The following is a 144,179-nucleotide window of genomic DNA, read 5'->3' as shown; positions in this document are numbered from 1 at the left end:
TTGACAACTCTAAACATTACTCTTCTTAAACTAAATATTTATAGCACAGCTATTTTCCAAATAGCCTCTGAATATTTCAAAACAAATACATACCAACAAAAAAAATGTCCTCCCACCTGATGTGGCTGCCTTAGCTGGCCTCTGTACAAGAGAGAGATGGCACGTGCCAACCCTTCCACAGCCTACACTCAACCCACCTGTTCAGGAACATGAGCAGAAACAACTGGGTAACCCAATGGGTTCCTGAGGTCAAACTGACCATACAGGCTGACACCAGAGCGCACAACTCTGCCTCACAGGCATCGCTGAGTAGGAGCAGGAACACTGTTCCCTCCCTGTGTGCTGCCTCATAGCAAAAATGTGCTACAGTGTCTTGCTTTAAATGAAACCCAAGCAAGGAGAAACTGGCTTTGTTTTACTGGTACATTCAACTGAATATACATGAATAGCAGTTACCAAGATCTCTGATTTTCCTTTGTTTTCTTGGGGTTTTTGTTTTCGTTTGTTTGTTGTTTTGTCTTTTGTTTGTGTCTTAGTTTCTTTTCCCGTTGTTGGGATGCACTGCCCTCACACTGGCAACTTTTAAAAGAAAGGGGTTGTTTTGGGCCCTCAGTTGGAAGTTACAGTCCCTCCAGGAGGGGAAGGCAGGAGAGTTGGGCCCCTGGAACCCACACGGTGAGGAGAAAAAAAACTCCTGCAAATGGTCCTTTCATCTTCGTATGTGTACTGTAACATAGCATGTGTGCACTTACAAGCATACACGCACTCGCATAAATAAGTAAATACATAAATAACTTTTATAAAAATACAAAAAAAAAATTCTTGGGCTTCCTGTCTCCATTCGCTTTCCTTCCATGCCTGCCTCCACGCCCAGGGCTCATTCTTTGGTCTCCAGTAAAGCTTGAGGCTTGGCAACAGAGCAACACCCACAAGGCACCTACCCACAGATTTCCAGAATGGCACGGACTGGGTTGTTAAGCCTGACTAGCTCGGGGGGTTCGGAATAGGAAGGAACATCTGGGCCACCTCTCCCAACTGCCCTCAGAGTGGTAAGCCGTAGATACGCCTACGGTCTCAACCTCAAACTCACTGAGAATTCAAAGGGCTGATGTTTCAGAGATGCCATTCCTGCGGTTAGCCAGAGATCCTCTACAAGAATGAAATGCTGTCTGCGCAGGATAGTCAACGGTGCGCTGCCCAGGTTAGAGGTGAAAAGGGGGAAGGAGCTTAACTGGTTCCTATTTCTAATTCTAGAAATGACCAGCAGGTTGGACCAAAATCGACTCAGAACATCACACTATCACATGAGCAGCTTGTAGAGGAAAAGCCAAACACAAGCCCCAAAAACAAAACAAAACAACAACAAAACTTACGTACAGAAAAAGGGAAGTGCAGCGACAACCTGATTGCTTACATCTCATTTTTTGTTTTTCTTCAGCATGGTTAGAACAGTTGGCCACTTGTGACTGGCTGTTACAGAACTGGTTGTCCACTATCACATATCAAGTTAGTGGTCACTGGGTACAAAAAAAAAATCTTTGGATAAACTTAAATTTTGTACCCAGGCAGCTTCTGATCAAACAATTCCATTTAGCATATCTCCTTGCCAGTTTTTGGTCAACTTGACACAAGCTAGCGTCATTTGAGAAGAAGAAATTTCAGTTGAGAAAATGCCTCCATCAGACTGGCCTGTTGGGCAAGACAGTGGAGTATTCTCTTGTTTAATGATGATGTGGGAAGGCCCAGCCCACTGTGGGTGGCACCACCCACGGCAGGAGGTCATAAATCTCATAAGAAGGCAGCCTGAGCAAGCCATAAGAAGCAACCCAGTCCGCAGCTTCCACAGCCTCGGCTTCGGTTCCTGCTTCCAGGCGCCTGCCTTGAGTTCCTGTCCTGACTTCCCTTGGCTGAGGATGAAGGACTGTGATGTGAAACTGTAAGCTAACTAAGTCCTTTCCTCCCCAACTTGCTTTTGGTCCCACTGTTTTATCACAGCAAAGGAAACCCTAACTAAGACAGCAGCTGGAATGGCAAACAGTCATCCAGAGAGGAATTGCATAATCCCAGGATACTTCCATATTACAAGAAAAAAAATGCCTATAAAGTGATATGGAATTTTTCTAGGATTGATTTGTTAAACTGAACTTCCCTAAGAAGTTAACTGAAAGGAGTTAAGGTTCAAAATAATTATTCAGTCCTGAACACATACATATAAATAGCATTATATGGACTCAACAGGTTATATTTTGGAATATATATGTTTATTAAATACACATATGCATGAAATAACATTTAGTGAAAAAAGAGGCCATGAATTTGAAGGAGAGTGGAGAGGCTACATAGGAAGGATTAGAGGGAGGAGAAGAAAGGGGAAATGTTGTAATTAAATTATAATCTCAAAAATAAACAAAAAATATCTAACATGCTTTTCTAGCATAAGCATATAGATACATATAAACATATGTTCACTTTGTTTTATAAACAAGCACAAAATTATTCAGAATCTAATGAGTTATCTCTAGGGCAGGTAAAAAGAGAGGTCAAAGAAAAAGATTTGTGCAAACCCTCTTTGATCATAATTCTTGTGAAGTTTGGGCTTTTTTTTACTAGGCAGCTGTTATTCATTTCCAAAATTAATATTAAACTAACTTAAAAGAAAGTAAAATTTAATTAAAAATAAGACAACTCATGTAGGGGTGTATCTTAGTGACCATACAAAAGTAATTCACAGCTGGGCATGGTGGCACATGTCTTTAATCCCAGCACTCGGAAGCAGAGGCAGGCAGATTGATGTGAGTTCAAGGCCAGCCTAGTCTACAAAGTGAGTCCACAACAACCAAGGCTACACAGAGAAACCTTGTCTCAAAAAAACAAAACAAAACAACAAAAAAAAGAAATAAACAAATAAAAAGTAATTCAGAATTATGAAGATTTTATTCAAATTCTTCTACCATCAAACAATATGATAAATTCCAAGAACAGAAGGAACCAAGTACCCCCAAGCCTGAATGGTTTATTTTTGGCAATTATATTAATGTTATAATCCTAAAGCCATTTTATATCGCCTTAAAGATAAACCCATGTTTGCTGCATCTGATGTGAACTGCAAGAATCCAGAAGGAACAGAGAGATACCGGTATACACCAACAAACAGAAAGAGCCCCACTGTGTTCTGGCTCAATACGAGGGACCAGCCTAAGTTCGTGGCTTTAAAACATCTATTTTACTAGCTCACCCTGTAGAAGGGACCAGAGTCAAAGACATCCCAGGTCACAGTGGACACATCTAACATCCAGTGTCCAGATCCTGTTCTCCAACAGAAGACTCTGGAGAAATGACCGCTTTCATCCCTGAGGCAGGAAAAGTATAAGAAGAGACTAACCCACATTAGGGAGCCAAAAAGCAAGGAAGAGTTTGAGGAATAAGAGAACAAATTAGAACAGAGTCATCTTAGAGGGGCCCTACTACCCAAATTGTAAACAAGTTGAGCATGAAAATAATTAAACACTAATTAAAATAAGCCCATTAATTCAGAATGATAAAGTAAATGGAGTTTCTCTTTCTTTAACAGTCAGTTAATGAACGTAGATGGAAGAATAGAAATAAAACATTATGGTTCACTACTATTGGCCCAATAACTAATTTTTGGCAAGAATCATGCATGCTGAAAATCATCAGATAAAAAACATATTATGGACATGATTCATACTCAGTGCCTCACCCTAAAGATGAGGGAAACGGTATTTTGTTTTGTTTTCTTATTTTTTAATTTAATTAATTTATTCAGATTACAAATCAATTGTTTCCCCCTCACTTGTATCCTCCCATTCCTCCCTCCCTCCCTCTTTCACCCTATTCCCCTCCCCTAGGTCTGTGATCAAAGAGGACCTCCTTCCCCACCATATGGTAAAAACCTATCAAGTCTCATCTTGGTAGCCTGCTTATCCTTTCTCTGAGTGCCACCAGGCCTCCCCACCAAAGGGAAGTGGTCAAATATGGGGCACCAGAGTTCATGTCAGAGTCAGTCCCCACTCTCCACACAACTGTGGAGAATGTCCTGTCCATTGGCTAGATCTGAGTAGGGGTTCAATGTTTACTGCTTGTATTGGCCTTGGTTGGTGCAGTAGTTTGAGAAAACCCCCCTGGACCCAGATCCACTCATCATGATGTTCTTCTTGTAGGTTTCTAGGACCCTCTACATACTTCTATTTCTCCCTTCTCCCATACCTCTCTCACCTAGAGTCCCAATAGGAAGTCCTCACATCTATCCCAATCTCCTGATAAGTGAAGACTTTCATTGGACATCCCTTTTGGGCAAGTGTCCAGTTATAAGTGAATATATACCATGTGAGTCTTTCTGCTTCTGGGTTAACTCACTCAGGATGATAATTTCTAGTTCCATCCATTTGTCAACAAATTTTGGGATTTCCTTGTTTTTAATAGCTGGGTAGTATTCCACAGTGTAAGTGTACCACAGTTTCTTTATCCATTCTTCGACTGAGGGACATTTAGGTTGTTTCCAGGTTCTGGCTATTACAAATAAGATTGCTATAAACATGGTTGAGCATATATCCTTGTTGTGTGGTGGAGCATTTTCTGGGTATATTCCAAGTAGTGGAATAGCTGGGTCTTGAGGTAGCCCTACTCCCAGCTTTCTGAGAAAGCACTAGATTGATTTCCAAAGTGGTTATACAAGTTTGCATTCCCACCAGCAATGAAGGAGTGTTCCTCTCTCCCCACATCCTCGCCAACATGTGCTATCAGCTGAGTTTTTATCTTAGCCATTCTGATGGGTGTAAGATGGAATCTCAGAGTCATTTTGATTTGCATTTCTCTGATGACTAAGGATGTTGAGCATTTCTTTAAGTGTTTCTCAGCCATTTGATATTCTTCTGTTGAGAATTCTGTTTAATTCTGAGCCCTATTTCTTATTTGGGTTATTTGGCTTGGTGGTGTTTAATTTCTTAAGCTCTTTATATATTTTGGATATTAGACCTTTGTCAGATATAGGATTGGTGAAGATTTTTCTCAGTCTGTAGGCTGTCACTTTATTCTGTTGACAGTGTCTTCTGACTTACAGAAGCTTCTCAGCCTCATGAGGTCCCATTTATTAATTGTTGATGTTAAAGCTTGGCCTTTGGTGTTCTGTTCAGGAAGTTGTCTTCTGTGTCAATGTGTTCCAGGCTCTTCCCTAATTTTCTTCTAACTGATTTAGTGTCTCTGGTTTTATGTTGAGGTCTTTAATCCTCTTGGACTTGAGTTTTGTTCATTGTGATAAATATTCATCTAATTGCATTTTTCTACATGTAGACATCCAGTTAGACCAGCCCCATTTCTTGAAGATGCTATTATTTTTCCATTGAATAGATTTGGCTTCTTTGTCAAAAATCAAGTGTCCATATGGGTGTGAATTTATTTCTGGGTCTTCAATTTGATTCCATTGATTAACCATCCTATTGCTGTGCCAGTACCATGCTGTTTTAATTACTGTTGCTCTATAGTACAGCTTGAGATCAGGTATGGAGATTCCTCTGGAGGATCTTTTATTTACAGGATTGTTTTAGCCATTCAGAGTTTTTTTTTCCATATGAAGTTGAGAATTAATCTTTCAATGTCTTTAAGAAATTGTGTAGGTATTTTGATAGGGATTGCATTGAATCTGTAAATTGCTTTTGGTAAGACGGCCATTTTTACTATGTTAATTCTCCCAATCCATGAACAAGGGAGATTTTTCCATCTTCTGATGTCATCTTCAATCTCCTTCTTCAGAGATTTAATGTTTTTTTCAAACAAGTCTTTCACTTGCTTGATTAGAGTTACTCCTAGATACTTTATATTGCTTGAGGCTATCATGAAGGGTGGAGTTTTCTTAATTTCTTCCTCTGCATGATTGTCATTTGTATATAGGAAGGCTACTGACTTTTTTGAGTTAATTTTTTATCTAGCCATTTTGCTGAAGGTGTTTATCAGCTGTAGGAGTTCTCTGGTGCAAATTTGGGAGTCACTTATGTACACTATCATCTACTAATAGGGTTAATTTGACTTCTTCCTTTCCCATTTGGATTCCCTTGATCTCCTTTTGTTGTCTTATTGCTCTGTCCATAACTTCAGAAACTATATTGAAGAGATGTGGAAAAAGTGGGCAATGTTGCCTGGTCCCTGATTTTAGAGGAATTTCCTTGAGTCTCTCCATTTAATTTGATATTGGCTATTGGCTTGCTGTATATAGCCTTTTTTATGTTTAGGTATGTGCTGTGTATCCACGATCTCTCCAAAACTTTAAACATGAATGGGTATTGGATTTTATCAAATGCTTTTTCTACATCTAAGGTGATGATCATGTGGGGTTTTTTTTCTTTCAGTTTGTTTATAAGGTGGATTACATTGATGGATTTCTGTATATTAACCAATTCCTGCATGCCTGGAATGAAGTCTACCTTGTCATGGTGTATGATATCTTTGATATGTTCTTGTATTCATTTTGCAAGTATTTTATTGAGTATTTTTGCGTCAATGTTCATGAGAAATTGGTCTGAAATTCTCTTTCTTTGTTGTGTCTTTGTGAGATTTAGGTATCAATGTGACTGTGGCCTCATAGAAAGAATTTGGTAATGTTACATCCATTTCTATCTTTTGGAGTAGCTTGAAGAGTATTGGTATTAGCTTCTCTTGAAGGTCTAGTAGATTCTGTGCTGAAACCATCTGGCCCTGGGTTTTTTTGTTTTTGTTTTTGTTTTTTTGTTTGTTTGTTTGTTTTGTTTTGGTTGGAAGACTATTAGTGACTGCTTCTATTTCTGTAGGAGAAGTAGGACTATTTGTTTATCTGATCTTGATTCAATTTTGGCAAATGGAATCAATCAAGAAAACTGTCTATTTCCCTTAGATTTTCAAATTTTGTGACATATATGCCTTTGAAGTAGGACCTTATGATTCTTTGTATTTCTTAGGTGTCTGTTGTTATGTCTCCCTTTTCATTTCTGATTTTGTTAATTTGGATAGTGTCTCTCTGCCTTTTAGTTAGTTAGTTTGGCTAATGCTTTGTCTATCTTGTTGATTTTCTCAAAGAACCAGCTCCTGGTTTTGTTGGTTCTTTGAATTGTTCTCTTTGTTTCTAATTTTTTGACTTCAGCCTTGAGTTTGATTATTTCCAGACATCTACTCCTCTTGGGTATTTCTGTGTCTTTTTTTCCTAGGGCTTCCATATGTTGCTTATATGGGATGTTTCCAATTTCTTTATAAAGGTACTTAGTGCTATGAATTTTCCTCTTAGCACCACTTTCAATGTGTCCCACAAATTTGGGTATGTTGTTCCTTCGTTTTCATTGAATTTCAGGAAGTCCTTAATTTCTTTATTTCTTCCCTGACCCAGTTGTCATTAAGTAGAGAGTTGTTTAGTTTCCATGTGTGTAGGCTTTTTGTTGTTTCTGTTGTTGTTGAAGTCCAGCTTTAGACCATGGTGATCTGACAGGATACAAAGTATTATTTCAATATTCGTGTATCTGTTGATGCTTGCTTGGTGACTTACTATATGATCTATTTTGGAGAAGGTTCCCTGAGGTGCTGAGAAGAAGGCATAATACTTTGTGTTTGGGTGAAAAGTCCTATAGATATGTTAGATCCATTTGATTCATGACATTGATTAGTGTCATTATTTCTTGGTTTAGTTTCTGTTTCAATGACCTATCCTTTGGTGAAAGTGAGGTGTTGAAGTTTCCCACTATTAATGTGTGGGAATCGATATGTGGTTTAAGCTTTGTTACTAGCTTTTTTACAAATGTCAGTGCCCTTGTATTGGAGCATAGATTTTAGAATTGTGATATCATCTTGGTTGACCTTACCTTTAATATGTATGAAGTGACTTTCTTCAAATCATTTGATTAATTTTGGTTGGAAGTCTATTTCATTAAATATTAAAAAGGCTACACTAGCTTGCTTCTTGTGTCCGTTTGCTTGGAATACCTTTTTCCAGCCTTTTACCCTGAGGTAATGTATATCCTTATGGCTGAGATGTGTTTTTTGAATATAGAAGAATGTTGGGTCTTGTTTATGAATCCATTCAGTTAGTCTGTGTCTTTTTATTGGAGAATTGACACCATTGATGATGAGAGATATTAATGACCAGTGACTATTAAGTCCCTTGATTTTGATATTGGTTGCAGTAGAGTTTTGTATGGTTATATTTTTGTGACAGTGTAATTAACTATTTCCCATGTAATTTTGGTTGTAGCTTGTCACTTTGGGTTGGGGGTTTCCTTCTAGTAACTTCGGTAAGGCTAGATTTGTGGATAGGTACTGTTTGAATTTATTTTTGTCATGGAATATCTTGTTTTCTCCATCAATGGTTATTGATAGTTTCTCTGGGTATAGTAGTCTGGCCTGGCATCTGTGATCTCTCAGGGTTTGCAGGACCTCTGTCCAGGCCCTTCTGGCTTTTATGGTCTCTGCTGAGAAGTCGGGTGTAATTCTGATAGGTTTGCCATTATATGTTACTTGGTCCTTTTCCCTTGCCGTTTTTAATAATTTTTTTTTGTTCTGTACATTTTGTGTTTTGATTATTATGTTGCAGGAAGATTTTCTATTCAGGTCTATTCTATTTGGTGTTCTGTAGGCCTCTTATATGTTTATATGGATCTCTTTCTTTAAATTGGAGAAATTTTCTTCTATGATTTTGTTGAAGATATTTTCTGGGCTTTGGAGTCAGGTGTCTTCTCTTTCCTCATTTCCCTGAGATTTCCCCAGGCCAGGAGCTCTGGTGCTTCACTGCCCAGAGTTCAGTCCCATATACCGAGTTTATGTTGTAGAGCCCAGCTGCAGTTTGCAGGCAGGTCCCAGTCCAGAGTCTGAGGACTGGGCTTCCATCCTCCATGGGTGGTTGGTTGACCCAGGACCAGGCTCACCTGTGGTCTGCACTGTGCGGGACCCCACCCACCTAATGTTCTCCAGGTCTTGCGGTCTGTGGTTCCCAGGCAGGTCCCTGGTCTCTGTGTGGTAAATCAGATACAGTGCATGATAGGTGCTGCCATCTTGGAATCTACTGGGAAATGGTTTTTATGTTTATAATTTTGTACAGAATTAAGTGATGAAAATTTTCACGACTAACAGTAAGACAAACTGGCAAGCGCCTCTTGATGTGACACAGAGGACATCTCTTTTATGTTGAGTTCTTGAGAAAGAGGTTTGATTTGATCACAACACAAGGAAACAGGAAGGTGAATTATCTTGAGGTGTTCTACAAGATACTCAATCCATTCCAAGTGTCAATACCATGAGAACCAGGACAGCTGTTATAGTTAAGGAAACTATAGTCACATGATAAACAAATGCCACATGTGAAGAAAAGGGTCTCTGAATGACACTGAGAGAAGCAGGAAAATGAATGGTCTATACCATGTTTTCATCCATCTTACATACCATGGATAAGATAATCATGTACATATTAATACCACAAGGACACTTGCTCAACTATGTTCATAGCAGCTTTATTTATAATATCCAGAAACTGGAAACAACCTAGATGTCCCTCAACCAAAGAATGGATAATGTAAATGTTTTATACACTTACCCAATGAAATACTACTCAGCTATTTAAAAACAAGAAAATCATGACATTTGCAGGCAAATAGATGGAACTAGAAAATATCATCCTAAGTGAGGTAACCTAGACCCAGAAAGACACATATAGGATGTACTCATTTATAAGTGGATATTTGCCATTAGCCATTAGGCCAAAGTATGGGATAACCATGCTATAATCCACAGACCCAAAGAAGCTTACTTACAAGGAAGACCCAATGAAGGATGCTTGAATCTCACTCAGAAGGGGAAATAAAATAGGCATATGAAGTGGATGAAGGGGGGGAAACTGGGTAGGAGAGGGGATGGGGAGGGGAGTATGGGATCAGGGGTAGGGATTAGGAGTAGGAAGGGGGCAGATGAGAGAACAGAAATTGGAGGTGGATCATCTCTGGGATTTGTCAGAGATCTGGGATAGGGGAGGCCAGGAACTCTATGAGGGTCACCTTAACTGAGACTCCTAGGAGTGAGGGTTATAAATCCTGAATTGGCCACCTCCTATAGCCAAGCAGGACTTCCAGTAGAGAGATAAGGACACCAACCCACCCACAAAACTTTCAACTCAAAATGTGTCCTGCAGGGCCAGAGATGGAGCAAAGATTGAAGGAATGGCCAACCAAAGACTGGTCCTACTTGAGATCCATCCCATGGGAAAGAACCAACCCCTGACACTATTAATGTTACTCTGCTATGCCAGTAGACAGGAGCCTAACACAACTCCTCTGAGAGGCTTTACTCAGCAGCTGGTGGAAACAGATGCAGAGACCCACAGGCAAGCATTAGACAGAGCTCGGGAGGTCATATGGAAGAGTTGGAGGAATGATTGAGGGAGCTGGAGGGGTCAAGGACTCTACAAGAAGACCTACAGAGTCAACGAACCTGGGCCCATGGGGGCTCACAGAGACTGAACAACCAACTAAAGAACATACATGGACTGGTCCTAGGCCCCCTGGACGTATGTAGCAGATGTGAAGCTTGGTCTTCATGTGGATCCCCCAACAACTGGAGCAGGGTCCCTCTCTGACTCTGATGTCTCCCTTTAGATTCTGTTCCCCTAACTGGGCTGCTTGCCTGGCTTTAGTAGGAGAGAATGTGCCTACTTCTGTAGGGACTTAATATGCCAGGGTGGGTTGGTACCAATGGGAGGACCTCCTCCTTCTCTGAAGAGAAGGGGAGGAGGGATGGGGGAGGGGTATGTGAGGGAGGGAATTAGGAGGAGAGGAGGGGGCTGAAATGAAGAGGTAAAGTGAATAAACAAATAAATTTCAGAAAAAGAATTTTTTAGTAAGTGAGAAATGGACTAGAATGCTAGCTTTGGTCTCCCTAAAATTCCAGCAGGCCGGCACTTACTAAAAGATGCTCATTTATTTTGTACTAACTGTTCACTTCTAGCCTGTTGCACTTTCCTTGTACCATCCCCAATCAGCATCATGTCTCAGCACTCTGGCTACTTAATTCTTGCCTCATCTATCTTGCTACTGTGTTGCAAGGACTCTGCTTCCTTCCTAACACATTCAACTTCCTATCAAATGATAACTAATTAGTTAAGTGTGTATCTTTTCTTGAATGTGCCACCTAACTAACCATGGCATCCCTACAAATCAAGACACCATAGCTTTCTTGAGGCCCCAATGTTAAGGCTTAATTCATCCATTCAGAAATTTTCACAGGCCCAGAGAGATGGTGGCTCAGTTGGGTAAAGGCAACTGCTATAAAGCTGATAATCTGAGTTTGATCCCTGGGCCTCACCTGGTAGAAGAGAGAGAACTGAGTCCTGAAAGTTGCCCTCAGACTTCTACATGTACACCTTGGCCTACAGTCCACCACCACCCCTGCTCACCCACACACCTACACAAATAAATAAAATGTAATTAAAATATTTACAAAGCACCAGCTATGAGCCAAGTGCTGTTAGGGTCCTGTTGGGAGCAGAGAAGGCAAATGAGATAAAGCCCCATTTTCAAAGAACTGAACATATGTGGAGACTCAAACAGGTCATTACAATATAAAGTGATATGTGCACAGTAAAAATAACCATAGCTGCCAAAATTCATGTGACCCATAGCTGGATATGGCTGGCCCAGCTCTTACAGAAATTCTACTATCATCGGCCAAGTACTATAAGAGCCCTAATATTGCCCCCAAATAGAACCATAATGTAATGAAATGCCCCTCTGTCTCAGCCACATCTGGATAGAGCTAAGACTTCAAAGAAAAGGCGACTGGAAGCCTTGCTCATCCCTGGAGGCGTGCAGTTCCTCCCCACTCCTTGTTTGCAAGAAAATGTCAGTCAAAGACCCTCCATGCAGATGTGGAAACTGGTCCAGTTCCCTTAAGGCCCCATGTAGAGCAGCTGTGATGACAGCATCCTCAGAGTACAGAATGGATGTTGTTTATCATTTTCTCCCTCCTATCAAAATAATTGCACAGTGCACAAGCTCCTTATTAAAAACTGGGCGCCACCACCATGGAAAGTGAGTTGTTGTTCAACACCTGCATTGGCAGAGCAGAGATGAGCTAGCTAACCCAATTATTTCCTCTATCTCTAATTCGAGATGGAGTATTAAGAGAAACTGAAAATAATACATTGGCAAGAAATAGAGATCGTTCTGTGACAGAGGAATAACTGCCCACAGAGATCAGCTGGGTAAAACTCTGAAGCTTCATGTCATTATATTTCACATGCCCCTCCCTCGCTTATTAACAATGCTGGGGTGAAATATGTCATCTGGAACCATTCCCCCACCAATAGTCTCCCCCCCCCACGCATCAATTGAAAATGTTAAAAATTCCAATCTAGGGCTCTTTGAAAGATAACGGTAGGAGTGGGATGCTGCCAGGCAGGCAGGATAGGACGTGATGCTTCGTGGCAGGAACAGATGGCTCAAACAGAAGCCACCAATTCAGTGTGACAGCCCCAGATTTAACTGCTCCCTTGAAGTCTTCAGCAGCAGCAGCATGGCCAAAGTCTACGCTGGCTTCTCCACAAGCATAGATAGTGATTCTCAAGTCATGTAAGGACTTCAATAAAATTCCAACCGAAAGGGACCACGGAGCTATCACTTTGGCTACTCCCAGGCCCGGTGACACAATAGAACCACTGATGAAACATCACTATAGTTTGTTTTGTTTTGTTTTGTTTTCAAACCTATGAAAACAGACTAGGTGAAAACTTCCAAGTGCCCAGCCTATGTGAATCAATGAATGTGGTCATTTTCCATGTTTGTTACCTATGTTTGCTTGTTTGTTGTTGGTTTGTTTGTTTGAGACATCTCAGTATATGACCCAGTTGTGCTGGTTTGAATGAGAATGTCCCCAGTTGGTGATGATTTTCCAAGTAGCTTTGGAGTTGTAGCTTTCCTGGAGGAAGTATGTCACTGGAGGTAGGCTTTGAGAGCTTACGCCCCCAGCCTGCACCTACTTTGCTCTCCCTGCTTTGTGCTCGCTGTTCAAGATGTGAACTGCCAGCTTGCTGCTCCAGCTGTCATGCCTGCCACTGCCCCACTTGGATGGGTTCTTATCCCTCTGGAACCATACGCCCAAAACACCTTCTTCGTATAAAGTGTCTTGGTCACAGTGTTTTGTCACAGCGTTAGCAACATAACCAACTGCTCTAACTCACCATGAAGCCCAGGCAACCTTGAATGCTTGACCCCTCTGCTTTGATTCCCTGCTTGGTGTCTCTTCCTAGTCTTCTTTCGACTTTCCCCCAAGGCAATCGTTATCTTGAATATTGTTTTTCCTATTTACATGGTTGATCATTTGATTCGTTGTTTTTTGAGACTAGGTCTTGGGTATCCCAGATTGGCCTCAAACTCACTTAACAGCCAAGGATGGCCATTAACTCCTGATTCTACTAGCTCTCCCTCGCAAATGCTGTTATTACAAGCGTGTCCACCACACTTCCTGGCTTATGCAACAGCAGGATTGGAACCCAAGGCTTCATGAATGTCAAGGACTTCACCTACTAAATTATGTCCCTAGCTGACCCCCTCTCTCCCCCCCCCCTCTCTCCTCCCCACCACCTGTGTGTGGGGGGGGGGAATTTAAGCACATGCCTATTACACTGCTTGGTAGATTTTTTTAATGTAGAAAATGGTACCATATTCTAAATATCCCATTGAGCAACAGGGATTCCTTTTTTAAAAATATTTTTAATGTTTTGATTTTATTCCCATTGGCATTTAGCCCACATGTGTGTCTATGTGAGGTGCCAGATTCCCTGGAACTAGAGTTCTAAACAGTTGTGAGCTGTCATGTGAGTACTGGGAATTCCAGTCCTCTGGAAGAGCAAACAGTGCTCTTACCTGCTGAGCCATCTCTCCAGCCCACAACAGGGATTGTTTACTCAAAATTTTATTCTATATTGTGTATGTTAATATGTTAAAATGCATTCCACTCATTTTAATTGCAATAGTTATTATAAATTTGACTCATTTCTTTTCATCCAAATTACATATACACTGTAAAAAATCTAAATCTAAGCCTAAATCTAAATCAAATTGAGAGTCTTAACCTACTTGCAGTTGTTATGAACACTAATATAATTCATTTATTTCTAGAATCTTACTTTATGTTTCCTATTTACCACAATTTTCTCTTTTATGTCTCCTGTTGTTTATATATATATATGCATATATGTGAACATATATATCTAAATCTAACGTTATTTGGAATACCACTCAGAAATAATTTGGCAGACTCCATCAATTCCTAGCTCCCAGCTCTTATGTGCTAGAAGAAAAACTAAATGTTTGTAGAGTAGCTGTTACACGGCCAGGCTTCCTTGGCTTTGGGAGTTGATGGTAAAGGCCTAGGTACTCTTCTCACCAGATTCTCACCTAGATTCTCACCTAGATACTCTTCTCCAGGGGGAGAGAAAGAGTTACCGCACGAATATGTAAGTGCATGCGGTCATCTTTCTGCTGTTGTGATAAGACACCACGGCCAGAGCAACTTATAGAAGGAATTGTCTATTTGGGCTCGCAGCTCTAGAGGAAGCTAAAAGCCAGCATCCTCAACCACAACCACAGAGCAGCCATAAACACAAGGCAGACTGGAAGTGGGACAAGGCTATGACCTCTTAAAGCCCACCGTGTTTTCTCAAAAATTCACCCCTGTTGAAATGCTTCCTTCAGCAAGGCTTTACCGCCTCCTCAAACAGCGCCACCAACTAGAAATCAAGTCCTCAAATGCACTAGCCTGTGGGGGCATTTCTCATCCAAACCACCACAATGGCAAAAACCCTACAAACAAAAAGAATAGCTACACAACAAAGGGATCCCGTTTATTCTAGAGGCTTCTGGAAGGCTTCCCTCAGGAAACAATATTCAGAACAGAAAGAACTCACAGAAGTTAGGAAAAAGAATAAAGAAGAGAATTTACTGGAAGAAACTATACAACAAGAAAGAGTATTTAATGAGAAGAGCACAAGCCACTGTTCTCAGAGGCCCCAGTCAAGGAGCAACGTCACTGTAGATGAGCCTAAAGTAGGACAAAGGTGGAAATAGGCTTGAAGCCCAGAGCAAGTCACAGAGGACGGGGAAGACATGCTTACTGCAGCCCAGTCCTCGGCATAGTCTATGAAAAATAATGTCTCAACAAATGTTTGCAAAAGGATTAATAATCTATGAACAAATATAAAACCCATCCAAGTTCAAGGTCATGCAAGGCTGAATTACAACCTCAGCTTGAGGGTAAAAAGCAATCCAGTAAAACAAATACGGAAGCATTCATATATTCACTCAATGAATATCTGTTTTCAGGAAAACAGTGCAGAAATAGTTTTTTGAAATCCAACAGCTCTTTTCATTTTATTTCACCCTTTTTAGGTAAACCTGAGTGAATAATGTTTAATAGTTTTAACAAATATACAATGGCCCCATTTTAATCCCACTTTCCCTAAACGACTCACACATAAGGGACGTTCTAAAGTGCTGTCCATTGGTTATTATAAAAACCTCATTTCTGGGTGCCCAGATTTGTCGGCACTGCCTGTCACCTCCAAGTTTTCTATATTGTCTGATTTTATATGCACAATTACGTCACATCAGTTTTACAAAAAAAAAAAAACAAAAACAAAAAAAAACAGTAAAGCTACGGTCCTTCCGTGGAGCTGAAGAAAGGAGAACTCATCCGGATCGTACGCAATGCGGCTGTACAAATGTATATCTCTCACAGACTTTCAGGGAGAAGTTCAAGTGCAGGCAGGTGAGACGACGACATAACAGCAATAAAAAGAACCACTAGGAGAGACCTTGTAAGGGATCTTGCCTGTTCCCCAAAATCGCAGGTTGTAAGGGCACACAATGAAGAACAGAGCTTTCCACACATGGGTCCCGTGCCGCCCATCACAGAGGCAGAAATCAGGCTCAGGAACCCAGCACTTGAGTGTCAGCCATGACAATCCCTGGGCTCTTTTAGTTCCAGGAATAAGATCTGACACACACGCAACCCAAACAGGTCACAGTCAATCACATGCTGTTATTGTCACACAAGAACACGCCTACCCAAGTGTGTGAGATGAATATGTGATTTAAGAGTGTGCCGTGAATAAAAGTGCAAAGCATGTCATATGACATGCCTCGCATTATCTGTCACACCACAGATGAAATACAATCCCCATACCTGTGGCATTTCTATCTCCTCCCCATCCCACCCTCTTTGTGTTTTGGGGGGATGGGTTTTTTGTTTGGGGTTTGTTTGTTTGTTTGTTTTTGTTTGTTTTGAGACATGGTTTCTTTATGTAGCGCTGGCTGTCCTGGAACTCACTCTGTAAACTAGGCTGGCCTCAAACTCATAGAGATCTGCCTGCCTCTGTCTCCCAAGTGCTAGGATTAAAGGTGTGTGCCACCACCTCCTGGCTTCTATCCCATTTTTATTGCTGTCTTTGAAAATAGGTATTTTTTTTCTATGACATCGGCAAGGTGATAAGATATTTTTTCATTTCTCCAACACCTATTCTGTACCTAAAGGTTTCCAGAAAATAAACAAAATCAAAGGTAGAGTATTACACTTCTGCTTTCTAAAACATTGCAATCAAAGGCCACTATGCTTTCTGTCATGTATTGCTATACTATTGGTCAAAGATCAGAAAATTCTCGAAGGAAAATTTACATGCTAGTGGAACTGTCATTTTTTAAAATTCACTCTACAGACTGACTGCAGTGCCCCTCCCTCCTCTCCTCCCAGTCTCACACTCCCAACCCCTCCTCCATGCCCTTATCCTCAGAGAAGGGAGGGGAGGGCCCACCCCTGGATACCAACCCACCCTGGTACATCAAGTTGCAGCAGGACTAGGCACATTCTCATTTTAAAGGTATTTTACATAAAAATGAGAGCCTAGAAGTATGACTTAAAAAAGTATAGCGTGATGAAGTTTGTCAAAAGAACTACAAGAATTCAGAATGAATGCAAATCTAAGAGGTTCACTCAGAGCCCATCTCTCCAGACAACACAAGTCACTGGGCGGGGCTAAGGTTTGGTCCAGGGTGAGTCACTGTTCATGCCAGAGGAAACCGTTCTTATTTCTGCCTCTCCAATGTTTCTGGTGAATCCAAGGGGCCAATCTGTCTACAACATAAAGCAGAACAAAGTCAGCCCTATCTGTGGGAGCTAAGACACTACCTCGCTGGGGCTCAGGAGAAGTTTGCTAGCTCTCCACCTAGGAACAACTCCCAACTCCCTAAAGTAGATGAGAGAAAGCTTGACACAAAACAGGACACAGAAAGTCTTTCAGACCAACAGGTCCACTTAGATAGGTCTTACTCATGGGCCATTGAAATGTTTAGAGGTTGTCTGGGTGCCCCAAATCTAGGGTGTGTGTGTGTATGTGTGTGTGTGTGTGTGTGTGTGTGTGTGTGTGTGTGTGTGTGTGTGTGTGTGTGTGTTCCCATGCAGGTATATAATGTACTTTGAATATATTTCCTCCCACATATTATACAATTTTCCTTTTTCAGGCCCTCCCACTGGCCACTTCTGTTACCTTAGAAAAATTCACTTCTATTTTCAGATAATATTCCCATATATGATTTTATGTACCTATATAAAATCTAGGACCCACAGATGAAAGGAAACATGATATTTGTCTTTTTGACTTAATTCTCTTAACATGATTATCTCCAATTGTATCCATTTTCCTACAAATGATATAATTTCATTCTTCTTTATGGCTGAAAGAATTCCATGGTGTGTGCGAACCACATTTTCTGCGTCCACTTCTCTGTGGACAAAGTTCTCCCAGTCAAAATGGCAGCCATTAAAAAAAAATAAAACAACAAAACAGGTAATAAATGCCAACAAGGAAGCAGACGAAAGGGAATTCCTACCATGTATTAACCCAACCACTATGAAAATAGGCATGCATGTTCCTCGGAAGACTAAAAATAGACCCAGCATACAACCTGCAGCATTTACCCATAGGACTCTAAGCCAGAGATGCCTCCACATCAGTGTTCACTATAGCCCTGCTCACCATAGCTGTCATGGAAGTGAGGCAGAGTCTCTTCAAACAGAACAGAAATCGCAAGTTTTAAAAACCTCTCGCCCCATAAAATTATTCCTGAAAAATCTCCACAGAAAACAGATTTATTTATTTAAAACTCATCTCAAGCTGTTCCTTTTCAGCACCTTTTTTTATGAGAAGAATTAGAACTTATTAAGGCTGTTAGAATAATTGGCTTTCCACATGCACACACCCTGAGGATTTGAAAAGATAGCCATTCTAACATCCCTGTTCATGTTTATTCATAGTTTGTGGTAATTTGTAAAGTGAATATTAAACATAGCACACATATATTCTTTACCATACACATACCAGAATCCCTAATGGTTTCGCGCACAAAGAGGGAACCCACTTGAGTGGATGGAACTGAGACACATGCCATTCTTCTTTCAGGCACCATAAATAACAGCAACTGTTCTGTGCCCATCTTCCAACTCACCTTCCTTCAAAAAAGAAATAACCAAATCGTCAGGATAAATCTTGCAATTAAAAGAAAAAAAATCACTCCATTGACCAGGGACATTTGGCTTTGAATATGTGGCTAATTCAAAGATTTTTCAAGCTAGCTCTCTTCCTGACCGAAAAGCCTTGAGTTAAAAACATCTTCATTTTCCTTCTGTGTTCCCTGCCAGGGATATGACTTTCTCACGTACCCTGGTGCCTCACATTTGACCATGTCCCCTGGAGGGGGAGACCTGGTGGCACTCAGAGGAAGGACAGCAAGTAGCCAAGAAGAGACTTGATACCCTATGAGCATATACAGGGGGAGGTAATCCCCCTCAGGAACAGTCATAGGGGAGGGGAATAATGGGAAAATGGGGGGGGGGAGGGAAGAATGGGAGGATACAAGGGATGGGATAAACATTGAGATTTAACAAGAATAAATAAAAAAAATTAAAAAATTAAAAATTAAAAAAAAAAAAAACATCTGCAGGGCTGAAGAACTACACACATGGCTGGATCCCCTGGGGATAGAGAGCAGAAAATACCATGAGAACGTGTTTGCTAAGTGTGTGTTTAGGGATTAATGAGAAGGCTCAGCAGTTGAGTGAATATTGCTCTTGTGGAAGATTTAAGTTCATTTCCCAGCATGCACCTTGTGCTATTGACAACTGCCTACTTGAAGCTCCAGGAAGATCTGGCTCCCTCTCTGGCCTCCACAGACACCTACATTCGTGTGCACAGATCTGCACACAAACACACATGCATGCACATAATTTATATAAAGCATGTGGTTCTTGTGGTTGAAAAACTAGTTGTTTCTCCTCCCAAAGCCTGGGTCTTCTTTTAGTCCCTCTCTCTGGGACTCTGGAATTCTGAGGATAGAAAGATATTTAAACTTTCTTAAATGTTTCTTGTTGTTGTTGTTGTTGGTTGGTTGAAACTTTTGTGTTGTTGTTCATTTTGAACAGGACCTTACTCTATAGCTGTAACTGGCTGCAGTCAAATTCAGAATCCTTCCGCATCAGCCTTTGGGGTTAGAGGCATGAGCCATCACTTCTTCCTGTGTTTCTCTTTTTCTTCCTATCTGCAAAGACCCAGAAAAAGAGAGGCTCTGACATATATATACATAAATCCCACCTGCGTGTGTGTGTGTGTGTGTGTGTGTGTGTGTGTGTGTGTGTACATTTATGCACATGTAGAAATAGAAATGTGGTTACCTGTGGAAGCCAGATGTTGACATCAAATGATGTCAGCTGTTTTCCTGATTCACTCTCCGCCTTATTTTTTGAAACAGTCTCTGACGAACCTGCAGCTCATTGGCTGGCGTGAATGGCTCACCAGAGGACTCTGGGATGAGAGTCTCTGGCCATCCATCTTTTTACCTGAGGCTGCGGATCCAAACCCAGGTCCTCATAGTCACACAGTCGATGTGCCACTGACTGAGCCATTGGCCCACCCTGTGGCTCGTTTCTTAAAAGCCTCTTTAAGGATTTGACCTTGGAAATATCCAAGTGGACGAAACTGCATCTGAGATTATCCAAAGAAGCCAGGAGAACTGCTCTTCCCTCTAGTCTAATGGAAGGGAAAGGGGAGCCACACAGCCCGGGATGGTGGTGCTCACCTGTCACCACAGCACTTGGGAGGCCGAGGCAGAAGGATCTTGAGTTCATGGGCAACTTGGGCTACATATGAAGTTCCAGACAAGACAGGTGATACATAACAAGACCCTCTCTCAAACCAAGAGCTGGGGCTTTATCTCCATGGTAGAGTGTCTTTGTAGAATGCACGGGACACTGGGTTCAGCTGCAATATTCCTCCAATACATGGGGGACTGAGTCAGTGACTTATAGGAAAAGGATGGGGCTAATGACCTGGAGGGGAGGAAATCAGGAATTCTGAACCGGTAACCAGCTCCTCCAAGCAGTCACTCATCTGTTATCTGTGAAACCCTTAAGAAAATCACCAAATTGATTCATTCCCCCTTCTTACCTGCAGGCCGCCACTACTTCCAGGAGATTAAAAAGTGTAAACCAATTCCCAGATTCCACTGTAAATAAGTACATCAGAACTGCTTAGAGAGTGATGCGGGCATCACTATCTTGTAAGGTGGCCCATGTGATTCCGTCAGATTTGAGGCCTGGGCTTCCCTGTAGAGGAGATTGTTAAAGGGTGTTCGTGAGGATGACAGGGAGTAATAAATCCAGAGTGCCAGGAAAAGTGTTAGTAAAGGTGGTGGTGGGCTGTGTGGGTGGAACAAAGGATGGAGGTGAGCCTGGACAGCAGCCAGGAAGCAGAGCAGCGCCCCAGTGAGTGCAGCATGTGACTGCAATGGCTGTTGTTGGCATCAACTTGAGCACATCTGGAATTAACTAAAAGCTGAGCGGCCAAGTACACCTGTGAGAGCTCTTCCTTGACTGGATGAATCATTTGAAGCCAGAAGACCCACTTTAAATCCAGGTCTTTTGAAGTAGGAAAGCACACCTTAAATCTGGGCCGCACCTGGTGGCAGCTTATGTAAAGGACCTGGAACAGGGAAGCACTGGCTCTTTGCCTGATTGACCCCCTCTCTCTCTCCCAGGCAGGTCCGTTTCTTTTCTGGCATTAGAATCTGCTTCTTTGGGACTCCACCATCTACTGAAGAGCAGCTGAGGCATCTAGGCTCATGGATTGAACAGCTATGGATTCTGCTGTTGTTGTTGTTGTTGCTGTTTTATTAATTTATTCAGATTACAACTCAATTGTTATCCCATCACTTGTATCCTCCCATTCCTCCCTCCCTCCTGCTTTCACCCTATTCCCCTCCCCTACGTCTAAGACCGAGGGGGACCTCCTCCCCCAATCTATGGTCATAAGCTATCAAGTTTCATCTTGGAAGCCTGCTTATTCTTTCTTTGAGTGCCACCAGGCCTCCCCACCAAGGGGAAGTGGTCAAATATGGGGCACCAGAGTTCATGTCAGAGTCAGTCCCCTCTCTCCACATACCTGTGGAGAATGTCCTGTCCATTGGCTAGATCAGAGTAGGGATTTGATATTTACTACTTGTATTGTCCTTGGTTAGTGCCATAGTTTGAGCAGACACCCCTGGGTACCGATCCACCCATCACGATGTTCTTCTTGTAGGTTTCTAGGACCCTCTACATACTTCTATTTCTCCCTTCTCCCATACCTCTCTTACCTAGAGTCCCAGTGGGATGTCCTCACATCTATCCCAATCTCCTGTTAAGTGAAGACTTTCATAGGGCATGCCTTTTGGGCTAGTGCCCAATTATAAGTGAGTATATACCATGTGAGTCTTTCTGCTTCTGGGTTAACTCACTCAGTATGATCATTTCTAGTTCCATCCATTTGTCCACAAATTGCGGGATGTCTTTGTTTTTAATAGCTGAGCAATATTCCACAGTGTAAATGTACCACAGTTTCTTTATCCATTCTTCAACTGAGGGACATTTGGGCTGTTTCCAGGTTCTGGTTATTATGAATAAGGATACTATGAACATGGTTGAGCATATGTCCTTGATGAGTGGTAGAGTATTTTCTGGTTATATTCCAAGAAGTGCTAAAACAATCCTATACAATAAAAGATCCTCTGGAGGAATCTCCATACCTGATCTCAAGCTGTACTATCGAGCAACAGTAATTAAAACAGCATGATACTGGCACAGCAATAGGCTGGTTGATAAATGGAATCAAATTGGAGACCCAAAAATGAATCCACACACATGGTCACTTGATTTTTGACAAAGAAGCGAAATCTATTCAATGGAAAAAGGATAGCATCTTCAGCAAATGGTGCTGGTCTAACTGGATGTCTACATGTAGAAAAATATAATTAGAGCCATACTTGTCACTATGCACAAAACTCAAGTCCAAGCAGATTAAAGACTTCAACATAAAACCAGAGACACTAAATACGTTAGAAGAAAAAAGTGAGGAAGAGCCTGGAACACATTGGCACAGGAGACAACTTCCTGAAGAGAACACCAACAGCTACGAGATTCTTGACTTTCTGTTGGCAGACATCCCGTTGTTGAGCTTGCTGGATCAAGTGTATAAGCCACTCCAATAAATCTCCATATGCATATGAAAGAAGAGTTAGAGACCAAGAAGCAGCATGACTCCACAGACAGAAAGCCACCAGGTGGGTGGCTTCCTATGGTTCCTACAAGACTTTAGAGTCTAATGACTTTATGCTATAAGTTACTTATGACATATATGTGTTCTGATATCTACATCTCTCATCTACATCATCCACTCTTACCTCTTGTGCAGCTTCAGACTTTAACATTAATATCATTTGAACCCTCTTATATCTTATTTCCAGAGTGAGTGAATGATTAATGCACTCAGCGAACTTCCATTATCTTTCAAGAATCTCATTTGTTCAAGGGGATCTTTAAAAAAAATACTCTTGATTACCACCATCTGTTGAGGGAGTTTGATTTAAATTATTTCCTCTGAGACAGAGCTCCTTTAACTGGAAATTCAGAATTAATCTGAATTTTTCTATTAGTAACACCTTAATGGCATTATTGGAATGGAGAACATAGTAAGACCCACAGCTTGGGAACAAAGACCAAAATCTCCCTTGGTGTGTCAGCCATGGTGATGCATGCCTTCGATCACAACACTCAGGAGACAGAGGCCAGCAAATCTCTAAGAGTTCAAGGTATGCCTTCCAGGCCAGGCAAGGTTACACAGTGAGGCCCTTCTTCCAAACAAAGAAACAAACAAAAACTTTAAACAAAAAACAAAAACAAAGACAAAAACCTTCTTTGGTTCTGGGGAGATGGCTCAGTGGGTAAAATGTTTGTGACACAAGCATGGGCCTTGAGTTCGGATTCCACCTAAAGAGGTGTACATGGTGGCTCACCTCCATAACCCAAGTGAGTATCTGGACCTCACTGGCTAGTTTGTGAGCTCCAGGTTCAGTGCGACCCTGTCTCAAAATGTATGGTAGACAATACTATTACACACACAAAACTGGCCTCTGACATCCCAGATCCACATCCATATATATATGAGCGCACACACACACACACACACACACACACACACACACACACACACACACCTGCGCACATATAACATACGTACACATTTAAATCTTCCCTTGGTGTCTGAAGGTGGATAAATGTGGCTTACAGGGATTGAGAAGTAATTTTGTCTCATACATTTGGCCTCTGTGGCTTTCTTTTACTTTAACATTGACAAAGACCCTCTGACACGAGGACAGGTCTGTTTCTAGTCCAAGACTGACCAGCTTGACAGCCCCAGAGTTTCTTCTGTCTCGTGGCCTCCCTTTTCCATGCATGACACTATCTAGGGACAAACTCTTTCCTCCATAACTGTTTGCTTAGTTTATCCAAGTTTCTTCTTTTTAAAAAAAATTGCCAAACATTTCTGTTTTATTGGCTTGGGGCCCCAAGTATTCTAAGTGTTTACATTGCTGTTGATGATCACAATTATCAGTAGGAACAATGACCCAGTTTTGACTCCCACTGCATGGCATGTACTTCCTTTTCCTTCTAGAGATGATGGCTGAACTCTGACCCTCCTAGAAAGGCCAGGATAAGAGTGCATCTCTAGCACTTCAGATCAATTAGTGCCAGAAAATAAAATAACCCAATCTTTTCCAGTCATTAAACTCAGACCCCTATGCACTAGATACCATATTGTGACTTATAAGCAATGTACATATTTTGACATTTGTCCCCAGTTTCTAGCAAGAAACTCCTAAAACTCCTTGTGATTGACCAAGCACTAGGAGTCCTGGGAGAGCTTTGTGTTCTAATATTTAGTCATTGGTCCTAGATTCTGACAAAGAACTCCTACACTCTTGGGATTTCTTGGGTTATATGCACAAATTTTGTTCTTCTAATGATGTCACTGTTGGACTCTTCCAATAGGGATGCTCACCAGCAGAAGCTTGGGACTTTCAGCCCCCCACTTCCCATCCTCCATGCGGGGAAAAAGGTTGGAAACTGGTTACTAGTAGATCGTTCTGATAGACCATTCTGATAGAGCCACCATAAAACACCAACTATAGGGTTCTGAGGTCCTCTAGATTTCTGGATTCACAGGTGCTTGGAGGACACTCTCAACTACGAGAGGGTATGTTCTCCACAGCCTGTCCTTTGCACCTTTTCTGAGCTGGCTGCTCCTGAATCTTACCCCTTTATATGAAAACAGTTACTATAAGAACGCCCTGGGTTATTCTTTCGAATGTGAAGACAGCTCAGAGCAGATCAGGAAGCCCTGACCTCTAGCACATCAGCCAGAAGTACAAGTCAGACTTGGGCCTGGTATATGGAGAGGATGGGAACTGAGGGGTCCGCAAGACCTGAGGCTGTCTCTGGGAAGGGGGTGTCAGAATTTAGTTGAATTGCAGGACATCCAGCTGATACTGGGGAATATGGTGGGTATGGAGAATATAGTGAAATAGAGAGAATATGTGGACAGACACATCCATCTGGGGACAACACTCAGCAGGGCACAGCGACCTAAAGTGCTGAGTGTCCCTTTGTATCCTTGCCGGATTGCTCCCATATCCTTTGAGGACACCCAAATCTACAGATCATCAATATCTTTATAGCAAATGGCACACAGGTTTATTTTTTAATATACAACCATCCTCCCACATATGTTAAATCATCTCTAGGCCCAATGCATACATATGTTATATAAATGTATACTGTACTGTTTATGAAATAATGATATACATACCCAAAGTTGATGGCATGTTCAGTATATACAGATGTTTTTTAATTAGTTGGTTGAGCTGAGCCTGGTTGTACTTGCAAGTCCACTGAAAGTTCGAGGCGAGCCTGGGGCCTAGTGAGACCTGTCTCAAACATACAAATAGATGTGTTGATTCTGAGAATGTGAGATCTTTGGTACAAGGCTAAATAAGAGGAAAAGAGAGAGGTTTGTGATTTATTAGGCTAAGGAAGAGAACTAATATATTTATCCCTGGGAGAAGAAATGGCTATCATTCCTTATAATTAGAAATAGTACTATTCACGATGTGTTCCTAAAAGCACTGTAATATGGACACCATCAAGAAGACAGTGAGGCCACACGTGAGACAATCCTCAACACGGTGCCATGCAGCCCAGGTGGACAGAGCACCTCCAAGATAATTCTACTCGGTGCCACGGGACCGAGCAGGCAGACTACACCCAAGACAACCCCCAGCCTAGTGCCATGTGGCCCAGACAGGCAAAGTACACCTAACATTACCCCCACCTGGGGCCACAGGCCTAGGAGGGCAGATTAAGCCTGACATGATCCCCAGCCTGGTGCCATGTGGCACAGATGGATCATAGCACTCCTGAGATGACTCCAGACACCCAGAGGCTACAGGCACCACTAAGATAAGCAAGCAAGTGCTGGACATATAGAAGAGGAAGAGAAGCAGAAAGATGTGTGCATTATAAAATGTTGAACCTGAAGAGTCAGGGTAGTGAACAGGCTGGTATGAGCAGTCACCAGTGCCACTAAAGGTCATGGTGAGGTCTTGGCTTATGCTGCCATTGAGAGCCATGTCTGGATCCATGGCCCTACAGCAATGCAGGTCTGTCACCACCAAAGACCAGGTAGTCTTCCTTTGTCTGGGCTGCCATCTGGGGCTATGTTAATGTCTGAGGGATGTACAGAGCTGGCCCCACCCCTTGCCTGGATGTCATGGAGAGCTGTCCCCGTCTCTCACCCTAGGAAGCACTGGCCTGGGTTCCCAGGATTGCAGGTGAGCACAGGAGAGCTGGCCCTGCCACTCATCTATCAAGCCATGGCATGGGTGAGGAAGAGATGCCCTCTCCATCCCTTTGCCCCTAGCCCACTGCAGCAAGTAGAAGAGCTGTAAAGCTGCCCCTGCCCCTTACTGGCTACAGTACTCAAGAGAGCAAGCCCTGCACCTTGCCTGGCCAGCACAGTAGAACTGACCTTGGTGGTGGCAGGGGTGCAGGTGAGCTGGGCCTGAGGGTATGAGAATGGGAAAGTTGGCTATGCCCCCTTTGCTGGTTGCAACACTGGGTGATCTAGCCAGGGAAGTGCTGGAGAGCTGGCCCTGGTAGTTTGGGTGCAGGAGAGCTGGCTGGATGACCAGCTCAGCTACCTCCCAGGCTCAGATCCAGGGTTTTGAGTTGGTTCGCCTCAACACCTACCCCATCTATAAACTGCTGGATCATGGGGCTGGTCCTACAGATCCAAAGCTGCAGGATCTCCATGACACAGGGCAATGACAAGATATCTGAGAGGAGTCCCGGTGAGGATCCAGTATTGATGATGCAGCAGAAGCCAGAGGCCTCGAACCAGACCAATGACTCATTGCAATGAACATTTGCAAGTAACAGACTGTGGACAAAGGGGTATACTGTGGAACATACTATGACACGCTACAGCTTCCACAACAAGATTTTTTTTTTCTTTTGCAGGGGAGGTTGCAAGGGTGGGGGTGGGTATGAAGAGACGGAGAGTTGAGCTGGATTGGGGTACATGATGTGAAATTCGCAAAGAACCAGTAAAACATTAAATTTTAAAAGTATAGTAAATATGAAATTTGATAATTTTGCAAGCAAAAGTAACTAAATACTGTCTGTTGTGGTAGCTTGATTTAATGTATCATAGTAGCAGACCACCACCCAGAAAGTTCAGTGACTTGAACTGATTTCTCTTTTGCCCTTCTTTGATTGTGTCAGGTTCTGTCAGGGAGAACAAAATGGATCCTGGCAACAGCATCTGAAACTCCAACTACAAGAGTAGGAGCCCAGCTCTGTAACAAGAGTCTAAGTGAGGCTGGGTCAGCCTCCACTTAGTAACCAATTAGAGCTGCTATGTCTCGTTATTTCCAATGGCCACCTCTGTCTTTCTAGGTTCACTACAAACCTGAAAGCCTTTACCTCTTGATCCAGGCTCCTGGCTCTCCTTGCCTGGCCCTTGCTCCTCAGTACCTTAGGAGGTCCCAGGAAGACAACTGTTTGTAACTTTGCCTCTACAAGCTAAGTGGATATGTATTTCAAAATAGATGGAGAAATTCTGAGCTAAAGAAATGGCTTAGCACAGGCTACCAAAATGAGACTTGATAGCCTATGACCGTATATAGTGGGGAAGGAGGTCCCCCTCCCCCTCAGTCACAGACCTAGGGTGAAAGTAGGAGGGAGGGAGGAATGGGAGGATACAAGGGATGGGATAGCAACTGAGATGTAATCTGAGTAAATTAATTAAATAAAAAATAAAATTAAATAAAAAAAGGAATGGTTTAGCAACTAAGAGAACCGGAGGGCTCCAGCTGAGTCCCCAGCACCCATGTCCTGACCAAGCTTTTCACATACCGCTGTCAGGAACACTCTTGTCCCTCTGTCCTCAGTGGCATGGCATTTAGACATTAAGAGAAAGTTCATCACGGGCTGAGTATGCCCAGGCTTTCACACCCTCGTTTCAATCAGCAGCTGCAAGGAGTTCTGATACTATGGATTGTATTCTGAAAATACATGCTTTTCATTACAGCCAGCTTCTTCCTGAGAAGAAGGCTATTTTCCAAATCCATGGCGTTGGAGATATATATATATATTTCATTTTTTTAAAGATTTATTTATTTATGTACATATACAGTGTTCTGCCTACATGCACACCTGCACGCTAGAAGAGGGCACCAGATCTCATTATAGATGGCTGAGAGCCACCATGTGGTTGCTGGGACTTGAACTCAGGACCTTTGGAAGAGCAGCCAGTGCTCTTAACTGCTGAACCATCTCTCCAGCCCCTGTGAACTTCATTTTATAAACTCAGCCCGGATAAATTCCTGGAATTCAGGAGCCTTTACTGTCATCTGGGCACTTGTGCCTACAAACCTATGCTTCCACTCTTATTATTTATTTACTTATTTATTTGTTTGTTTGTTTGTTTGTTTATGCTTCCACTCTTAACTAGCTCATGCCACCTCCACCAGCTCCGAGTTCAGTGTGTGATTGACCATATGAGACTCTTCTTGGTGAAGACTAAGTTATGACCAAAATGCAGGAAGAAGACCACATCCCAACAGAACGTTTTCAACAAACACCTGAAACAGGAGCAATTAAATGCAAGCCTTGCGAACATATTGAAAATGAGGTATCCTAATGGATTTTGTAATTGTAATAATTTCTCCGTCGCTGTTCGCTAACAGGCTCCTTCTTATGTCCTCGGGAACAAATAAAGTGCTCCTCGTGCGTGCAATTTGGAGAATTTGTTTCAGAGCCATTAGCTCTTTGGCCAGGGACTATATTTATTTCCAGATAGATGCAGCCATTGCCATTTCATGATGCCATTAGCTCACTGAGTCTCGCATGGGTCATTTCTCCCCATATTACCCGTTGGCTGTTTCTCTGGTGCACGTGTGAATCAGCATCTGCCAAGCATTTGGCTTTCCTAGGTGAGGTTCTTATAGCTAAATAAAGCGTTTGTGTTATAAAACTGTACCTGAGAGCCAGAAAACACCTTAGAAACCCAGTTCATCACTTCTGTTTACAACGAAATAATAAGGCGCCAAGAATGTGTCTCGTCTAACCCGTAAAGTCCAGTCAGAGGAAAGCTATGGCAGTATGAAAACTTGGACTTCCTACTTCAGGGCGCTTCATCTCACACTGTGAGAGCCCTTGGATTCCAGCCTGTTGACAAGTTATTCTCTAATATTTAGATAGCAGACACCTTTTTCCAGGCTATTCAGGTACCAAATGGTGATTTATGAGACTATATTAAACAGTTTCCGACAGCTCCCTGAGGGAACACTTTCTCTCCCGCCCACCCCCGCCCCGGGCCCCCGAGAAGATCCGCTCTGTTCCTGCTGCCGTCTGGAGGGGGAAATCCTCTGAAATTTTGCCGATGAGAAGCGAGAAGCCCCTGAGAGAAACGCAAACCTGAAGCCTAAAGTTGCGCAGTGCCACTGGCAGAGCCCCAGACTGCAAACACATGAAAGCCGGAAACTCCTCGTTCCTCCTGCCAATCTCTACTCAGGTCTCTTAAGAGGTGGCTTCTCAGAAAATTGCTGTGTAGCTTTCCCCGGGGCAATGGGAATGAATGCCTAATTGTGCCAGATAGGGCACTGTTGGCAAGCCACCTGCTCCCAAAAGACAATTCTACATCGAGGATTTTATTGAGGTTACAGACAGGACCCTGGGTGAAGGGTTACTTATAGGACCAGTCTACTTAAAGGCAACTGTATCACCAAAAAGTAGGGATATTGTTTCAGCTTTCTGAGACTCAGGAGCCTCCCTAGGGTGGCCGGGATGAGGGGTACTTTTATCCTTAGAAAATCAAACATAATTTAATCTATTCAACCCTTGATTAAAAAAAAAAAAACTCTAGTGTTATTTGCAACCAATAAGGATTGTCAGTTAATGACTATCAGAAATCAAGCTAAAATTAAACAGAGGCACTTTCAGTGTGGTCTGGGGCTGGGCTGCTCAAAAAAAAAAAAATGTTTCCATATCTGTGGTGACTATGTTGGCTGTGACCCCTTCTCTGTCTGTAAAGCCCCGCCTCAAACACCAAGGCCTGGATCAATTTCATTTCCAGTCCGTTTCTTGTGTCCATGGCTTTTTTGTGACCAACTGTCTTCAGGGAGCAAATCCTCTGTATCCTGAGAAGACTTTGGCCAGTCTCACCAGTGTCAACGAAAAGCTGAGCCACACAGACATCCACCTGATCAAGTCAAGATTCAAGGCCACTGGCTCCCACAGGATTTCCTGGCTCTTTCTCCCTCCCTCCCTCCCTACTTCCTCCATACTCTCACATTTACCAGCTTCCACACACAGACCAGACCGTCATGCTCAGCAAAGCTCTGTTTGTCTGCCTACCTTTAGCCTCCAGTTTTCTTGTGGTACCCACTGGAAGGCCCATGTCTAGCACCACTGTGTCACGTCTCTGATCACTTTTTCACATCTTTGGGGAAACTTCACTTTGCCGAACCACCTATGTTGCTTCTTCCATGGTCAGGTGCAACCTTGGTCCAATCAACTCTGACTATGGGACAGAGTCCTAGGGCAAATCTGTACACCGAGATCTACCTTTCAGAAAGGTATAGGGGTCCTGTGCTTAATCCCACACCTTAACTGTCAGGAGCCATAGGACCTTGCCTGACCTGCCCCAGTGGCTGAGAGGCCCTGCTGGCTGAAAGCCACAGCTGTCTGCATACTTGAGATAATTATTCTGCCTGGCTACCACAAAGATCCAGCCTGACCTTGAGAAAAAGAACATTCGGTGTATCGAGACTTCTGTATAATCGCCCCACTCCACACCTGCTGTCCTTGGGCCTGGCCCAGAAGATTTTGTAACTTTCCATTGCACTCCTTCCCACCCCCCGCCCTTTCAGAAGCTTACTATAAATTTGGATACCCCCTTACAATAAACGGCCCTCAATAAGCAAAGTTTTTCCTGAGCTCGTGTCTCTCTCTCCTGCCCAATTCTTTATTCACAGGTCGCGACCCTCCTTGCCACTCCACGAATAACTGAACCCGCGGGTCGGGGACACTTAACCCCTCCTAACATCCCAAAACCCTATGCCTGTCAGAACTGAAGCTTGCTCCTGAGGGCTTTCTCTGACTGCCTCCAAGGCAAAGCAGATACGTAGCGAATTTGAACCACCCTTCACCAATGGCTGGAGCCGGTGAGTCTGGTGGGCCAGCTAGTCTTAGCTCCCAGTGAGCAAAGCAATGTGGGGTGTCCTTTGCTCCGTCTCGGAACTGATGATCAGAATGAAGCCCAGTCTGCCCATGGTGTCTGCCTGCTAAAGCCAGGCCTCCATTGCATGCCATGCTCTTCGTATTCTCTCCCTAAGCTCCCGTGACCGCCTTCTGAGTAAACCCCACGCTCTTGCATCCTACCTCAGTATCTGCACTGGGGTGGGGGCTGTTTATAACAGCAGGGCATCTTCTCTCAGCAGGGGCACTAGAAGGCAGGGCATCCGACCTCCCCAAGACTCCGCCATTGCAACACAGGCTCACTTGTTTGTGCCCCTGCTCCCAAAAGGGGGAAAATTGTTTCTTCTGTATCTTCTAGACTCCAACACTACCAACATTTGACTTTATATACAGAAGCCCCCAGCTGTTTGTTAGATAACAAATTGGGTGAAATCTGCTAAATGAGACATTCCTCCAAACACATCCCACGAAGAGAAGCCATACCCAGACCATGCCTTAACTGAACCATCCTATCCTAAGAAGTCCTTACGCACCAGTGGGCATCTGAAAACCCTGCTAACTCATCTTCATTTGCAAGTAACATTTACACACTGTAACACAGTAAGAGCTGCAGCCAAATGAGTATAGCCTGCCAAACCTCGTGAACGTTTAATGGAAAATCATCCTGGAAGCATGATTGCACTTCAGTGGCATCAGGAAAGTGTGAATCTTGCCCGACTCTGGAAATCTCAGCAAACTGGCTACTAAACAGGGAGTGTGGGAATATGTGTACTCACCCACATAAACTGTAGTAGATGGTTAATTACCGCTCCGCTTCCCAGCTCACAGTACTGTAAGGCGAGTTTGCCAAGAGGTCTGGAGGTCAGATGGAGGTGCCCTTCCACTCGTACAGCTGAGCTCATCATCCTGCAGTGTAAGTGCAGAAGCTTGGACAGAGGTTGTAAAGCCAAACAAGCCGGGGCAGGAAGGTGTTGGCCTTGTACTCTGGTTACTTATTTATTTTAAATAATTGTGGATGAAAATAGCCTTATTTTGAGTTTTGTTTCATCTTTACATGAACAAGTCAGGGGGGCCACATACAGAGAAAAACCTGTACATGCATGTACACACATGCATGTGCCACACACACACACACCAAAAAAAAAAAATCAAGAAATTAGACTCATTAATATTTCTAACTAAAATAAAAGGCATAGAAGGCAGTGCATGAAACAAGACAGTTGGGTTTTAATTTGGCTCAGGCTTCTCATCTGGAAATGAAGATTCATAGATAATTCCTAAGATGTCAATATGAAGAAGATGATAGAATGACACCTCTGAAACAGCCGTGTGTATAGCAAGCATTAGCAGAAAGGATGGATGTCTCTATATAGGCAAGTAGGAAGGTAAGGGATTCAGTTCTTCTGCCTAATTACTTTTAAAAAAAAAAGTATAATTTATTCACCTTACATCCCAATTGTAGTCCGCTCACTCTTATCCTCCTGTTCCCATCCTTTTCCCCTTTTCTCCCCTATTCCCCTCCCCTAGACCTCTGACAGGTGGGGCCCTCCTCCCCCACCATCTGACCACAGCCTATCAGATGTCATCTGGATAGCCTGCATCCCCTTCCTCTGTGTTCCCACAGGGCCTGTCTGCCAAGGGGCAGTGACCAAATCTCAGGTACTAGAGTTCCCACTCCGCCCTGCCCCCCACCACTTCTCCATGTGGAGGATGAGCTGTCCATCAGCTACATGTGAACAGGGGGTCTAAGTTCTCTGCTTGCAATGTCCTCTGTTGGTGCATCAGTTTGTGCAGGCCCCTCTGGGTTCAGATCTTCCAGTCTTGATAGTCTCCTTGTGGAGCTCCTGACAACACACCCTCCCCCATCCGCCCTTCTATCCCTCAACTCTTCCATAAAATTCACAGCTCTTATCCCAGAATCCAGATGTGAGTCCCAGTATCTCTCCAGATCCCCCACTGAGTGGTGTCTCTCAGAAGACATCTATGTTGGGCTAATATCCACTGACGAGTATATACCATGTGTGTCCTTCTGGGCCCTTAGATGCTGAAACAGCATTTGGCAAAATCCAACACCCATTCGTGTTTAAAGTCTTGGAGAGATCAGGGATACAAGGCACAAACCTAACATCAAACTAAACAGAGAGAAACTAACATCAATTCCACTGATGTCCACTCTCTCCATAACTCTTCAATATAGCACTTGAAGCCCTAGCTAGAGCAGTAAGGCAATGAAAGGAGATCAAGGAGATACAAATAGGAAAGGAAGAAGTCAAAATACCACTATTCATGGATGATATGATAGCATGCATAAGTGACCCCAAAAATTCCACCAAGGAACTCCTACAACTGATAAATACCTTCAGCAAAGTGGCTGGATACAAAACCAACTCAAAAACATTGGTAGCCCTCCTGTATACAAATGACAAATGGACTGAGACAGAAATTAGGGAAACTACATCCTTCACAATAGCCAAAAAAAATGATATAAAGTATCTTGGTGTAACTCTAACCAAGCAAGTGAAAGACCTGTAAAAAAAAAAAAAAAAAAAACCTTCAAGTCTCTGAAGAAAGAAATAGAAGAAGCTATCAGAAGATGGAAAGATCTCCCATGCTCATGGATCAGGAGAATCAACGTAGTAAAAATGGCCATCTCACCAAAAGCAATCTACAGCTTCAATGCAATTCCCATCAAAATGCCAACACAATTCTTTATAGACCTTGAAAGATCAATTTTCATCTTCATATGAAAAAAAACTAATAAAAAACAGAATAACTAAAATAATCCTGAACAATAAAAGATCTTCTGGAGGAAAATGGATGGAATTGAAAGTGTCTGCCTCATTCTTAAGCCATAGTTATCAGATGTATAGATAGGCAATATCATGGTGACAGCACCCTTGAGAAATGATTCTTTACTAAAAAGTTCACCAAGTAAGTTGGACTCCTTTGACTTGTGGCCTGTGCCTTCTGTGAAGACTGAGATCACAGAACCTTGCAGCTGTCCTACTGAACTCAGGACACACATACTCCTGCAATCTCTTTCCCAGACACCAGCTTTGATCTGGCAGTTGAGAGCAAGCTGAAAACAACCTTGAATTAAAACTTTGCTTTTGTGTAGTATCTTCCTGCTTCCTGGCATAGAGGCTGGACAGGCTGGGCCAACTGAGGTAGAACTTGTCCCTATCCAAACTTCTGAAAGCCTGTAAGAGTCTGAAACTCCCTTCATTCTCGGAATCTCAAGGGACCCAAGGCACCCCCCCCCCACTTGAGTCCCTCATAGTTGCCTGTGGCCATGCTGCTCTTTCTCTCCTGATATTTTGGGAATCAAAGGTTGTCTTCCTTCAATACCTCATCAATGTTGCCTATGGAATAACACTATAACTCTCCTAATATTCTGGAAAATGGAGGTATATGTCCCTTCAGGGCCCATCATGGCTGCCTATGGCTATGAGCCTATCAACTTCTATCAAAGTTCTTCTGGATGGTAATTCATCCATTTCCTTTTCTACGAAGCTCTCTCTCTCTCTCTCTCTCTCTCTCTCTCTCTCTCTCTCTCTCTCTCTCTCTCTCTCTCTCCTTCCTTCCCTCCCCCATGGCTAAGATACCATCTGGCATGATGCTGAAGACTGTCTACCCATGCTGATGGTGGTCTTCACTACTTACATCTCTATGACTGAACCCCATACAATGGCACAGTCGTCAGGACATTGGACTTCAGTCTAAACCAAGGCTCTTAGCAATAGTCTTGTCATTAAGATCTAACGCTCACTTAGGAAGAGGAACTGCCTTTATCAGGCTGACCTGTGGGTGTGTCTGTGGGACATTTCCTTTAGTAATGATTGGAGTGGAAGTGCCCAGCCCACTGTAGGCAGTTCAGCCCTGGAGTCGGTGGTCCTGGTTTATGTATGAAAGTGGGTGACGAGCAAATCACGGGGAGCAAGCCAGTAAGCAGCATGCTCCACAGCCTCTGCTTCAGTTCCTGCCTCCAGGTACCTGATTGAGTTCTTACCCTGACTTCTCTCAGTGATGGACTTTGGGATCAGGACATATAAGCCAAGAATACTTACCAAAGGAATAGGAGACAAACTAGGACAATATAGATGTATGTATGTATGTATGTATGTATGTATGTATGTATGTATGCATATACAGCTCCCCTTGGCACCTGAGAGTGGTTGGTTCCCAGACCTCCACATATACCCAAATCTTCAGGTGTTTAAGTTACATGGAGTGCCTTATTTATATATAAACATCTTCCCATATTCTTGCTAACTCTAGCCACTCATAATACCCAATGCAATTAAAGTCTGTGGAAATAAGTGGTACTATGTTGTTCAGGGGACAATGACAACATTCATATTTAGGACAAGTATAATTATTTCTGAATATGTTCTCTCCATGGATGGTAGAATTCTTGAATATGGCACCCATAGATACAGAGGGAGGGGAAACTGTTATTTTCGTGGCTTTGGATTAACAACTTTTTGTTCTACATATTATGCTTGCATGAATCTGTTTAAATTATTTCTGATCACAGGAAAACCATCTTTTAGACGCTTTGTGGTGACGCCGTGGAAAAGGTTATTTTTGACAACAGGCAGTTTTAAATCCAGAAGCTTCCTAAGGCAGCTTTGTAAGATAATCATTTCTTCTATCGTTACACTTATGTAAATGGTGACAAAAAACACTTTTAAAAACTGCTTTTCTTTTCCAGAGAACAAGTATAAATTTCATGGCATTTCTAAGTTCTTAGTGTTCAATCTCCACTGCCTGAAATAGAGGTGAGAGGCCAACCTCCTCTCAACTAAAATTCCCTTTAAAGTGTAAGAACCAGAGTCTAGAAGTTACCCTAAGGTCTTCTCCAATCTCTCATTCTCTGGAAGCTACATCATGAAGTCACTTTGGTGGTGACGGAAAGGCCATGGAGTAGAGCCTGGCCACCCCTCAGCACAGCTACCACCATGAGCCTCCAGCCCCACGTACAGCTACCACCATGAGCCTCCAGCCCCATGTATAGCCATCACCCATAATCCTCCAGCCCCATAGACAGCCATCACCCATGAGCCTCCAGCTCCACACACAGCCAATCACCCATGAGCCTCCAGCCCCACACACAGCCATCACCCATGAGCCTCCAGCCCCACACACAGCCAATCACCCATGAGCCTCCAGCCCCACACACAGCCATCACCCATGAGCCTCCAGCCCCACACACAGCCATCACCCATGAGCCTCCAGCCCCACACACAGCCATCACCCATGAGCCTCCAGCCCCACACACAGCCATCACCCATGAGCCTCCAGCCCCACACACAGCCATCACCCATGAGCCTCCAGCCCCATACACAGCCATCACCCATGAGCCTCCAGCCCCCCACACAGCCATCACCCATGAGCCTCCAGCCCCACACACAGCCATCACCCATGAGCCTCCAGCCCCACACACAGCCATCACCCATGAGCCTCCAGCCCCATACACAGCCATCACCCATGAGCCTCCAGCCCCCCACACAGCCATCACCCATGAGCCTCCAGCCCCACACACAGCCATCACCCATGAGCCTCAGCATTTCAGGTACAGACCCAATCCTGCTGGCTTCAGGCTCTCTTCTCTATCTCATGGGCCACATCCCCACAGTCCTTTTCTAAAACATCTCCTTATCATCCTGTGTGTGCTCCCAAGTTCTAGCCATTCCTCTGTGAGTATAGGACTCAGAAATGAGCAGACAGTTCTAGATTAATAGAGCAGAACTCTAGCCTCCCTTCCCAGGCTTGCTCTCCACAGTGGACCAAATGGCTATCAATCTATGCTCCTGACTAATCCCCAGAACCTGGGAATCTTAGCTTGTTTGAGGGAAATAAAAACCAGTCCATGCAGACACAATTAAACTAGGATACAAGGAATTTGAAGTGAAGCGATTACCTAGATATCTGTGTGGGCCTCATTTTATAAGAGAGATGATGGCAGCAGAGATAGAATGATGTGGCCACGAAGTAACTGGAACACAGGGCACTAGACTCTTCCCTAGAGTCTTAGGGGAGAAGATAAACTTTGATTTAAGCCCAGTAATTCCCATTTAGTATTTGGCCGCTAAAACCATGAGGCAATACGTTTCTGCTTTTCTCAGCAGCACGTTTGTGGACACCTGTTACCGTAGAGTACTAACTGGTGGTGATGGGGAGTTTGTTCTCTTTAATATCCTTCCTTCTTCAAGAAAATGCTTGTTGGAGAGTGAGATAGAGCAGGTGAAGGGAAACTTGATCTTCTGGATTCCTAAAAATCACAATGTGGAAAAGGGGGCTTCCTGAAAGTTTGGGACTGACCCACTGTATGATGTTGAGTGAGTCTTTTCTCTTTCTCAGTCAGCTTTCCAACTTGCAAAAAAATGCACAAGCTTCCAAAGGCTCCCCAGACCGCTCTGTAAAGCTTCTTAGCTTTCCACTCAATTATCAGTTGATTTCACAGGGTCCCCAGGCAAGTCACCCGGGATGTCAGCTCCAATTCACCTCCATTCTCTCTACCCCAGAGGCTACTGTCCGTATCTATTTTGATGTTCACTAGGTGGAGCTCCTCAGAAACAGGAGTCCATCCAGGCCTGGAGCTTCATATTGCTTCTCTGTCTTCAGCTTAGTAGGAAATGGAAACAAACAAATCAACAAGTTGTTATGTAGCGATAGCATGGACACCCAGGTGAGGGATAAAAATGTCAAAGGATAAAAAGATTTAAAAACAAAACAGTGGAGTTCGGGCACCCACAGCTCTGCCCCTCAAGGACCATTCAGCACAAAGTTCCATCATCCATAGCACTTCTTATGCCGATTTACAGTCTTCAACAGTGTAGACTTGACTTATTTGTCTGTTTAATAAAACTGAAGTTAGTATTCAAAACTCCAGCATTGCTTAAAGTTCATAGTTATGACCAATGTGTATATCCACACGTGAACAAATTCAAATCCTTGCTTAAAAATAGCTTCTTGACTTTGACCATCAAAATTTAGATATTCTCTCTAAAACCCTTTACTGATTATGATCAAAACCCTCCATCTCTACTAGCACAAGCGCCAATGGCAAACTGCAGGGAAATGAGTATGAGATGAACTGGCCTGGAGCCAGGGTTCCTCTCTCTTCTCCCTGGGCTCTTCCTCTAAAGACAACAAGGGCTCAACACTGAAGCAGATGCTCCAGGATGCACTATGGTGCCAAGGAGACTTTCCTCCCTGTCCAGGAGACGAACACTGGCTGTGGGGTCCCGCCTGTGTGTGCTAGCAACTGGGAGTAAGGATGAAGGCAATTGTAACAGACATAAAGAGCTTGGTTTGAGTTTACCAAACAACCACCCAAGCCAAAAACTTCTTAGAAAAAAAAAACCTGGAAGCTTCATGTAACCCTTCATTGGGATCTGTCCTGGCTTATTTTACTCATCAAACTCACCGTAGACACACCCTGCTCTGCTGGGAGTTTGGTAGGAGATCAGCAAGGGCATCAGAGAGATGAGAGTGTCCCTGGACCTAGCCACTCTGAAACCACAGCCAGGATGACTTCTGACCGGGATTCATTTTGCAGCTAACTAGGGCGTCCACATCTCCCACCCACAGAAGTACTTCTCAAGATGGCAGCTACTAGGATTTGTTCTTACAATTATTCACCATGATAACCTTCATCTTTATAAATGGTAACAAAATATAAAGATGTAAATGGGTTACCGGACAAACATGAAGCCATTTTCATGATGTTTCTTTAGAAAACTAAGGACCTGCCACAAGTCCCAATGCCTTGTGTCATCCCTCAGATTCAAGTGTCCCTGGAATTATCAACTCCTTTAATTGTCATCAGAAAGGCTTCATCCAGCAACTGGTGGAAACCGATGCAGAGACCTGCAGCCAAACAGTAGGCAGAGCTCAAGGAACCCTGCAGAAGAGGAGGAGAAGGAAGGATTGTAGGAGCCAGATGGGTCAAGGACACCAAAAGAAAACCCACAGAATCAGCTAACCTGGGCTCACAGGGGCTCACAGAGACTGAACCGACACTCAGGGAGCCCACGTGGGACTGTGCTAAGCCCTTTGCACTACGTAACAGTTGTGTAGCTTGGTGTTCTTGTGAGACTCCTAACAGTGGGAGCAAGGGCTGTCTCTGACTCTGCTGCCTGCCTCTTAGTCCTTTTCCTCCTACTGGGATGCCTTAGCACAAGGGGCAGTGCGTATCTCACTGCAGCTTGATATGTCATGGCTGGTTGGTATCCATGGGGGGCCTGCCCTTTTTTGAAGAGGAGGAGGAGAGGATAGGGATGAGGATAAGGGAGGGGTGGGCTGGAAAGAGAGGAGGGGGGGAACTGCAGTGTGGACAAAAAAACTAACTGCAAGTATTACACATGTATTAGAGGATCTAATGAATAAAGTTGACTCTGCTTGGTGATATAATAAAGATATTACACGTTTAATATGTTTTCTCTTACTCTGGCTTTTAATTAAAATGCATATACTTTGAACACTGAAAATATGCAAATATAGCTTTTTATATGCAGAATGGAAACTACTCCTAATCTCAACAAATTTAAATCAGAGTTCACTAATCCAGAAATTGCTCATTATGTGTAAAGTGCTCATTAGTTTAGTTTTGTTTTGTTTTGAAACAGGGTTTCCCTGTGTATCCTTGACTGTCTTGGACTTGCTTTGTAGATCACATAGGCTTCGAACTCACAAAGAGCTGCCTGCCTCTATTTCCCAAGTACTGGGATTACAGGCATACGCCACCATGCTGGACTACCCATTCATTTTAAATTTGATATATTCAGTGAAAAATAAGAGAAATAAAAACTTAAAAGACAAAAAGAAAAATCAGTGCTTATACCAGTGACTCCAATGTTGTCTCTCAGAACTCAGATTTCTTCTTCTCTACCACACTAAAATGCTTCTAAAAGCTCAGACCGAAAAGAGTAGCTTGCCACATGAATGTTACCCCAGCACTTGATGAACAGAGACAAATGGATATTGGATTCAAGGTCAGACTGGGCCACATAGTCCAAAATTAAATAAATAAACAAACAAATAAATAAATCTAGATGTGTTGTCTAACTTTTTCCCCAAATGACGTGAGAGACAGCAAAACAAATACAGAATTATAATTTTTCCAACTTTACATTTCATTTTAATTTCTTTCATTTTTTTTTCAAGAAATGCTTCTGCTTGAATAATAGCTGATTAAAAAAATCATCAAATTGCTAATAAACAGCCACAGGGTGGTAGTTAAATCAATATGATAAAAATACAATTTTAATTTAATATACTTGATATGGTTACAGACTGATACACACACACACACACACACACACACACTGCGCTGCTGCTGCTGCTGCTGCTGGAGACCTGCTTTGCAGAAGGCACAGTGGAATGTGTCAGAAACCAGAAGTGTGTGCAAAGGTACTGTGGTGACTTGGTTACTTTTCTAGTTACTATGCTAAAATGCCCAACCAGAGCAGCTGAAGGATGGCAATTTACTTTGGTTCACAGCGCATCTTGTTGGAGAAGCCATGGTGGCGGGGAATCTAAATGGCTTGTCACACTGTGCCCACAGTCAGGGAGCAAAGAGCAATGAACGCTAGTGCCAGGTTACCTTCTCCTTTATATGCAGTTCAGAACCCGGCCCACTGAATGGTGTCCCCCGGTTAGGATAGGTCCTCCTACTTCAATGAACTCAATCCAGAAAGACCCTCACAAACACACTCAGGGGCTGGTCTCTTAGGAGATTCAAGATCCTGCCAGGCTGATGGCATGAGCCATCATTCACAAGAAGCAGTGCATTGGCTAGATGGTCTGTTCCCTGCAGGAGGTCAGAAACGTGGAGGGTGACAACTGAGAATGACAGAATGAGTGGATCTAGAAGAGAGGAGGTGGGAGAATGACATGCCAGATTAGAGAAAAAGACAAAATTGTTGCCTAAGAGAATAAATCATAACATGTGGAAAGCAGAAGGTAAAATGTTTACCTGGACCAGAGGACTTAAGTAGAGAAAAACAATAAAAATTCACATTGCAACATTAAAATAAAGGGCCTGGGTTGGATGGATTCCCCTGGGGAGCTGGAAGATGATAGAGATGGCTGGGCACAGAATGATGCAATTCAGAAAGATTAGTGTCCCCATATTGTACAGAATGCAGATGAGCTAGAAGGGTGAGTTAAAAGACGGGTAAATGGGGTAAGCGTGCCATAACCAGCCATATTTCTGAAGCAGGAAAGGGAGAATGTAAGAGACTATAAAGAAAGAGTAGAAGCCAAGCAGGTGGGGAGACAGAGACAGAATACATTATAATAAAACACAATATGTAAAGGCCCAAGTGAACTGGGGGTCACTAGTGAAAACAATGCAATTTAAAGAGCTTAAATATGATGACTGTAGATTTTAGATATGGTAAGTAATTGCAAACATAACTCCTCACATATCTATAATTCCAACCCAGCACTCAGTACCCTGGGAAAGTCCCATACCAGCCTGGGCCACATAGCAAGATGCTGTGCCAGAGAGAGAGGAAGAGGGGGAGAGACAGAGAGACAGAGACAGAAAGACAGACTGTGATTCCATTTCTACTCATGTTCCACACTTTTGAGGTTATTCTCTCCCCTCTCAGACTGCTGAGAAGCCACTGTGCAGCAGTCAGAGATGATTGTCTAATGAGAAGCTTCCTAAAGCAACCCGACTGCAATGAAAAGAGAGAACCCACATCATGGTCTAAAAAGAAAATGGAAAGGTTAGTTTAAGGGAAAGATTGGGTTTACAGGGACCAGCATATAACTGAAAAGAATTTCAGGCTCAGGGAGAAGCCCTTCCTCTTAAAGCCAAGAGTTATCCAAGGTTGAGGTCCCCACATTACCCAAGGCTGAGGCCCCCACCTTATGTAAAGCTAGGGTCCCCACCTTATCCAAGGCTGAGATCCCCAACTCACCCAAGGCTGAGGTCCCCACCTTATCCAAGGCTGAGACCTCCACCTTATCCAAGGCTGAGATCCCCACTTTACCCAAGGCGTATATCCCCACCTTACCCAAGGCTGAGATACAGCTTCTAGAAAGAGTACAGTTATGGCTCACTGGATGACAAAGAAGACATTGCTAGGTGCTTTTATGAGGAGATATATTGGCTTTCTATTACTCCAACAAACACCTGAGATCCTCAACACGAGAAGAGAGGTTTTCTGAGCTCCTGGTTTCAGAGATTTCAGTGTATGGTTGCTCACCCTAGTGTCTTTGGGTCAATGTCAAAGTAGAACATCATAGCAGAAGTGTGCAGTGTATCAAGCTGTTCACCTCATGGCAGCCAGGAAGCAAGAAGAAAGACACTGGCATCCCCCAATTCCTTTCAAGAGCATATCTTCAGGGACCCAAATTTCCTCCCACAAGAAGTCTTCCTCCAACTCGAAGTCTTCAAATATCTCCCATATATGTAGGCATTTTGATTAGTTCTTTGGAAAACCCAAGAAGCCCCTGAAAATCCAACATAACAGTATCAGAATTCCAAAATGGCTGGCTACATGCTACATCAAATTTAATAACCCTCCTACATAAAACATGAAATATGTAACATAAAGTTCCCCTTTCAGATAGATGTGAGGACATCCTATTGGGACTCTAGGTAAGAGAAATATAGGAGAATGGTGAAATAGAAGGATCCAGAGGGTCCTCAAAACCTACAAGAAGAACATCATGATTGGTGGATCTGGGCCCAGGGGTGTCTGCTCAAACTACTGCACCAACCAAGGACAATGCAAGCAGTAAACATCGAACCCCTGCTCTGATCTAGCCAATGGACAGGACATTCTCCTCAGTTGTGTGGAGAGCAGGGACTGACTCTGACATGAACTCTGGTGCCCCATATTTGACCACATCCCTTGGTGGGGAGACCTGGTGGCACTCAGAGAACGAATAAGCAGGCTACCAAGATGAAACTTGATAGATAGCCTATGACCATATAGTTGGGGAGGAGGTCTCCCTTGGTCAAAGACCTAGGGGAGGGGAATAGGGTCAAGGTGGGAGGGAGGGAGGGACAAAAGGATACAAGTGATAGGATAACAATTGAGATGTAATCTGAATAAATGAATAAAAAGATAAAAATAAAATAAAATTCCCCTTTCACTATAGCAAAAAACAAAAATAAAAGACAAAAACCAGCAGTCACAAAACATCTGTGAAATGATTGATTTCAGTAGCATTGGGCTAGTTGAGGTAAAACATACATACAAAGATTTACTTCTAATCGTTCTTTAAATTATAGAAATAGTATTTTTAAAAAGAATGTCTCAAGGCAGGAAAGGAGGACATAAGAAAGGATCAGAGAATGCAAAACCATATAAATTAATGGAAAACAGAAAGCAAACAAAACCAGATTACAAAAAACAAAACAACAAAACACCTCAGAGGAAAGAAACCTGCATAGGGAGCCAAAATACACTGGCTGCCTTCTAAGACAGGAGCAGCCTCACGTGGTGGCTTGAACAGATATGGGCACCATAGATTCATGTTTGAGTCTTTGGCCCTTGGGGAGTGGCACTATTAGGATGTGGGTGTGGCCTTGTTGGAGTGGGTGTGGCCTTGTTGGAGTGGGTGTGGCCTTGTTGGAGGAAGTGTGTCACCATAGGGGCAGGCTTCAAGGGCTTCTATGTTCAAGCTATGCCCAGTGTGGCACACAGCCTCCTGCTGCTGCCTTCAGATCAAGACGTAGAACTCTGAGCTCCTTCAGTACCATGTCTGCCTGCACACTGCCATGCTTCCCGCCATGATAATGAACTAACCTCTGAAACTGTAAGCCTGCCCCAATGAAATGTTTTCCTTTATGTGTTGCCTTGGTCACGGTGCCTCTTCACAGCAATAAATCCCTAGGACAGCTCCACTGACCAGGCCTGGCCCCAAGGACCTATAGAATAGGGGGCACCCACCAGCCACTGACCAGCACAAGTAAGGCATGAATGTTCATAGATGCTCATAAAATCGATGTATATGTGACATGAAAGAAGTGAGACTGTCCTGGAGAATGAAGGGGACTAAAGGGAGGGGGAAAGGGAGCAACAGGCTGATCTACAACAACTCAGGGTAGACACTGAGACAGTTCTGAACCTGAACGTAGATCTGGAAGTGATTTAGGACCAAGAGAGTTACTGGAGGGACCATAAAGAAAACCAACTGTCCTAGAAGCATCCAGACCCTCACTCTAGTAATAACTGATCCCCAACACAGAACCCATTCCTAGCACCTAACCCTACCCACAGCCAAACCCTGGCACCAACGTCAACCCAAACCAATCCCCACACAAGGCTCCACCCCCCAGCCAATCCAAGCATAAACCTCCACCTCTGACCAATCTCCATAGTCAGCACAAACTCCCACCGGGGCATGTACGCCTTCCATCTTTAGTCATCATGAGGAACCAGACCTGCCCTTCTGTTTCAGTCAGGTACCCGAAAGCAGAGCGCTCTAGACACTAATCAACAAAGCCTAATTACAGGTTACAGGATCGTCCCTCCCACTGTGTAGTGATTTTCGATACGTTGAAACATTTCACCCTGAAGGAAGGCTCTTCAGGGTTCAGGAAGGAAACAACTCCCAAGTCTCAGTAAGTCCCTTGAGCAGTTGAGGGCTACTACGGAGTGGGGACCTTCCTACCAAGCTCACTACACATGGTATAGAGAGGTCTGGATTATAGCTCTCCTAAGTCATCACCCAAGCTGGGGTAGGCTTCTTGGGGATACAGCTGCCTCTGAGTGGTCCATGCTTCTATAAGTTACTCATTTATACTCATGTAAGTCACCCCAATAAAGCCACTGGTTCACCAAGTTGGGCTTTGGTAGAACTGTTTCCTTGACTTGTCCTCCGTGCCCTACCTGGGTTAGATAGACATTCATCCATGTCTCCCCGGGAAAAGTCCCACACAACACCCAATCCAGGAGAGGTCTAAGGGGAAAGTCAAACAAGGGAAAACGTAAAGGAAATAATGACAGCCTGCGCAAAACTGTTAACATTTGTTTTTAAACTCTTTTATTTGGGGTATTAATGCCTCTATCTCCCTTCCACCAACCCCTTAATGCTAAGTATGAGAAAGAATGTTAGCGAAGAGGGGGGGTGCAGATCCCATTACTTCTCCTGGCTCTTTAGGTCAGTTGGGTTCTTTGTGGACAATACCAATCTCTGTCAACAGCAAATGCAGCAAGCAGTATCCTCCAAGCCGCTGCATTAAAACGGTTATTATGAGAAGAGTAAAGTTTTCTTTTTTTTCTTTTTTAAAATTTTATTAATTTATTCAGATTACAACTCAATTGTTATCTCGTCACTTGTACCCTCTCATTCCTCCCTCCCTCCCGCTTTCCCTATTCCTCTCCCCTAGGTCTACGATGGAGGGGGACCTCCTCCCCCACTATATGGTCATAGGCTATCAAGTCTCATCTTGGTAGCCTGTTTATTCTTTCTTTGAGTGCCACCAGGCCTCCCCACCAAGGGGAGGTGGTCAAATATGGGGCACCAGAGCTCATGTCAAAGTCAGTCCCCACTCTCCACATAACTGTGGAGAATGTCCTGTGCATTGTGTACAACAGAGTAGGGATTCAATGTTTACTATTGTATTGTCCTTGGTTAATACAATAGTTTGAGCAAGAGAAAAGTTTTCAATTGGCTGATATTTGAATGTATGTTTTCTATAAAATTTTCTCTAAAGTTTAAGCTGTGGTCAGTATAGCAGCTTTTAACCTCTGTATTCTAACTTGTGTATACTTGGAAACTGTACTGTAAAACTGTTGTGTGCCTACATAGTATGTTTCATATCATCTATAAAATTAAAGAACATTTGATAAGATATTTTAAAAAACATTTCTCTCAGTACTCCACATGGTCTCTGGTCTCTCCAAACTGCTACATGCCTCAGGTCACCACTGCATGTCACACTTTCTCTCTCTGAGCTTTCCTATTTATTTTCTGCAGAGTCCCAGACCACGCCCCTCTCTGTGCTGCTCCCTCAAGGCAGGCCTTTACCAGCTGGCAAAGGCCATACTGCGCAGGAGACAATTATCAGCTGTGGACAAACTAAACCCCAAACTAAAATCCCATACTTGGGATTAAAACAAAACAAAACAAAACAAAACATATCTACATAACATAACTGAGTTTACAAAGAAACAAAAACTTCCATTACACAAAACTCCCTAGTTTTAAAATTCTGATAACCCAACCCCCACCTCCCTGTGCAAGCAGCTGGTGGAAGAGGAACTCGAGGATAAGCAGAGAAGAAAGAGCAGGCAAGGACAGAGCACACTTTAAACAAAATGTACATCCTCTGGAAGAGTGGAGCAGCTACTGTGTTTGTCAGCCAATGCTGAGGGGAGAGAACAGACAGAAACCAGGAAGCCCATCAGAAGCCTCAGGGTAGGTTACTCCCAGTGAGATGAGCCATCTCTAGGTCTGCAACGATAGCCAGCCTCCTCCTTTTTATAAGACAGTGTGTAATTTTCAGTGAACCAAGAGCATGCACTCATCCATCTGGCGATACAAACCAAAGAACAGGTATGGTCATCTGCTATCATCTAAAATGTAATTCAGCAAAAGCCCTGGGTCAGAGAATGGCACATTTAGTGCTAAAGATATTATCTATACGCAAATGTAGTTATGGGGAATTCTTGTGTCTTTGGGGGGATTTTTTACTCAGTCTATTCCTCTCTTCTGTCTTACTGATAAAATGTTGGTATTATTCAGAGCAGCCAAGTGACCCGCTATTAAAGCCCATTTTCTGACCTCCACCCAACTGAAGTGGCCATTTAAATGCAAGTCACTGGGGGATTTGTGTTCACTCTTTTTCCTTCTTCCGGATGATAACTGGATGCCAGGGATAAAGCGCCAGCAGCCTCTCTGCTCACCAGGATGACAGTCACAAGTTGAAGCTATGGAGTAGGGAACTAGGAGTTTCCTGATTTCTGGTGACTTTGTGGAGCTGCCCTGCCAGGTCTCTTAGGCAAAGAGAACTAGGCTGTTGAAACCTTGGCCTTGAGGTTTCTGCAACTGGAGCCAAAGCAGTTTCTAAGTCATAAAACCCGCAACTGCTTAGCGCTGAAATATGTAATTGTGAAACCAACCTAGGTGTCCAACAACAAAGGAACAGGTCAAGGAGACATGGTGCACACACAACAGACTCTCCTCCCACCACAAAGAAGAATAAAGTCATGTCTTTTGCAGGAAGATGGATGCAACCACAGGTAATCTATGTGAAGTGAATGAAGTCAACCCAGGAAAGGTAAAGACCGTATTTGATCTCTTCTGTGATTCCTATACAGACATGTGTAAATCATGGATGTATATATGACATGAAAGAAGTGAAACTGCCCAAGAGATGAAGGGAAGTAATGGGAAGGGTAGAGGAGTGAAGGGAAAAAGAAATTAAAGAAGCAGGCAGGACATGACTGCTCCTAGCTATGGTGAAGGGGAAAGTTTACTGTAGATGAAAGGGAGAGCATAGCGAGGCAGGAACATCTGGGAGAGTCCAGAGTGGACATGACCCTGAGCTGGGCCATGTGAGAAGAGGGGACAGGGGAAAGGGGGGAACCAGGAGAGTAAAGAGTAGATGAAAAGCCGGGCGTGGTGGCGCACGCCTTTAATCTCAGCACTCAGGAGGCAGAGGCAGGTGGATCGCTGTGACTTCGAGGCCAGTCTGGTCTACAAAGTGAGTCCAGGATGGCCAAGGCTACACAGAGAAACACTGTCTCGAAAAAAAAAAAATAGGAAAAAGAGTAGATGAAAAGGCCAGGTAACCGAAATAACTGGGTTACGGTAGGGAAGGGTAACTTGGGGAAGGGCAGTTCAGCCCTTGGGTTGGATGAGTTTAAGGGAGGAATGGTGTAGTAGCCTGCAACATGCTGGGAGAACCCGTCTACCAGGCCGATTCTGAGAAATAATCGGTATCTAAGTTAGCCTTTTGTCCCGAGTTAGAGACCTAACAGGGGAAATGGGGAAATATAGAGTGTCTAGGATTTATATTGCTGTGATGAAACACCATGATCAAAAAGCAAGTTGGGGAGAAAAAGGTTTACTTGCCTTACACTTCCATATTACTGGTCATCATTGAAGGAAGTCAGGACAGGAACTCAAACAGGGCAGGATCCTGGAGGCAGGAGCTGATGCAGAAGCCATGGAGGGGTGCTGCTTACTGGCTTGCTTCCCCTGGCTTGCTCAGCCTGCTTTCTTGTAGAACCCAGGACCACCAGCTCAGAGATGGCACCACCCACAATGGGCTGAGTCCTCCCCCACTGGTCACTAATTGAGAAAATGCCTTACAGCTGGATCTCACAGAGGCATTCCCTCAACTGAGGCTCCTTCCTCTCTGATGCCTCTAGCTTATATCAAGTTGACACAAAACCAGCCTGTACAGGGGGGGGGATTATACTCAAAACATAATATATACTTGTGTTGAAAACCTAAAATCGAATAAATTAAAAATACAAAAAAAAAAAAAAAACCTGGATATGATGGCATATGCCTGTAATCCCAGCAATAGCAAGACCCAGCTTCAGGCATTGAATATAGAATTTTAAAATTTTTAAATGTATACAAAAATAAGATGGAAAAAGGCTATGCAAATGCCAGGGTAAGAGTCAGCATAGTCAGCAAAAAACATTGCAGAGAAACCGAGACTTGTTTCACCATGGCAAGGCAACTCATCCATCAAGCTAATTCTAAGAGTGACACACCTACCAATAAGCAGAGCTGAAGGGAGAAATAGAAAAATCCGCAATCAAGACCAGAGATTTTGCCATTTCTCTCTCAGTAATTGGGGGGAAAAGTGGACAGAAAATCACTAAGGCTATAGAAGACTTGAATAGCTGCAGCTGAGAACTCAATACCTCTGACATTTACAGATCATGTACCCAGTGTCTGCAGCATGCATTCATTTCCAGTGAGGACTGAGGGGTCGTCAAGATAGACTTCATTATTGGCCAAAATCAACTGAGAAAGCAAGTGAAATAAGCGATCGTGTTGAAGGCTCCATACAAGTGACAAGTCAGGCTGCATCTAAATGGGAACAAAGCACTCATGTCAACCCAAATCAACTACTACAAAAAACAGAGAGTGGGGAGGTCACCATGGCTCAGCAGCCAAAAGCACCCATGATGCAAGCCTGTCCACCCAAACTCAGTGCCCAAACTCCATCCATAGTGGGGCCAGAAAGCCAACTCCAAGAGTTGTCCTCTGTCCTCCACAAGCATGCTAAACTGTGTGCATGTCCCTATACACAACAATAATAAGCAAAAATAAATTTAAATAACAATAATAACTTTAAATGAACAACGCTACAGCAGGCAGCTTCCCAAACATCTCTCTGTAAACCATATACATGCTCTGTGTAGGCTTCTTCCCTGTGCAGGCTCTGTGTGTCTGACTCCCTTCTAGCAAATGGGATGGGCTAGATGTGGGTGTGGAATAAGGCCGTACAAAACTGGGTTTCTTTCTCTCCCTCCCTCAGTCCCTCCCTCCCTGTCTCTCTCATCACTTCTTCTAGGAAAACATAGCTGCCATATTGTTTATTTGTTTTACCCCACCCTGCCCTCATGACAGCTGCCACATTGGAAGTCCCTCAGTAGACCATGGTAGTGCCTGCTGCTGTCTGTTCCCTGGTAAGTCCCCGTAGGCCAATTACAAAAAAGAAAAAAAAAATTTAAAAATAACTCATGAGTCTCTTGAGCTCAAACCACCCAGCTACATGACCTCTAGTTCCTTGACCCTCAGAACCTCTTATAAAAAAAACAAAAAACAAAAGCTACCTGAAGCTACTAAATCTTGGGGTAATTGGGACATGATCATGAATAATTATAGACATTTTTTAAAAACACTCAAATTCCCCAAACCACAAATCTATGTAATAGATATTAATAACCAAAAAAATTGGAAAGAAATCTTTCATCCCTTTCAACTAACTCACAGTTATGGAAGCAAATCAAACTGAAAGCATAAACCACTGACAAATGAATAAATTAGTAAAAATTAAAACACCATATTAAAGCCTGAGAGATGGACCAGAATGCACGAAGGAAGGCTTCTAGCTCAAGACGTAGTATGTGTTAGAAATGGGGACCGAAAGGAAGGCAATGAATTTAATTGACAAACTATATAGAATGAACCATAAAACAAACCCAAAACAGACCAGGCAATAAAAATATTAATTAAATGCTTTAAATAATGGACTTAGTAAAAGCAAAATATATTTTCAAGAAGAGCACTAAAGAGAAAATAGTTGGGACATTTCTAATGTCTAACTGGTCAGGGAGGGGGAATGAATGACCCTCATTAGAAAGACAAAAAGACATAACTCTATTAAAAGGAATCCATTTGAGTCTTTGCTTTATTTGTATTTTAAATTTTTTTTACATTTATGTATTTGTTGGGGAGAGTGTCACACATTCACAAGGAGGTCAGAGGACAGCTTGAGGGACTCAGTTCTCTCCTCCACCACAGGGGTCCTGAACTCTGGTTGCCAGGCTCCTGCAAGTGCCCTTATCCACCAGCTGTGCTGGCTGGAATGAAAATGCCCGCCATAGGCTCATGTAGCTAAATATTTGATTCCCAGCTGGGAGACTGCGTAGGAAGGACTAGGAGGCGTGGCCTTGTTGAAGAAGGTGTGTCACACTGAGTGGGCTTTAAGGTTTCATAATTCCATGGCAGGCTCGGGTCTTACTCTCAGTGCATGCAACTTGCAGATGAGATGTAAGCTCTCAGCTACTGCTCCAGCACCATGCACAAGTGTACACTCAGCTAAATCCGCATCCATGTGTATATGCATATACGGGTGTACACATGTACATGTGTGCCTACATGCAACTGTACACATGTATATGTGTGGAGCTATATACACACTCAGCTGTACACATGCACACCTAGATTCAATTGTACAAACATGCATGTGCATGCACACAGTTATGCATATGTGTGTACGTATACAAGCTCCTGTGAACAATTGACTGTGTATGCACACATCTACATGTATATAATTGTGTGTGTGTGTGCGCGTGTACATACACACCCATACACTCAATTGTCCTCCTATGCATGAGCATGCATACATACATTCAGCTGCATACACATTCTTGTGTATATACATATATATAGCTGTACACATGTACATCTGCACATCAGGTATACACACATACATTTACAGATGTACGCACAGAGACACACACATGGACTACAGTAAGATACAATAACAGTATCTGAGTGGCTCAGTGACCAGGAGTCAGCGCCTCAAGCTGACCAACAATCAAATCCAGCCTCTTCGCCTTTTCATGTGGTCCACAGCTAAAGCTCTCTGCCCTTTTCAGCAGTTGGAAACTAGGTTCTTCTACAGTCTTTCTCTTTCTTGGTGGATGCAGACTGAAATTACAAGGCAAAACAGCACGTGTGTGCAACATTCACGCCAATTCATTCCTTTCCCTTTAAAGCCTTCTGAGCTGTGGACATGTAGAAACAAGAACAGAGAAGTAATGACATATCTGAGGTCACACAGCACCGTTCACAGAGGGCTGGGACTGGGACCTAGAAAGTTCAAGAGAACACTGTTCTCAAGGACATGCCGTGGAACCCTTAAAATGCAATGATGATAATGCAAGCATGCAGAGCTCAGGGAGCACGGAGGGGTGAAGGCCAAACAGAACAGAGGACGCTTGAGGGACAAGGGGTACATGCTGCAGCTCTCTCGCGTGTATTCTGTGCCACCTCACTTTCTCTCTGTGACCTCACAAGGCCTCCATGGTCTATCCTCCCCTCAACATAACTCAAAACAAATGCTTAGGGAATCAGTGCAGGCTTGACAACCTGAGTTTAATCCCTAGGTCTCCAGGCCTCACAAGGCGGTAAGAGAAAGAGAACCAACTCTGCTGAGTTGTCCTCTGACCCAGTTGGGTCATGGCATGTGTGCACCTTCACACATACACACACATACACACACATACACACACACACACACACACACACACACACACACACACCGGGGCGAGGGGGGGGGAGAGAGTAAATAAATAGATAAATAAAATTTTAAGAAGTATATGGGTAATAGTTGTTCAAGCAATAATTATATTCAACTAAAGGTATATGCTAATAGTTGATATGGGTACCAGTAATACTTATGTAAAAACATTAGGGGGGAACAACCAAAAAAATCTCAGGATATATCAGCATTAATAAATAATAAACTTTGTAATTAACTGTACTGTAGATAGCATGAACTTTGAAGTCCAGTTAATTGTCTGCCTTCCCTGGTGGGGGGGGAGGGGGAGGGGGAGGGGGGAGAGGAAAGGGGGAGGGGGAAGGGGGCAACCTCTGTTTTTCTCTCTCATTCTCTGTTCTCATGAACCAGCCATGGAACTGTAGCATGAGCAGAAACAGATCATCATTGCTCAGATAAAGGTCAGCAGGCTGTCATCTGTGTAGGGCCAGGCTGTCCACACTTCAGACCCAACAGGCTCATACAGAACATCGGGATTACAAAATCTATGCTGTATTTTGGACTTCACAAAAAATATTTTGAGAAATTTTTCATTATATATATATATGTATGTATACAAAATCCTTTATTATATTTCTTAACCTACAAAGCAGTTTAACCTCTAAAAGTTCACTTATTGGATATACTGAAGTCCTGTAATATTTAAAGATTTTTTAACTTCTGTTTATTATGTGTGAGGGAGAAGGTGTACAGGACATGGTACATATATGGAGGCCACAAGACAACTTCTTGGCGTCAAATCTCTTCTCACACCATGTGAGTCATCAGGCTTGACAACAAGCCCCATTACCCACTGAACCCTCCTCTCCCTGGACTCTGTCATGACTTAAAATACTTTATCAACATTTTGCTTATATCGATGAAAATAGTAAAAAAAAAAAAAAATCCTAGAACAAAATAGCTTTCATAAAATGTTTTAAAAATTTATTTGTTAGAAATAGATTCTTCTCTCATATAATACATCCCAGCCTCAGTTTCCCCTCCTTTCACTCCTCCCAGTCCTCCTCTCCAACTTCCTCCCTCCCCAAGATCTAACACAACCTGTTTTCTCTTCAGAAAAGACCAGGTATGAGGGAACATTCGTAACAAAGGAAGACTATGAAATTATGTGATTGCAATCATGGTAACAAGGCAAGCAGCAGTAAATGTTAATGGTTGTTGAACATTTAACATGGCAGAGGCTACGCTAAGCCCTCCCCGTATTAATTCATCCATTCACACGACACTATTACAGAGGAGCCAGGAGTTGGGCATTCCTCTAAAAGGTCAACCGAGGTTCTAAAGGTCTGAAGGGACAGCACTCTCATAAACAAATTAAATAATTCTTGCCCAGAACCTAGATTTCATGTGTTCCGTGTTAAGTTTAACCAAGATTCCTACACCGAGACTCAAAGCTGTCATCTTACACCCAACACCATCAACTCAGGGAAATTCCATCTGGGTTCAGCTTACCTCAGCAGTGCCGAGGCCTCTTGCTTGGTGACCTGAAGAGCTATGAGCAAAAACTCCCATGTTTCCCCTCCCGTTCCATGTTTGCTGAGAGGAAAGCAAGAAATGCAAACTTCGTCGTGGGACTGAAGCAGATGTTTGCTCATCCTGAGTGGGCTGCCACAAACACAAACATCTGAGTTCTCACCTCCCCTGCACACCAGCCCACCATGGTTTCACAACCAGGCTGACTCAAAGCCAAGCGACAACAACACAACCTCCATCCCTCCCTTCCACAGCTCCCAACCATGAGCTATGTCCCTCAGGATTCTGCCCAAACCAGGAAGTAAGCATAGCACCTTGAGGAAACCTTTAGGAGAGATAAAAAGCAACCCTCTAGACCAGACAGGACAGTGAGCGGATCATCGGCCAGCAATAAGCTCTGAGTCAGGGCTGAGGGAACACTTGGGAGGTAGGCTCTGCTGGTTCCCACCCCCTCACACCCACTGGTGATTACTGACGCAGCCCATCCTGGTGGCAAACAGCTCAATTAGCAATCAGCTCTGTTGCTTCACCTCACCGAGAGGGAACTTGATTTCTCTGCAAGTGTAATACAGTTGATAATTTTAAACTCTCTGAAAGGCCCCATGGAATAATTAAAGAATATGAGAATAGAAATATGAAATATCATGATGGATGGCAATGGACCAGCCGTGGGAGAAAAAAAACTGCGAGAAAGGTGTCCATGTAGCTGATGCAAAACTTAGACACTTTAGAATGTTCCAGCAATACAGGTCAAAGGCTAATGCAGTCTTTGGTTTTCTAAGGGGAGGGAGGGCAACTTGAAACTGATATCAGTTTCATCAAAGCACTTCATTTTCCGTGACACCTACTGATTTATGACTAGGTGGTCTGACATCATGACATCTGAGCCATCTCAGACAATCCAAGGTAGGTACCAATCTGGGGGATGAATGGTTGGAGGACACTGAGCTTATTAACTATAGCTGCAGCTCAGCATTAATTTGCAAAGTAAAAATGACACTTGATGCTAAAGCCCATGATGGCTTTGCAGGAGCATTAACGAGGCTAGGGAAGGGCTGGCCTGCATGATAATTAGGGAGCTGCTGGTTCTAATGCAGAAGAGCTAATGCCACACAGAGGGAGCAAGGATGGATGCCTGGGCAGGCAACAGTAGCTTTATACCCAACCTAACTGTTAACATCTCCACATGCTACGGCATGCACCTACCACATGCCCAGTACTGTGCCAAGAATGGAGGAGGCAAGATGGATTAAAAACAAATGTGGTCCTGGCTTCCTGGTACCTAGAAACCACAGCAGACTGCTTCTGAGGAAGGGTAAAGAATAAATCACTTAGACTTTGCAAGCCTTGTGACCATAATTACTCAACTCTGACACAGCAGCACAAAAGTGCCACTGACCACATGTAGATAAACGTGGCTGTGTTCCAATAAAACTTTACTTAGAAAAATTAGGTGCCTTTGTGCCTTTGTTACATGGTAGCTTGCTTAGCTCCAATATAGAACACTACTGCAAATGAATAGTCATCAACTAGAATTATTACAGCTTGTTCTATGCCAACTGCTGCTTTTAAACATCTTATAGATTGCATTCATATGGCCCTCTGAGCGAGTGTAATTATTCCCACTTTACAGGTTTGAAAAACTAAGGCACAGAACGATTAATAACTTAACCATCTAAGTAGAAAGGAAGAGGAGCTGGGTCTTCCAGGAGTGTATATGTAAGAGCACAGTACCGTGTCTCTAGTCTACAAGGCCGTCTAGGTGTGGTGGGACAGGCTTGCAGTTTCAGCTACTTGAGAGGCTGAGGCAGAAGGATCACACTTTTCATGGCCTGCTGCATAGGCCATGGAGTGGGTTCAAAGCCAGCTGAGCAACCTAGTGAGACCCTGTCCCAAAACAAAAAGTGAAAAAGAGGAGTTGGGCTTCTGGTTTAACAGTTGAGCCCTTAGCTGCATGTACGAAGCCTTACATTCAATCTGTGGTGTTAGAGGGGAGAACACAGATGAGGCCAAGCTACGATGATGACTAAGAAGCAAAATGGAAGGCAGCTTGAGAGTGAAGAGCGGGGGAGGGGGAAGGGGGACGGGCTTGGCATCAAGTGAGCTGGGGGGAGGGGCTTGGTGCCAGGAGAGCTGGCAGAGAGCGATTTGGCCTGGCAAGAGAAGATGCCATAGAAGCAGTAGACTTCGAACCCCAACCCAGATCTAGCCAATGGACAGGACATTCTCCACAGTTGAGTGGAGGGTGGGGACCGACTTTCACACAAACTCTGGTGCCCCATATTTGACCATGTCCTCTGCATGGGGAGGCCTGACGACACTCAGAGGAAGGATAGCAGGCTACCAAGAAGAGACTTGATACCCTATGAGCATATACAGGGGGAGGAGGTCCCCCTCAGTCACAGTCATAGGGGAGGGAAGTAGAGGGAAAGCAGGAGGGAGGGAGGAATGGGAGGATACAAGGGATAGGATAACAATTGAGATGTAATATGAATAAATTAATAATATATATATATATATATATATATATATATATATGAAAGAACTAATAGAGAAGGGAGCACTGCAGACTATGTCATCTCTCTATTGTTGCCCTCACATGACCACAAATAGCAGCTCAAAAACAACACAGATGTGTTCACTCTCGGTTCTGTCTAACATCAAAGAATCACAAGACTAAGACCCAGGCATCTGCTTCCTGGCTATCTGAGGGAGCCTCTTGGGAGAAGCAGCTTCTGAGATCACTTTTAATGTTGCCCAACTTACGGGACTGCCTTTCCCATCTCCGTCCCTGTTCACATGGCCTCCTCCTTCTCAGACCAGTGATGGGGCTTTAGTTGTTCTCACCTCTCAAATCTGACCTTCTTGACTGCATCTCTGGCTGGAGAACACTCTATTGCTACTGTAATATGGGACTAAGTGGGTGTTACTCGGGCAATCAGGCTGTGGTTACTCCTTTCTATCTATAGCATTTAAGACGTCTGCTCATACAGCATAACGGTGGAGCACATCTCTGGGGACCCACGGGGAGGAGCATGCTCATAAACCTTACAGAATGAAATAGCCAAGAGGTCAACCAAATGGCAAAAGCAAAAGAGCACCAGGCAGAGGCCAGCTGGGGAGGCCATCGGGGTTGAGTGTAGCCGCACTGCAGAAGGGAAGCTGAGCTTTTCAAAAGGCTTAGCTCATGCGTGCTGCCAGAGCAAGGCCTGTGGAAGGCTGGTGTGCAGAGGGTAAAGATGACCTCATTTGCCATTTCTTAGTGATGAGTTACCAAATAGAGAATGAGTGCGGAGGGATAAGAGACAGAGAGAGGGGAGACCAAGTAGGTGGCAGCTGCCAGGGCTGACGCTTGAGAAGCCAGAGGGAGGAGATTTGAGGGGTTTGCAGAGGAGCCTGGATGGTTTTGCCTACAGGTGATGAAGAAGAAACAGGTATGAAGAGGAAAGAGGAAGACAGATTGGGAGATTAAAATGAAGAATTCAGCCTGGGCTGTGCGTTCCTGAAAGGGCAGCCAGAATTTTCAGTAGTGCTATAAAGCAGACAGAAATACAATATGAGAGGCAAGTAGATGCCTCAGGCTTCTAGCCTAACCCAGTTGACTTTTTTTTTTTTTTAACAGCGACTGTGGTTTAAAATTCTCATCACTGACTCACCTCAAAGAGGAAGTATGATGGTGAGCTGTGATTACCAACTTGATACAAACTAGAGTCACCGTTGAAGAGAATTTCCATGAAAGAGGGCCTGCCTTGACTTGACCTGCAGACATGACTGTGGGAGAATCATCTTAACTAAACTCATTACTGTGAGAAGACCCAGCCCACTGTGGGCAGCACCACTTTCTAGTCAGGGACCCTGCACTGTTTCAGAGTGAAGGAATCAAACTGAGCACTAGCAAGTGAGCACATGAGCATACGTGTGTTCTCCTCTCTGCTTTTGACAGTGGATACGATGTGACTGGCTGTTTGAGGCTTCTACCTTGACTTCCCCACCATGACAGATTCTAACCTGGAATTGTGAGCTTCAATAAGCCCCTTTCTCTCCAACACTGTTTTTGTTGTTGGAATGTTTTATTACAGCAACAGGAAGGAAACTAGAACAGGAAGATTTGTGCAGCTGAGGAGATGGATCAGTGGCTGAAGTGTTAGCCACAAAGACACAATGTCCTGAGTTAAAAGTCCCCTGAATCCACATAAATCTGGGCATGGTGACACATGTCTGTGATCACAGCACTCCTAAGGCCAGATATCTGAGATGAGGTGGCACATCACAGCAGCGGCACGGGACAGAATCCAATTGCTCACTTCATGTCCAGGGAACAAAAAGGAAAGGAGTTACAGGTCCACCATGTCTTTCAAGGGCAGGGCTCTGGTGACAATGTGGACATCCCAGAATGCCCCACCTCTTTAAAGAGACCACCAGTTCCCCAAAGCACCACTCTTGGATTATGCCTTTACCAACTCAACCTTGGGGGACATTTAGGATCCAAAGTACAGCACCCATGCATAGGTTTTAACAGCAAGGGCAGGTCTGCACACTGTCTCCCTGGCAGGCTGTGAGCCAGGGCGGAGACACAAGACATTCCTGATAATCATGAGCAAGCCTAGGTGGCCTCAGAGGTGGATTTGAGTGGAAGACTTCTCAGGATCTGACTGTCGCTCAAGGCCTGCCTAACCAATGTCAATCTAATCCAATATAATCATCTCCTTCAGCCAAAATTCCTGACCGAAGACACACAGTGCTCAATTAAAGAGAAGCTCTGAGACTTCTGTGAGGCATCTGCTCTGCTCCCAACAGACAGGTACTATCTGATGAAGAATTCATTATCCTTGCCTGCCAGGTTGTGCTTGGCTTCCCTCAGGATGCCCTGAGGCTGATCAAAGAAAGTCAATGTGATGGCACACAAGCCTTGGCATGCACAGGTACCCCGGTGGGCACCACAGTTGTTTCCATGTTTCCTCAGACTTACTCGCTCTCCATTTCTGCCTCACCTGAAGACGTCACTGCTCAAGACTCAGATACCTCTCAGAAAAGCCCAGGAATCAGGTGCATGGCTCTGAATCCAGCTTTGTAACCACAGGCAACGCCTTCAGCCCCTCTATGCCTTAGATGTCTCCACTCTAAATTAGAGCTGGGACGCTGAACACAGTAACTTTGGGGGACTAGGGAGATCACAGCACAGCCAGTAAATGGATTGCTGCCCACGCATGAGAACTGGGTTTGATCCCCAGGAATCATGTGAGAAAGCTAGGCATGGTAACCTGAGATCCTAGCACTGGAAAAATAGAAACTGGCCACAGAGGCTTGCTGGCCAGAGAGCCCCAGGAGACTATGAGCTCAAGTTAAAGTGAGAGACTCAAATTACAAGTTAGAGAGTGACTAAAAGGAGCACCGAGGTTGACATGTGCACATATGCATGCATGTTTACTCTTTCTCACACACACACACACATGTGCATGCACATGCACACACATAAACTCACATATGCAAACCACATAAACACTCACATGTACATACATATACACACATGCACTGATGCACATATGCACTCTCTCCTTTCTCTGTACACCCATGCATGCATGCACTTATACACATGTATACACACAAACACGTTAAATTAAAAGACAGCCCTGACCTAACACCTGCCAGCCCAGGGAGGCTGCATTCCTCCCGTGCAGTCAGTCGTTTCACTTCCTGTCTGTGGATGAAGAGAAGGATTAGTAAAATAAAACCCGTGGGAGTTAACAATCAATCTAAATCCACACAATTGTGAAAGTTGGCAAGGCACTTATCAAACTGTGAAGTATGCCCCTCCTGGAGAGCTCCTTAATGCTTTCTAGGTGTCCAGTGTAAAGCCATAAAAAGCATAAAGTCTAGAGCAGAGCATATGGCTCAATGTGCCTAGCCACTGTGTTTCTGGATGTGAGATGCGCCTAACTCCCCCGAGTCTTAGGTAGGTCCTCTGTGAAATGTCATGTATCCTCCCAAGAAAGTATCTCCAAGTAGCCTGTTGCCTCGTGCACAACCAGTGGCAGCCTGTGACAACTGGAGTAAAGTACAACCCAGGCCAATACCCAAACAACTCAGCGCTGACAATTTACTGAGGCCTGAAACCAAGTCTCAAAATACAACACTGATGCTAATTCACTGACATGTCAGACACAGGAGGATCTAAGGAAATGGTACTTGTCGCCTTCAGAACTCCCTGCATTGATGTCTTAGGAGTTGCAGGTCCGTTTCCATATTCCCAGGCAGGCTTCCCTTTGGGTCTGGGTGCATCCAGAGGGACCTTGCTGGTGGTGTGTGGTGATGCACGTTATACTGCCTGTGATTGGCATTACAAAGATGTTTTAATAGTCTCTCAAGAGCAAAAAGGATTATCCATTTGTCCTTCAACTTCCCTTTCGTAGAGATCATGCAAACATTAGTTAGCCCTGTTGCTTCAGGCCCAAATACTGGGTTCCCTTTTTAGGCTTATGCCTCAGGTTGGTCCCCAACTGGTCACTTTGTTCTCTAGATGAAAGGATGGCTCAATGTCTAGCCACTTTGGTGGGTTGAGCCAATTCAAGAGAAAAAGTGACCTAGCTTTGTTGCTATATCGTCCCTGTTGTTAAGCAAGAGCCTTAGACATCGCCTTTAATTGCAACCTTCAAAATAGACTTCATGACTGTGCTGACCTTTACTCTATCTTATGGATAGCAAATCATCTCCAAGCATTCATATCTGTTGGGATGCTCCACACATGGTGTCCATATATCTTCTTTAAACCATGACTCTCATGCATGTGCCTCTTGGAAAGCTCCCTGTAAGACAACACTTCACTCTGCTTTGTACTCATAAGTAACAAACGTTTATGCTGCAAAATGCAGGGTGTGACGGATCTCACTTTGAATAAGTTTATTAGAATATAGAATGCACTCATTGCTTCTGATGGTCAACTTCAACTGTCAACTTGGTCGGGGTAAGAATACATAGGGTCCAGCTGGGCTCAGTGGCACACAGCTGTAATCCTAGCACTCGAGAGACAGAGGCAGGCAGAGATCTTTGTGTTTGAGGCCAGCCTGGTCTACAAAACAAATCCAAGACAGCCAAGGCTACACAGAGAAACCCTGTCTTGAAAAAAATACCCTGGGTGGACTTGAAAGATTGCTCAGAGATAAAAGCACTTGCTGCTCTTGCAGAGAATCAGAGTTCAGTTCCCAGCACACACATAAGGTAACTCATGACTGCCTGTAACTCCAGGGGATCTGACACCCTTTTCTGGCCTCTACAAATACCTAAACACATGTATATGCACATATACACCCCTCTAAGAGGAAGAGGAGAAAAAAGAGAAGGAGGAGAAGGAGAGGAGGAGAAGGAGATCAGCTGAGCCATGTTCAACCTCCCCTACTCTTGATGTGAATTTTGTAAGTGAAAACACTGGGCAACAGTCATCTCTTTCTTTTGATGAGAGGGACGCAAGCTGGGGTTACATTTATTCTTAGTTCAAACGTGTGAACTGAATCTAAGCCTGAAAGAAAGACATGTCCTTACTTTCCAAAGAAATTTGCAGTCAACTGGACCTTTATGTTCAGAAGCTACAATGCCCTAGTCCCATGTTTGAGCTTTACTTGAAAATGAACCTCTCTCTCCTCCATCCCAGCCAGATGCCCAAAGGAAAGAGGCCAAGGGGAAGGTGACCCTGGAAGATATGGAAGGCCCAAAAGGTTCTAAATCCTCTGTTTGAGAAAAAGCCTAAAGACTTCCCCATTGGGCAGGACATTCTTCCCAAAAGAGATGTCACGTGCTTCATCAAATGGCCCCGCTACATCAGGCCGCATCAGAAAGGGCCATCCTCTGTAAGCGGTTCAAAGCACCTCCCACCACTAACCAGCTCCTCCAGGACATGGTCTGGCAAAGCTTACCCACAGTGCAGGCTAGAGAAAAAGCAAGAAAAGCAAAGGCTGCTGGAGCACACTGAGAAGGAAGCAGCTGGCAAAGGGGATGTCCCAACTAGGAGACCACCTGACCTTCGAGCCGGGGCCAACACAGTCACCACCTGGGTGGAGAACAAGAAGGCTCAGCTGGTGGTGACTGCCCATGATGTAGACCCCCATTGAGCTGGTGGTTTTTCCTAACTGCCCTATGTTGAGAGATGGGGGTCCCCTACTGCATCATCAAGGGAAAGGCCAGGGTCGGGCAGTGGGTCCACAGGAAGATTTGCACCACTGTTGCTGTCATGCATGTTAACTTGGAGACAAGGGTGCTCTGGCTAAGTTATCAGGACCAATTACAATGATAGATACGATGCAATCCACTGCCAGTGGGGAGGCAACGTCCTGGATCCTAAATCTGTAGCTGACACTGCCAAGCTGAAAAAGGTGAAGGCCAGGGAACTCGCCACTGAACTAGGTTAAATACATACTGCCAAGTTTTCTGTACATAAACATAATTACAAAGTTATCTTCCCTGCAAAAGAAAGAATGGATGGAGGGAGGGAGGGAGGAAAGAAGGAAAAATAAACAGAACTGCCTAATGCAGTGGTTCACAACCTAAAGGTTTCGACCCCTTTGGGGGTGATCGAATGACCCTTTCACAGATGTCACTTAAGACCACCAGAAAACACAGGTATTGACATTATGATTAGTAACAGTAGCAAAATTACAGTATAATTTTATGTTGGGGTCACCACAACATAAGGAATTGTATTAAAAGGTCTCAGCATTAGGGGGTTTGAGAAACACTGGTCTAAAGGCAAAAGGCTGGAGGCTGGGATGTTTATAAGAACCCAGTGTTATAAGCACTTCGTAACACAGACCCTGGAAGCCACTAGAAGACGCAACCAGGAGTAATGTGGTGTTGTTCCCAGCAGGGAATGGGAGAGAAAAATGAGAGATAGAGCAGAGAATCATGATTTCTTCCTGGCCTCTCAGGCCATATCTGGTGGCCCACTGGAGCTAGCTTGTACCAGCTTGGCAGAGATGACTTAAGTTTTCAGGAGCTCCCTGGTAAACACAGTCATTTTAAACTGTGCTTCTTAAATTTAAGATTGAATGGATTATAGAAAAACAACAGTAACACTCCTGAGACATTGTTCTATTATTTCGTGACTTTGCGGTGGCGCATTCCTGAGGGTCTTTATGCTACACAATAGTGCGTCAGTATGGAGGAAACGCTGTGTGTGCTGTTATGACTATCCGGCTCCATCTATGTCATTTTGGTGGCTTAAAATCAGCCAAGATAAAACGAGAGCCATCATAGGAGTAAGCTTTTATGGACTGTAATTCAGCTTTAAAGTACCTACCAAGCATGTACAAGGCCTGAGTTCCACCCCCAGTAACACAAACGTGTGTGTGTGTGTGTGTGTGTGTGTGTGTGTGTGTGTGTGTGTGTGTACATGGAGGGGCGGATAGGTAAATTAACCCAGAGTTAGGTGCTAGGGCTATACCTCAATGGCAGAACACATTCCTAACATATACAAATGTTCTGGGCTCTGGGTGCCAAACCTGAACTATAAACACAAGAAAAAAAAGAGAGTGAATGAGCAAGAAAGTACAAGAAAGAAATTAGCAGATGACACAAATCAAGGCCTCTCATCTCTTTTCAGCAGAGGGATTCTGTTTTCCGGCTAAGTTCTGGTTCTAAGGCACCCTTACTGGGCGCAGATCTTCAGAAGCATCGGGCTCTGTTCCCCCAACATAGCTAAGAAAAGATTATATGGACCAGAGTCAAGAACAGCTCTTCCAAGATGGGAAAACATGCATGCTGGGGAGAATGGAACTCCCTCCCTTTGATATCTCAAGGTGGAAAGTGCAGCAGAGCCTGGACTTGCTAGGAATCTTCATGTGGGGGTAGCAGAGGTGGGGAGGGGTGGGAGGGAGGAGGGAAAGGGAGAGTGAGAGGAAGAGGGGGAAGAGGGAGAGAGGGAGAGAGAGAGATTACAATTGTAGCTAAATTGTGTACCTTCTTCAATTCACACCTGGAACTAGACCCGATCCTTGGAGCTTACACACACACACATACACACACACACACACACACACACACACACACACACACACACACACACACGGGAAAGTGTTCCCTGGGATTTGTGAAACTTGAATTCAGGTAGACAGCTCTGACCTACATGTAGATCCTTTGTGTTCTGGTTTTGTTCTTATGAAAAAGTAAAGATGCCTAACTGTTTTCAAAAGAAAACACAATAGATGGTGGCTATAGCCTCTTGCCAACAAGACATTCCAGCAGTTTATCTAGTAATGGCAAGGTTCCAAAGGCTCTTCATGGGGCCTCCACCATCAGTATCCAGGCACCAGAACATGGAAACTCCTACATACATGAAGCATCCAGATTCTGCCCTCAGAAGCTCAAAGCAAGTAGGTCTTGGATGGGGCAGAAAGGTGAATTTGTTTTCCCATTCGGCTCCCAGGGGATGCTAGTGTGATTCAGGGACCTCATTCTGAGAGGCATTATTTGCTGCACCTAGAGCTACAGGTGCGGCTCAGATGATAGAGTGTTTATGTACATATAGGCATGCACAAAGTCCTGGGTTCCCTCTCCAGCACCACAGAAGGCAGGCATGATGGTGCACACCTGTAGTCCCAGCAGTTAGGAGACAGAGAGAGGAAAAACTAAAGTTTAAGGTCATCTTCAGTTACATACAATTTCAGGGCCATCCTGGGCTAGAGACTCTGTTTAGAAAGAAAGAAAGAAAGAAAGAAAGAAAGAAAGAAAGAAAGAAAGAAAGAAAGAAAGAAAGAAAGAAAGAAAAGAGGAGGAGAGGAAAGTTTGGGGTAAAAGAATATTCTCTCACGATTCTATCCTAGGAGATATGTGAGAGTGCAGATGAGCTCCTGGGATTTAATGTATACCGCTGGACCAAGCTGATAAAAGTTGAGTGAATTTTATGGGTCTCCCCAAGAACTTGAAACTTACGAGAGAAAGAGACCAGATGCCATCATGCCTGGGCCACAAAGGTATCAACTAGGAAAGATAGTCCAGAATTCAGGCTTCTGCCTGGGAACCCAGCTCATTAGTACAGGACCAGCCTAGTGTGTGCAAAGCTCTGAGCACCATTGCCTACACCGAGAAAGACAACACAGAACAACAAGAAGTTCTCTGAAGCCAGCGTCCCCAGGAAATGCATGACCCAGGCGATGTAGGGATGGCATCACGATGCAACCTCATGGGGTTGCTGTGAAAATAAAATCAGATGGCATTTGAGGCTGAGGGCCTGGCACACAGCTAGTGCCCAGTAAATTCTAGCTGCTATCCATACTCCCTACTGCCTCATGCCACCCTGGCTAGCCCATCTCCTGCCCCTTCCTCAACATGGTGCACTTTCCTGTAGCCCTACGATGCAACAGCCGTCTCTTCAGTTGTGCGGAACAAAGGTCTGTGGTTGCAACCAAGGGAACTTGAGTAAAACGCACACATACAGAAAAGCTGCCCATACTACTGATATCATGGGCCATCCTGGAATCATTCCTCCCTTACAAAATTGCCTGCCCCTCATGTCATGGCACTTAGTAAGCAGATCATAGATGGCAGGTACCAGGGGCAACACAGTCCCAGCTTGGAACAGGTTTCCTATCTAGAAAAAACTCACTGTTGTCCCCCCCCCACCCCCATGAACTCTATGCAGGGTAGCAGGCAGGGCCAGGCAAGAGGATGGCAGCTAATAAAGGCACTGTATCATTGCTACCACTGTGACCAACTGGGCCTTAGCCCTGCAGGGAAACCTTGGGACCCAGGATGAAACACACACAGCAGACTCCTAGCCACCAGGAGACAGAGCTTGGGCCTCCTCCATACATCAGTGCCCATCTGCCATTACCCAAGGGCTGCTCCCGGGGCACGCCTTCCCACTACTTGCTTCCTTAAGTTGCGGGCTGAGGAGACAGGCTGTGGGACAGAAAAAAGCCTTTAGCCCTAGAATCCCAGATGTTGGCAGCAAGGTAGTCTTTTCATAAAAGTGAAAGGGCAGCTGGGCAGTGGTGACACACGCCTTTAATCCCAGCACTTCGGGAGGCAGAGGCAGGTGGATCGCTGTGAGTTCGAGGCTAGCCTGGTCTATAAAGCAAGTCCAGGGTAGTCAAGGCTACACAGAGAAATCTTATCTTGAAAAAAAAAGTGAAAGGGTTTCGGGATACAGGTTAGGCATGCTTGAAAGTTGCACTTTGACTACCACATGTGTACTGTGGCACATGTACATGCTCTTTAATTAAATAATGATAAAATTTTAAATAAATTAAAAGTTTGCTTGATAATGGAGATGTACCCCTCTCCTTCACAGGGCTCCCAGTGACTCCAAGGGACATGATATGGCAAGCAATAATTTTTAAAAGTTTTTCTGTGATAGTTTATAGGGTCTGTGTGGTCGGGAGGGTCTTTTTCTTTAGCTTGTTTGTTTGTTTGTTTGTTTTGAGTTTTTCTAAAGCAAAATCAAATGTCTCTATGCATTTCACCCTACACCCGTAGACAGATGACCCCAGATCAGCTCTCAGACACTAAAAGAGAGACACACAAAAACCCAAGACCAGAGAGATAGTAAAACCAAAATTAGATGTGTTTATAAGTAAAAATGAACATCTCTTTCTAAAGTATAATGGATAGCTTGGCCAGAGGCAAATCAGTATCCAAGAAGGCTGGCCAAGCTGTGCCATCCTATGCTGGCCTATGCTTGGCCTGCCAAGACAATCTAGCTGATAGAGATGAAATCTTTATCTTTGTAGGTTCTGCCAACAAGACGGGTAAAGCAAAGAGGACCCTGCCATGCTCCCACTCCACTCCACTGCCAGCACTGTTAAGGCTGCATGTAAAGAGTGGAAGGCATGCCAGGGAGCACTGACATAAAGCACTGATTGTAAGCCATAGGATTCTCTATCGAGCCCAGAGCCACTTAGAAGAACAGAGACATCACCAGCTGATTATGTAAATGGATTTCTTAGGATTGCCTTGAAAGTCATACTGTCTGTCCATATAGATTTAGTGGTTGTTCTTCAGAAAGGTGTTTTCCTCCAGGATGTTTGGATCTACTGTCTAAATCACTCTTAAAATGTGAAGTCAGTTTTTCGCTATATTGGCTGTAAACCACAGGAAGTTTGGGCCCAAAGCATGCCTGGCTTCTCACGCTGCGGTAGACTGGGGCTGCCCGACTCAGCCTCTGGGTCAGTGGATTCCGGCTGCTACTGGAACCAGCTGGGGACCGGGGACATGGAAGAGGGACAGAAGCAAATGGAGACAGGAGATGAGAAGTGGGCAATGCCACAGCAGTCACCCCAGTCCCCATTCACAGGGAGGGATGCACACCTTGGTGACCGAGCTGACATCCCTCCATTCCTGGGAGACGTGGTGGTCTGAAGACAGCATGGGGCCCCAGACCTTTGCCTCAAACTGGAACATGTCCTCGGATCCCCTGCTACCAGAAAGGTGCAATCATAAGACACATAACAGCTAGCTGAGATGCTGCTTGGAGCAGGCTGTCACTTCAGTGACGTGTTGCCTCAATAAAAGCCCCGGCCAGTTGTCCGCCTGTGCCGCGGCTGTTCCCTATTTCTGTAATTAATGCAACCCAGAGACAAGAAGCCATGAAAGGAGAGATTGGCAACGTTAGCTGTCTTATAGAAGTCTGGACTAAAAAAAAAAAAAAAAGGCATTGTGATTAAAGCTGGAATCCGAGTTGCAGCTGAAGATATTATCCACAGCTTACTGCACTGAGGACAGATCAACCTCTACCGTACATCACATAAATGATTCCCTGTTCTTGCAAATCGATAAGAAAAAGACAATACAAGGAATCTCCGGAAACTATATGAAATGATGCTTACCCCATGCTATCATGAGGTTTCTGCAAATGGCATGAAGGAGACGGGTGAGGGATAAGAGTCGGGGCTAGGCTGAGCCGCACAAATAAAAATGACAGAACGGGGAAGAGAGGGGCTCTCCCGAGGTGAGAACATCAAGAAACAATCCCAAGCTTGGAGCTGGTGAGAAGGCTTGGCCCCACCTCCCTCCAATATGGCGCTGTGTTAGGCAGGGTTCCTGTTGCTGTGATAAGGACTAGGTTCAAGGACAACCTGGGGAGGAAGGTTGCTTCATCTCATTTGTCATTTTGTGTCATTTTGTGTCATTTCATGGCTTTGTCTTATCTTACAGTGCATTGCTGAGGGAAGCGAGGGCAGAATTAAAGGCAGGAACCTGGAGGCAGGACCTGAAGAAGGCAGGGGGGAGTGCTGCTTACTGGCTTTCTCACCATGACTTGCTCAACTTGCATATATATATATATATATATATACCATCCAGGACCACTTCCTCAGGGGTGGCACTGCCCACCAGGGTCTGGGCCCTCCCACATCGGTCATTAGTCAATAACCTATCAAGAAAACATTGTTTTCTTCCCAGGAAATAAAAAGAAGAGGAGGAGGTCACAAAATGCTAGCAAAATGCTTGTCATAACCCAAGTGTGACCTCCAGTATGAAAGTGAGCATGGTGGCCCACACTTGCATCCCAGTACCAGGGAGGCAGAACAGGGAGAGTGCTGCCTCTCACAGGATGGCCACCTTAGCCTAATTGGCAAGCCCCCATTCCAGTGAGATATCCTGTCTTAAGGAAAAGGTGGGTGGGCCCTGAGGAAAAGCACCTAAGGCTAAGTTCTGGGCCCCCCTTCCAAACAAGTGCACTGCTCGAACCCGTGCACGCGCACACACACACAAACGCACACTACCACGACCATCACCTCCACCACTAGAAACCATGATACAATTATGATACAATATTACATCTGAGAGAATTATGTGATGGGCACATTAATGATATTTTATGAAATTTTCTGAATGCTTGAAATATTGGATGATTTTTAGAAATCTAGTGATTAAAATTGATGAAACAAGGTTAGAGTCCAAAAAGGACACCCCAAGATACATAAGCAGTTCTCTAGGTGTACAGTTGGGTGGGGACAGGGCAGGTTTCATCTTCTTTGATCATTACCATGTGCTGTGACCCCACCCCCGACCAAAAGGCATATGACCTTACAAAGAGGCCCTTCTCCTTGCCTGGCTGGGCCCAGTTCCTAGTCTGCAATCCAACCACCACACTGACTTTGACACCAGGCCATAAAAATGGAAGTTTGACGTTTATACTTGGATATTGAGGAAGTGTGTGGGAGGGAGCTAACGTGGCCCCGGAGTTAAGAGCTTTTAGTGCTTTACAGTGGTCCTGAGTTTGCTTCCTAACATCTTTGTCAGGAGGCTTAGATATACCTACATCTCCAGTTCTTGGAGATCCAGTGCCCTCTGGCCTCCTCAGGTACCTGCACACGCCACAGTGCAAATAAACTTAGAGAATTGTGCCACACCAACTCCAGTAGATTCTGTGTGACAAGTTCCACAGAGTGGAGCGTTAACTTCAAAGGAAAGAGGTCTCCTGGAATCAGTCGTGGAACTCTTGGCTGGAGAAAAAATATTGAGCCATAATTCTCATGGCAATTCATCTGTTCTATTCCTCTTCTTATCCACGAGACGTTCCTGATAGCCTAGGCTGAGATTCTTAGCGAGAAATTGGATGAGAGACCATCCCTTGAGATGGAGTCACTAGCCATGACCTTATCTCCAGGAGAACCAGCGCTTTCACTTTATAAATCATTTATAAAATTATAAAATAGTATTATGATTGATAAAAACTTTCCCAACAACAAAATATCATATGGTTATACGTGTGTTGTCGGAAGTGGGCTTTGGTCTATGGTTAAGAGAGGCTTAAATAAAAAATTTAAATAGTTTAAAATCACACCTTGAAGATTCACAAAAATATAGGTTAAGTACTACAGACCATAAGAATTTTTAACCTGCTCTTGGAATTATGCCATTCGCCTTGGATAATTTTGTACTTTCCTGTGCCGAATAACAATATTATCTGTCCTATCCGTGATTGCTTCAGTACACACGTGTTCTGTGTTCTACTCATGATTGCTTCACTGAACACATCTCCTAAGAGTTGTAATACTTGTTTCATTGTGTATAAAAATCCTTGCTTGAGAGATACAAAATACACTCAGATTCAAACTGCCTCTGTGTTTGTCTTTATTTGTTACTGCCGAGTCCTTGCCCACCTAGTCTTCAAGGGCCCTCATCCCAGGGACCGCCCCCACCCGGCTGGAGTGGTCCGTGGCAGAATTGTTTCCCCCACACCTGGCTGGGGTGGTCTGTGGCAGAATTGTTTCCCCCACACCCGGCTGGGGTGGTCCGTGGCAGAATTGTTTCCCCCACACCCGGCTGGGGTGGTCCATGGCAGAATTGTTTCCCCCATACCCGGCTGGGGTGGTCTGTGGCAAAATTGTTTATGTATTTTGGAGTCCTTTTTGGACGCTGACCTTGTTTCATCATTTTTAATCACTAGGTTTCTAAACACCATCCACTATTTCTAGCACATGCGCACATACACATACACATAAAGATAAATAAATCTAAGTTGTTTTTTTTTTTTTGGTTTGGATCGGTTTTTTTGTTTTGTTGTTTTGTTTTGTTTTAAGTGTGTAGACTTGGGAGGTTGCTCAGTCAGTAAAGTACTTTTTTTTTTTTTTTTTCAAGCACAAGGATCTCAGTTCAATTCTTAGTACCCGCATGGATAAAATAATAATAGTGTCATGTGTACTTGTAATCCTAACACTGGGAATGCAGAGACAGGCCAGTCCCTGGGGCTCAATGTCCTGCCAGACTAATCTATTTGGGGATAATTCCAGGCCAGTGAGAGTCTCTGTTTCAAAAATGTGGGGGTGAGGAGTTGCGGACAATAACTGATGAACGATGTTCAAGATTGTTCCTCTAGCCTACACACACACACACACACACACACACACACACACTCACACACACACACTCACACACACTCACACACACACACACTCACACACACATTCACACTCACACACACTCACACACACTGTCACACTCACACACACACACACTCAAACACACACTCACACACACACACACACTTTTCAAATGAACCAAGTACTGGTGTTAATAGCAACATACATAACAAACCTGATGGACCATGCCTATAAATCCAGCACTAAGAGGCAGAAATTGGATCAAGTTCAAGGCCAGCCTGGCCTGCAAGGCAAGATCCTGATGGACAAAAGGAAAATAAATAGAGATGTGGAAGAAATACTATTGTGAACATACTATACCAAAAATTAAGGAGGACCCACTTGTGTCTCTCCACAATGTCAGAATTCTGTATGTTGACTTTATCGGCTGAAATCTGTCAAGTATCATTGATTCACCTGATAGCTGGCTGTTGGCAAACATGGGCTCTTTCATTCCAATCTTAATTACTAATGTGAATTCTTAGGTCACACATCACACATCTCACATGATGTGCTGGCAAGCTTTATGTCAACTGGACACAAGCTATAGTTTTCTGAGAGGAGGAAGCCTCAATTGAGAAAATGCCTCCAGAAGATCTGGCTGAAGACAAGCCTGTAGGGCCTTTTCTTAATTAGTGACCATTGTGGTTGGTGCCATCCCTAGGCTGGTGGTCCTGAGCGCTATAAGAAAGCAGGCTGAGCACGTCACATGGAGAAACCCAGCCAGCAACACTCCTCCATGGCCTCTGCATCCGCTTCCGCCTCCAAGTTCCTGCCCAGTTTGAGTTCCTGCCTTGCCTACCCTCAATGGACTATGATTCAGGACAGGTAAACCAGATACATCCTTCCGTTCTCAAACTGCTTCTGATCATGATGTTTCATAACAGCAATATCAGCCCTACCTAGAGGCAGAAATGAGAGCAAGTACTGTAGCTGCAATAGTTAGATGAGACATTAGAAACCCAGTTGGGGAGCTGCTGGAGGCATTCAAAGCCACTGTGGTCACAGGACCAATCAAGCCCCAGGGTTGAGTTGAGTTGCAAAGAGCAGGACCCTGGAGAGTAAGTGCCAGAACCAGATTCTGATGGATAAAGAGATGAGTTCAAATGGATTACATCAAACAGGGGAGACCAAGATGAGCTGAACCCCAGGACAAGCTGGGGTTCTCTGCCTGTCCCCCTTGAGGCACACACTGGGAGGCTGCCTACGCTGTCCATCTGTGTGATGGTTCAAATGAGAACAGACCCTCCCCCCAGGATCTTATATCTGAATATTTGGTTGCCAGTTCATAAGACTGTTTAAGGAGGACTGGGGGGTGCGGCCTTGTTGGAGGAGGGGTAGACTTTGAGGTTTCAGAAGCTACATGGTGCCTCCTCTTTGTGGATGAGAATGTGAGCTGTCCGCAAATATGTCTGTCAGATATACTGGGCCAGAAGGCTGAAGAAGATGCTCCAACGTTATAGAGAGTTTTGGGTGTCTATTTAGGTAGAAAGCTGTCTCTGTCATCTTTTCATTTGGAAAGCTACTAACCTGCACTCCCAGCATACTCAGATAATCAAGTTTACTCCTTCTCGAGTCCCTGAGGGAGTTGAAGACCAGGTACCTTAGTTTTACAATGAAGCTTAATTGTTTAGGGGTTAAGATGTTTTTAGGTCTAGATAGTCATTCTAAGTTGATAATGACAATATGTGATGTAGACTGATTTACATTCAGAAATTTAGGTGCACCAAGAAAGGAAAGATGTCTTCTTCAAGGCTGTCAAATACAAACAGCCAAAACACTAAGAATGTAACATCTATGTAACTCCTGATCATGTCATGGTTCTTCTTGCCATAGGTAACCTAGTGTATATATGTATAATAATATAAATGTATATGTACAAAAATAAAATAATTTTTAAGATTAAAAAAAAAAGAATGTGAGCTGTCAGCCGCTGCTCCAGTGCTGTGCCTGCCTGCTGCCATGCTCCCTGCCATGATGGTCATGGACTCTAACCCTCCGCAACCGTGAGTTCCAAATTAAACGTTTCTTTTATAAGCTACTCTGGTCATGTGTTTTGTCACAGAAATAGATAAGATAGGCTGGCATGTTGGGTAATTCTCCAGCCTAGACCTTCTGGCATCACATTAACATGCCTATGTGCTCAGATGTCTCCAGTCCATCCTGATAAGTTTACAGGTGGTACCTTCCATTTGTAGAGTAAGTTATTTCTCAGTCTATGCCTTGTGGGTGGGGAGGGGCAGATGGTGGTGTCTACATGCAATACAGATTCATCTTGGACTCAAATTAGAGTCAAATGCTGTTTTGTTCAATCAAGCCACCCAGGACCAAAGCAGGGCTGAAAAGCCAGTGCTCGCGTAGAATAGAGTCACTTGGAGCTGGACACAGCCTGATCTCCACAGGATAAGAGGGATGGAGGGAGAAAGGGGAGGATGGGGAGAGGGGAGAATACTCACTTCGTTATCCATTACAAACAAAAGACGTTGAGAAGGGTCATGACCCCTGGTTCTTATCATCTGTTACAGACTGTCCTTTGGTAACAGAGTTTTCATTTAAATTCCACTAGGCTTGGCTTTTCTTCTGTTCTGGTGTGTATTTTGTGACTTCACTGTGAAGGAAGAGCAGTAGAGGTTGGGGTGGAGATAATTCTATCCCTTTCTAAAATGTCAAAGATTACACCACTTTGGTAGTCTGCTCTGAGGTATCTGACCACAGTGTCTGTGCTTCTTTCTGATAGCAATTAAGCTAAAGTTGCAGGAACCTATAATTTAAGCTCGCAGTTGACTCAAATGGATAATTTTTTTTTTAAGTTTGTTTTTCTTTTGCTTTTTCTGCGGGCACACATAATGAATTAAATGTAGGGCTCTCTTTCTTGATTACTGCTTTAGAAAGAAATTGTCATGCCTCATTACTCATCTTCAAAAAGAGATAATAGCGCACTTTATTATAGAATTTTTATGTATTGCTAATGGCTAGGAAGCTGAGCAGATTAATTCCCTCTGTAGAAGGTGAAATTCATTGAGTGAATTGGACACCAATACCAGCCCACCAATTGCAACCTGAAACCTTTATAGGAATGGTATACATAGCAACCCAATAAGAAAAGTATAAATCTGTTATCAGAGATTTCAAATAATGCCCAGAAGTTGCTGAAGACTGATCTAAGAACCATGCTAATCAGTACATAACTTTTAAAATATTAAGTCATATAAATTACCTTATAGGTAGAGGACATATAAAATTATGCCCTGACTTGTAAAGAATGTCCAAACTAAAGATAATTTATTTACAGGCATCTATAAGACAGACAAGTTGCGAGTGTATGTTTGAAAGGGTCTCTGAGAGGACGGGACCTCAGTGGTGCAGGTGTCCCTGCACCATTGAGCCTCTAGGACTGTGGAGTATAAAAGCACTGAGTGCTACAGCGGGGACCTTGGTCTCATTAGCACTCCACACAGGCATGGAGACACATGCAGTGGAAGTCCCTGCCTTGCTTTCTGAAAGGAAGATCCCCCCACAGAAAGTTCAATCAAAATGGCCCCAGTGGTGCTGAGCACTTATATTTGCCCCCAACCCCACCCGAAGCTTCCCCTGCCCACTCTGCCTGAACTCCCTTTGGGTGAGACACAAGTCATCGGTATTGACAGCTCCAGTCACTGTGGCTTCTGGCTGGGTGTGCCCTCATGACCTGTCCAGACACAAGAACCAAGGCCACAGGTCAGTGAGGTTGAGTGTCTGTTCCCAGCTCTCAGGCTGGGATGCCAAAGGCCACAGCCTCCACCAAGACATGCTCCTGAGGAGCTGGGTCTCAACGGTCAGGAGCAGTAGTGTAAAAGAAACATTTTTTCCTGCTTCATTTGTTGTCTGGGAGTTTTACTGCCTCCTTCTGCTAACCTAAGCCTGGTCCTGGAAGCTTCTAGCCTCTGTACCATCTAACCTAGCCCCAAAGTGTTTTCAGCCTCTGACACTTACTGCTTAATAAGCTCACCCTTACTTGTTCTTTCTGAGCTCTGGGCTGGCTGGTTCAACTCAGCTGCTCTGGCTCAAACTCTTCTCCCTGCTGACTTATTTAATATGGTTTCTCTCTCATCCTGGAATTGCTGTTTGGCCTCAAATTAACTCCAGCAATCTGCTCTAACTTTCAGGCTTCTCATTTTCTGGCCTGTTCCATCTTCACCTGAGTTCTCTCTCTTTTGGTAACCCATCTCTCTACTACTGTCCTGGTAAAACTGTTCTCTCTCTCTCTCTCTCTCTCTCTCTCTCTCTCTCTCTCTCTCTCTCTCTCTCTCTCTCTGAAAAACTGCCTCTTAAGTAGCATCCCTTTCCTCTCTCTTCTCGTGAGAGTTGGGTATATTCTATTTTGTCAAATCCGCGACTCAATTAGATAGCACTTTCAAACATGGGTGCTTCCTTCTGCAAGTTAACTTCACCTTCATTTGGGATTAAAGGCGTGTACCACCATGCCTGGATCTAAGCTTTCCTTTACCTGAAATTTGTTCTATACCAGGCTGACCTTGAACTTAGATCTGCTTGCCTCTGTATCCTGGATTACAGGTGTGTTTGTGGTTTAGCCAGATCACACAGACCTAGAAAGTCTTTGGATGTGACCTCTTGCCAGAGCAGCCATGTTCTGAATTAACATTCCTTTACACACCAGCTGCTCTTAGAGATAACCTGCGTTCAGGGTCTCAGCACCCACATGGTGGCTCACATCCATCTGTAACTCCAGTTCCAGGGGAATCTGGTGCCATCTTCTGGTCTCCTCAGGCACTGTACGCATGTAGTACACAGATATACATGCAGGCATACACATAACAAAAATCGTTTTTTTTAAAGAGGCACTCCTAGATCCAGCACCTGCCCTGTCTTTGGACGTCCTTAGACCTGATTTCTACTCTGGTTCTTGACATATATTCTACACTACTTCTCTAAACTATGGGGAAGGAACCACAAAAAAAAAAAAAAACTCATCAAGAGAAGATGATGTGAAAAGAGGGACAGGGACACACACACACACACATACTGCCACCATAACACTCATACCACAGAAAACATCAAAACCAACACTAGGCAAACTTGCTATATTAATGAAGATTCAGCCAATATGTTACTCGTGCCTCCCAGAGACACTGTGACACATGTCCCAGCAAAGGGTTCTCAGGTTAAAACTGTAGCCTTTCCTGATAGGAACTTCAACTTAATTTTTATTGTGTCTCTGATGTCCTGGTGACAGCTGGAGGCTCACAGCTCAGTCAGCTAGTACCTCTTTAGCATATAAAGTCCCTTTGCATTTGCCACCAGACCCCAGAGGTTAGACATCACAGCACACTCAGGTTTGGTAGGATGTGCACTTCGCATTGATGGGAGCATCCAGACCTGCGTCTGCTTCTCAACAGATGGGACAGGCACACACAGGCTGTTCTCCATGAACTGAGGGACAGCACTTGCTGCGTTAAAGCCACACTTAGCTTGGAGTGTGTCGTTTCAGTGGGTTCATAAGCCCCAGAAGTTAAAGGAAAATGTAGATCCAATTAAGCGAGGAAAAAGGATGTCTTGGATATTTGACCTGTAGAAAGGACTTTAAATAAGAGATGCTGCAACCTTACATGGCAGCTTGTCATATCTGAGAGACACAAGAGGAACCAGGAAATGTGGAAGATGTTTTGGGCTAAGCTGGTAAGACAGAAGCTAGACCGATGCTGAGTGGTCCTAGTAGACATGGGGGTAGCGGGGACACAACACATGTCATCAAAGTTCTAAAGGAGAGAGTCAGAATCCATGCGGAAGTCTGATACTGCTGCTGGAATTAAGTTCTGAGGCACAAAGAAAGACACCACCATTACAGCTGGGCACGGCACATTATCCTCTTGATCAGTAGGTTTCAACATTTCTATCACTGGGAGCCTTTAATACAGCCCCTCATGTCGTGATGACCCCAACTATAAAATTACTTTGTTGCTACTTCACAACTGTACTTGTCTGTTATAGATTGTAATGTAACTATCTGCTATGCAGGGTATATGATGTGTGACCCTGTGGGTCTCAAGCCACAGGTTGAGAACCACTGCTCTTGGTTAAGAGGGTACGCCCAGAAGAGCCATCACAGAGACAGGAAGGGCGCAGGAAGGTCTCTATCCTACGGTAGGTGGTGGCTTTGTCAATTGTGTCTTTTCCACATTGGCTGGGGTTTGACCTTACAGTCATACTCAATTGGCTTCTCTGAAAAGAATTGGTGCACCGGAAATGAAGGAGGGAAGAGAAAGGGGTCAGTGTTCTAAGGAGAAAGGGTCACTGTTCCAGGCCATCAAATTCCTGGAATACAGCAGTGGGCCTTTGGCCTTTGTGTGAAGAAAGGTTTTACTGAGTGGACTGATGAAAACATTTGCATAAAGGTCTTACAAGGTAGGAGAGATAAAAGATTTGCATTCCTTGTCCTAAACATGTTGCATAGTACTGTATGGAGAAGACTCGCATTCAGTATTTCTTACATTGCACAGGGCAGAGGCTCTGAAACAAGCAAAGCAAATGGAGAGTCTGGAAGGGTGGCATACACAGCTCATCTCAGGATTCAGGAGTCTTAAGGAGGTAGGAGGAGGTAAACATTAACACATGGCAAGGCTCTGTTGGGGCAGAAAACAAGGGGGGTGTGTTAGGATAAAGTGTCAAGGGGATGAGGGTATCTTTGTCGGTCCATACCAAGATGTGCCACTAAGAAATTATGGCACACAACAGATCAAATGTAAGACATTTATTGGGGGAGGGGCGACAGGGAGATAGAGATGGACAGTGAAGGCAAGGGAGGAAGGGAAGGAGAGGGGGAGGCAGAGGAGAGAGAGAGAGAGAGAGAGAGAGAGAGGGAGAGAGGTGGCTGGGGGCCCTTTTGTGGGCAGCACACACGCAGCACAGCTGGTAGTAGCACTTGGTGAGCCTGTTCTGCAAGCCCCTGAGGATTTCTGGAAATGCCCTACCCTGTGTTAAGGAGATCCTAGCCTTCAGCAAATGACCTTTAATTGCACCTAGAAGTTCCTCCCCCACCCGTAGGATAATTAAGTGCTGTGTTCTCCTTCTTGTGATGGGACCCCGTGCTACTGCGTGTAAATGAGGCACTGAACCGCTGCATGTAAATCAAGTATCCTGGCACACCTGGCCCTAGTGAATCATACATGTCCTCCCTCAAGCCCCTCCCCACTGCCCAAGTATCCTGGCACGCCTGGCCCTAGTGAATCATACATGTCCTCCCTCAAACCCCTCCCCACTGCCCAAGTATCCTGGCACACCTGGCCCTAGTGAATCATACATGTCCTCCCTCAAGCCCCTCCCCACTGCCCAAGTATCCTGGCACACCTGGCCCTAGTGAATCATACATGTCCTCCCTCAAACCCCTCCCCACTGCCCAAGTATCCTGGCACACCTGGCCCTAGTGAATCATACATGTCCTCCCTCAAACCCCTCCCCACTGCCCAGGTATCCTGGCACACCTGGCCCTAGTGAATCATACATGTCCTCCCTCAAACCCCTCCCCACTGCCCAAGGTTTATAGATCCCTGATTCTGGAAAAATAAATGTTGGCTGGCTTGCTCTCTTGTGCTTGCGCCATTCTTCCAACATGACCATCAAGACTCCATTTATTCTGGGGAAGAATTCCCACTGGGCACCCTGCCTTCCAGGGCATCTGCCCGCACCCTCTGCCATGCTTAGCTCAACAGCTTAACCAAAGAGCTGTAACACTGCAGTATCGTCGCAGGCCTTTGGAATGCCCGGGTTTCCACTGCCATCTGATAACGGCAATCTCACTCTAAAAGAGCTAAATTGTAGCACTCGGTGGAAAACCCTTTCCACGCCCCAGCCTATTACCCTCACCCTGAGTGCTCTAAGCTGCCCCTGAGAGAGAAACAGGACTTTTAATCTCCAGGTCCATTTAGTCTCATCCAGAAGCAAGCAGCACCTGGACCAGCCAGCCAGACTTGGAACCCTGCAGCCCGCCGGACTATGAACGACACAGGTCATTATTGACAGGCAGTGAGGACCATCCAACGTGAAGGAGCAGTGAGGTTTAAGGGTCCTCGTACTAAAGAGGCTGCAGAGAGCCACAACCTGAGTCTCTCCTGTTTTCTCTGGCAGGGTGCTTTGCCTGGTGAAATCCACACCCACTTTGAGAACTGAAGCAAGCATCCTAAAGAAGAGAATCCTTTATTAGAATTGGTACCCTTCATTCTGGCCTCTGACCCTCCTACCTGGTTCTGAAGGCAAACTGAAGAGTTTTGGATTAATGTAGTTGGCAGAGGAGATTTCAAGACAGCATGGACAGTGTTGACCATGTCACGTGGTTACCAGTTATCACTCCTATGCTGAGCTAGAGTTAAAAGCAGCAAATGGGGCGAAGAGAGATACAAAATGTACAATTTGAGGAGAAAAGGAGAATCTGGAAATTTAACTATGAAGCCAAGTCATGTGCTCAAGGAGATAAGAAAGTTTAAAGAAGGGCCTGATTTAAAAAATGGAATAAAGGGAGTGGTAACCTCAGGACAAGACTCTGCCCACCTAATCCTGCAATGGGGAGAGGAAAAGGCCTTAGGGATTTTCTAGACCAACACAACAACCTGATCTAATGCAAATGTAGTTCAAGAAAGGGGCCCAGGTTCCAGGCCCAGCAGACAGCAAAACTTGGCAGCTTCAGCCATGGGGTTCTGGCTTTAAGGTCAAGGATACAAGAAAAGGAGCTCTGGAGCCTTCCTCTGAAGTTAAGGAAAGCAACCAAGGAGGGCCTGTGACAGGGGAGTCCCTGCATGGAGACCCAGAGAGGCCACTGAATAAAGCTCTGAAGGTTGACGCCTTGATTTCATTGACGACCACCCAAGATGTTGGAGATGCCAGAGCCGGGGCGGGGGGGGGGGGGGGGGGGAGGTACCTGCTAAGGAGAGCTGCAGACAGGATGTGGAACTAGCAGAAGAGAGAGATGTGTGCTCTAGTCAGCAAACCTGGGCAAAAAGAGCCATTTAAGGAAACTTTAACATCAGACATGGAGTTACAGAATTTGGACTTTGCCCAGCTGATTTTCAGACTTGGTTTGGTGCAGTATTTCTTCAGTGTCACCGTGGCCCTCTTCCTCCTTTTTGGAATGGTAATATATATTCTGTGTCATTGTATGAAGTGTGTGATTTGCTTTTTAATCTTACAAGGGATTACATTTGCCCGGAGGCTGAGAAGGTACTTTTGACTTTTAAACAGTGTGGACACTGTGATAGACTATTAGGACTTTTGAAGTTTAACTAAATGTATTTTGCATTATGATTTGGCTACAAGCCTATGGGGACCAGTGAGTAGAATGTAGCGTTTTGAATGAGAATAACCCACATAGGGTCAGACATTTGAATGCTGGGTCCACAGTTAGTGAAACTGCTTAGGAAGGATTAGGAGGTGTGGCCTTGTTGACAGAGGTACGTCACTGTGGGATGGGCTTTGAGGTAGCTCTCAGTTCCTTTGCCAGCACCATGCCTGCCTGCCACGATACTCCCAGCCATGGTGATAATGGACTAACCTTCTGAAACTAAGCGAGTCCCCAATTAAACGCTTTCTTCTATAAATTGCCTTGGTTGTGGTGTCTTTTTACAGCAATAGAACAGTAACTAACAACAGGCTTGGTGGTGCGTGCCTGTAATGAAGTGCTGGGAAAGAGATACAAGATCAAAGGCGCTTACTGGCCAGAGCGCCTAGCCAAAACAGGCTTAGGAAGAGACCCTAGCTTATAGTTACTAGAATCTAAATGTAACTACTGTGATAAAAGATAAAGTAGGACACCCTTATTGTAGAGTTTTCCTCATCCAGCTTTCTCCATGTGCCCACCTATTCAGGTCACCAACAGCAGAAAAACAGCCCCGAGGCCTCAAAGCTTTTGAGCAGTAGACAGAGAGGTAACTGTCAGCAGCCAGGTAAACTGCAGAAAATTGGCAGCAATGGCTGGTTTCATAGATGCAGATATTAGGAATCTGTTGAAAAGACATTTATCTCTAATGCAAAAGGATGGGATTTTCACCTGAACAGTAGCATTCAGGTTTGATATGGATGATGTGAAGCACGTGATGGGTCTGTGGTGAATCAACAGAAATCCCAGCATACACCAGGCTCTGCGCTGCATAGAGGCGATCTTTTCAAATGAGATTCCCGTCACTAGCGCATCTGCAAAAAGATGCATTATGGAAATCTACTTTTTAAAATACTCAATTGAAAGGTGGCAAAAATTGTCTAAGCTAATAGAAAGCCAAGGATGCAATTTCAAACTTAGCATAGCTCTAATACCGTAAGCACCATGTGCTGAAATGACTGCTGGTTTCCTATGCGCTCTCTCGGGACATGTCTGTTCATCTTCAGCCCTCATTTCCGGACCAAACTTTTAACTCTTTGGCCATCTGCCTCCAGCACCTACAAAAGTTGCCAGAAAAAGAAAAGAAAAAAAAACAAAAACAAAAACAAAAAACCAAAACCAAACACAGGATTGGAGCCAGCAAAACTCATGGCTGTGGTAAGTTTCCTAGGGCAACAAGCCTAGATGAAGGATGTACAAGGTCCAGAGAGCCCTTCCTGGGAGAAGAGAAAATAAGGATGATGAAAGTTCTTTCCAAAAGTCGGCCCTGGGGTGTAAGACTGACACCTATGCCAGGAATACTCTTAAGCCTCTTTTGCTGTAACTGTAGAAAACAGAACCATCCTGAAGCATCTCAGGGCTCCTGAGACCTCATGAAACGAGAGCTCAGTGGTCAAGCCCTGCATGAATCTTAAGCTTGCTGACTCACTACAGTTTATCATGAACCAACCATCCTTGGAGTGCCTGTCCAGTATGGTCAGACAGCGTTGGACCATAATTTCAGTGCCTATGCCACTCAAGTGCTGGAAGCTTCTCGGTGTGCACCCCAGGAGCATGAATAAAGCTGGACGTGCATTTGGAGAAAGAGGATCCACATCCTCTTAAACCAAGTTCAAGCAGAAAAGACTCCTCCACATTCCAGCGAAGTCTTGCAGTCAGGAGCATGTCGGCAGCCCCAGCATCTTGTTGCACACCAAAAAGCTGCCAGTGGCCCTCTTAAGATGCCCACAAACTGCCTCTCCTCACTGTTTGGTCCACACAGTCTCTACACACTGCAGCATATGCCCCCCATAACAGCTGACGTGGACTATCCCCTGTGTTCCCACTCTATTTTCAGCAGGACTCAGTAACCATCTAATGAGCTAATCCTACTGGCACCGTTCTCTGTGTTGAGAAATACATTAAATGCACATATTTCAGAAGTGATATTAGTTCATATTTGGTTAGCATAAACATAGCATTTCTTGACTGATACACCTTGAAGTTTCAGAGCGTCGTCTGCTTGACCTGACAGCTAATTGTCAGCTCTTCTTCCAAATGCAACTGATCAGTGCTTCTCACCTTGGGGCTCTGTAATTGGGTAGGATATACCTTGCCAACTTTAAACACCCACGCTACCTTCTAGTGCAGAAAAACTCATAAACTCCTCAAGAGCCCTAACAGCCCAACATTCTCTGCCCCAGCTACTTTACTGTGAGATGCCTCACTCACTCCATTTCACTCGAATTAGTGGCAGTCCTCAAGGTTTCTGCTCCAGGAACTCCTATTTGCCACTTCATATGCACAGCCCGCATAATGGCAAGCCAGGCTATGCATTAAAGGACTCTAAATGGCTTGTTTACTTTCACCCTCTTAGAGAAATGATTCAGTGTTCTGCTTGGGAGCCAAATTGCATCCCAAGGAACTGATGTGTTTTCTCCCTTTGAATGTAATGTCAAAAGTCTCTCTTGGGTCTCTACTGGATCCATGCTATTGTCAGTGGAATACTAAGAAAGTCTGGGCTGCGTGCTGAAAGCCATATGGGGAGCACCCTGAAGGAAGTGATGGGAATAAATAAAAGGGTTCTCAAACAAAACTTATGAAAGAATAAATGAACTGAAACTGAAAGTCTGGGGAGAGAGTACCTGGCGTTACCTGTCTCCCAAGTGCAAATGTTTAAAACACTCCTATACATAAGTTACCATCTATTCAGGTTTCCTGTCCACGTCTGTTACATGTCAGAGCGATGTCGAAGCACTCTGAAGTCAGCCGCTGTGTCAGAGGTGAGGAGGCAATGGGACCATCACCCTTGAGAAGACCAGAGCATCGAAGTGTTAGCATCAAACCGTGAATAGTGAGTGAACATTTCAAAGCCAGCAGAGGAAAGACGCCATTGCTCCTATCCCAGAGTCAGTCACAGGAAGGCATACCCCCATCTGCACAATGTGTTGAGTACCACAGGTGTCACTTTGAGACATTATTTTTTTTTACTTGTAAAAGTTATTTGGCTACTCCCCCACACTGATGCACTCTTTTAAAGATTTAATCAGCACAGTGCCTGGTGTACAGTCAGTGTTCAATAAGCACCTTCAGAATCAACAAAACAAAACAATCAAACCAAAAAAAAAAAAAAAAAAAACCCAACCAAAAACAACAACAAAAACCAGTGCATAAGTGAAGGGTTATATCAGGCCCAAGCAAAGGAAACATGGTCCTGGGAGGCCTTGCCCTTTAGACACCCCCCCCCCCAAGGTCTACTCCCTTGTTTGGCCACTTCCTCTTTCCGAAGCTGACTATCAAAGTTCAGCTATCAAAGAATTGAAGTCCACCAACCAAAAGCCCCTTTGGCTCACCTAACTAACATGCTCGATTAAAATTAAACACTCATCCTAACATGGAGGTGTTCCCTTTCCCTTCATGAACTGCTATTTTCCCTATGGGCCACACCTCTCTATCCAAAGGCAGTCCTTTGGTGTCCCCACACGCACAACTACTCCTTCCCCCTCTCCCACGCTCCCTTCCCCTTCTCCCTCATCCTCCACCTCCCGTCTTTGTCTCTTATTCCCTGCCCTCCGTCCCTCTGGGGCGAAGAAATCTCCTTTATGCTGAGAACTTGGCCTTGTGCTGATTCAGGTCCTGCTAATGAGTACACACGCCCTATGGGCGGCTGGTTGTCAGGTTGCCGCAGTGTACACGTTTGGCATGAGAGCCATACACACAGTGTATCGTTGAGCATTTGTTAAAGGGCTCCTAGTGTCCACCCTCTTCCTCAGCATTTTATCCTTCAGAATCTAACCCGACCAAAGTCACTGAAACCTATTATACAGATTTCCCATTAGCCGTGCTTCTGTGTGGTTTGTGCCTTACTCCTACCTTTAAATCTATCCCCCCCCCCCCAAAAGTTACTCTTTAAAAACCAAAGACTCTTCCACTGCCAATGAAATGAGGCACCAGCTGGGACCCACAACGTATTAGGAGAGCTGCCAATAACTATAAATATACAGTATAGATCAAGATAAATCAAGACTTGGAACGTCAATACCTAACACCCCAGATCTGGAGCAGGGTGCAGAACTCCCTCAAAAGCATACCTAAAAGATGGGTTCGCTATACACACGGCTGGAGGAGGTGCTTAGCAAGTTCCAGAGCAGGAAGGATTCCTGTCTATGAGGATTTTTGGTAGGTCAGTGCAGAACGGTCAGAGATGTAGTTCTCAGCTGCTGTCTGTCTGCCTGCCTGCCTGCCTGCCTGCCTGCCGCCATGCTTCCTGCCATGATAATGGAATAACCCTCTTAGATGGTAAGCCAGGTCTCAAGTAAATGCTTTCTTTCATGGTGGTAGCATTTGTCTGATGCTTCTTTTTCTCCTCAGAATCCCTCTGCTCTGCACATGCGCTACACTTTCTTCTTGCCTCCTTACACACTGAAAAGTGATTTTTATTAAATTTTTAACTTAATGCTGCCAATTTTGTATTGTATTTTTTTTATCATATTTACATCACTCTTCTCCCTAGCCTCTCTCAGCTCTACACTCATGTCCTCTTTTTTATTATCTATCTATCTATCTATCTATCTATCTATCTATCTATCTATGGTTTTGGAAACAGGGTTTCTCTGTAGCCATGGCTGTCTTGGAACTCGATCTATAGACCAAGCTGGCCTTGAGCCTGCCTCTGCCTCTGCTGAGATTAAAAGTGTGCACCACCACTTGACTCCTTTTTTTTTTTTTTTTTTTTTTTTTTTTTTTTTTTTTTTAACCCTATTTGTTTATTTATCTTTTCTGGCCTTCTTTTCCCTAATCTGAGAGACTAGATCTTCTGTCATGCCTCTCTCAGAATCAAGCTCAGTAAGATGCAGAAAAGAACAAAGAGAAGATAGACAATGAGAGGAAACAAAAGGCAAGCTGGTGGCTGAGCTGGGAGACAAGGAGGCTCTTGGCGGAGCTCTGTGTGGGTGTGATATCAGAAGTCCGGGAGAAAATAAGTGTGACTACAGCTGTAGACACATATGGAACACTCCAGAATTCCATTTTCAAAAGTGGAACCAACTTATCAACATGATTAGAGAAAAGAAGCCCAAAAAATGTGAGATTCAAAATGTACCATGGCCAGGAGACAGCCCTGCTTATAGCCATGCAAAATACAGAGTAAATCCAAAGTTACTCAGGATTAAAAATAGTATTTTAAATTCTGAAATTTAAATTTTTTTTAAAAAGTGATTTAAGGTCCTAGGAAGATGGATGAGTCAGTAAAATACCCACCACACCACACAGCATGAGGACCTGAGATCAGATCACAGCACTGACATAAACGCTCTGGTGTGTGGGGACAGGGCCAAAACAGAAACAGGAGGGTGCCTGAGTTCACTGGTTCAGCAGCCTAGATGAACTGATGAGCTCCAGGTTCCCTGAGAGGGCAGGTGGAGGTTGAAGAAGATACCAGACATCAACCTCTGACCTCTACCCATATGTGCACACATGTGCACCTGCACACACATGCACATACCCATAGAAACATGTACATCACAGAAACACACAAATACACACACACTCACACACACACACTATTAATATGTTTACATTTCAAAGCAGAAAGACCAGCAGGTGTTCTTCAGAATAAAAAGAAACAGATGTTGGTCGCAGAAAGAAATGAGGCTCATTACAGAAACAAAACTGTGGGTGCATACAAAAGCCATCTTCTCCTCTCTTCCTTTAAAGTCCCATAAATAACTTGAAATTTGCAAACTGAAATTATGAACAAGCAAAATATAAATGGAATTGCAATGTTTTTATGTTCTTTTATGTGCTAAGTAGAGTGAAGGGGAAGTTAAAAAAAAAAAAAGTGGAGTGAAAACCAGAGTCTGAGTGTAACCGTATTCACTTTAATACCTCCGTGAAATGTAATGCCATGCTTGCACAGCTGGTGGCACACACCTGTAAGCCCAGCATTCAGAGGCTGAGGCAGGAGAAAGGTAAGTGTGAGTCCAGCCTGGGCTACAAAGCAAAACTTTGTCTCAAAACAAAAACAAAACTAAGAAATCTACACTGTTGCCCCCAGATCCATCACTAACAACGTAATGGAAGGTGCGCCCGGGTGTCAATAAAGAGCACTGAGAGGATGACAAAAAAAAAATGTTTTATTAACTTAAAAACAAGAGTAACTGGGAAATAAAATAAGTAGGCAAGACAAATAGCGGATGACTATGAGCTGATAAATTAAACCTGATATTATCCATTATGATGGAGTTAAGGAAAAAGACACAGCTTGACAGTAAAAGAGTCGAAAATATTCCACCATGTAAACAAGAGTCAAAAACTGTCAAGTGCTTACACGGCTACTGGACTAAGAATGAAAGGCTAAAGCCAAAAAGGAAATAGCATCAGAGATAAAGAGGAATATTTCATACCAAAGAGCCACTAAATAGGGACAACCCCAACAGTTATAGATATACACACAAAAATAACAAAACTGTAACATATCTGAATCAGGCCAAGTGAAATGGTTCAGCGAGCGAGGCTAACTGCCACCAGGCCTGGCCCCCGAGTGTGATATCCGGTACACATACAGTGGAAAGAGAGAGCTGATTCCCGCCAGTTGTCCTCTGACCTCACACACGCACCGCGCCGTATATATGTGTAATAAACATTTTATTTTTAAAAAATGTCAGAACTCCCTGAGCTTGGCTGTGGGTCTCTGCATCCGTTTCCATCAGCTGCTGGATGAAGCCTCTCAGAAGACAGTTATGCTAGGACCCTGTCTACAAGCATGGCAGAGTACCGTTACGGCTTTCTCTCATGTGGTGAGTCTCAAGTTGAGCCAGCATTGGTTTGCTATTCCTTCAATCTCTGCTCCATCTTTACCTGAGTGAGAGGAAGGATAGAAGGAGACAGAGGAGTCAAGGACACCACAAGAAGACCTACAGAGTCTACTAACCTGGGACCATAGGGGCTCACAGAGACTGGACCAAAAACCAAAGAGCGTGCATGGGCTGGACCTAGATCCCCTACACAGATGTAGCAGATGTGTAGCTTGGTCATCATGTGGATCCCCTAACAACAGGAGTAGGGGCTGTCTCTGACTCTGGATCCCTTCTCCTTAGCTGGGCTACCTTGTCAGGCCCCAGTGGGAGAGGATGTGTTTAGTCCTGATGCAACTTGAGGTGCCAGGGCAGTTGATACCCCTTGGGTGCCTCCCCTTCTCTAAGTAAAAGGAGAGGGAGAAGTAGGGGGAGGGGGCATGAGGGTGAGACTGGTGGGGCCTGGGAGCAGACTGTAAAAAAATAGAAATTTAAAAAATAATTTAAAAAATAAATAAAAATAAAAAATATGTCAGGCAAAAACTGACAGAACTGAAAACAGAAAAGTCAAGTCCGCATTCATCATTGGAGTTATTAGTATCTACATTTAAGTGAGCAATAGAAAAAAATTTGTAATCCACTAAGGAAAAAGATCCAAACAACACTATAAGCTGTCCTGATTAAACTGAAACCTACAGAGCACTAAAAACCAGCAACTTCAAAGTGTATGGAGAATAAACTAAATAAATAAAATCAGCTTTACTAAATTTTAAAAGATTCAAATCTTATAAAATATTTTACTCAATGAACTTAAATTAGAATTAACAAAAGCAAACTATTCAGAAAAATATATCAAGAATAAAATCAGATATTCAAATATCAGTTATAACAGTTATCAATATTAAGCACTCCTATGTGGCCCCTGAGTCAAAGTTATCCCAAATAAACTACCAAGTATTTCAACTGAATAACAGTGAAAACACAACATACTAAGATTGTTGGAATATAGTTAAAGGAGGCTCAGAGGAGAAGCTATTTCTTCAATGTTTATACTAAAGAAAGAAAGACATTGCCCCATATCATGGCACAGACCTTTAATCTCAGGGGCAGGTGGATGTCTATGAGCTCAAGGCTAGTCTGGTCTACAGAGCCAGTTCCAGGAAAAGTAGGGCTATGTAGTGAGGCTCTGTCTCAAAAATTATATATATATATATATATATATATATATATATATATATATATATATATATATATAGATGGATGGATAGATGGATAAATAGATAGATAGATAGATGACAGATTTAAAAGAAGTGATTAAAGTTTGTCTTTAAAAGTCATTTAAGGAACTAAATATCAACTAAGAGTAAAGATTAAAAACAATGAAATTTTAAAATAAACTAAAAAAATAAATTTAACAAAATCAAGATGTGACTCTTCTAGAAAAATCTTGATAAATCCTTAGCAAGACTAATAAGTTAGGAAATAGAAAAATCAAAAATACTGATTTCAGAAATGTTATATCCTACAACTATTAAAATAATAATAATGAAATAATAAATTTGGCAAATTGGATAGAATAAATTTCTCAAATGACACAAATTTCCAAAGTTGATTCAAGGAATAAAACATCAATTTGGCTTCAAGAAGTTATGTCCTTAATAAAAAGTCTTCTTAGAAAGGAAACTCTTAAACTGTGCTGTGATGGCACACATCTTTAATCCCAGCACTTGGGAGGCAGGTGGATCTCTGACTTCAAGGTCAACGGGGTCTACAGAACAAGTTCCAAGACAGCCAGGGCTAAGCAGAGAGACCCTGTTTCGAAAGATCCAAAGAAAAGAAAAAAGGAGAAGAGATGATAAGAGGGGAGGGCAGGGCAGGGCAGGGGAGGGGAGGGAAGGTGAGGAGAGGGGAGGGAAGGTGAGGGGAAGTAGAAAGGAGAGGAGAGCTCCTTGTACAAGTGGTGTGCATGGGCCCTGAGCATTTCTGTGCATCCTTGCTGAATATGCTGAGCACAAGGCCTAACTACCCTAAAACCAAGCTATTTCCATGACCAATCAAAGCAACTCCAAAGGACCTGAGCATGTTCGCTCCATGAGGGAGGAAGTGGGTGGCTTGTCTCTTCTTGCTCAGACAGAATCCGAGCCAATAGTCCTAGGGTTCTGAGGCACCGGGCACCCCACTCCAGACACAGCCACCACCTAATTCCATCTCCTCACCCTGATTCGTCTCACACTTAAGGCAGGGGAGGTTCCTGCTTTCTGCTGTGCCTGCTGGGAGTTCCAGACTGCTCTGGGTGACTGATAGGTATCATCGTCACCTATTTCCAATACCTACGGAGCATCGAAGGATTACTCGTTGCCATGATGTGAGCCAACTTTAAGAAAGAAAGAAAACTGTCCATCTTAAAATCTGCAGAAAGTGGAAGTAGAAAATCTACTTCTCAGCTCGTTTTATGAAGCCAAACTTAAGACTCTAAAGGAAAAGGGAAACCTACAAATCAATGTCTTTCATGAACTTAGATATTAAAAGCCCTCAATAAAACATTTTAAAAGCTCGTCAATAAATGAAGAGAACAGTATTTCAGAATGAAGTGAGATTATCTCAGTAATTCAATATTGATTCAATATTTGAGAATCAGAAAAAAATTAACCAGAATGCATTATTTATACATATGAAATATTCAAAGAACAAACTTGATAAAAATGGAGGAATCAGTCTCTGTAATTCACCATATTTACACAATAAAGGCAAAAATCATTATTAGCGTACACACAGAAGAGAAATTGGACGAAACAGAGCAACTCTTCCTTATAAACATGGTCAGCAGAGTGTGGACACAACTTCTAAAGTTAATAAAGGCGTCCGCAGCCAACAGCTCACGTAACGGTAAAATTAGAAGTGCTTCTACCTAAGCATAGGAACAGGTAAGGATGTTTTTGTTTTTGTTTTTTTGCCAGGACGTCTGTTTAATACTATACCTTCTAGTCAAGCAATAGGGCAAGAAGGATAAACACATGGCAAAAGAATTGGAAAGTGAGACGTGAAACCGTCTTTCCACGTAGACAACATAACAAGTTCCTGAAGGATTTGTTCGAAATATTGTAAGCAAGGCTGCAGAGAGGTTCAGTGGTGATATGAGCACGTGCCACTCTTCCAGAGGACATGAGTTTGGTTCCCAGCACCCACATCAGGAAGGTCACAACTGCTTGTAACCCCAGCCGCAGGAGATCTGAAGCCTCTATTTCTGTGGGCACATGTGCACCTACCCACACACACACAGACATATATTTAAGATAGAACATAAGATTAAATATGTAACCAATGATGCAACTATTATGTTATAATAAAGCTAAAATAACTATTATTAGAATTAACTAATAATGTTCTAGAACATAATATTTATAAACAAGAATATATATATATGTATATATATATATATAAGCAAAAGCAATTGCAAAATGAATATTTCTTAGAGCACCAAGGAATAAATTTATTCAAAGATATACACAACCTGAACACTGAAACTTCTAAACCATTCTGAGGAAAATTCAAACAGGCATAAAGAAATATATACATAATACCGTGTTCATGGATTCTGAATCTCAGTGCCTCTGAGCTGTCAGTGCTTTCAAGCTGATCTAAAGACAGCGTGGTTCGCATTAAAATCGCAGCACGGATCTGTGTGTAAATTAACAAACGGTTTCAAAATTGTACGTGAAGATGCAGTATTTTTACCATAGTGCCTCTCTAAATTGCAAACTAAGTGTGCATAATCATTTGGGTATAATCTGAATTGTGCTAGGAATTTAAACTGCAGCCGTGTGAATCGCTGCATTGGGGATGTTTTTATGATACATACATTGAGGTCAATTGAAGAAGAACAATTAGGAAGTACCACATTGGGGGAATCATGCCATACAGTTTCAGAACCTATATAAAATTTTAGACGTAACAGGGTATGGTAGCACATACCTTTAGTCCCAGCACTCAGGGAGGTAGAGGCAGGCAGATCACTGTGAGTTCGAGGCCAGCCTGGTCTACAGAACAGCCAAGGCTGCACAGAGACAAAACAAAGCCTTCAGACACCGCAGTGTTCATCTCAGATGGACATAAATAACAGTGGGCATGAATGAAGTGCCCCGGAAAGCAATCTACACAGGCACACAGCTGCTTGCTGATAAAGACACTAAGGCAGCTTCATAAGAAATTACGATCTTTGCAACAAATTACACTAGAAAAACTTGATGTGTGTGATGGGGCCGTAAACAGGACACCTTTATCAATTCCCCACCCACCCAAAAGGTCAGAGACCATCAAGGAAAAGGAGGCAGAGAAGGCAGGAAAGCCAGAGGCTGGGGAGAGGCTCGCCGTGAAATGCTACCTTCTGAGTACGACATGGCTATCACACCCGTGAGCCCACAGAGGCTGTGGATACTAGCACAAGATCACAGCAGAAAAAGTCCAGCACAGATGGGATGGATGACCTCTCACCCCATACAGAGGCCATGCCAGGCGGGAAGGGGAGTTGGGATACACGTAATCTCATGCCATTGTGTGCATATATGAATTCTCGAGAATAAGGGGAAATTAGATACGAACATGAGGGAACGTATTGTTCGACATTGACTGCTTTGATCTCGTACAAGTCTTGGGAAGGAAACGTTATCTTCCGTGAGGTCATGAGGGCACTGGCCCTGTCACTTCCATACAGCTGCTTTGCTCTGGGCCTCTCTGATCTCTGCCTCTTACAATCTTTCTGTCCCCTCTTTTATGATGACCCCTGAGCCTCCAGGAAGATAACACTGTAGCACCCTTTCTTTTTAAACTCTACTTTATTTGGGGTGTTTAGGCCTCAATCTCCCTTCCAACTTCCCAACCTTACATTTCAGAGAGATGGTTAGTGGGGAGAGGGGGCCCCTTTACTTCTCCTGGCTATTTATGGCCAATGTGGTTCTTTCGGCTATACCCACCTCTGCCAACAGCGCCAGCCAGCGGTCTCCTCCTAGCCTCTGCTCCCCAAAGCGTTTCTCTCCCTCTGTCTGCTCCAAACTGCAATACCGTCCATCTCTCGTTTCTTCAAACTGCTACAAGCCACACACCAATGCTGCGTGCCAAGCCACGCTCTCTCTGGGCCCTTATTTATATCCTCAGAGCCCTAGACCACGCCCCTCTCCTTGCTGCGGGAGGAAGGCCTTACCAGCTGGCAAAAGCCATGCCCCGCATGAGACAATTAACAGGTGTGGACAATATAAAACTGAAACTAAAATGCCACACTTGGGATGAGAACAAAAACATATTTACATAACACAACTGAGTTTACAAAGAAACAAACCTTCCATTGCACAATACGTGTGTTCCTTTTAACCTTATTTATTATTATATTTATGAGACATAATTATTTTTAATACTTAATATATCATTTATTCTTTAAAAACACAAAATCATTATTTTCACCCAAGTTTTTTTTCAAAGTAACTTGTTTAAGTAATGTAAACAAGTTCAAAAACGCAGATTTGTATACCACAGGTATACCAGTAGGTCTCAGAAAAATGCACAATTGTTTTCCATTTCTTCAAGACCACAAATGTGTCACCTTGTCAGTCTTTCACCCTGCTGCAAATTTGAATTTCTAACACCATTCAAATTACACTCAACTGATTATGCACATTTAGCTCACAGTCCAGTAAAAACACTGTAGTTAGTTGCAGCAAAGCAGAGCCTTAAACTTATCACCCGTTCAGCAGTGCTAACTGTGTTTTAACAATAACAATAACTCCCATCCTAGAACTGCCAAACAGGCACAGCTCTGGGTGCATTTTATACTTGTAAACTAATAACCACTACCCATGATGCTCCCTGCTTCTAACTCTGCAATTCTCTTTGACCATCAGTCTTGGAGCGAAGAAAACCCTACGCCAAGGACTCTGGCAGGGAGCGGGAAAAGAGAGTGGAGAGGAAGGCAGAAAACTTACCTTCTCCTGCTTCACCAAAATAGATTTTTTTTTTTCCTTTAGTTTCTCAACTCAAAATTCCATCCCCCACATTCGGGTGGCGTGCACGAAGGGGGGGGGGGAGCCTTTCTCAATCGCTGTGCACCTTGTCTTTTGAGAGCCAATCTATCCCTGACCTCAACCTGGAGCTCACCGTTTCCGGCTGGATTGGTGGGCCACCAAACCCCAGCAAGCCCCCTCCGCTTCTCCAGTTCCAGAATCACAAGCATGTACTTAGTGTGACTGACTTACACATGCATGCGTGCTAGCGATCAGACTCGGGTACCATGTCTACACAGCAAGCTCTTCACCAACTGAGCCATCTCCTTAGCCTACCCCAGAAGAAGCTCTGCTGTTGACACTATCAAATGCCTCACTCCTGCTGTGGGTCAGGACACTCTGCTCACAGTGAGGACACAGGGCCTGGGACCCCGAATACACTGTAATGCCGGGAAGGAACCCCAAATCTGGACTTGCCCAATGGTCTGCATGTGCTTCTTGCCTCTCTAAGCCTCAGTCTTCTCGGTTGCAAACTGAGGTGCGTGTGATTGGCAGGTGCGTGTGATTGGCAGGTGCGTGTGATTGGCAGGTGCGTGTGATTGGCAGGGTTGGCCAGGAGCGTGGAGTAGAGCGTGGATCTAAGTTTTATGCATCTGGAAAACAGACCCTCTTTAAATATAAGTCTTCTTTCTCCAATTCAATTTCAAAAGTCTTAAAACAAGGGGAAAGGAGAAGTTAAAACAATTTGCAGATCATTTGGGATTTAAACACACTCTTCTCTCTCTCTCGCTCGCTCTCTCTCTCTGTCTCTCTCTCTCTCTCTCTCTCTCTCTCAAACATTAGTAGAGATGAATAATTTAATGTTTTACAAATAAACCATTACAAGTCATCAGAAAAAAATTGAGATTACAGTTTTATCACTCCTAAAAGAGAAATTTCTTTTTAAAGCTAATCAAGAAAGATAAAACTGAAGAAAATGTTAATGCTATTAACCTTGTATTTAAAAAAAAAAAAAATAAGTATTTCTATATGCAAAAACAAAAAATCCTCAAAGATAAAACATAAAAAAAAACAAACTGGTAAAAAACATGTACACTCTACATGACAAAGCACTAAGATCATTAGTTACAAAAAGTTCATCAAAATAAATAACAAAGGCAAAAACCCTCATAAACCGAGCAGACTGCAGGAGAGCTAGCTTGCTCAGCACTCAACAGCTGTTTACGTTCCTTTGCATCCAACTCTCGCCTAACCTAAGGAAAAGGAGACAAGCAATAAATAAGACCGGGAGAACTCTCAGCATGCACACAGTGGGACTTCCAGTAAGGAATGAGGATAAGTGCAATAAAAATCTAAACTAGGAAATGCAAATTAACACAGTGAGTCCCCATGCCTCTCCAGAAAGACTGTAAAGCTGGGGAGAGGCTGGCAAGTGGGGGAGGGGGGAAGGGGTGGAGAGGTGGGGGGGCAGAGGGCGCTTTAGAAGCCTTACAGACTGCACATTCGCTCTCAGGCATCACCCTTTTAAGAGGCTGCTTTCAGAGAGTGTGGAAAGATGGTGAGAGAAAGGATGTGTTGCAGACGTAATTCTGATCATTAAGGAAAATGGAAATAGGGGCCAGGGAGATAGCTCAGTCAGGAAAGGGTTTCTCTTGCAAGCAAGAGGCCCTGGGTTCAATCCCCGACATCATGTTAAAATGAGAGGAGGGCTTGGTAGAAGAGACTTGTAATCCTGCACTGGGGAGGCCAGGAGAGCAGATGCCTGGGGCTCAGTAGCCAGCCTAGCCTGTGAGAGACACTGCCTCATGGCAGACAAAGCCTGAGGAGCAGCATCTGAGATTGTCCTCTGACCTCCATGATCATGCTCAACTGCATGTGCATCCACAGGCATGCATACCCCTTACACACAGACACACACACTTACACACACAATACACACACACACACACCACACACATACACACACAATACACACACATATATACACACAATACACACACACATACACACATATACACACACAACATACACACACACAAAAGTATAAATAATCCAAATACCCACTGATAAGATATTGATTTAATAAATATGAAAAACCTAAACAAGGAAATATAACATAGCTATTAAGGAACTGTGATGTTAACAAAATAGGTTCACAAGACATTGCTAAGTTTTAAAAAGCATGTTTGTAAGCTGCATATGTTGAATGGCACCATGATCCACACTCTTGAATGGCCACACATCCAAACACCACACAAGCAGGAGAGCGAGCCTAGGGCACCCCTAGCTGTTTTGTTTGTCGGTTGCTAAGCACATTAGCTACACACAGCCCAGGTTTACCCTTTTAGTATATACATTTCTATAGTCCCTAAATTATTTACAGAGACATTTTTATTTTGTAACCAGAAAAAAAAACCCTAAAACTATTTGCCCAGAATTTTTTATAAAAGCTTACGATCTTACTAAAGAAACCAGACCAACAGGAGACACACAACAATGTCTCACAGCACACATGTTCCTGGAAGAAAGAAGCTCAGAGAAGCAAACACTCCTCTGTTTAATTGGAAACACCAATACCCAGAAGCACCACGTCTCTTCGAGGCCAGGCAGGAGGGATGTGTCTTTGTCTCAACCCATTTACAGGAAATGCCAGGCTCAGTGACCAAGAAAACCAGGCTTTAGGGACCCTGGGAGACTCCGTGTACCAAACAAGATTTTCAAGTAAAGGAAGAAGATTCTCCAGTGACACATCTAGGCAAGTAGAGGAAATATATGATGTCTGTGGAAACGGCCATCCGGTATTTGCCACTGCGGACCATCAAGGCCTAAGTAATTGAAGTTAGAACTGCTCTTTAACGAAGGCTCTTAAGTTTTAATATATGAAATCCAATTTTAAATCCCATTTCTAAAAATCTGTTACAACTGAACTCTTTGGTTCATACTGCTCTGTGGAGCATCTGGGTCCCTGCTCTCTTTAAGCAGGTAGAAAAAAAAAAAATCAGTATTTTTATTTCAAACTCATTTACCTTTCTGTCACCTACAGTTACAGTTATCCCACACCCAGGGCCTTGAGGTTATCTGTGTTTCTTTGAGTCCTTTCATATTTCAATTTTTTATCAAAATAAAACTCCTTTATCTACAAAATATGCATATCACATTCAAAACTAATTTTAAAATAGCCTTTGTGAAAACAGCCCTCCTGACCCGGCTCATTAATAGTGTAAAACCTGATCGTCAAATGTATATCATTACCCAATGAATATCATCCTTCCTAAAAAGCATCTGCACTCAAAGCATATAATTCCAAGGTGATTTTTTTTCTGTCTTTCTTTTTTTTTTTTCAAAAAGTGCTCATTTTCCTGGGTGAAATAGCTGATGGGCTGGTTAGAAGGCCACTGACCAGATGGCAATAAATTAAATTTTAAAAATTGAAGTGGCTGAGAGATGGTTCTGCCAGCAAAGTGCTCGCCACACACACACAAGGAGCCAAATTTCATCTCCAGCACCCATGAAAAGCCAGATGTGGTGGAACACACCTGTGTCCCCTCCATAAAAAGCCAGACGTGGCAGAGCACACACACCTGTGTCCCCAGTGAAAAGCCAGATGTGGCTGAGCACACTTGTGTCCCAGGCCTGCGGAGGCAGCGAAAGGGGAGTCTTTAGGGCTTCCTCAGATGGTCTGACTGCCTTGGTGAGCTCTAGGTTCCAAAACAGAGAGAGACTGTCTCAAAAAAAAAAAAAAAAAATAGATGTAAAGCAACTGAGGAAGACATGTGACTCTGATCTCCGGCCTCCACATACACGCACATGCATGTGCATGCACATTTGGGCACACAACGTGACAGCTTGAATTGACCTTCAACCTGACAGCATGGAGAATCCCCTTGAAAAACAATATCTGGGCATCTCTGAAAGGGAATTTCTCTCCTGAAGTTGCTTTTTGTCAGGTATTTTATCACAGCAATGAGACAAGTAACTACACACACACACACACAGGAGGAGGGGGGAGGCAGGAAGGGAGAAGGAGAGAGGGAGGGAGAGAGAGAGAGGGGAAGGAGACAGAGAGTAAGCCAGCAATGGGGCCTTTCAAATCCTTGTTTATCCATGATCTTTAACGTTGGGCTTGGCTCTGGAGAGAGAAGCACGCACCATCTGTCTATGCCTCCTGAAATACAAGGGGAAGGAATTAAGGGCCTCCCCTCCCCCTGGCTCTAACTAGAAAGCATTAGCTCTTAGACAGACCAGGGCAATATCACTAAGACCTGAACAGATCCTGCTCTCCCTGGGAGCTCTTATCTGGGTTTCATTAACTTTGAGACACTAGAAAGGACGCAGGCAGGAGCTAGAAGACCTCCCTGTGGAACGTACTCAAGGGCCTGGGGCTTCCATTTCCCCTGGTATAAAGTAAGAGGGTTGGATTCGGGTTGGACCCAATACAAAACTGGATTTTTTCCTGCCTCTTCAGACCTATCCTACAGATCTGGAAAGTTTAACAGTGCTGGGATTTGGGGGTGGGGGGGGGTGCCAAAACCTAAGAGTAGCCTCTAGGTCTGAACTTCCACACAGACATCTGTAACTGCAGATGGAGGATGCTGCAGAGGGAGGCCGCTGTCGTTCCTCTGGATTCTGGCAGAGGAAACTTGACTTCACATGAAACACTGATGTGTGCAAGGAGAAGAGGCAAAGAGGTGGTCACTATAACTCGGGACCAGGAGAAAGGCCTCCCTGCCCACATCAAGTGCTGCACATGGTTCCGAGTCCACAGCACACAGAGCAGTGGGCTTCCCACATTCTCTGTGAGGACGTCGCCCAGTCTCCTTCACCACGGAGACGGTTTCCTCAACGTGTTGTGGCTTTCCTAAGCCACACAGCCTTCTTTTCACTCTTTATAATGTAAGCTTTCATTTACCTGTGACCCAAAGAAAGAACTTTCTGGAAGGAACTCTCAGGAAACAGCAGTAAATTAGTGAGGAATTGCAGCTCTTGAGGATAAAAACAAAAAACAAAGCCCACACAAACAACAACAACCACTTTGAATACCAATCCAGGAACAGCCACCACATCCTTCCTGACTGCCACTGAAGGTTTGACTAACCGCCTTATGACAGGAAGGGACCATCCTGCCATCTCCATCAGAGGAGTGGATCGTGACAGCGAATGTGAGTAACTGACCCGGCAACAGCTTGGAGGCAACGGCTTCATGAATAGCAGCTATTCCGTTTATTACTTCAAGCCCTGTACTTACTCACAGTGTCACAAGGCCTCTGCGGCAGCTGACAGATGGTGATGAATAACGGTGGTGAACAATGAGAGACAATGTGCTCTCTGATGCTGTCACTCCTGACCCAGAAGGAAAGGAGACTATCACAGTAATCCTTCAGCCAGACTACTTCCATGGTTCAGCAAACGGCCATGCCCAGATGACGTCACTTCTTTTTTTTTCCTTGATCAAGTATTTATTTATTTATTTATTTATTTATTAACACATTTTTATTGAAAGATAAAATAATTCATATTACATCTCATTTTCTATCCCATCCCATACATCCTCCCATTCCTCCCTCCCTCCCACTTTCACCCCAATCCCCCTTCCCTATGACTGTGACCAAGGGGGGACCTCCTCCCCCTGAATATGGTGCTAGGGTATCAAGTCTCTTCTTGGTAGTCTGCTATCCTTCCTCCGAGTGCCATTGGGCCTCCCCAACAAAGGGACATGGCCAAATATGGGGCACCAGAGATCCTGTGAAAGGATGACGTCACTTCTAAACATCTACCTGGCAGAGCCATCAAAGATCTCTTTCATACCCAGTATGAGCCAACTCGGTCCACTTCAATAAAACTATTACATTTGTATAATATGAAAAATGTACAAACAAAAGATGCTAAGAAGTCCTATCAAGTGTTATGATAAAGGTAGATTGCAGGGCAGGGAGATTTAGATTTCAAACACTGCTCCCCGCCCCCGTACCTCGGAGATGGCTCAGCTAGCAAAGGTGCTTGCTGCCAAACCTGATAACCAGCGTTTGATCCCAGAAACACTATTGGTAGATAAAGAGAGCTGACTTTCACAAGTTGTCCTCTGACCTCCGCATGCACTGCAAGGCATGTGCCCACACCTATACCTAGGTACAAACACATACATGCACACAATGTAAATATATATATATATATCAATAAATGTATTTTTTTTTAAGTTTCCCTCTTTCAGGGACCCCATGAGAGCTATGTGCCATAGCTAGATGCCCTGTCAAGGTGTTAAACAAAGATGATTTACAGTCCCAAGCTTCGCGGGGATAACTGATCATAAATAGGGCACTTGTCTTAGTGTGTGTGTGTGTGTGTGTGTGTGTGTGTGTGTGTGTGTGTGTGTGTAAGTACCTGAGGCCAGAAGAAGGTATCAGATGCCCTGAAGCTGGAGCTACAGATATTGGTGAGCTGCCCATATTAGTGCTGGGACCTGAGTTCTAGTCCTCCGCAAGAGCAGCAAGTGCTCCTACTAACCACTGAGCTGTCTGTCCAGCACCACTTTTTATGGTACGCCTAGGAGCCAAACCAAAGCAATAACAACAACAACAACAATAAACCCTCTCTGTTTAAAGGAAGGAACAGAGTCTGTCTATTGGGAGAGAAATACAGGACAGCAAGCCCTCAGCTGGGATGTCACATCCCACCATCATGACCAATTGTGTGAGGTCAACTTGCAAGACCTCATCAGCTTTGCTTAGCAAGTATCCTGCCTACGGTCACAGACTCTCCATCCCGAAATTGCAACATTGAAAACCTTCTCACAATGTCATTGTAATAGAGTCTCAGAGCTTGACCACAATTTCCTCTATAGCTTCCGGTCACAGGACTGGGGAGCAGACTCGCAAAGGGCTGTGGGTAGTGAGCCTGTGCCTTACAGATATGTCTTGGCTATCAGAGGACCAAGGAGCAGGTAGAAGAACAGAAGCTGCAAGTTAGCTTATCCCTGGTACTTTGCCAAAAAGGAGGTCACTGCACCAAATATCAGTGAATTGCAAATAACCATCAGATGCTGGGGGTTTTGTCAAAGACCCAGAAACACTGAGCGAAACAAATTTTTGTCTGCCACGTCCAAGTGGCTCAGTTTGCCACACTAACCAATTGATGCTTAGGGCCCTGTTTTATTGTCTTCTCTGCCTGTCCATTAATAGTAGCGGGAGGACAATAATTCAAAATAATTACAGAAGAGAAAGGTAGTAATTAGTAGTACAAATTAGCTATTAAATGATTCAGAAATCTCAAAGTGAGAAGATGACCTTTTCACTTCTTATCTGGCAGTGACAAATTGGGTTCTGACTGGAGAGGGGAAAAACAAAGCATTCTAACACATGATGCATTCCTTTCCCATTCCTGTGGGGAGCCAGGTCAAGCTCATTAGAAACACGATAGAAAATGTGAATTTCAGGGTGTCCATCAGCATCTCTAACCTGCCTACCTGGAAAGGTCACCTTTCTCTCTACACTTTGGTGCCTTCTCTTGTTAGGATAAGAAGAAAAACCAGGGAGGGCCCACAGCATAGTATCTTATTTAATTAGTTGACGTAGCCTAACACATAATGTAATGGGCCATTTCCTGTTATAATTTAAAATTTTTTAGCTAAAAGCTGGGGAGACGCTCAGTGGGTGTCATCTTGCTGCCCATGTCTTCAGCCCATGCAAAGCAGGCACAGCAGCATGTGTCTGTCATCCCAGGGCCTCCATGAGGAGATGAGAGGTAGGGACAAGCTCTCAGGCCAGCTAGCCTACATAGCAGCAAGCAACAAACCTTGTCTCAAACAGGCGCTCTCAAAAGACCCTGTAAAAGCCCTGTCTCAAACAAGGCAGAAGGTGAGGACCACTACCCAGGGTTGCCCTGTGGCCTCTACATGCTCATCAACGCACACACGCGTGCGCGCATACACACACACACACACACACACACACACACACACACACACACACGATCGTCCCAATTTTCCCATCAGGTGTGGCAGCAAAGTTCCACACTGGCCTCATGTCCCTCAAAAACGTTCCTCCTGGTTCTTCTTGCCACTTCACCTGTTCAGTGAGAGCACCCTGTTCTCAGTGCTATTCACGTCTGACCCGGAACCATGTCTAAATTCCTCCCTCCCCCTTCTCCTCTTCCTCTCTCTCTTCCTCTTCCTCTTAGGGAAAGGCTTGCCAGCTCCAAAGTCCCAAGTTTTTACTGCTTGTCATATGGCCCTTTGCACAATTTTAATTAAAGACGTTTCTCTGCAAGTCAAAACATTTTTAAAAAAGCATTTTTCTTGCATGCAGGCTCTAGGTTTCGCCTGGAGAGCAAACAGTGTCATGCTGTTAACACAGAGAAAGGCAATTATTTCTACCTCGGATCAGCAGGTGGACACCCCGCTCGCTTGCTTGGTTTCTGTGGTAGAAGGAAAGCCTGAGGCCAGCACACACAGAAGTGAAGGCGCAGAACATTAGCTGTAGTTTAAGCCCTGCCCCTTTGCTCACCGTGAGGGCAAAAGGCTCAGAGTAGAAGTGGCTCGACCGTCTGTGATCACACCAGTGTTGGAAGATCCTGCTATTAAGGTTGTAGTCCCCCATGTCCAGACAGCTCTCCAAACTCGGGCGCAAAACAGAGGACTCCTTTTCTTAGTGAGGCTTCCTCTTCTCTGCCTGACCTTACCTAGAGAGCATCTCTAGGCACAGATGCCTGACCTTGCTTGGAGGATGACCCCACACAGAGCCTCCTGTAAGCTCTACATGACTTAGCACAGAAGCTCTACCCCTTTCCCCTGCCCGTATGATAACTAGGTACTGTATTATTAGTAACCAATCCTTCCCGCCTGTAACGCTAAGAAATCTTAATCCTTTGCCCCTGAAACAATAAAATAAGCTGCCTCTCTGAATCTGACTCTCAGAAGTCTTGACCGTCATACTCATGGCCATCTAAACTGTATTGGTGGTTTCTGTTCCCTTTGTCCTAGTGGGCAGGTAGCCAATGACGTCAGGGGAAGGGAGGAGCACAGTAGGCTGTGGGTCTCCAGACCTCTGAAGATCAGCCCCAGGCTCTTAATCCAGTGGTCGCACTAGCCTCTCTCTCCCAGAGTCATTGCAGTCCTTGTTCCTGCCCTCAAGCCATAGTCACAATCAACACTTGTCACCTACAGGGCCTGTATTTGCAAATTCACTTTCTTAATAAATCCCTGTGCATAGGCTGCTCTCCCGGTGATTTATGGGTAGCAAAAGCTTTGAGCGGCCAACCCACCTCATTTTCCAAGTTAAGGTTGAGCAAGGCAATGTCTGCCTCCCTGCTCCAGCCCTCCTACAGCAAACAAGTATCCTAGACAGGGTTACTTAATGCCAGAGGTTTTTGCATGCTGCATTTTGGGGTGAGATTTCACTGTCAAAATGGCAGCGTGCTGAGCTGCTGCTGTCTGATGATCCTAAGGGTCTTGGAGAAAAAGTGCACGTGACCGCTGAGCTTTGCACAGGGTATAGGTTATGGTACTGTTAGCTGAGAGTTCCCAGTATTGTTGTGCGGCTTTTCCTGAGGAGATGTGAACAAACGCCTGCTTACCCCAGGTAGGGTACCAACAGCAGACCAAAGCACGGCTCCGCCTGAGTCTAGCTTAGTGAACTAATGGAGTCACTGGGCTTCTTTACGGAAGTATGGGGGAAGATCACCATGGACGACTCAGGAGCAGCTTCCCCACCACAGGAAGTCCACCCCAGCCTGCGTAGCAGCATCTCAAAGGCTGCCACAAGCCTTGTCATTTCTACTTTAAGTTCCGTCACTATTTCATTTCTGTCCCCTCCCTCATGGTCTTCTATCCAAAGATCTGACACACAGCTCAGCAAAGTAAGGCAAGTAAATTGACTTTATAGAGAGCTTCAATCAGTGCCCATAATTACCAACACACACACACACACACACACACACACACACACACACACACACATACGGATAACCCTCACACACTTTGATTGTTGAGCTTAGAGAAGCAAATTGTAAAAAAAAAAGAAAAAGAAAAGAAAAAAATGCAGACTTTTAATTTTTTAGAAGTTGCTAGGTAACAATTTGTCTCCAAATGATACATTTTGGGGTTCAAAGAACATTGCAGGCTTCGGGCTTCTTCTAACAGTTCTTTCATCTTTAAATCATGTTAACCACCACCCCAGGCTTTGAGCATTGACTTTCACTTGTAATTTAGAAAATAATAAACAAGGTGGCAAAATCACGGCAAATGTGTCTCCACTGCTCCAGGTCCATGACTGGCACTACACACCCATCACACCTTAATTTTCTAATTGAGCACCGCAGGCAATTAGCATCAACCAATCAGAGATGGCTACTTAACCAATCGGCATGCCTGAAGGAACACACTTTTTGTCACCAAGAGACACACGCAGGGACATTTTGAAATCCTCACCTCATTACTGGCTGCCCCTGAGGCATGACTTTTGCACACAGATTTAGGGAACACCTGACTACCAAAGCCAGCCTCTCACCACCCAGAACACTTGAGGACACCTCAGGACACGCCTAACCACAGGGACAGGAGAGACTCCTTGAAGCTCTGTTCCTTGGAGTCTGGGGCAGATGGGGGTTAAGACTTGCACTCAGCAGACAGTCCCACATCTGTTGTAATTCATGTCTCCAGCTGGACCACAAGACATCCTGAGTACAGAGAAGTGGCCAGACTCCCGCGCGGGCGCCCCCTAGTGGTGTTCGTGGGTACTGCGCCCGGTCTGACCCGTGCAGAGGCCGAGGGGAGCCCTGGCTTCTGAGCACACAGCTGTGGCAACCACACATGGCCTCCAGACCACAGGAAACCTTCGCTTTCACACTGATGAGGACACTGGGCGCTGATGTGGGAAGTCTCTTTGCACGGAATCCTTCGGTCTCCTGAGCACACACAAGTTAAGTAGGTGAGAAAACCATGTCCCTAAAGATCCTTACTCAGTGCAAAAGTAGAAATTCCTCCCCCCACCCCCACCCGGTTCACAGCACAAAGATGGCCTCTCCCTGGGGGAGACATGCATTTCACGAATGTGTTTGGCTTGCCTGGCAGAGAGTTCCCCATGAAAAGAAGAAAATCAGAAGCGTTTTGGCCCCTTGGGCCTGCACTCCTACCTAGCAAGCATTGGCCAGAGTGAGCTGGATTGTGTATCTTCCCTTTGACCTCAGTGCGCACTCTTCGCGATTGGCTTATACCACCCAGTCTCTCGCTGTCTGCTCACTTACAGCTTTGAACCGTCATCCGAGGACTGAAATGTGTCGTGTGTGAATGTGCATGCTTCCATTTGTGCCACTTCAAAATAAATAGTTTAACATGACGCTCAGTGTGCTGAAGTCCCCCTCTTCTACAGGGGACAGGAGCCCAATTCCCGTCACCCACACGGCCACTCACAACCACCCATAAGTACAGTTCTAGGGACTCCAATGCCCTCTTCTGACCTCCGAGGTCACCAGGCACGCATGTAGCACATAGACATACGTGCAGGCAAAACATTCACACACTTTCTTTCTTTGAAACTCAGATCAAACGCTTTTTAATCAACTCTGGGGCTTTGAAACCCTCAGCACAGCGCTCCATGTCGTTTTCCCCACTCTACAGATCTAAGCCACCATGGCATGGTGGTACTGCTGGCTTGGTGGCCCTCTGGTTCTCCTCCTTCACACACAGACAGAGGCGGGATCTGGAGCATCCTGCCTCACAGAAGAGAACAACTTTGCAAAGTCTACTACTTCAGGAGATGGGTAAGAAAAAGAGGGAGGAAAGCTATGGGTCATTGTGCTGCGGAAACAGGAAGTTAGATGTGCACTCAGTAGCAGATGAGAGCGGAGGGAGGGGACCCAGCACTGGGGGGAAAGTAAGACACACAGTAGCATCTATGGCCACACACCATTTACACGACTGCAAATAGAAACGCACACCAAACAATAGTGAACACGCCCAAGGAGGCAGACAACTTGAGGGACATACAGAAATCCCCTAGGTACTGCGTGGTTAGTGACAAAAGGAAGAATAACATGACGAAGCATGTCTCCGTGACAGGGACACTGCCGAGGGTCACTCGAAGCTGGTGCCCAACTAGGGAGAGAATAGAAAACACACACACACACACACACACACACACACACACACACACACACACACAAGATAAGCCAAACCAGCAGCTCAGGAAGCTCCACTTGCTGCTGCAAACTCTGAAGGAAAAGAAGGAAGGCATCACTCGCTCCCTTGGCAATATTTATTGGTAAATCAAAGTCACAAGAGAATAAACGTCAAGTCAGAGCAGGACATGAGCCCCTGAGAGTACCCAAATATATTAGCTAATGGTCACAAAACTAAAACTAATCTGCTATGAGCACACACACACACACACACACACACACACACACACACACACACCCTGCCCAAAGTCAGGTGCAGGCAGTCATGACAGGCCATGTGTCCCATGTGTCCTCTACATGGCTGCCTGACCATCAGTTTTGGTTCTCTGTGTCACTACTAATATCTTGCTATTGCTCCCCGACGCTGTTATTTTTTTTTCCACCTAAATATTGACTCTATCCCTAAGTAATAATGTTTATAAAGCCATGGCTTTGGTGAGCTAGTTTTGTTTTTACTTCCTTAATAAACATTAAATTAAATTTAAAACTTGAGAAACATTACAGGGCCACCTAAGCTAAATCAAATGCTCCGCATTAAATATACTAAGAGTGGATCAGGGCTCAAACATCCCATGGCTGTCTGGCTCTGGTGGGCAGGTCAGCAGGGCAAATCAGCATCCTTTACACAGTCCAGTCACTGCATCTGTAGTATATGGCTTCCTGGGTGATCCAAGGACAAGAAGGGGAAATTAACAAAAAACAGCATGTGAGGGGTGTTGTGCTCAGGTCTGAAAAGTGTGGCCACCGCGTCCACTCAAATTTCTTGGCTGTAATTCAGCCACAGTCACCCAGCCACTACATACAGATATATTGCTCACTGGCTTCCAAGCATCAGGGAAGAGACTGGTTTCACATTCAGAATCTTGACAGTGCTTGCCACAATGTTTCTAATAAAGGACCCAAGGAGCACAAGGCCTTTCACATCTAGAACAACAGAGAGGTCACTGACGTCTTCTGGGGGTACCAGAGGCAATTTAGCAGGATGAAAAGGAACAATTAACATCAACAGAGCTGAGAGGAGCCCAAGACTGACTCCTGGGGACCACGTATTTCTCTTAAGCCAAAGCAAAATTAAGAAACATTGTCACAGATCACACTCTAAATACACACAGGGGGTGGTACTAATGATGTTTTGCTGAGCAAGTAAAGAAATTAAGGAAACTTCCAGAAGGCTAGAAAAATACTCCCCTTGGTCTACGTAGAAGCACAGAGGCAAATGGATCCAGATTACATAAAAACTAAAACTAAAACACATTTTTTTTGTTTGTTTGAATAATTTTCTACTTTATTTTGATTTACAGTTATTGACATAGGTGGGGTTTGGAGTTGTTTGCTTATTTGTTTGTTTGTTTGTTTGCAATACAGACCTCAGATCTATTGTGTTTGGAGTAGGACTTCAAATAGATCCATCAAATAGAGCCATATCTATCACCTTGAACAAAACTCAAGTCCAAGTTGATCAAAGACCTCAACATAAAACCAGATATACTAAACCTGATAGAGGAGAAAGTGGGGATAGCCTTGAACTCATTGGCATAAAAGACAACTTCCTAAACAGAACACCAATTACACAGGCACTAAGATCTGCAATTAATAAATGGGATAAATAGGACCTCAGACTGTGGGACACACTACAGCTTCCATGACGAGATGTTTTTGTCTGTTTATTCATTTTTATTTTCTTTTGGGGGTAGGTTGCAAGGGCTGAGGGCAGATACAAAGGAATGGGGAGATGAAAGGAATTGGAGCACATGGTGTGAAATTCATAAAGAATCAAAAAAAGTTATAAATAAATAAATATAAATGAGACCTCATAAAACTGAAAAGCTTCTGTAAGGCAAAGGGCACTGTCAAAAGGGAAAAACAGCAGCCTACAGACTGGGAAAAGGTCTTCACCAAACCTACATCTGATGGAGCACTAATCCAAAATATATATAAAGAACTCAAGAACTAGACATCAACAAACTAATCCAAACAGGAGAATCTCAAATGGCCAAGAAACACTTATAAAGAACTGTTCAGCATCCTTAGCCATCAGGGAAATCAAATCAAAATGTCTCTGAGATTCCATCGTACACCCGTCAGAATGGTTAAGATCAAAAACGCAAGTGACAGCACATGCTGGTGAGGATGGAGAGCAAGGGGAACACTCCTCCGTTGCTGATAGGATCACAAACTTGGGGGAAAAACTTTTAAAACAACACACTATACAACTAAAACTCAGAATGATGGGCAGGAAAAGGAATGAGCATCTCCGAAGTCACCGAGTCTAGAGGAGATAAACTATTACACAGTAACATTTCAAACAGTGTCCTGGGGAGAGACAAGCACAAATAATTTATGAAATGGGAAAATGAGGGGAGGACAAAGGAAACGGAGCTCCCAAAGCAGACGTGGTGTCCAGAGCTGTCTGAAGCATTGAAGAAGTCAATAGTTACTCACAGGGCAGTGACTGACTGATGACGCCCAGCTGGCCATAAATGCCGGACACACACTCTGTTTATAGCAGGAACACATTCCGTCAGATCGATCCCCGGCACTGACATGAGGTAGGATGGGAAATGCGTCCCTAGAATGAGTGGTCAGAAAATGTCTTCTCCACAGCTGAGGGGAGAATGCAATAGCTTTTATTACTGACGGAACACATTTCCACAAACTTAATGATTGAATGCAGGCCATCTGCCATCACCTTGTAGTCCTGTCCATCAGAGATCCTGGACAGTCTTGCAGGACTGAGGTTAAACTACTGGTAAAGTACATTCTTGTCCGGACGAGATGGACCAAGAAATTTGATTCTTCCCCTCGTCTAGTTTGTAGAGGTAATCTGTGTTCCCTGGTTCATGGTCCACAGCAAAAAGGTCTCTTCTTGTGCTACCATCTCCCTGGGGGCTTTACTGCCTCTCTTTCACCACGCCTGCATTTAGCCCATTTACACAATCAAGGGAAGCTTTCTTATTTAAGGTCAGCTCATTAGAGACCTTCGTTTCCATGGCAGTGTTTCTCTAAGAAAGCCATAGCTTCCGGAAGTTAGGACCTGGCACAGGGGATGGGGGGGGGGGGGGGGGGGGAGCGGAGCAGGAGCACTATTCTGCTTTAATCAGATGTAGTGATCATTCAATAGGTAGAACATAGAATTTCTTAAATGATTCACTATGGCGATTAGTCTTAATTTTCAACCTTACCCGATCGAGAGACACCTAGGAGATTAGCAGAGCACACTTCTGGACGTGGGAGATGTGCGTGGCGTCATCCAGTGGGCTGGAAGCCTACATGGAAAAAAGAAACATGGAAAACAAAGTCATCTGTATGGCAGAAGGTCCACCCACCCTTCCTGAGCACCCCTCAGTCCACTGCTGCTGCCTCTCAACAAAGAGCCAGCAACAACACTCCAGGAGCTTCCAAGCTTCCTGACCTAAACGGGACAAAAGCATTGGTTCCCCCTTGCTCTGAAGCGTTCAGATCCTTGAAGTAAGCAGCTACCAGACTCTCTACCTTTCCAGGGTGGGGGAAAAAAAAAAGCTCCTGTTGAACTGCCCAGTCTGCTACTGTGTAGGCCAATACAGTGAATGACTAATTAATTAATTAATAAGAAAGGGTCTCGTGTAGTCTAGGCTGCTCTCAAGTGTTACATAATTGATGATAGCCTTAAGCTTCTGTTCCTGCTGCCCCAAGTTCCTGGGTGCTGAGATTACAGGCACATGATGCCACGCTCAGTTTATTCAGTGTTGGAGATTCAACCAAGGGCTTTGTACATTCTAGACAACTTGCATCCCAGGCCTTGAATGTCCTATCTAATTATGTACTTATTCTATTGGTTCTGTTCCTATAAAGAACCCTCACTAATATATTACTGACGTGTTCCGCCCGCTTCACTTAATACTCATATGCATTTAAATATGTCCTCTCGGCTGTCAGAGCTTGCCTGTGTAATGAACCCATGCAATGCAAAGACAAGCCAGCAATTGTTCAAGTTCCACAAATGAAAATAAACCCAAGCCAAGGATCTCTCCATGAGGCTCCCACTATCTACAGTTCTGATCTTTCCTCAGGAGCATCGTTTTCTATGCAATTAATAAAGGGTAAGCAGCTAGCCTGGGCATGCAAAGTGACTGGATTCCTATAGTAGAGTCCAGCTAGGTGAGGCTCTGCTGTTCAGCTAAGGTGGGGGCTACTGGCGAATCCTCTCATACACAGCTTCTGCAAGGGGCCTTGTTCTTGACCAAAAGAGCAGAGTGAAATGTTTCCTAAGTAGAAGGGTTTCTCTGATTAGGACCACACAGGGAAGCTGGGGAGAGCCCAGATTTCCCAAACTCACTGCTGAGTTCCTAGAGCCACAGAGAGCAACGGGTAAGAGAAATCAGGGGGAAGCAAGGCTACACCTGATTCTGAGTCTCCAAAAAGTGGAGGGTGAGGGAGAGGAGAGCAAACCACTGAGGAATAAAAGAAAAGCCATGAAGCTATTCCAGGTTTTGGAGCCTGAGTGGATTACTAAAGATGCCACTCCAGTTAAAGGTCATGTTCCTGACAGCACAAACGCTGATGAGGCCACCTACTCCCTGCCAAGGAACCCAATGTCAAGTGTCCACAAGACTGTCATATCATCTACACAGAGTCTAGTGTGGCACTCCTTCCCTTCAGGGGAGGATGACAAGAATTCAATCTCCTGGTTGCCAAGTACTGGCTGCTTTTGCCTATGGGCTCTTTTATCTCAGCATCACAGTGCCTTGAGAGGCCCTTTGAAGAGCTGGCACAGTGTCCATGTCTGCAGCAGCTCTGAGTGTTTTTGCACACTTGCCCCATGGAGGGCTTGGGGCAACTGTTTAAGATACATGCCCTGCACGTTTCTGGGAAAGGCAAGGGGCCTTCTAGGAAGGGCAGAACCTGCAGAACTGGGTGTAGGGGTGAGCACAGACACTGTGATCTTGACCCAGCACCTCCACAGCCCCCGTAGTGTCAACTCTACATTTTTCCATGTGTGTGAATTTGGCTGTCACTGGCACACTCTTCAGGAATAGGAAGAACAAGGTCATGGGTGGGTAGGATCATTTAGGTGAAAACTTAGAGCCTGTTTGGGGGAAGTGGCAAAATCACAGAAGTAACTGCTAACTTATGACATCATTCCGTGTCTAGAATTTTACCGTTTCAAAGTTTTCCATTGGTATCATGTCCTGGTCACTGTTCTGTTGCTGCAAAGAGGCATCATGACCAAGGCAACTCTTATAAAGGAAAAGATTTAGTTGTGGGCTTGCTTACAGTTGCCGAGGGTTATTCCTTCACCACTGTGGAAAAAAGCAAGGCAGCAGGCTGGCAGGCATGGAGAAGTAACTGAGAGCTACCTCCTGGTCTGCAGGCTGGCTGGTCAGCAGAGAACAGACACTGGGCCTGCTGAAGGCTTTTGAGGCCTCAAAGCACATCCCCAGCGACACACCTCCTCCACCAAGGCCACGCCCACTCCAACTAGGCCACAACTCCTAATCCTGGAAATTCTTTCAAACAGTTGCACTCCCTGGTGATAAAGCATTCAAATATATGAGCCAATGGGAGCCATTCTTACTCAGATCACCACACACTATGAACGAGGCCCCATGTGGTCAGCTACGAAGCTGAGAGTGTCTAAAACCGACCAGCCACGGTCCTCCAGCTTGAGTGACCAGGCTGCCATTTTGGAGTTGGAGACAAATGGAAGAGGAAGCGGCTCTCCCTGGAGCACTGACACGGGCTTTGCATCCCAGAGACACTTATTCTTGAAGTTAGAGAAAGAACTATGATGGTAAATACAATATTAGTCTGTACATCCATACCATAGGCTAGAGTGCCTGGGGGGTGCTGAGCGGGACTTAGGAGACAGAGAAACACGGCCTGTGGTCTTGGAGTGGAACCTTTCCCAGCCTGGTATTGGTTGGTTAGTTGGTTTCTGAACTTTGAATTCTGAAACACTAATGATGTGGGACAAATTTTAATTGAAGGGTTGCGTGACTTCCAGGCTTCAGTAGATGACTGACTTTCAGATTGGGGTAGTGGTTCACTTGAAAACACACAACAAAATAAAAACGTCTTCGATGCTCCCAAAAACGCCCTGTAGGAATCATGAGATTCATTGATTCTTTTTTTTGTTTGTGTGTGTGTGTGTGTGTGTGTGTGTGTGTGTGTGTGTGTGTGTGTGTGCGCGCGCGCGCGTGCGTGTGCATGCATGCGTGCCTGCAGGCCTACATATGCCTCAGTACATGTTTTGTGGTCAGTCTTCACCTTCTACCTTCTGTGAGACTGGGTCTCTCATTTAGCACTGCATATGCCAGGCTGGCTGTTGGCTTCCAGCCATTCCTCTGTCTCTGTTTCCCATCTCACCACAGGAGCAGAGGTTACAGATGGGTGCTGCTGTGCCCAGCTTTACATGGGTGCAGTGGATTCGAACTCAGGTCTTCATGCTTGCACAGTGAGCACTTTACGGAGCCATCTCCCTGGCCCTGAGATCCGTCATATCATCTAGGGCCCCATCTAGAGCTACATCATAGACTTGAGGGGGCACGTCTTAGATGTCTACGGAAATACTGCTTAAGTGTAAGCTTATGTGACACTGCTAGCTTTTGTCTTACACTATATAGCTAGACAAAAGTACATGATCTATTTGAAATAAATGTCTGTTTGAACCTAACAGTGACTGTAGATCAATAAAAGAAAACAATATAAATCTAGACTAAGCACTGATCTTTCAATAAAGATGATTTTCAAAGAACAAGCAATAAAATCCTAAAGGGAAGATACCAGCCTGACATTTATCGATTTGCAAGTGATTCTGTATTACCTTGAATTTAACAAGCATAGAAGCTTTACCCCTGGTGCAAGACTTCATGGTTATTTTCCCTTTCGTCCTTTCGGAAACCGTCCTTCCTCTACACTAGTAATAAGAACAGATGTTAAAGTTAACGCTGTGTGAATGACTGATCAGAAACAGCAAACCAGTATGCCTTCATGACAGAAGCTTCAAACACGGGGACTTGAGAAGGCTTTGAGGGAAAAATAAGTTTCAGAGAAAATTCTGCAAAAGGAAAGATTTTTTTTAATTTTTGGTTCTACTTTGAACAAATGACTCATTTGCTTTCAGTATGAATTAGCTTGTCTCTACTTCACTCACAAAACTGGATAAAGTCCTCTTGTGACCCAAATGGGCAAGATGAGGGAACAAGAGCCTGGCCTTTCCTTATGTTCCCAATGGTCATGTGGCACAGCAGCTCATCAGTTTACTGGTCAAATCAGATTACTAATAATATAAACAGGTTGAAACAAATGTGCAGAGTAGCAGATAAGCTTCTCCACTGCTTTGCTTTCTATTACTGTAACACAAACATTCTGACAAAACAGAAAACAAAAAATTCAATGACAACAACAAGAACAAAAACAAAAACTGGGGAGGAAAGGGCTTTTTCCCCCAAAACTGAAGCCAAAACCACTGAGGAGCACTGCTTACTGGCTTGCCCCCTGTGGTTTGCTCAGCTTGCTCTTTTATACAACTCAGGACCACCTGTCCAGGGGTGGCACCACAGCAGTGGGCTGGTGCCCCCGCTAACATGGCCACATGCCAGTCTGAAAGCCAGAAGGTTCCTTCTCACTAGACATGCCTAAGCTTGAAGTATTTCTCAAAGCTTACAGGGAACCTGGGCCAGGAAACTCCAAAGATGCTATACCATAGCTCTTCTCTGGCTTTAAAAAAGAAAGAAAGTCTAAATAGAAATCGCTCAGAAATGATTTTGATCTACCTTTTTAAGGAATCTGTGACTCTCCAGGAATCAAGGGCTACCATAGAATAGAATGTATTCATCCACCAACAGTGCGGGAAACCTACTGTTTTGTTTCCCACTCAACACATATTCGCTGTAGGCTTGCTACATTCCAGGTACTGTGGTTGGCCCTGGCAACACAGGGCTAGACTCATGGCGAGGAATGAGATGTGTGAAAAGGATAAATGATATTCTTACAGGCATTACAAGGCCAAGTGACGGCACAGCCAGTGACTAAAAGGCTCCTTTGAGTCAAGGATGACCTTGGACCTTGAAGTGACCGGTGAGTCTCCAGGGGTCAGAAGTCAGAAAAGAAAGAGCAAGCTCAGTGTTCCAAGGTGGGAAGAATGTCAGAATGGCCACAATGCCAAAAGAAAATGAGACCTGAGGAGATCTGGGGGAGCTTGTAGGCCAGATAAGAAGTTTTGGGGTTTGGCTGGGTTGGGGGAGAGCAGTTATTGAGGTTGGGGAAGGGTTGGTTTTTTGTTTGTTTTTGTAAGAAGCCAGGAGGAGAGTCTAAGCAGCGAATACCACCAGACTCTTTCCTTGGGGTTTCATGAACTGTATAGAAAAATACCTTGAAGATGAAAACAGAAGAGAGGAGGCTGGGAATGGAGCAACGAGTGGGGTTATTGATCCCCAAGCATATGGAGGGAAGTTGGGGGGGGGGGTTCAGAAAGAGACTGGGAAGGACAGAAGAGCCACTATCAATCTACAGATCTAAACTCAGCCATGAGAGGAGAGAGCTGGGACATAGCTCCTTGACAGACTGCACTCTTGGAATGTGCGAGGGCTATGGTGAGGAAGGATGGGCGAAGATGAAGAGGATTCTGTTTCTTTTCCAAGTTGCTTTATTCCCCTTACTTCCTGGGACCCTTAAAAATCCTTATAACCTCACCAGATAGTCCGAAGCAGGTTTGTCCAGTCAGATCCTCACACCCCCTGATAAGAAGGGAAGGACGCATGAGGTGACAGGATGAAGCCTGAAACTTTTCCCTACAAAACCAGAACCTACTGAATCAATGCGCTATGAGAATCAAGCAGCCACGAGCCAAACCACACTGGCTCTGCGCGTAAGACTGAGCTCATTTCTGTTATTAAGCAATGACGTTAATTAATGTAGAACAAATTCTCCCAGGGGCCCACACATTTTCAATGTGGGTCTTGCCCACTTAGGAGCTTTCAGACTCCAGCTGTGACTTGCAGTGTTATTTGTCAAAGTTGAATTAAATCTGGGACATTTCAGTACCGCCTCTAAATAGCAGTATCTCATTAATAATAAACAATGGAGAAAAGAAATTGCCCGCAGAGGCCCCAGTGTTGAGCCCCATACCTGTTACACTCCCCAAATTGAAACTGGAATGTGTATGAATTTTAAAATCCAAGTATAACAAGGGCCTTGCACAGTAAAACACAGAGGAGTTCTCCACAGATGAGCCAAGTAAAAGCTGGCATCTTATTTCCTTGCAAATAAGGAAAGCAGCCCTTTTTATTGCAGTTTGGTTAGTTCTTTAAAATATTCATTTAGCTCACATCTTGTGGAGCCGTGACGGAATAGATTCCTCTAGGAGCCTCAGAAGATAAGGCTGCAGCTAGAACTCAGTGGTAAGAGTTACAGCCGCCTATCAATCCAGAGGACTTTCAGGAGCACTGGGTCACTTGTAGACCTGGTTTGCAGGTATTCCTGGGACTTGACTGATGGGGAATGGAGCACTGGTAATAGGTTAGTATGGCCTCGGGCTTCTGCTGAGTCTCCTGGAACCACACTACACATGGTAGTTCTGCCCCACAAGAGTTCCCAGGTCACTTATGGGTTGTAAGATGAAGATGCCAGCTATAGATAGCCCCTGCTCTCTCTCTCTCTCTCTCTCTCTCTCTCTCTCTCTCTCTCTCTCTCTCTCTCTCTCTCTCACACACACACACACACACACACACACACACACACCACTGCCTCCTCCTGTGTGTGTGAAAAACCCTTCTGTACCAGAGGCCATTTGTGATGTGGTACCCTCACTCAACCCCAAAAGGAGGACACATACCTAGGCAGAGCGCTCAGTCCCCATGGCTTGTTGAGGATGACATCAGATAAGGGTGTGTCTCTGAGGATGCCATGAGAGAAGGGTATGTCTTGCCTTTGAGGATCCTCTAGGCTTGCAGTCTAGAGCGTGGTAGTCATCTTACCCATCATGTAGAGAAGAAAAATAAAAAAACTGAGACAGTTCATCAATCAGATTCCAAACGTGTGTGGCGTAAGAGCTGGGCAGCACGCTTGATCCCACAGGTAGAGAAATCCCAGGTGTCCCCAGTTGAGACTCATCACCCCAAGAAGACGAATAAAGCATGGCCTTGACGCTATGGGAAACCAGAGTCTCAAGTCCCATGTGTGACATGTGTATGACTTTGAAGTAACAGTTCCCAGGCTCTACAGACCTGTTCTCTCTCTTATAAATTGGGTGTGTTGTTAATAATTATTATAATCCAGACACATGCTTGAGATTGTTTGATCTTGCCCGTTGGAGCGCTCTACTTTCTGAACTGCCATGCAGTTGCCTGTCTCCCAGACTCGGCTCCTTGAGAGTATATGTTATTGCAGTCCTACCTCATCCCTCCTCCTCAACATAGTGCCCTAAACTCACAATCACACACATAATAAGTGGATGAAATTGAGCGGTGCATATTGGAGTACTTTCTACCCTCCTGCATGCAGCACTAATATATAAAACCGCCAGGCATGAAACAAAACCAGAAAACCAACCCCAGTGAGTCCTCAATAGGATGAACCAGATTCTTCTTGTAGCTTAGCAGGAAGCTTATTTCAGTGGCCCTAATCGGAGGTGTAGCAAGGGGTACAAAGTTGAGCAAACACTTCATTGCAACAGCAACCTGATTTCTGGGTAGCCACTAGAAGGCAACAGGTACTATCAATGCCTGGGACTAGAGTTCAGCCCAGGTGCCTCCATTATCCTGGAATTTGTCATCAGTGAAAGAAACAGAGGTCAATGTCTGCTGGAGAATTTGAAGGCATTTAGCCTCTACACATGCTCTTTACTAAAGAGAATACGTCATAATCTTCAAGAATCAAAATAATAATAATAAAGTTGAGCTGAGAAGATGTGAACGAACAAACACTTGAGTGAGTCCCAGAGACCGGTGACGGAGACAGAAATGACACACATGGCCCCAAGCAGCAGCCCTACCTAAGACCTAAGCTTCACCCTCGACTACAGTCATTTCAGGCCACAGTCATGCCTCCAGAGGTGACTGTACCTCATGAAACGTCCAGGTACTGTAGGCTGTCTCATTCTCAAATGTTAATCCTAACAAGGAAGAAGCTAGCAGGTGACGACCACACAGAGACCTCAAGAATCTGCAGGGAATAAACAGGGGAGACTGGGGAGACATAAGCCTATGAAGTGGGTGACTGCAGTTTAAGAAACATGAGCTTCAATAACAAATAAAGAAGAGCTTGAGTGTGCGGAGCAGGAGAGAGTCCAGAGTCTGTTCTGGAGTGCTCAGCCCTGATGAGGGAGTGCCTACCCTAAATGCAGAGTGAGAGCAGAGTGGAGGGTTGCAACCTCAGACACAGAAGGAAGGAAGAAAATCGGCAGAAAGGAAACAGGAGAAGGAAGAGGAGGGGGAGGTATGGGGTGGAGTACAGTCAAGGTGCATGATAGAGTTGACATTGTTTGATGAAGCAAACGGGACAATGGAAAGCAGAAAGGCTAACCATACCAATCTGATCAGTAAATACTGTATAGGTGCATTAAAGCATCAGTCCTAGCCAACTGTGACACCTGAGAGCCAACTAGCAACCTGCCTGACAAGAAATGCCCACCGGCATGATAGCAAGATGGATGTTATGGCAGGAAGCAAATACTTTATGAGTGGACTTAAGACCTGCTCCAAAAGATGGGACCAATCACTGACACCATTCCTGGAGACAAGGACTTGTGGCTAGATAGGTTACAAGCCCCAGGGGAGACTCTACTGTTATTATTCCTTTAAATGGACATAGCATTAAACCAACTTCTAATGACATCGCTGTACTCATCGATGAACGCCTCTCTCAAGCCTCCTCAGAAGTGCTTCTTCACACAGTAGATGGGAATTAACGCAGAGATTCACAGCCATCAAAGTACAGTGGATAAGAAACTATGGGGTGCTCAGCCCTAAGTGGGATGCACATATCACGCCCCTCCCCCACAAGGCTCAGGGATGATTCAGGGAAGGAATGGGAGCAACGCAAGAGCCTGAGGCAACGGGTGACAGCAACAGAACAGTTTGCCAGACACAGCAGCACAGCTGCATGCGTGGCCTCAGACAAAGCTTGGAATAAGAAATTAGACACAAAGTCTCATCTCAAGCTTAGGAGCTACTGGAAATGGGTAGCTGAAAGGAAATGAACAGTCCATTTTCTAGAGGAGTGTTACCCCTGATAGGTTGACAGTGCTCCTGGGGATAGCCAATACCCAGGAGCTTTGAACAACACAAATTGAACTCTATAGGTTAAAAAAAAAAAAAAAAAAAAAACATATATATCACAAAGTTGGATGGGTGGGAGGTTTAGGTGGATCTTGGAGGAATTGGGGGAAGGTATGATCAGACATACATTTCATGAAATTCTCAGTGAAGTAATCAAAATAGGATTTCTAAAGAGATAACTTGAAGGAAAAATACTATGACAATTGCATAAAATACAGCATTTGAAAGTGCCTAACGTATACTCAGAAAAAAAAAATGTTACTTTCTAAATACAAGTATTTGAGTAGAAATTATGACACGATTTGTTTTTAGTAGTCAATTTGTGTAACAAAACAAAAATCTAGAGGAAGGGGGAACCCAGTAAGTTGTAAGTAACATTCCATGCCTTAAAAAAGAAAAAAAAAAAAAAAAAAACCTCAATCTTTACATATTTTGATGTGTTGTTAAAGTTTCTTAATTTTGTATACCCTGAAGTGTGACTTTGGGTAGCATGACTAATGCACATTAATCTGAAACCTCTTTACTTCCTAAGCCTTCAAAAAGGACAAAAAACACAAAGGCAGATTTGCAAAGTCCTCTGTTAATGTGTCTGAGGTTCCCTCTAATGATGACACAATATTAGCTCTAATGATGACATGATATTTTTTCTTCTCATAAGTGTGTCTTCTATGTAGGTGTTGACAGCTCTGCCATGCCCCTCTGGGAGGAAAAAAACCTAAGCAGCACAGCATGACCCAGTGTCTGAGCAAAGAACAGTCGGTTCCTGGAGATACAGTGTGAAAACAAAGTTTCCCACAGTGACTAGCTTAGTCAGCCAAGCTGCTAGAAAAGGGTTCCAATGAGGACCTATGAGGTGGCTCAGCAACTGAGGGTGCTTGCTGCCAAAACTGGGTTACCTGAACTTTACCCCAGAACCCAAATGATGGAAGGAGGGGATTTTTGCAAGTTGCCCTTTGGCCTCCACATATACTCTGTGATCATACACACGCACACACACATGCTTGCGCTCACACGCTCACAACTTAAAAAAAAAAAAAAAAAAAAAAAAAAAAAAAAGAATTTTGATTTTACCAATAAAGATTCAGGAGCCAGATGCTGGGGTGAAAACCTTCCAGCTCAGAGAGGCAGAAAAAGCACCCAGCTGACCTCCCTACTCAGCTCATATCTCAGAAGGAAAAAACCCAAAAAGTTCACTAGCTCAGCTGACAGCTCAGGAAGAAAAGGCAAAAAACTAAAAGCCAAAGAGCTAGCTAGCTCAAATCTAAAAAAAAAAAAAAAAATCCCAAATCTTCTTATCCACACTGTCTTAAATATCCTTCAACTCAAAGTCCCTCCTACTCTTTAATCTCTGTCAGCTGGTTTCTTGCTCCACCTCTTGACCTAGGGTTAACTTTATTAAATCCTGTGCACAGAAAGCTCTAGGATTAAAGGTGTGTGCTAGGGCTGGCCGAACCATACCATAGTCACCTGTTTACAGTAAACAGAAAGTTCTTGGATTAAAAGTGTGTGCTAGGGCTCAACCATGCCAAAAAGAAACAGGGTTTTACAGTTCATAATCTAGGGATTCACAGGGGATCCGATACCCTGCAACAGCCTACCTAGCTCCAAAACTCAACAATGCGTTGACTATGTTATAGAAGAAAGTGGCTCCAGGAAGGTGATCATTGACTTGTAGGAAAAACACTCCAGAAGGCCACAAGGCCAGTGCTTGAAAAGTAAACTATGAAAAAAAAAAAAATCCTTCCAAAATAATTGCGGAGCCAGTGATGTGCAGTAGGTAAAGGTACCTGCCACCAAGGCTGCTGACGTGAGTTCGGTCCCCAGGACACACACAATGAAAAAAAAAAGAGAACTGGTTACTTCAAGGTGTCCCCTAACAGCATGGTATGCGTGTGCTCGCAATTCCGTGTCACATTTTATGCCTGTAGGACTGTACTGAATGTTTAACAGAATAGAATCTCAAAAATGATGCCTGCTGCCTTCGGTGTTGTTCCGTTCATATAATGCTGTTCTACTAGCACACAGGGAGGCAAAAAATATATAGTTTCTCTTAGCTCAAAGAACGTGCTCTGAAACAGTCTTCTGGACACAGCAGGCTTGATGCACATATGGACCAACAGAGACAGTGGCAGCATGCACAGGGTCTGCACAAACAGGATCCCAGCCCTGAGAGGGGGTAGTGAACACAAGCTCCAACCCCTAACCAAGAATCTATCTCCAATAGACACCCTCTGGCAAAGGGAGAGTCAGCATTCTCCGATGGAGTCCACTGCGTGTTGGCTCACCTCAGCGCAGGCCCCATGCCAAGGAGCAGCTGGCCAACACAAAATGAAGCCAGCAGCAGTTTTGTAGACATTTTTGTCTCATTTTGCTCTATTTGAGAATTTTTTTTTGTTCTATCAGTCTTTGCTTTTTACTTTGGGTGGGGGTGTATTTCTTGGTGGTTTTTTTGTTTTGTTTTGGTTTGGTTTTGGTTTTGGTTTTTGTTTGTTTGTTTGTTTTTTGGGGGGTTTTTTTGTTCTTTGTTTTAGAGAGAGGAAAGTACAAAGTTGAGTGAGTAGACAGGGAGAGAGGGAGGATCTTGGAGGAATTGGAGATAGAGGAAAGATGACCAAAATATATTGTGTGGATTTTTTTCAATTAAAAAATTGTATAAAATAAAAACAAAAAAAGAATATGCCTTGTACTTCCTTTTTTTTTTTTTTTTTGTAGAAGTTTGACTTGTTTTCTAAACAATATCCTGAGTTTATATTCAATAGGGCTTGCACATTTTTGTAATTAATGTCATTGGGGTTCAGACTGCTAAGTACTGCTGCTTATAGCCAAAGGCAGAGATGAGAGCTATAAAGAGAAGCTAGTAAACAAAATCCATAAACCAGAAATATAAAACAAAACAATATTGTTTCTGCTTTAAAGAGGCTTCTGATCTCCAAAGTTAATTGCAAGAAATATTTGGACAAAGGAGCATACAAAACATGTACAAGGAAAGCAGAGACAGTGGGGAAGAAATTCAGGGGAGAGGAAACTGAATTTTCTGTAAGTTAATTGCAAGTCTCAAGAAAATTAAAGTTGGTGTATTTGATTTTTTTTTTAATTGACCTAAGTTGTGTGTGACAAACATTCCTTTCCTCCCAGCATTCAGGAAGCTGAGGGTCTCGGTTACTTTTCTATTGCTGTGAAGAGACACCATGGCCAAGGCAAGTTATAAAAGGGTTTACTGGGTAGTTGCAGACCATCATGAAAGGGAACACGGCAGCGGCAGGTGCTGGAATAGCTGAAGACTTACATAGGACTTACAAGCAGAGAGAGGTAACTGGGCCTGGCATGGGCCTCTGAAGGATCCACCCCCAGTGACTTACTTTCCCCAACAAAGCCACACCTCCTAATCCTTCCCAAACAGTTCTACTGACTGGGGACCAAGCATTCAAATATGTGAGCCTGTGTGGGCTATTCTCATTCAAACCACCACACCAAAACAGAGGGACTGTGAGTTTGAGGCCAGCCCAGCCTCGGGCTACACAGTCATGTCCTAAAAAAAAAAGAAGAAGAAGAAGAAGAAGAAGAAGAAGAAGAAGAAGAAGAAGAAGAAGAAGAAGAAGAAGAAGAAGAAGAAGAAGAAGAAGAAGGAGAAGTTTGATCTATTGTTAATGCTCTGACACTCCCAGCAAGGAGTTATTTTCTTTAGATTCAATTGCAAATTCTATTTTTCTTATCTGTAAGCAAGTGAGGGACATAAGTCCCCAGCTAAGTAATTTGAAAGAGTTATGGAAACGGCAAAGTTAAGATAAGCAGTTAGGTGGCTAAAGTAATCCATGTGGAAGAGATTAAAACCAGAGGCCAGGTGTGAGCTCACAGCCTGCTGGCATACAGGCAGTCATAAGTGAAGCTACTTAGTTAGATACACGGGCTACACGCACCGTGGGACAGAGACAGTCATGCAAGTACGTAGTTAGCTACACACATTACACACACTATGTTCTGCAATCCGAGAGGTCTGGAACAGACGTCCAGGGCTACGAGCAGACCTCACTCCCACATCTTGGTTCTAATATTAATCTCCAGTGCAAGGAACCAGGACACCTGGATAAATGGTTGTGCCAAGGACAAGGACAGGAAAACCCAAGACAGGCCTGAGGACTCTTGTATCACAGTTATGGAGGTTAAAAAAAAAGTTTTTACTTGCAGTGATGTCATTATAAGCAGGGACCCCAAAGCCAAGTACCTCTGTGGAGGGAAAGGAAAAGACTTAATAAAATGGGCACACTGAACTATTACAAAAATAACAAAACTGACTGTGTGCCCAAGTGACTGTGAACATTCTGTAAGGGACATCATGGTAGCTTGAAGTCTTTTTTAAAGGTTGCTTTTGGTCAAAGGCAGTGACAAAGCCTGTAAAGGAAAGCATCACAGTTTGAAATCAAGCCAGAGAATCAACAATTAATAGCCATGTTGAGAACAAACTCAGCAACAAGAACCAGCTGAAACTGATTCTAGCTCAAATTACTGTTGAGACAGACTTACCTGACAGCGAACACAAAGGAAAAATAAAATGTGTGCTCTAGTGTTTGCCCAGCAAACACGCAGAATGCTTCCCCAGGAGTATCTTCTAGTAAAATCTGTTAGAGGCTGTCAAAGGATAGGCATCCCTTGGAAGCTGACACTAATATGGGGGGGTTACTGCCCACTTCAGTGACTGAGGGGTATGCTGGACAGAAGAGATGTCAAAGAGACCAGTAGGACCTGCGGAGTATGGTTAAATGTTCATTCTCCACACTTTTGGAGGCAAGGCTGGAAAGAGAGGACAGCGATCTTAGGAGCCTGATTCTTTCTGCTTCCAAGCTCTGAAGCTTAGACTCACACTCGGTGGGCTGAGAACACTACCACCCATCTCAAAGGACACGCTTGGCAGTTCTCGGAGATGGGCTCACTGAAGCACAGGCTCAGTTAATTTAAAGCTAGTCCCAGGGTCTGTGGTTACCATGGCTATGAAACTTCTCATTCTCCACCTCTTGATTTTTTTTTCCGAGCCAGGGTTTCTCTGTGTAGCCTTGGCTATCTTAGACTCACTTTGTAGACCAGGCTGGCCTTGAACTCACTGAGATCCATCAGCCTCTGGCTCGCTGAATGCTGGGATGACAGGCGTGTACCGCTGTGCCTGGCTCACCTCTTGATTTAGACAAAGAGTTAAAAGTAAAATAACATTACTTAACTGTAGGTAGCTCGTGCCAGTCTGCCTACTCCTTTGCCTCTGTGACTGGCTGCTGTTTTCAAAGGAAATGAAACAGCCCTGACTGGGCTTGCTTCCCGCACACCCACCATGCTTGCTTTATTGTTTCCCGCCCTCTCCAGGTGATCGCAGATTGATTAATAACTCCATTCCACGGCTGACTGCTGTCCCAGGTGAATCTAGTGATAAAACCATTACTTGTTACCCAGAATCACTTCTTTGTTTTCCTTTTTTAAAGAAGGGGTTTTTTTTTTTTTATTATTATATTGTATGTAAAAAGAAAAACACATATACCTGAAAGTGTACAGGACACAAGGTGTGTGATCATTAAATTATTTCTTGGCCATTTTTGTTCTTTTTTAATTTCTCCCTTTCCTCCCTCAAAACCATCCCATTGCTGAGAAACCCTCTGGAATAAGCACTCAGACACCAGGGAGAGTGGAAGAGGAGAAGTCACCAGTGAGTCAAAGCCAGGGCAGCTCCTCAGAGCTCTTGGTATTTGATCCACTATGTATTTTCATTTTGTATGGTAAAACCACACCGTGAGGTGGGCAAGCAAGCAAGCAAGATTTTGCAGAAGTGAGTGTGACAGTCAGCAGCCTGCTGAGGGCAATGACCCACTGTTTGAGCTATTTCTCCAGCCCGTTCATTCTGTTGCAGGTATCATGTGAAGCCATGCTTGGCAAATAGGGCAGTACCGCAGTGCTTTGAGTAAATCACCAAACAGATCAATGAACTATCATCTAATAATTGGTCTTGTGTGCTGAATTCCACCCTCATTCTCTCCTCTCCACCTTCATAATGCGCTATGAGTCTGCCTTACAGGAATGGGCTGGTACCCCTGGTATGTCATTTGCATTGTGCCCCATTGATTCTCCTTTGTGCCGCTAGCATTAATCCTTTCTAACAACATTTTGGCATTTTTCACGTACTACTCCTGTTTAGCATAAAAACAGCATCCATTTAAAACCATGCGTGTGTCTTTCCTGTTAGCAGCATTCAAGTCTAATCCTCTGGGACTTGGGGGACCATCGTCAGTGAATCTATGTGATTCTGAAGCAGCACTTCTTGAACAATGAGTTTTTCTTGATTTGAGCAGAGGGCCGGCTATGCTGAACTTGGCAGCTGCCTGTCTAGCTCAGTGGCATCGGAGGCCATGGACCCTGTCTGGCTATTGGATTATTAAGATGCTGTGTTCCCTAGCAGCCAACAATCTGAATAAGCTATAAGCACAATGAAGAGAACTTTATGGTACAAATGCGAGAGAGTGTGGTGGGAACAGACAGAGGACCTGTGGAAGAAAGGGAACTGCATCAGATTTGTGGATGCTGCAGGACCACGCAGAAGTCAGTCGGGTAAGTGAGAATTCAAGAAGGTAACAACTCTTCTTATCCTTGCCTATTTCAGAGAAATCTGCTCTTAGGAAAATGTTTGCTGTATTTATATAACTAGAACATTCTAATGTGTAACATTTAGAGTCCATGTAGTAATTTTATTTTTTGTCTTAAGATAGGAAAAATGCATTATCAGAGTTTTCAGTGCTTGTTACAAGTTTTTCTCCCTTTCTTGGATTATTCTTTATTTCATATAGAAAAAGAATAATTTCAAAAAGCATTTTAATAATCCAAGGAAGATCATGTGGGCTATATTAAATCATCTTGAAATATAAAATATTATATGATCTCTCTCATATGTGGAGGTTCGGAAAGGTGGTCTTCTAGAAGCTGAGAGTGAAATGGTGGTTATGAGACTGGAAAGTGGAGCAGACAGGAGGTAGAGACCGGGTCAGGGGGTACAGGTACAGATGAAAGACTTAGCTCTGTAGCATCCTGTAGAGTAACCACAGCCACAAATGGCCTATGACCTGCTTCAAAAGAGCTAGAGAAAAGAGTCTGTAATGTTCTCAGTACCAACAAATGATACAAATTTAATGTGGCAGTCTCCTAATTATTTTTATTTGTTTGCCACATGATCTCTATATATTTAATTACTGTACTTGCTCCATGAACATATGCTATAATTATTACATGTCAGTCAAAACTAAGGCAGGAAGAACTTAGAGCATAGCTTGGTGGCGGAAGACTCTTCTCTACCATTTACTAGGCCCTTGGTTCAATTCCTAATATAGAAAAAGATGTGTTCACAGTAACTTTTACATAGTTTAAAACAGACAAAAGTATTTGTTTAAGCTACTGCTATGAAACAAAGATATGACAATATGTAACTTCTGTAGCCTATTCTTATTAATTGTAACTTGCTTCTGTTTATAGGGAATTGATGGTTCATTTCTCATCACATAAAGTATATGTTCAACTTACTAATTCTTTTTGGGTTTTCAAGACAGGGTGTCTCTGTGTAGCCCTGGCTGTCCTGGAACTCACTCTGTAGACCAGGCTGGGCTCGAACTCAAAGATGCACCTGCCTCTGCCTCCCGAGTGCTGGGACTACAGGTGTGTGCCACCACTGCCTGGCCAGCTTCTTGCTTCTTTATATATGTAACACATTGGCATTAACTTGGTGTCAACCTAGCCTGCCAAACCAACCTTAAAGAATTTCCTATGTTTGCACACTCTCGTACTTTATTGGCAACTGGCATACCATTAATAGTTTCTGCTTTGCTTTTAGATAAATTAGGGGCAGGATGATGAAGCTTTATCTGGATTTATACAGAAGGAAATCTTGACTTTGCAATACCTAAGTTCACTGAACAAACCAATGGCTGATTAATTAGCAGTGTCAAGTGGAGTCTGTGTTTTCCCTCATTAAACTCTCAACTTACTGAAGTTGTTAATATTCCAGACCCATATCTTATCTTCCTTGCCTAAAGGCCTAAAGGTCATATTTTCCTTCTTTAATGCACAAAGGTTGGTCACCTTTCACAGCATGTGTCTTTTTTTGCATCTATCATTCTCAAAAGGACTGCTCATCTTAACCAAATATGATTTTTAAATGTGTGAAATATCACACCAAAAACCTTCTTAAGAGACTAAATTATCTGTATTAAATTAACTGCTACCTAGATACAATTTTGCCAATACTCCTCAGAAGGAAAAATCTTAAATCATCTCAAAAGCCTTATAAGTGTTATAATTTTAATTGGGGGTGGGGAGAATTTCACTTGGGTTTGTTTATTTGCTTGCTTCCTTGTTTTTCTGTTTGTTTATTTATTTGTTGTTTGACTGGGTATCCAGGCTGGCCTTGAATTTTAGTTTCTCCTACCTTACCTCCCTAAGTGCTGAGATTACAGGGGAACACCACCCTACCAAGCTGGCTTTGGATCTTAAGTGTCTTCTTAAGCCCCATTATTACAAGGGTGTATTTAGCCTTTGGCATTGGGAGGTGGTGGAGACTTGAAGAGAAACTTGTGTTTCTTGGGGTTGCATTCCCATTGGAATGGGCTGCCTCACCATAGATCCCAAGAAACAATGTAAAGCAACCAAAGGCACAAAACAACCTCTCCTCCTCCTCGAGCTGACTCCTATCAGGTAGTCACTGGAGCATGGAGAGCTAACTAACAACTTGAGGGCTCCAGACAGCACACAGAATTCCCCCTTTGCAGAAGACACACTTCAAGACCACAAGCAACTGCCTAAACTACAGAGTGTCACACTCTATATATTATTCTTGTATATATATATATACATACCTGTGTTTAATTATGCACATATATACCTATAGATGTATACATACATATGCTTAATTTATAAATTAGGAACATTAAGAGAGTAAGAAACAAAACTACTGATTTAATACAGCAATTATAATAGCATACTGTTCTCTCAGAATAACTCATTGTGCTATACTCACATTTCTGGAACTCTAGCTTCTCCTCCTCCTCCTCCTCCTCCTCCTCCTCATCCTCCTCATCCTGCTCCTCCTTCTTCTTGCTCCTCCTTCTCCTCCTCCCTCTCTCGCTCTCTCCTTCTTAGCCACCGTGAAATAAGCATTTCCAGTATAAACCAGAGACATGAAAGGAGGAGGAGCTAGAGTTCCAATATTCTTTCCAGAAATGATGATGTGACCTTAGACGACTACACATCTGATGAAAAGGGGAAACTGATAATGGCATCATGAGCTCCGTCAGGCCGCTTGAAGAGAAGCCCTATGGCACCGCCATTACAACCACTGACCTGACAATCAGATGGCTACTAAGTGACCAACCCTAAGAGAAGGGAAAAGACAGGTATATTAGTCAGGGTTCTCTAGAGTAACAGAACTTATAGAATAAATCTACACACACACACACACACACACACACACACACACACACACACACGAAATTTATTAAACGACTTACAGGCTGCAGTCCGCGTAATCCCTATGAATGAAAAGCCCAAGAATCCAGTAGTTGCTCAGTCCACAAGTCTCAGCTGGTCTACAGAATACACCAGAATCTCAAAGAAGTAGGCTCCAATGGCAGTGAAGGAATGGATGTGCTAGCTACAGATGAGCAGACAAAGAGCAAAGGCTTCCTTCTTCCACGCCCTTATATAGGCTTCCAGCAGAAGGTGTGGCCCAGATGAAAGATGTCTTCCCGCCTCAAGATCCAGATCTCCTGTGTTTTCCCACTTCAAGATCCAGAACAGAAGTGGATTCACCCACTTCAACAAAAAACAAAAACAAAAACAAAAAAACAAAAACTCTCACAGGTTTGCCCTCCATTTCTAGATTGTACTTCATTCTAGATATAATCAAGTTGACCAGTAAAACCAGCCATCACACCGGGCTAGACCTGAGCATGAATCCTGGCTTGGCTGCTGTTTACTATGACCACTGAGAAGGTGCTACAATGCTGTCCATGAAGACAGAAAGATTAGTGATAGCCAGGGGCTTGGGAGCTGACTACTACTCTATTCCATTGGTAGAGTGCTTATCCACCAAGCATGAGGCCCCACATTTTTCTCCCTAGCACTGTATAAATCAGGTGTGGTAATTTCAACACTGGGGTGGTAAAGACAGAAGAATCATAAATTCAAGATAATCCTCAGCTACATAAAGAGATTGAGGCTCGCCTGGGATACATACATAAGGCGCTGTCTGTGAAGTGGGGGAGAGGAGGCGTGTGTGACATTTGTCCTTCTCCGTTTGGTTTATGTCACTTAACATAATGATCTCCAGCCCCGCCCACTTTCCTGTGGATGTCATCACCCCATGTTTCTTTACAGCTAAACTAAATCCCAGTGTGGACATGTATCGCGTTTTCTTTATCCATTCATCTATTGATGGGACTTCAGGCTGGTTCCACGTCTTAGCTATCGTGAAGAGAACAGCAATAGCATGGCCTTGCAAATATCTCTGTGGTGTGCCGACTCTGAATCCTCTCAGGGTATAGCTAGGACTGGGATAGAGCTAGGTCATATGTTGATGTGTTTTCAGCTTTTGCAGAAACAGCCACACTGCTTTTCCTAGTGGCTTCACCAGATTGTATTTCCATCAGCAGTGCATAAAGGGTCCCCTACTGTTGCAGGACTTTCTCGACCCGCCAGTGGTATAAATGTGTGGCATGGAGACTTCTAATATATTTTAAAGCTTAGGCGTTTGGCTAGGGCAGTTTCCAAGCTACTACCTAAACTAACCTGACTATCCTAGCACAGCTACCCACCGTGTGGGGAGCTCTTTACTTCCCTCTACGCTCCAGCCTATGTCTGTTCCCTTCTGCGTCTTCCTCAATTCTCCAGCTTCTGCCACTCACTGAGGCACCTCTTACTTCCTGCTTCCGACTATTGACCATCACATCCTTACTACAACCAATCAGGTGAGACAACACCTGACACATCTCTTAGATGGCTCTGGGCATAGAAGGCTGTCTTACCTTCAAGTATCTGCGCAGGTGTGGAACGAAAAGTATTTACAAAGTTGAAGCCAGTGACGGGTGTAGAGAGGGTGATGCCAAAATCCTTCCAGCACTTAGCTCTCTGCTGGCACAGAATTATCAGTTGAAAATGCGGAGACACACCCTCACACTGCATGAAGGAAAGTCACCCCAACACTCTCCATGAACCTCAAAGCCTGCATTCCCCTGATGGGTAAGGAGATGGAACGATTTTTCAAATAACTTTAGTCATTTACATTTCTTCATTTAAGAACTATTTGTTCAATTATTTAACCCGTTTATTGTTTAGTTAGGGGGTGTTTGATTTTTCTGACTTGTCCATAGATACTAGACATTATTCCTGTGAGATGCGTAGTTGGCAAGGATGTTCTTCTATGCTGCAGGTCGTCTCGTAAGCCCTCACTCGCATCCCCCCTTTTCTGCACCTTCAGCTCCTCCACAGCCTCTTCCAGCCAAGCTCCAAACAACTGAAAATGGTTCCCCTCACTCTTTTTCTCTTACTCCCCTCATCCTATCTACAGGCAGGGCTGCCTTCATCTTTTCCAGAAAGGAGAAGACCCTCAGAGCCCAAGCACTCTGCACGCTCAGGGAATAACTTCAGGTCAAATAGCAAAGAGTTGCACAGCAGTCTCTTATTAAACCATAGCTCCTGGCAGTTTTCTTGGAGCCGGAAAGAAAGAACACTGCTGATAATAAAGAAAACCTTCCTGCAAGATCTCTTGGCTCTTGGCTTTGGGTAGTGATGGGTAGTGTCAACACCTTTAGTGCAAAAAAAAAAAAAAAAATCAAAAAACAAAATATGTTTTTCTATGGAGAGTGAAAGAATCAGCTCTAAAGGATTATTCCATGCCCGCTTCGAGGGACCAGTCAGTCAGGTTGAGCTCCACATGTGCCTGAAGGCTACAGAGGCAGCAACTGAGTCCTCATCAGTGGGAGCATCACTAGACTTTCACTGTGGCTCTGCTCTGGGCTGAACAGTACAGACATCACAGGCTTAAGATGCCGTGCACTCTGGTATTCGCCAAAATGCCCAACTCTGACTTATTGTGCGTTGAGCAGGGTTCCTCAACCTCAGCACTCCTGGCACTGTGGGATGGGTAACACTTTGTGATGGGGACCAGCCTGTGCTCTGGAGGATGCTGAGAAGCATCCCTGGCCTCCACACCAGCAGTGTCTCCCCAGTCATGGTGACCAAAAGTTTCTTAGTGGATAGAAGGGGGCCAAAGCCACCCTGTACCAGAGCTTTACATAATCAGTTAAATTCAAAGCTTGAAAAGGGCTGGAGCCACTAAATCAAAGCTGTGGGGCAAATATGCTCCTCTGGCATTGAGGCAGAAACACAGAGCAGAGCTCAGTAAAAGTCACTGTTGCCTGGCTCCCAGAGAGAAACCGTAAAACAGTGCACCCGAGAGCCTCAGGAACACAGTGGGATTTGCAGCTGCTGAGGGGAGCGTGGGCAGAAAAAGCCATGTCACTGAGAGTACTTAAGATGCTAAGTGGTGGACAGGTGTGTGTCAGAAGCCAGGGACCCAGGACTCATGTCCCACAATGGGATTGCACGGGACACTCTAAGATTTCTCTCGTTCTAAAACGACACTCCCCACCCGTCTGGTGATCCTCCTGCCTTTGCCTCCTTCAGTAAATTCTACTTGCCTGGACCACCTCAGCTGGCACTGCCCACCACTCTCAACTGAGTCTTTGTGCTATTTCCGACGTGGAGGAGTCAGTCTGCAGATCTCCTAACTTCTCCGTCTGCGCAGAATGAGATGGCTACGGAATAAGAGGATGGAGCAGTGGAGAAGAATTCCGCCTCCCTGTGGCTGGTACACAGTGCCTCACAGCAGCCAAGACCACTTGTCTGAAGCAAGGATGCTCTGTGCTCTCTTTGACATCCAGAGCTTTGATTCCCGCCGCCACGCCGCTCCCCGCCCCCCCCCCCCCCCCCCCCCCCCCCCCCCGCCCCGCCCGCCATCGGATGAAGATAAAATGGAGGGCATCCGTGTATTCCTATTCAACTCACAAAGAAGTACATGAGAAGCCATGCACGTGGCTGCCTCCAGGGAACCAAGAGAGAGCGGCTGAACAAATGTTCACTGCACAAAGCCCTGTGCTGGATGAGAAGGGCGGTTTAGTCCAGTCTTAGAACGAGCTTTGATCGCCGTCTCTGCTCTCCAGGGTGGTGAAATGAGGTAGCGTCCGTCGGTAAAGTGCAGAAGTTAGCCAGCTCAGTGAACACATAATCATTGCAAATGAAGCCACAGCGCCAGGTAATTGAATTCATTTGTCTCATAAACCGCATTCGACAACTCACTGCTGAAAGAAACACCGCCTTGGCTTGCGTGGTCACTCTCTGCTCTTCTTCTGGTATTGAGATCCCATCTCAGACGAGGTACCACAGATAATACCGAGGGTGTGAAGGATGAGAGAATCAAACACTCCATCCCACTCCACCCCACCCCACCCTGGGCTGCCAGTGCTCCCAGTCATGGGTGGCATGCAGACACTGTCCTGTTTCTTTACCCCGTCCACAGATTCTTCATCTCTCTGCATTCCTAAGCTTGCAACTGCCTTACGGTCAGAGGGGAGGACGGAGACTAAAGGGCTAGGAATGAGGGCTACGGTCACAAGTTAGACTTTTAATCTTACTAGTCTACAAAGCATGTTTATACACACAAAAGACCTGGAAGACAAAATTAGACAGAAAAACATTTTAAACAATTAGGTTTTTTTCCCTTAATATCAAGGCTCAAAAAGACTTTATCTGGATGGATGAGTTTGTTTGTCCATTCTTTCTTTCTTTCATGGACTAGAAGGAAAGGTAGACTCAACTAACTAAGGAGCAGTTTCTGTTGATTGCCAGACCAGCAATCATGAGACACATCTCGGGGAGTGAGCTTCAGGGCACTTGATCAAGTCTGTTCACCAATGTGACTCCCAAAGTCCCGTTCTCTAAGCAAGGTGCTCAGTGTCTTCTGCGGAACTAGTGACCCTCCTACGTAAGGTGTATTTCTGCAGCTGTGTAGAGTTGTTTAACTCGAGAATTTAAACTCATAACCTTCTGGCTCAGCACACAGACATTGTGAATGGCACCACATCAGCTAACATGCCGCCCCCCCTCCCCGACCCAGAGTTTCAAAACAGTCGCCTGACCTTACTGTGCAGCCAGGAGCGACTGACTCGCTTTCGGGCTATTAGCAGTCATGTCCCCAGAGAAAAATGACATTTCTGTTTAGAAGAACTAACTCTGTTTAGACACCACAGAACCCCTAAAAATGATTCTCCTGCACATGGAACAGCTTCCTGCATCTACTCAAGAGCTTAGTCACACGTGGGACATTGCATGGCCTGTTTTCGTCATTTAATTATATGTCAACCACATTCTTAAGTAACAGTATGAAAATCAAAGGCATTTTAAAATATTTTTTTTGCTGTTATAATAAAAGCACATCATTTCCCCCTTCCCTTTCCTCCCTGCAAACCTTCCTGGAAGACATTTTTAAAGAAAAGATCAAAAATGCTTTTCCAAAGGTTTTTTTTTTTTTTTTTTTACTAACTCTCTCCACCACTTTCAGCTAGGCTCCTCCCTCCACTGAGCCGCCCTAGACTGCATTCTTCTGGGTAGTGCCCTGGAACCTCCCAAGATACTCTCTCCAACCCCCACACCCTAGAGAGAGAGAGAGATTGAGAGAAAGACAGACAGGCAGACAGACAGACTGGCTGACTGACTCCGCCCTCTTCCAAGTCTCAATGCATGTGACAGAACAACCCTACCTTGCTGATAGGAATCTCCTCCCTCTCTACTTAGCTCTGGTCCCTGATGCCTGGCTATCCTTTTTCACCTCTTTTATACTCATTTTATAAACTCTTTCCCCTGTTCTAATAATTCATTTCTGTTGTGGTAGCAGTATAAAAGAGATTTACTGTTGCAGGCGGGGGATGGGGGTGGGGTGGGACTCAACAGTTCTGGTTGAAGGTTGAAAGGCTAGCACTCACCGCAGCTGTGGTTACCTGCACATAACCTACCTGATGTCCAACCAGTCAAACTTCCAACATGAGTGGGGGAGGGGCCCCTGGGGTTCCACCCTTGACAGAGGGCTGGAAACAACAAATGGATGTTGAAGGCGGGAATTTTGTTCTTCTCTGGGGACATGGCTGCTAATAGCTTGCCAGTGCCTCCTTGGGTGGCCCCACACCCATGCTCATGTAGACAGGACCAACTGGATTCAAGAGGGACCGTCAATAACAAAATGAAAAATAGAGGTTAGAAGGGAGATGGTGTGTTGGCTAATTTTATGTCAACTTGACACCAATCTGAGAGAATGGAACCCCAAATCAGACATTCCTTCCATAAGAATAGGCTACAAGCCTGTTGTGGGTGGGGCCACTCCTGGGCTGGTAGTCCTGGGTGCTATAAGAAAGCAGGCTGAGCGAGCCATGAAGGACAAGTAGTAAGCAGCACATCTCCATGGCCTGTGCATCAGCTCCTGCCTCCAGGTCCTACTAGGTTTGAGTTCCTGCCTTGACTTCCTAAGCCAAATAAACCCTTTAATCTCCGTGGCTTTAGGCCATGGTGTTTCATCACAGCAGTAGTGACCCTAACTACGACAGACAGGATGGGAGTCGCTAGGAAGAGGTAATGACAGATAAGTGTAAGCAAAATATACACACTGGGAACATTTTCAAAGAATAAATAAAACATATATTGTTAAAGATCGAGAGGTTGTATCTGGTAAGAGCCTTCTTCCTGGCAAGTCTCCAGGTGGCACAGGAAGTCACAAGGCCCACTTGGCCCTAGTGGCCTTCTCATGGTCCCTTTTCTAGTGCACCTGCTGTCACTGCCCCGCCCATGTTCCTCCCATGATCCTGCCTGTCACCCTCTCTGCTTTTTCTTAACTGTCTTTCCGCCATTCCCAAGCTGTTCCTTAATGGCTGCATCTATGACTGGAGACCAGCCAGCCACCTCAGCCAGGAGGGCTGGCTGTGTGGTGTGACGGAACAGTCTGCTGCACACCCTGTGAAGATTCTCCACGAACACTGACTGCCTGCTGAGTGAACTCATTCCCCTTACCCCACTCCCCCCACCCCTGGATCTAGAGCTTGTGGGAGGATGAAGTAATTTCCCTTCCTGCTTTATTTCCCTTTATTCACCCACTACAAAATGTGCAGTAGGCATGCGAGGCATGATAGCACACACATTTAATCCTAGCACTAAGAAGGCTGAAGCAGGTGGATCCCTGTGAGTTCACAAAGGCCAACCTGGTCTACAGAGTGAGTTCCATGCCAGCCAGACCTACATAGTGAGACTCTGTCTCAAAAAGAATAAGAACTGCTTTGGAATATATTATAAATTGAGCAATTTTATGGGTTCACCTCCTGAGCTTCCTTCCTGCACACTACCCACTATCCAGGCTGCTGCCTTGTCACCCCCACCCAACTCAGCCTTGGAATTTACCACCCTGGGCTCCATATTAAGTGTAGTCCAGCTGCAGCCTCCTGCCTTGCATGCCTGGTATGTTGGGAGGCAGGGGGAAGTCATCAATGTCTTATGAAGGAGAGATTACACCAGAGGAAAGGAGGGAGGGAGGGAGGGAAGGACCTGGGGAGGGAGAGAAAAAATATTAAGATATTTAAAATCCATCTGATTTCAAGTCTGCACAAAAACTTCCATAACCTGCAGTCACCCACTTTAAATGAATGAAAACAGCTAAACGCGCACAGGTCATGTGCACCACGCTAAATAAATACTATTTCCTAGATGTCTGTCACAATCTCAGAATCCGTGCAAAATGCTACAGAGTATGTGGTAAAAAATATTCCCCACACATTTCCTGTTACTTTATTTGCAATGAATTCAGAGTCATGCCTGTGCCCTCAGAAAGGTTAAGAAGGTTCACTCTGGGTAGATTCGTGATGACTAGAACAATTCTGAGATGAAATGTCTCAAAGGTAAAATTGCTTTATAAAGAAAATACTCTCTTTTGGGGGGAAAAATCTAGGATTATCACAGGAGCCAATAAAATCCTCCCTGCAATTCAGCCTATCCTAGATTGACAACATTCTACAGTGTGTGAGTCATGTCAATAATGTCGCACACCAGTCAGTGCCAGATCTGGTTCCAATTAACTGAATGATTAAAATGAAAAGATTGTCAAAGGAACATTTTTAGGTAGGTTCAAGAGATGGCAAAATAAAAATCAGACGCAATGATGTCAGCTTCCCAAAACATGTGCCAGCCACTTTCCTCTGGTGATGCCAGGTGTCTCAGCAGGGAGCCTGTGGGCAGCCTTCCAGGGCCAGCCGGAGCCACTCCATTTGGGAAAGAAAACTTTGACCTTTGGTTAGTTATGGGATCGGAAAAGGAACTTTGCAAGGCAACCAAACAGGGGCTTCTCACTAATTAGGCTGAGACTCAAGTGTTTATTACGATTGGGAGCAGTTGCCTGTGATCCATCACCCTTGCGTATGTGGTCAGAAAATCAACGTCCCCACACTTGCAATTTATAGATCTACCATTTTATATCTAAATGTCTCTTTAAAAAAAAAACTTTGTACTTCCTTTCCTTTTGGGGGGGGGGGGGGCACAGCTGCAAAACTTCCAAGAAGAGGAAGTTTGTGGCTGGCTGAAGATGGCTACTCTGGAGTTGAAGTCTAAGTTATACCAACCAGAACAGAAATCATTATTTTAGCCACCAGAACACAGAATGTTCTTGAGGAGATAAGTCATCAGATCAGAGAGCTGACTGCAGTGGTCCAGAAGAGGTTTAGCTTCCCTGAAGGCAGCGTAGAGCTTTATGCAGAGAAAGTGGCCACAAGAGGTCTGTATGCCATGGCCTAGGAGGGCTTGCTGTGCACGAGGCCTGCTATGGTGTGCTTCTGTTCGTTACGGAGAGTTGGGTCAAAGACTGTGAGGCTGTCGTGCCTGGGAAGCCCCAAGGACAGAGGCCCAAGTCCATGAAGTTTGTGGATGGTCTGACGGTTCACTGTGGAGGTTCTCTCAACCACTATGGTGACACTGCCATGTGCCATGTGCTCCTCAGACAGGGTGTGCTGGGCATCAAAGTGAAGATCCTGCTGCCCTGGGACCCAAGTGGTAAGATCAGCCTCAAGAAGCCTCTGCCTGATCACGTGAGCATTGTGGAACCTAAGGATGGAATCTTGCCCACCACCCCCATCAAAGAACAGAAGCATGGAAAGCCAGAGCCTCCTGCCAAACCCTCGCTGGTGCCTATGACATAACAGGGCCTTGGCAGCTGCATCTGGAGGCTGGATGTTGTCCTGTAAAGATGTTTAATAAAATCTTGCACAAAGACATTTTGATCGTATTTTCCCTCCCTCAGTTCCTGCCAGATTATCACTACCTCCCTACCCATCCAACACTATGTTCTTTTTTCTCTCTTTCAAAAAAAAAAAAAAAAAAACCAGACAAAGGCTGGGTGTGGTGGCACACACCTGTAATCCCAGCACTCAAGAGGCAGAGGCAGACGAACCTCTATGAATTTGAGGCCAGCCTGGCTTACAAAGCAAGTCCAGGACACCCAAGCCTACACAGAGAAACCCTGTCTCAAAAAAAAAAAAAAAAAAAAAAAAGAAAAAAATAGACAAAAAGTAATACATGCAAATACACACAAACACACACACATGCTAAAAATCAAAATAAACAAGCAAAAGATTAATAAGACAAAACAAAAATGCCCAAATAAATAAAAATGAGACAAGAAGTCTACAAAAATAACACTGAGTTCATTTGTGTTGGCCAGCCACTCCTGGACATGGGGCCCACCCTGAGGTGAGGTTAATATATCCAGTGAGACTCCATTGGAGAAAACTGACTATTTCCTTTGCCAGTGGGTATCAGCTGGAGATAGTTTCTTGGTTAGGGGTGGGGACTTGTGTTTTCTTCCCCGTCTCCATGCTGGCTGGGATCCTGTTTGGCTTTAACCTTCTAGGTCCCATGCCGGATGACAGTCCCTGTGAGTTCATATGTGCATCAGTCCTGTTGGGTCTGGAAGACAGCGTTTCCTAGATGCCACCCATCACCTCCGACCCTTACAACTTTTCTGCCTTTAAGCCTTGAGGGGAGAGCTTTCTTAAAGCCCTGCATACTCCAAAGTCTCTGACTCTCTACACTGTGGCCAGTTGTGGGTTTCTGTGTTGGTTCCCATATACTGCAAGAGGAAGCTTCTCTAATGATGACTGAGCAAGGCGCAGATTTCATACCCATCCAGCCACTTTTAGCTTTGAATTCAAAAGAAATACAATCATATTAAGTGGACTTCACAACAGTGCTAAACCACGCTTTGCATTTTCTGAAACCAGAAAAAAAAAAAAAGGTTTGAATCTTACTCCTAGGTCCTCCCAAGGACCTCCCTAAACAAACTAATTTCATCTAAACTTAGGCTAGAAAAAAAAAATATTTCAAAAAGATCCTGTACCCCAAAACAACTAAAATCTCACGAAGAGAAGTCCCATTAGAGGACAGAAAGATTAAAGTTGCAAGGCAGAGCCATGTATGGCGGATTTGCTTAGATTTTTAGGACCAACTTTAAAATAGTTATTGGATCCCTACAACAATGTCCTTTGTGGAAGCTCTGCTTATGAATGCAATTCACAACCACAGGCACATTTGCTTGTCTCTTCAAAACGTAAAAGCATCCTCAACTTGGTCATGGAGAGGACCCCTGCTAGACTCGACATCTTCCAATGCAAGCAGAATCCCACTCTCAGAGCTCAACCATCACAAACACTTTTCATTTTGTTGTTTGAGCTCTTTAAGTTTTGTACCCTGACTCAGACACAGAGCAACACCCACAAAAGCATGAATGCTGGGAAATTAATTCACAAGGTGTCTGCCTGTCTTTAAGAAAGGTTTGTTCGTCTAGTGTTATGTACACCGACTCTTAGCTTCAAGCATATTTATTTTGCAATGTTTTTATTAAGTCGTTTATGACTTTGCTGCCAAAATGTAATTGTAACTTGAAACGGTGTCCTCAGATGTCCACTGGTAGCTGTTAAGAACCAACTCAGTGCCTTCCACAGGGGCCTTTTCTGTGCCTTCCCAGCAATAAGCCCTGCTGGGTTCATCTTCTAGTCCGTGCTGAGAACCAAGCTGGGTGATTTATTCTCACCCCTCTCATTTGCCAGGGAAAGCACGGGGCAAGTCTTTCCTGCTCTCATCCCCAGTGCCTGGAGCTTGGCCCACTTACATATTGCTTCCGGAGTCTTCCAATAAGCTAAAACCCCCAAGGCACTTAACAATTAAAAGAAGGGATCAAAGGTACTTGGTTGGAACACGCACATCCCGTATAAAACCTGAGTGTTCTTTTTCCATGGTCCTCCCCGACAACTTGTTCACACTGCCCAGGTAGAAATGGAAATTGCCACATAATTTAATCTTTGTAGGCTCCTAACATTTATGCAACAAGAGAATAACTTGAGACATTTTAATTCTCCCTCTCTAACTCTCCATTGAAAGGAGTAAAAATTTTAAAGCCACTAAGAGAGTTCAAGTTCACACTGAAACCCTCTGGGCTAAGAGATTTACAATACCCTGAGCCAGCACTCACATACTCGTTACAGAGCCACGCAGGCAGGCTCAAATGAGGCCGTCCGGTTTCCAAGGCCCCTGCAGGGCATGCTTTTATTTGGTATCGTCAGGCCCAGAACTTATTATGTCTTTGGCCAGTTCAGTCTGTTTCCAAAATATTATGCCCCTGAGGCACAAATACTGGCCAAGCAAGCTCACCACCACATTAGCAGAAGGCACCATGAGTAACTCAGGCCACCACAGCCCCCAGAATAACCCTTTCAACCTTTCAAGAAATATTAGCCTAGTATACTGTGTGTGTATATGTACTGAGTAGGTAACACTTGGCTTTGGCAGGCCGGCACAGCCCCTAAGTATGTGGGTTTATTTCAATAATAAAGTTAATTCCTCAGCCATTGGTACATCGCCATCCCCCAAATAAGTATCCCCCAACCCATGTCTATGCAGGCAATTGCAATTAAATACAGAGACCACAGGGAGCAGGGGTTGGGAAGAGAGAAGAGACAGAGAGAGACAAGAGAGAGAGAGAGAGAGAGAGAGAGAGAGAGAGAGAGAGAGAGAGAGAGAAATAGAGAGAGAAATAGAGAGAGGGTGAGATTGTGAAAGAATAAAACATAAATTATAAAATAAAGCTTAATAAGTGCCAATGATTACTTATTATATGTTTTCTACAGTTACTCTCACATTCTTCTCTTCACAACTCAGCAAGATTGGGTCTAAGGTTAGCCCTGTTTAACCAGAGAGCTTCAATAAGATACCCAGTGCCACAGAGCAAGTAAGAGAAGATCCAAGATTCAAAGTTAGGCCTACTGAGACCCCAGGCTGTGTACTTGGCCATTGCACTGCCTTCTGTGGTCCCTGGTGTGCCCCCACCAACCCCACCATGTCCCCCGATACTCCTTAGTCTCCTTTTTCTGGCCTCTTACCCTCATAGCTCCTAAAGTCCTTCTATATCCTAGAGTCCACACCTCAGATAAGGTCCTATGCACCATAGACAGCCCAGGCCGCAGAAGGGCCCTAGGCTGTCACATAGATGACACCACCAACTCCTCTACAAGCCTGCAGACATACCCTCACACCACTGCCTTCTTGAACTGAGCACAACTTTCCAAAAATAGACTGGGCACATCCCTGAAGGACCAAAGGATGAAGTCACTGCACCAGAGCGCTGATAGCTGCAGTAAAAGATTCTGGTTTCCCTCCCAGAAGTTAGCAACATACACTCTTATTTTCTCCTATTAACTCTTTGCATAGAAGTAGGCCTTCTTCGATGAGGGAATTCTCTCTGCCACAACTTTGCCCCTCTCTAGCCATTTCTAAAATGTCCTCAAAAAAGTATTTGCTCAACTGTAGCAACCCTTCCTTTATGTTGCAGCACTTTGACACAGCAAAAGTTGAGTTCCGCCTGCCCAGCAGGTCCCCTGTGGCTCCAATCTAGACTACCACACAGTAAGACTGCACCCCATTGGGTTGCACCCACACATCAACCTATTCTCCAGTGCCACAGTCAAGGAGAAAAATAGGTGGCAATCAGTAACTGTGGAGCCTGCCAGAAATGGTAAGTGCCTTTTGCCCACAGTCTCTTCACCGTGACAAGTCACAGAACATGCTCATCATCAAGAAAAAAAAGACACAATCCTCAGTTTCTCCAAAGTTGAGGAAAGCCAATGTCGAGAAAGCAGTTGTGTCTGTTAAGAGTGGGGGGGTCAGTGAAAGGGAAACCACATGATTTGAAAGGCAGTACTGCCATTTAGCCAGAAATGGTTCAGTCGGGATCCAAATCTAGGTTTATCTGTCTCTAAAACCTGTCCCTCACTACCATGTAGTTATCAAGAGAGTTAAATCATTTAGTATGTTACTGTAATTCTGCATAAGCAACTGGTACTTATTGCTCATTGCCTAGTATAGCGGCTCTCGACCTTCCTAATGCTGCAACCCTTTAATACAGTTCCTCATATAGGGGTGACACCATAAAATTGTTTTGTTGCTACTTTATAACTGTAATTTTTCTACTGTTGCAGATCATACTGTAAATATCTGACATACAGGATATTTGATGTGTGACCTCCCCAAGGGGTCACGACCCACTGGTTGAGAAACACTAGTCTGGTAGCTGCAGGTCTTGACTGTCCTGGTTGATAGACAGTGCACAGAGGCTGGCCTGCGGTGGGACAATTTAAGAGATGCTGATTCCATCCCACACAGCTCTGCTCCTCCCAGAGACTAGCCTGGCATTTTTTTCATGTCAACAGTAGAGGCACTAAGGATGAGCAAGCCCAAAGCAAGGTGCACAGCTAAGCACAGGGGTAAAGGTGGGAGGCGGGGTGCAGGGGGGAGATAATACCAATTATATCAGCTATTTCCTTGTTTCTAGGACAGAGTGCCTGTTTTGGCTCACAGTTTAAAGGACACAGTCCACCATGGTGAGGAAGACAATGTAACTGGGGAAACTCTGTCCCTGAAGGTAAGAGTTTGCTGTTGGTAGTAGACTGGCAGCTGCAGCTGCACAGCAGGAAGTGGAGCTGGGTTGCAACACTCAAGGCCTAGCCGTAGCCCCAAGACACTCACTTCCTCCAGCTAGATCACTTCCTCCAAAAGGTTAACCTCTTTGTCTTACTTAGGGTCACCATCGCTGTGATGACACACCATGACTACAGCAACCAGAGGAGGAAAGGGTTTGCTGGGCTTATGCTTCCGCCTCACCATTCATCATCCAAGGAAGCAGGACAGAAACTCAAGCAGGGATTGTGGAGGCCATGGAGGAACACTGCTTACTGGCTTGCTCCTCATGGCTTGCTCAGTCTGTTTCTTACGGAAGCTTGGACCACGTGCCAAGGGATGGCCCCACCCATGATGGGCGAGGCCCTCCACCATCAATCACTAATCAAGAAAATGCCATACAGGCTTGCTTAAACCCCAATCTTATGGAGACATTGTCACAAATGACACGTTCTCCTCTCAGATGACCTTAGCATATGTCAAATTGACATAAATTTATCCAGGACAATTGACCCCTTGTCAACTTGGTACACAAATGCATTACCATTAAGGCCCAACCTTTACTTTCTTGTTCATCCCCAAGATCACACAGTAATATAAACACCACACTATAAAACACTTTACAAACTTAAAAAGCCCCACAGCCTTACAAATTCACTTTAAAAGTTGTCTCTTCAAAAAATACGCAATCTCTTTTAAGATCCAAGTCTCTGTAAGACCCCAAAATCTTTTTTCTTTCTTCTTTTTTGTTTTTTGTTGTTGTTGTTTGGTTGTTGGTTGGTTGGTTTTTTAGGTTAAAATCTTCCAACTATAGCCTCGTGTAAAAAGAAAAATTAAGTTTAAATAATTTCTTACTTCAAAAAAGAAGAACCGGGAACAATCACAAGCAGATCAAAGCGAAACCAAACTCACGATGGTGTAAATAACACAAGATCCACTCGCCATCTCCTGGGCTCCTCCAGAGGGCTTTCGTCACCTCTCCAGCTCCACCCTCTGCAGCACACAGAGCCTGTCCTCCAGGCTCCAGCTACCTCCACTCCACCACCGCCTGCTCTTCTTGGCGGTCACCCCATAGTACTGGCAACTACTAAGTGCTGCGGTGTTCTGCATCAGCTGGCCTTCTCTGTCACCAGTAGCCTCTCCTAGGCTCTCTTCGTGATGCCAAGCCTCAGCTTTTCTGTGTGGCCCCTTTAATGCCAGCCTTCGCTGCTTCAATCCTGCAACACTTTCATCAGTAGGCTCACCTGACCTCTTCCAGTGTCAAGCCTCAGCTGGTGAGTACAGACTGAACTTTGGTATTGTTAAGCATCACTTGTCTCGATGTTTTGTAAACATTCTTCCCTATCAGCTTCTGATTGGCTGAATAAAGAACTGAGAGCAAAGGCAGAACTACTCTCTGGGAATATTCCCTAGGAACTCTGGGAAAGAAGGAGGTGCAAAAAGATTCACCTATGAGACACGAGACACGGAGGAAATTGGACCTATGAAACTGAGGAGAGGCAAAGAACCACATGACAGAACACAGATTAAACATAGGTTATGAGACCTAGTTGGGAAAAAGAGTAAACTAAGGCATAAAGCCATTATAAATAAACATAAGTCTCCATGTCCTTATTCAGAGTTGGGGTGGACATAGAAAGTCCTATGGTTTTAGGGGCCAATGGCACAAATACATGAATTTGGGCAGGGCATTTCACACTCTAGCCATAACAGGGACACCGCAAAATACAAAATTAAGTAAGCGGGAGTTGGTCATTATGTGCAGACTTTTTGTGGAAGACTGTCTAGAAAACACTTTGGGCTCTGTGAATCAAACCATCTCTGCCATAACTTCTCAACTCTACAGTCATGGAATAAAAGCAGCAACAGGTAAACTTGTGTGTAACGGTGTTCCAATAAAACTTTATTTAGAAACACGGACAGCAAGCATGTTTGCCTGGGAGCTGCAGTTTGTCACTCCTGGGATTAAGGCCATTACCGAGGCTTTTAGTCCTATTTCTGGCATCTAAGTGGTATATTCTGGGATGTAACTGAAGAGATTACTCTCACCTGGTAATGGAGTGCTGTATCTGTCCTCAGTATCATCGCTCACCTGCACAAGCTGAAATTCTATTCAACAAGATGAACCATGCAAAAGACACTGATCAATACAAACATAATTTTAGCTCCATCAAAGTCTAATAAGTTTCTTCATTCGCCCAAGCAGGAAGTCAGCCAGATGTATGAAATGAAAAACAAACTGTCACTTTTAATGATGAGTGGGCAGCAATGCTTTACTGGTTAGCGATAATAAAACAATGAAATACTAGGGAACAAACTATGCATGATATCAATGAAGGGTAAAAAGAAACATACAATGAACTGATCCAGAAAGACAAGCCATTATTAAGGGACCTTGTAAAACAGGAAGCGAGCACCCTCAGGGAACACAGCCTTTAACTGAAGGCCATTGCATTTATTGTCTCCTTCATGGGCGCCTCAGTGCATGTAACTCAGAGTTCTGCACTAGCACGAGAGGCTACATTTGCTCCCCCCGACCCCCGCCTCCATTTATCTTCCTTCCAAGGCTGCTAGCCGAATTACAAATAAGAATATTTATGTTATTAATTGCTACCAAGATCAGGGTCCATGTGACATCCCCTGCAACTATCCATAAAACCAGGGCGACATGTAAAAGTTTGAGGGGAGAGGGGGCAAATTTTGGACCCTGGGGGATCTGGACAATGTTTGGAGGTTTTTGTTTTTGGTTTTTTGGGTTTTTTTTACTGTCACAGCTAAGGAGTGCCACCATTATCTCATAAGCAAAGAACAGGGTTAACCTTAAAACATCCTACAATCTAGGACAGATACACACGTGTGTGTGTGTGTGTGTGTGTGTGTGTGTGTGTGCGCGCGCGCTATACATTACAGAGGGCAAAAATGTCTTGTGCACTGGAGCAGCCAGGAAAGTTAAACACACAGCTTACCTCTTCAATGAACTGTGGTGCACAGCTGCTCTTGCTAGAATGCCAGGAGTTAGATAGGGTTTTTGGTTGGTTGGTTAGTTGGTTGGTCTTTCAATACAGAGTTTCTCTGTGTAGCCTTGGCTGTCTTGGACTCCCTTTATGGACCAGGCTGGCCTCGAACTTACAGTGATCTGCCTGCCTCTGCCTTCTGAGGGCTGGGATTAAAGGTGTGCACCACCACGCCCAGTTGGAATTATGTAGTTTTGCAACCTGGTGAGCCTTTGTTGTCTGCACATATCTTACAGAATTTTTGTCTTTGCCTTAATCTCAGACCCTTTCCACCTAACTCTTGAACATTGTTTTTAAATCATAAAGCCCATTGTTATGAGTGATGTCACTTTACAGCAACCTAAGTGACTTCTGTGTTATCTTAGGGCCAGGCCAATCCTGCTTCCCACATGCACTATGCCTACCTCAGCCATTCTCCCTAGACACTTAGCCTGAGCATTGTTTCTAAGTCAACAAGAAACCATCTTATGGATGAAGCCATACTTACTGTGCAAAGAGCTTCAATGTAAACATGTCTTAAATTATCGTGTACTTGGAACTTAGTTGTTATCTGAACTCTTTACACACACACACACACACACACACACACACACACACACAACATAGTGCTGTGCTTAAATATGGCTAAAGTAAAATGACTTTCCTGGGCCAGACTCTAGAAGGCCTGGTCCAGCACCAGTTACGATAAAATTGGGCTAAGCCAAGTTTCCTTCTTACCTCACCCTGATCGTTTTTCCCTGCCTGCTGTAAAGCCTTCCGGGGAATTCCCACAATACATGTGCATTTGTGTGAATGAGGAGGTCAGAGGTCAATATCAGGTACCTTCCTCTATTGATCTCCATCTCATTTGTTGAGGCAGGGTCTCTCCCTGAACCTGGTGCTCACCAGCTCATTTACGCCGGCTAGCCACTGAACTCTAGGGCTCCTCCTGTCTCTACCTCCCCAAAGCCATCCCATTTGGCTCTGTTCATGGGTTCTGGGGAGCC

At 44.3% G+C, this 144,179-nt stretch overlaps 2 pseudogenes; both read left to right on the top strand.

Moving 5' to 3' along the window:
- The first annotated feature begins 37,873 nt into the window (after positions 1–37,873).
- Positions 37,874–62,076, top strand: LOC127190173 (60S ribosomal protein L7a-like; annotated as a pseudogene).
- A 20,537-nt stretch (positions 62,077–82,613) lies between these two features.
- LOC127190172 (40S ribosomal protein S3-like) lies at positions 82,614–135,372 on the top strand (annotated as a pseudogene).
- The last annotated feature ends 8,807 nt before the right edge of the window (positions 135,373–144,179 follow it).

The sequence above is a fragment of the Acomys russatus genome, chromosome 5, assembly GCF_903995435.1.
Source record: "Acomys russatus chromosome 5, mAcoRus1.1, whole genome shotgun sequence".
In the NCBI taxonomy this organism is placed as follows: domain Eukaryota; kingdom Metazoa; phylum Chordata; class Mammalia; order Rodentia; family Muridae; genus Acomys; species Acomys russatus.
This window is presented reverse-complemented; position numbering and strand designations above follow the sequence as displayed.